The sequence below is a fragment of the Lathamus discolor genome, chromosome 5 (assembly GCF_037157495.1).
Source record: "Lathamus discolor isolate bLatDis1 chromosome 5, bLatDis1.hap1, whole genome shotgun sequence".
NCBI lineage: Eukaryota > Metazoa > Chordata > Aves > Psittaciformes > Psittacidae > Lathamus > Lathamus discolor.
Genome location: NC_088888.1, coordinates 66,181,282 through 66,325,460, shown reverse-complemented (window position 1 = coordinate 66,325,460; position 144,179 = coordinate 66,181,282). Strand labels below are relative to the sequence as shown.

Here is a 144,179-nt window from a genome sequence, read left to right as displayed (position 1 = left end):
AAAACCAAATAGGTGTTTCCAACTGTGAGCTGTCCTACGGCGAGGACCAGTCTACAAAATGCCCACCTTAGCACAGCATTACCAAGTTTGTAAGCACCCAAAAGGAGGACCATTCGTTCATTGAGATGCTTCAGTGTCCTTAGCTACCAGAACAGAGAACGTGCCAACTGATGTGGTCTTGTTTGACATCCTGCTTCAGTTGTCCTGGCTGTGGTGAACAGTTACTGCTACAGGTTCATCTGATGGTGGTGATGAGGCAAGCTTCAGCAGAAAACCAGATTTAAAGCAGTTATCTTTGATTATAAGCCTGAAAAGCTGTATCTTCCCCATGTAAATGCTGAGTATGTTTTACTCTGCTCCCTGCCTATGGAGAAGCAGGAGCAGCATGCAGAAGCACAGCCTCTGCTCTGTGGCATATTAAGAATAACAGATGGACATTTGTAGGCTACCAGAGATCTCCCAGCTCAGGAAGGAGACATGCCCTGCCAACACAGGCTGAATTACTGAGATGCTTCTGAGTGTTTTGCCCACCACATACCCTACCCTCTCCAGCAGAAGGAGATCAAGTGCTGGAAAAAGTCAGCCCAGACTAGAGATGTAAGCAATATTACTCCATTTACGACTTTGAAGCTCCAGCAAACTTGTTGATTTTAACCCCTTCTGACGACAGCTTGGTCCTTTCAGCAATGCTGCTGTTTGTTTTAAGGAAATGGATTTCTTTAAGGCAAGCTGGGACTTCAAAGCACTAAATGGATTATTTAACTTACACTCTCCAAAATAAATACCTGCCAGCAACTTAAAACTTCATATAAGGAGTATACTAAAACAGTCAAAACAATGAATTTATATTGTAATTTTAAATGCATAGCACAACCTCCTGCTCCCAAATGGGCATTTTCCCCATACACTGTAGTATTCGCACAAATAATTACCACTTACCTACATTTTTAATTTGCTTGAGATCTGGGTACTTGAGCCCAATTTTGTCATGGATTACTCAAATTCAACTCTGAGAATCTTTGAGTGTTAGGTTACTGTGTCTGGATCACACTAAATTTTTGCAAAAAATAAACCCTAAAAGCCCTTAGGCCACCAGCAGTTCCTTCTTTGGTATGTTTAATTAAGTCAAAAGTTAAGCTATTCAGAGTTCAAATACTCCATTCCTTAGTCTTATCCCAGGTATTCAGCTGAAAGCGCTCAGCACCTTCACACTGTACATGTTGAGAGGCCAAAGAGCTGTAAATATAGCTGATCCTGTAACCAGCCCAGATGAAGATTTTGCTACGGGTTTGGAAGCAAAAAAGGATTTTCCTTTACAGCATACGTGTACATTTCATATACAAAATGAGATTATGCTGGACTTCGCAGGATTTGTCTCACTGGTTTTAGCCACTGTAGATGTGTAGATGTCTGTACATGACCTTGTGGCCACAGGCTGGCTTAGGAGTCAGTAAAGCTGCTTCAGCAACTCTGCTTAGAACCAGCTGGTCCCTCCAGCCAAGGGGGGCCCTCCCCAGCATCGACACTCCCCGCTTCCAGAGGGACAAGCTCTGAACACCCTACCTAGGCTGGCAAGTTACATCTGGTCTGGCCATCATCTTGATGCATAAAAAGAAGCTGCTCCTTAATTTTAGCAAGTACTTCCTCTAACATGCAATGTAAATGCATACATTGATTAACATACCCCCTTCGGTTGCCCTACCTCCCTGAAATCCTCTCTCTGGCCCCCTGCTGACAACTATTTCTCTCAGTTATGTAGCACACTTTCCTGAAGCTACTTTCCTTCTGCAGTTGTTCACCTGGGGCTAGATACACAAAGGGACAGAGGTAACCAAACACTTTATTGCAATGCAGTGTCCAACTCAATGCACAGAAGAGATATGTGCCTACAGAGAGTAATGGCTATGTGCCTATAGGCAAGTATGGACAGACAAACAATATATTTTCAGTGATAAACTGTCCTTGGGCCCACCCCAGGCTTAAAACCTGCATGCAGCAATTAGGACAGTAACTGACAACACAAGCTAGCTCACCTTAAACTTCTTGAGACTATATTCTAGAGAAAGCAGTAATTATAATACTGGAAAATACACTGTTTTTCTGTGAAAATGCAGCCTGCGCAATATGGAGAAGGCTACAGTAGCTTCATCACGGTCTATAATATCTATTAAAGAAGATTTAAGGAGGATGAGGAAGAGGACTATCCAATCCAAAAGACAAAGGTATCAAGATAATCAGTTACTATAAAACTAGATGCATTTAGATTACAAGGAGACACAAACCTATATAGCAAAGGTAATTTATTAATGGGATAGCTTTAAAGATTCCCTTTGCTGGGAATTACGGAAGCCTGGTACCTAAACCAAATCTAGGTATGCTATTATTAAAAGATTGATTGATTGATTTACTGCAGTTCTGTTTTTGTTCTACAGGAAGTCAGATTAGATGATCACAATGATATCTTCTGGATTTTTGTCTTAAATTCCTTAATCTGAAAAGTGTGTATACAGCTAGAAAGTGGTAGATAGAAAGCTGGTCTTCCCAGCCATGTCTAGAAGCCTACCTCAGATACAGCTAATCAGCTACTTCGGGCAACAGAAAACACTGAAGACAGATATATCTCTGAAATTATTCCTCATACAGCACTTCCAGAAGGAGCCTTCATCTGTGTGGAGCCAGCATCCATTTCTGTCAAGACTTTTCAAAGAAAGAGATGTTTTATCAATGATTGCTTTAACATGAAACGTGTATGTGACCCCAGCAGCCAAGCCTCAGAATCCCACTCCCTGGATGACTGTCCCCATCACAGAGTGCAGAGCAACTGTGGCGCAGCTCTCCCTCTCCGTCTCGTTTCTGCACATTGCAGCTTCAACAAAAAGGGCAGCAAGTGACCCACCCACAGAAGTAAAAATGAGTCACTCTGGACACCCTCATGGGAGAAGGGAAGATGGATTTGCACTCTCTTGGGCAGAGGAAGGCACGATGTGTCTCACTGATGTCTCATTGCTATGTCACCGCCTGGATGACTGCTCTGAGTACACTGTCAGTTGAAAGGTAAAGCATCTCAGGCCTTAGGAAAAGCAGTCAAAATGCAGCCTTCCCAGTCCTTCCAGTACCCCCTGGGCTGCACAGACTGCAACTGCCAAATCAGATCCCCTGTCCCTGTAGCATCCCTGTGAGGCGATGCCTTCTCCCAGAGCGATCCTTCTGGGAATGCTCAGTGCTATAAAATAAGCAGCAGGAGCATATTCACCCATTAGTGGTGCTTCACCACCTTCAGGGCATCTCTGAGAAACAACCACCAGCCAAGCAGGACTTTTCAGGGACAAAACCCTGCTCTGCCCAGGCAAAATTTAGGCTCCCACACTGAAGTTGTTCAACCAAGAACCCCCTCCAGTCAGCTGCTGCCTAACCCTGGAGACATCCCAACACTGTCTCTACATTGAGGTCAATGGCCCATGCAAATGATCCACCAACAGCAGAGGCTAGAGACTGGCTGTCCTCACCAGGCTGGGCCAGAACTGCTTTCTGCAGAGTAGAAAGCTTTAATGGGTGCCTTTTCATGGGAGTTTCAAGTCATGGAGCTTGTTTGGCTGCAGCTGGGGAGGACCTGATTCTACTTGCAATTTGCTCAAATTCCTACTAATCTTTTTCGGTTGAAAAAAAGTTGGGGAGGAGGGAGGAGGATGGCATCAAAAGGGAAAGAAAACCTACAGCAATACAGAGTAGTTTAAGGTTCATTAGAAGCACTGCATACGGTGAAGCTGCTATTATTTAGTCTTTAAATATTTAAAGACCAGCTTACTCTACACAGCTTACAGTACTTGAACGATTCCTCATTTATCACTGAAAAATATACAGTGCAATCCTCTGTGGTTGCAAAGCCAGTATTGAAGATGCTATCAATTTAACCATCTAGACAGGATCTAATGTGGAAAAAAAATACAGATTTTCTTCCTATTTGAATTAGAACTGACGAACCATAAGTACATGTGGTATTCCTGCCAAAGCAAGAATAAGCCCCTCCCTACTTTTTTTTTTTTCTGTTAAGGTCTTTTGCTCCTAGGAAAAATGAATATGGAATAACAGACATTTTTAAAATTAACTATGGATTGCCAGCACTTGGGTAAATTTGAGCAAGGCTCATATATTGGACAGCATTGGCCAAATAATAAGTCAGGGGGTCTGTTTCATTGTATTTTATAATAGGAACTGCAAAGTGAAGCACAAGTTCAAGCTTTTCTACAGTTCAGCTTTTAAATTACTAATAGAGAAAGCAGCTACAACACATTTCACAAGTGCTTTAAAACTGTGTTAATGAACTACAGCTGAACTCTGTAGAATTCAGCTTAAATTATTTTGTACAGTGCAGCAGTACCTTTGGATGGGAAACAAAACCAACCATCTGATGTGAACTTCATTTCCCAAGAAAGAAATAAACACAAAGGCTTGGTTCATTTTACTGCCTTTGCTCATACAACTGGATTACGGAGAAGCAGTGTCATGAGCCATGTGTTCAAACAGATAAACAGCATGGTGAGCCAAGCACCGCCACACTTACATACCCCATGAGCTCTAAACCAGAATGAAACACACTGAAAGGTAGTGAAGATGCCCTAATTGAGGTTCTGAAATTATTTATCTTTAGTGAAGGCTTGGGGTTAGAAGTGCATTTATACTCTCTGCTTTAGTGGAATGAGTGTCATACGGCTTTACATATAAAGCAGAACCAGGCAGAAGCATGCATGTGGTGCTGGTTTAGCATCACTTTCATTAGTTTCTATGAGAGCCAGAACACTCTTGGTTTTGTCACCTAGTATAATCACAAACCAAGGCTTGCTCACTGAAAAGTCATATCTGACTTCTATTTGGGTAACAGGGGCATGGCCAGTTACACGTACTGTATCATCCCCTGGAGACACTGACCAGAGCTCTTTTTCTCAAGGTAGTGATACACCAATATGATAAAATAAAATCTCGTCTTTGAAGAGCCTGCCAACTTAATAAAAAGATTAAACGTATCTTCAGCTAACAACCCTTTTCTGACTTTTTGTTCCCAACTTCCATCATAAAAGCTTCTCCTGCCACAAACTTTGCCTTCATAATTACCTGTATCACATTTCTTTCTGTTTCAATATCTATTCTCACTACAGGACTTTCAGCACACTCGTTCTTCTGCAGGCAAGGCACTTCTTTAAAACTTGACATTTTAAGCTACTTTATTATTTGGCACCAGACAGAACTTTGTGGAAAGCCTGAAGAGCAACAGTTCACAGATGTAGAAACCATTTCTTGGTTTGCTGTGGTCAGTAAAGACATTTTCACTTGCATGTATACAATCATATTCTCATTAATCAACAGAGTGGCATGAAGCCCTAGTTCTGGAAGCCAGATTTCATCAATAACATCTTTATAATACTACTGGGTGGTCCATGATTCAGTATTACAAGAGATCAGCTATATAAAGTGTTTGCCCATAAAGTGACTGACAGTCTAAATGCATACAAAGCTTTACAACACAGTTGAAAAAAACGTAGTAAAATAGAATAGTTTGGAAAAAAATGTTTTGAAAAAAAAAAAACCCAACATTTGGGGAAGAGATGTGTTTTGTATCATTTGTTCTGTCTTTAGAAAGAAACAACTGCAAATGCAAAACCAGATCTTAATTTCAGGGTTCATCTACTCTTACCAGTTGCCGATGAGGCGAGAGAAGAATCAAGTAACGGCAGCTCATGAAGCAAACCCCTAGTGAGTGGGAGTAATCCCCGGATCCCGAGTTGGTTTGGTGCAAGCAGCGGTACTCCCTGAGCCCGCAGCGGCTGCCCCAGAAGAGGCAACAGAAACCGCGCTTCCCTAAGAAACGAACCCTAAACCCGGGACACGGAACGCAGTCCCGCTTCAGACAGATCCCTCGGGAGGGGAAGAGGAGGGCAGCGAGCCCCACTTCTTCATAACGGGGACACGGTGACGCTCTCCAATTTCCAGCCAAGGCTGGACTCGGGCGCTCCGGTCACCACCGGCGGGGCGCACCGGAGAGCGGCGCGCTCCTCCGCGGTGGGCTGTGCTCCGGCTCGCCCGGCGCTGCCCCCAGCCACGCAACCCTCAGAGCCACATCCCCCCAGAGGGTCTGTCCCCACCGCCGCCCAGGCCCGAAGCGGGTGTCCCCGAGGCGCAGCGGAGTGGGAGGCGGCCCCGGCTCCCCCTTACCCTCGGGCAGAGAGGAGCAGGAGGGCGCTCCGAGCGCTGCCTGACTGGACAGCGCCCGCGGGGGGGAGGAGGCTGGGGCAGCGCCGGGGCTTCAGCCCGCCCCGGCCCGGCTCGGCACGGCCCCAATCTCGCCCGCGCCCCTTACCTGCCCCGCGCCCTCGGAAAAGTTTCGCGGCCGCCCGGACGGGACGGGCTGAAACCGCTGCTCCGCTCCGCTCCTCGCCGCTCCCGGCTCCGCGTCCCGCCGCGGCCCCCGACCCGCCGCCGTGACTAAAATAGGCAGAAGCCGCCGGGAGGCTGCGGGCGGCGCCAGCTCCGGGGCCGGCACCGAGCGGCCGCAGCGCGCAGGCGCCTCCCGCCGGCCCCGGGGGGCTGCGGGGCAACCCCCGCTGAGGTAACCCGAGCCGTGCCCACCCTGGGGCAGGCGAAGCGGCGGGAGCTGCCGCCAGGCCCGCCGCGCCCCTCCTCCTGCGGCGGCCGCGCTCCCCGCCACCCCGCGCTGCCGGTGAGCGCCGGAGGCGTCGGGGACGGGGGGAGTTGGAGGCGGTGCCGGTGGCTGCCGCGACCCCTCCGGGAGGGCAGGGTCCGCGCCGGTGCCGCCGCTGAATTAGAGCACCGCAGAACCGTCTGTGGGCGCAGCCCAGGTGTCCGGCTGGCACTCGCCCGCAAGCCCCGCCGCTCCTGGGACACGCCGGGAGGGGCGTCTCGTTTGGTACCGCTGGCTCGGGTTACGTTGTGTGGAGCCACCGGCTTGGAATAAGTAAACGTACACTTTTCCGGTCTTTCACCCGCACACCTCAGCAGCACGTTCTTCCGGAGGGAGATACATGCCTGCGGGGTTGCCCTCATTACGTGACTGATGCATCTATTGATACACGGAATTCAGTTATTTCGTTTCAGTACAAGCATATGCCTCACCAAGAATATCGTTAGAAGTGCTGGTACTGTGTCAACACAGGCGGCTTTCAGCGTACGAGCCACGCATTTGTTTGATGATTGCTTTGTGACTCCGAGAGAAGTTATTGACTGAGGGGGACAGACTTACAAGTTGCTAATATACAAAAAAACACGGCATATTAAATGTGCAGCTCCTGTTACTACAGAAGCTGTTTCGCAATAACTGGAGCATGAGCAGTAATCTCTTTAAAATAGCAAGTGGGGAGGACCTAGTGTGCTTGCTGGTGGTCATCTCTGAGGTCCCATGGTAGGCTGAAGGACAGGGTCGTTGCACAGCAGGGCAATGCAAGGCAGCACGCTGATGTGCATTTCTCCGGAAGCAGCAGGACAGAGCAACCTGTGGTGCTCTGGACAGAAGGATCAGGGCTTTCCTTAATCCTTAATACTTTTGTGAAGTTGCTTCCTCAAGAGGTTTTTTAATTCTCAAAGATCCTAAACTCCGCATTTACCAGGGAAGAAGATGCATACATTTTTGAAGCAACCAATTCTCCTAAAACTTGAGAAAACAAAGAGCCAGAGAAGTTTAACCCGGGGCTACCCGGGGTTACATCTATCCAAAATATCACTATCTGATTGCAGTACTTTATTATTATCATTATTATTGAGAGAAAAAAGTCTTTTTATAAATCTAATCAAGTATGTGTTAAGGTTCTTATAATTAATTAAACATTTAAAGGGTTTTTCTGTGTAGAACCAAATATTTACCTTTCAGACATGCTTTGCACATGATATTTTATGACTTCAATTTTAGCAGTATGGTTTGAGGGATTTCTGGCAAACCTGAGGCAGTGCTGATTTACTTTTTTTTTCCTCATTTTTGTTCTTTGTACTTGGGTGGAGTTGAAAGCACTTATTCAGATTTATGCCCAGTTGCATTAGGCATAAATTTACCCACTATATTTACTCTTCATTGGGATGATAGTGATGGGATGGGAAAATACATAATAAACAAGGATCCTAACATATTTTACCTACTTATCTACTGAGATTACAGTATTCTAATAAACCATTATTATATAAATTAAAACATGTTCCTCTTAATCATTGTAAAAGAAGCAATGAACTTTTGATGGCATATCTGTAAGACACTTCTTGAGTTGTACTTAGTTGGAAGCAATGGTCATCATAATTCTCCACAGACACATAGATCACCAGGGAACAGTTTTACCATAATGATTTTTATTACAATTCAATCAATTCTACATCAAATATCCTCTAGCATGCTAAGACTAAGCCTACAAATGACCTTCTCAATCTAGCCTTGAAAAATGGGCTTGGATAAGAGATCCAAGGGAGGCAATAAAGAAATGACAAAGCCACCACATGCTGTGAAGGGGGTAGCACTGCCCAGCATGCTTTGACCCACCCACTTGAGCAGTCGGGCTACTCCCTGATATATTTAAAACTGCTTGTGGTAAAATGTCTATTTTTAAAATGTCTATTTTTAAAAGGTCAAATAAATAATAAATGTAAACCAAAATTAAAACCAATATTATTCTTTGCAGCAGCATGGCGAGATAGAAAGGTCATGCTTAAAGGTAGGCTTACCAGAGAGCCTGTGGCGAGACGCATAAATCCAGTATCAGACTGAAAAGCTGTAGGAGGCTTTGTGGCCCTGGGTCGAGGGAGAGGCTCAGCTGTGGCAAGTGCTCTGCATGGAGCCAGCTTGGGAGGGTCCGCAGAAAGTGCAAGATTAGTTCCAGTTGGGCTGGGCAGGAACCTGAACACCTGAGCCAGTGTCTTCGGGCCAGTGTCACTGCTGAGACATGAAACTTCACAGTGTGAGTTTCTGGCTGGTTGTAAACAGCTCTCTTTTCATACCTGCCATTACATTTATTGGAGTACCTTAGATGCACCTATCTCTGGGCAAGATCCGTCCTACGAGAAATCTGATAGCTCCATAAAACTCTCAGATTGCCCTGCTGTCAGCTTCTTGACAGCCCTGCCTCCAGACACTGCTCGTAGTGTTGCTGCAGTCAAAGCAGGGTTACCCAAGCAGGCACCTGAAAGTAACCCCGGGGTGCTGGCACCAGACCTTCACTTGGGTGTGCAGGTGATTTTCCCCAGACAGAGGAAGAAAAAACCTCAGTGTATGATTTCACTGTCTAGAAAACAGCTCCATCAATTTCCTCAGTAACTGCATAAGGAGGGACTTACAGCAGATGGTTGCCTTCTCCATTGTCCCTGAAGTGAAGCAATGGTGTTTCTTACATCATGATGTACTTTAGGAGGAGAAGTTATAAATGACTATGTTTAAGGGGGAGACTTTTCATATTTTCTTAGACTTTTAAAATGTTCAATAAATTCCCACTGCGTTTTTCCTTTCCCTCCATTGTCCTTGGTCAATAAAAATAAGTTATGAAGCAGGGGGATATGGTAGCAGGTGACATGATGAATTACCTCTTTAAGAAGTGATGTGCTTTTCCTCTGTGGATGTAATATTGTACTTCCCAGGTAGGTGTAAGAGTCTCTTGTGTAAGAGTTCTTAGTCATTTTGGAATGAGAAGTAAACTCTGTATGTACTTTGAAAAGGTTTTAGCAGACTTTGGCATAGCTGAGTTCTGCTACAGAAACACCTCCTCCCTTTATTTGTGGGTATAATTGAAGTAAGAAGAATCGCTATTGCATTTGTGTAGTAAGCTAGTTTTTAAAATCAAGGTATCAACCAAGTCATGTCATAACGCAATATAATCCTGTAGTTCAGATCGTACCCAGCTTGCAGAACTGAGCAAAATTCAAATTGGAAACCTTTTTTAAAATGTCATTCAAGTAACAGCATTCCCTGTCAGGTACAGATAAAATAGTTTTAATTTAGGCAAAAGGCTTTTGCTTTTTTTTTTTTTCCATCAGTATAATAAAATGCTAAATAGTACATTTAAGTTTTTATCTTTTCACTTTTAAAGGTTTTCAGGAGATAGACTTGGAATTAAGTATCCTCAGCTGCAGTTAAGGTGGAGAGCCTTAGCTGCTTCTCCACCCAACTTTCCATAAGCAAGGGTGTGGGGGATATAATTCTCTGACCAAGTGATTTCACACCCTAAAGCAGCTGATCACAGAGGAGAGTTTGTCTGGAAACTGGCTCTTCCCAACCTGAGCTCACTTCAGACACCACAATCTAGAAGAGATGGAAGAAATGGCCAACATAAGATTTAGCTGTAAGAAAAATATGCAAGCCCCAGTCTGTGGCTGCTGCTTCTAGAGATGTTTAAATTCACACCGTAAGTGCTTTAGGTTTGTAGAGGGCCCCCCACTCTCTAGTTTCTGCATGAGCCAGGGTTGCACTTGCCACAACTCAGTCACTGTGCTAGACCATGACAGAGCCAAGGGCATGCTAAGAGCCTGCTTCTCTCATCCTCAAAGGTTTGAGTCCTGCACAAAGTTCAGCTGCTGTCAGATGTAGGAGCCAGAGAAGGCTCCAAAATTCCTACGGGCCAAGAATAGGGGTGCAAGAACCATGTGGGTTGAAAGCCTAGTGCGTAGGGCAGTCAGTGTGGGAAAGACCTGCACTTTCTCAAGACTGTTTTCACTTTGCAGCTAAATACAGTTTAATTCCAAATACCGAAACAAACCTGGAAACTAGCACTAAAGCTGGACTTTGTGCCAAAACCAGTGCCCCATAGCATCTCTGCCTCACTCAGATACACCCCAGGAATGCTGAGTATGTCCAGGTGTTCAGAAGCTGGCAAAATCAGCGTGGTAAATGTTGTATTGCCATACAAGAATACAAAATGTCAAAAAAGAGATGTGGACTTGAATTGTTCTAGACCTTTAGCTGCTTTCATGGGAGCTTTAACCACAAGACTGTTAGGTAAAAGGTTGGCTGCCCACACAGCCCATGTGGCTCTAATGAGACAAGGTGCTTCACTAGGCTGACCTTTGCATCACTACAGAGCCGTACTTCAGTCCATCCCTCAAGTAAAGTGTCTGCTCAGGAGTGAGAATATAGTTAAAAATACAAACTGTACATCTAAAATCTCTTCAAAGCATTATGTAGCTGTGGAAGATATCAACTGTGAAAAGGAAAAGGTTATGTTACCGTTAGGTGAACAAAGCTGATGCTTTCCAGCACTATTGTTTAAAGACTCTTCAGCCGTGGTTTCTGTTATCAGTATCTGATATTCTCTCTTGCTGAAATTCTGAGCTGTCATCAACCTCCTACTAGATATTGTTGGGAAAAGGAAGGAAACCTGTAATTCCCGGACTGATCTTTCATGTCCAGTATCTCAGTAAGTTGCATAATGTTTCCAGTAGCTCTTAGATTTTTACTTCTCATTTTTAACCCTGTACTCTCACTGCTCATTTTGCTTTTTTACCTTCTTCTGTCTCCCCCTTTATCTCTTCCCAGAAGCCTTTTGTCTCAGTCCTTGCATATCAAGCTATTTTCACAAGCACTGTCATTAAGAATAGATAAAGATCTTCTAAATAAATTATTATATTTGCTTAGAAAGATCCAGATGACCGGATGTGCAGGCCAAAGCAAGAGGTTTGTTTCTCTGGGGGAGCCCATCTTCTTGTTAAAAGCAAGTTTGGACTGGCTCAGAGTTGAACCAATGTCAGTTGACACACATGCAAAGATATCTAGCTCTTGTTTCATCCACTATAGCTCTTTTTCTCTCTGTTAGGAAGATGCATCTGCAAGAAGAGTGTTATATTAATTGCAGGTGGAAACTTTGGGTAATGTATGTCATTGAGTCCTAGCAGTGAGCAGAACCAAGGTAAGCCCTCGGCACACTTGCCGTGAAGGCTTATGGAGTTTAAGAAAATCTACTCATATATATGTCAAAAAAGCCTCTTCTTCACACCAACCTTTTCCTTGAAGTATTCAAAGAGAGAAAAATCCTGTAGCATACCAAGCTGCTGCAGTATAGCCCTAGCACCATGTAGGTACAGGAGAGTGGCATGGCGACGTGGAATTGTTCATTACTTTTTCCCACCTTCTGCCCATATTCTACACACGCTGAAGTGCACCTGGAGTATGGAAAACTTCATTGTAAATATCTGTTCTTGTATGTGGTTGCACTCATTTAGTTCTAGACTTACCTGCTTAGGTTGTTATCAGTGATACTGAATTGGGGGGCTGAATTTCACCATGCATATCATATTTCTGGTTTGAATTGTGGCCATCAATACGAAAAGGACTTAATCCCTGTAAATACGGGTCCCTGGTATTACTAAACTATATCCATCATAATTGCAGTTCTTGCATTTTGCTTCAGACACAAAGCTTTGCAAAGAGCCATAGATAGCAAGGACGCAGTTATATTTAATTCAAAGGTATAAAAATAGGAAATGGATTCGTTTGAGTGTTCACTTTATTATGTTGGTAATGAATTATAAAATGTATATTATCAAAATAAATATTCCAGAAATTGCTTCCTAATGAATCACTTAGACAATGTGCATACTCAGTTGTGTCAATGATTAATTATATTCTTGCCTCCTTACTGGAATACAAATGCTTTATTAAAGAAATCTAAAGACAGTAAGACAACAGACTCATTCTTAGGGTCATTCATTCAATTGTCGATTGATGGCATCTTTAGAGTGTATCTGAACAGCTGCAAGTGGCTGTGACATAAATGAAAGTTCATGTCACCTTAAGCAGAATGAGATGGAAGAGAATCTATTCATCCAGTTTCGGCTTATCACTGCACAGTCATTAATATCAGGAGTGCTGTGATAAGTGCCAGCTACAGGCATCATCAGATGGGAGCCTTTTTACAACATTCTGAGCACGGAGGTGAATTATTCCAGAATATGAAACATTTCATTTGTTCTCAGCCTCAAGAAGCAGCTTTAAAAGTGGCCAACTTCACAGAAAAAATCATCATCACTGAATGCAATACTTATAAATCGGTATTTATTAAGTTCAGCCACTGCCACTATTAAAGAGCATCAGAATCTTTGTATAGCTGTTATCATTTCCACAAGTCTGAAAAGCAGTTCCTTATTTGCATAATGGCATTCACATCATTGTTGAAAGATTAGGATTGATTTAATGAAAGTGGTCACAGGCAGAGAAAAATACTTTTGCACTGAATTTAAATGAGTAAATCCTCAGCTTAGGTATTCCTTTTTGGCTTCCTAGCACAAGACACACAGAAAACCTAGACTGCCAACTGCCCTTGGCACTGATGGACTTCATGTCAGTGAAGATCATTAATGATGTTGGTTCATATACACAACTACTTAGGTGTCAGTAAGCAGATTACTTTAATCTAGCAAGTCAGCTTGTGCATTTACATGGAAAGAAAAGCACTGGAGAATTAGTTTAGTGTGGTTTATCATACATAATGTGAAATGACCAATTTACAGTGTCGAGAAACTAGAAGGGGTAGAAGTAAGTAGGAATATGCCACACCAGTTGTCAGATGCAGTGCCTTCAAGGGTGTATAATTTAGCTAAAATTGGTGAAAGTAAATAAGAGACCAAAATACAATTAATCCTTTCCGAAGAACATCCAGATACGAAGGATTCATCCTTTATGTACTCTCTGTATTAAAAATATTTGATTAAAGTGAAAGTTTGATAAAATACTCAGAGTGATCTTGTAAGTAGGCTATGGCAAAACAAAATCAGTAATTTACAGAAGAATAAAGCAAAGGCCTTTTAAATGTGAATATTTTGTAAATGTTTTGTATGACAAAGAAAAGGCAGAGTGCCTGAACTTGAGCTGACTGCATTTGATAGTGTTCTTTTTCTTCAAAGTGCAACATTTGCATGTGGGAAAAATGACATTTGAAAAGAAAAAGAAAAAGCAAAGAGAACACACCTTCCTTCACCTATCAATATACCTCTTTCTTGGTTTAAACCTGCCTTTTATTTTTTGGACATGCAGCTCTCTAAATTTAGTCATTGGCCTTCTCAGTGTGCCCACTCCAAATCCATTATGGAGAAGGAGGCTCTTTTTCAGTTTAGGGGACTCTGGGTATAACTCTGGATAAGGAAATATTTGGGGTAGGTCCTACTGTTGAAAATCCTCCCATGGGGTAAACCCCATACCCTGGCTGTTGCACTGATTTTGTCACATCCGGCTGTGGGTTCCCATAGCCTGGGTGGTTGGAACAATGCAGGCAGGCACTTGCCATGTGTGGTAGGCAGATGCAGGCCAGGACGATGAGTGCCTCCAAGTCCTGCAGTGTGGAGGGGGAGCAGGTCCCACGGACTGTGTGGCAAGGAGGGAAGGAAAACCCAAGTAAAGGCTGCTGGAGAGACTGTGACCCTCACTCTTGTCGCAAGCTGCTGAACTCAGCCTGTTTGTGCATAGTTGGGTATGGCTGCTCTCCCTGAGCCGATGCAAGGGAGGGCAGAGGTGCTGGCTGCAGGGACGTGGCCATCTTCTCCCTGCCTGGCCTTGACTTGGCACCAGCAACCTGGTCTGCTTGGGCAGAGCAGTCCTTGCAAGAGCTACTCGGCTGCTTCTGGCGAAATTGATTTCCCCCTGCTACTGACAAGAAGGCTCTGGTTAGCCAGGCTCATTACCCTGACCTAGCAGTCGTGACCAGCTTCCTGACACATGATTTTCTTGCTCATTCAGGTACGGATGAAAAAAGATAGAAGCAATGAAGAGCTAGTGGCATCAGGACAGCTGTCTTTGCCTCCAGAATCCTCACCTGGGGCTTCCATGGGACCATGGGCTTCTGAACCAGCCCCGCAGGTCACTCCCTCCTCCTCACCACCAGATGCTTGCACAGGCTGTGCCTGTATGCAGGACCAGACTGATTGAGGGAAACAGCCAGCAAAGAGGCATTACTGGCTTAATGAGCTCTGTTGTGACTATGAAAGTGTGTTTCTATGCCATGAAATCAGCCAGAAAGTGGAAATGCAATAGAATATGAAAGATTAGTAAGTACAGGTATGACAGGGCTTGGGGACTTCCTTTCCCCAAAGAGGAACATGATGCTGTTCTCACTGAACTGCATGTACGTGAAGCACTTTTGCTGTATATTAGCAGTACAAATATATTACCAAGCGAGCCCTGTGGGAGGGAAAATCAATACATTAGGGAGGATGGAGTTCAGAATACCTGTACTCATACTGGGCACACACATACAAGCTTAGATAAGAAAATTGGTAACAATTGAAATTCAATTTAGGGACTTCAGACATAGGTTATTCTTTATGGAAAGTGTCATGCACTTCAGCATACTCCTTTTTCTTGTTTTCTCTTAATAAGGATATTATCTTTCAATTGAGTTAACTCTCATAGTTACTTAATGACTTTAAAAGAGTATCTCAATTACTCTTTTCAGAATCTCTTGTCAGGCATGTTTGCTTGCACTTATTTATAGCAACTGAGAATATTTGTTTCTTTAGTCTTTACCAGCATTATCTTAACAATTTGCAGTGTATGTTTCGGCTAAACACATTCAGCTAAAAGACTAACGCAGAGCTAATTGCAGACACATAGGGTAAAATGTAGCCTCAACGGGATTGCTCTGAAAAATGAAGCTGTTCAGAAGTATTTATGAAAATGACGGTTGAATTGTGTTCTGAAAGGCTGGAAATTTGGGAAGGTCACTCTGCTTATCAGTGTAGATTGCCTGCCATAATGCCAATAGACTGTGTGTCACTGCACACAAATAAAGAATAAACGCTACTAAAAATTGCACTGCTTTTGCATTTGTTACATGCACAGAAAATTATAGAGTATCTGAACATGGATGACATGCTCAGATACTCCAGTGATCGGCTGCATATGCAAATCAAAAGCAAGTAAACAAAAAATACTTTGTGCTAGTTTTTTTCCTGCTTCTGTGCCAAGGAGTAGATACCTTTCTGAAGTAAACATGTGTGGACAGACATATATCAGAGAGCTATCCAAGCTAAATTTCAGATTGCAGCTCTCTGAGCAAGCTAATTTACTGTGCTAGGGTATTGCTATGCAGCAGCTGTAAAGTGGATGTATCTAGTTTGTGCGAAGCTAACTCAGACCTGGCTGTGCTAATTCAGTTGTGGAGGTATGTAGATGCACAAGAAATCATGACCAAAGGTTTTTGAGAAGCAAAGTGAGACCCAGGGGTTAATGTTTTATTTTTGGTTATTATTTGCACTGGAGACAAAGCAGTAAATGGAGAAAAATATTGCAAACATTGTATACCATGATACCTTTTACCTTATGGTCTGTGGAGTAAAGGAACAACAAAGAAAAAAAAATACAAACTGTAAAAAAGAAAACAGGAGAAAAAAAAAAGAATAAAAAAAAAGAAGAGCATTATGTCTGCAGAGCTCCAAAATACTTCCCAATGTGCTGATCAGCTCTTATGTTTATCATTAAGAAATGCTGTAGCGCTGGCTGTAATACACTGAATATCACAAGATACAGCTTGAACAGTGTGAGAATCTCATCCTGCTGCAAATTGCTGGGAAGGGAAGCAAAGAGAAAGGAATGGAAAAACAAACCAATATAAGAAACATACTAAGCTCAAGCATTAGACTGGGTTTAGAGTTTACAAGTTATCTTATGAGGATGATAAATGGGATATTTTGTAATTTAAATTAAGATTTTGAGATTTTGGGCAGTTTATATTATAACCCAAGTGTCAGCATTAAAATGAAGATCAATAAGTTGTTGAAAAGTTTCACAGATAATTTAGTCTTAGTGTTTATGCTCATGTGCAGGCCAAGCAAGTGGTACTGCAGCCTGGTGATCAGCAGGAAGGCAGTTCCATTGACTGGCCCCATAGCCTGCGTCTCCATGGCTGATGAGCAGCTGATTCTCCTGTTAATGTGCCCTTTCAATTTTATGCCTCTTTTTGTCAGATCTGGTTCAAATGAAGGAGTATTGAGAAATTAAGGGGATCATCTACTAAGCTTCATTAGATTTCATTACGATCATTTATATCGAGACAATCATTTAATCCCTAATCCCTGATTCACAAGTTTCAGTATCCCTTTTTACACCAGTGGAAAACAAGCCAGGAGAACTCTGACTGTGGTTTCCCAACCTTGTTTTAAATCCTGATGGCTTCTTGACCTGAGTGATTTCTTCTGGAAATGGGTGCTGGGTAATATGTCATACGGAAAAATACCCATTTTACCAGTGCTGGATTCCACAAAGGAAATATTCCTGGTTGGAGTAACAGAAATCCCTTTAGCTGGGGTATAATCGTTAAAGCTTTTATAAATGAACATCACCTTCTGAGACCTTTAGTCCTTTGAAATGTCAACAGCAACTGAATAGGAAAAAAACAGCTATGCTGTCTACTTAAATTTCTGAAAGGTTTCAGCAAGGCCCTTCACCAAAAGCTTTTAAGGAAGCACAGCAGCTGTGTAGCAAGAGGAAAGGTTCATGTGTGGATAATAAATTTATTAAAAGAAAGGAACAGGAGGCTGGGAGCAAATGGTCATTCTTCATGGTGAAGTGAGATCATAAGGGGAACCCTGCAAGAAAATCTGTAGCAGGGTTTATGTTATTCAACACCATCTTATGTGACGTGGAAGTGGGGTGAGGAGTGAGGTTTGCTGATTATAAGTTAATAATTTATTCAGGATATCAAAAATAACTGCAGAGTTGCAGAAGGAGCTTGCTCAATTGAGTGAGCAATAAAGCGACAGATGAAATTTGATGTAGACAAATATGAAAGTGGGGGAAAAAACAATCGTAATTTCATATATAAAAAGTTGGACTGATTGATTCCCTCAGCGCAAAAGCTCTGGGTTATGATAGGTAGCTCCATGAAAACTATTTGTGCTTGCTATCAGTATGCAGTCTGAGGCAAAACAAGTATTAACAATTGCCAGGAAAGAGAGAGGAAACAGACTGTCATCATCATGCTATTGTATAAGCCCATGATTTCCTCATCCCTTCAATTCTGCATGCAGTTCTGGTCTGTCTTTCTCGGAAAGGTGTAGAAAGGATGAAATAGTTTCAGAAAAAGGCAACAAGGATGATAGAAAGTATGAAACTGCTTCTGTATGAGGAGCAGTGAGGGAATGAGAGGGGGAAAGAAAGAGTCTGAAAAAGAGACAACTAAATGGGGGAGGGGGAGTGTAACAGAAGTTTATGAAATCCTGTAAGGCATTAGAGGAGGGATTCAACAGCACATACCTTCTGGTAGAGGAATGAGCACCAGCAGATGAAAGTAGTAGGCTGCAGGTTCAGCTGAGGGCACAGGAGGTTGTTCCACTATCAGGGTGTCCTTGGCCTGTGAACTTCTGCTCGCAGACATCGAGGGCACTCAAAATTTACATGGACTCAAAGGGTGAAGGGCAAGCTCGTGGAAAAGAGGTTTGCTGAGGGTTACATGATGCTGTGAATTTACTTGGTAGCTGTGAATTTACTATGGTACTTGGTAGGACCATACGTGTTTGCCATGTTCTTGTACTTTCCCCGTGGAATACACCTGATTGTAGTCAGTGCTGGAGACAAGTCACCACCTTAAAGAACCTTTCTGCTCTTATGTTTTCAAAAGCAGTTTCAAATGTTAAATTAAAAAAAAAAAAAAAAAAGCAGAACATTTTTTTGGCCAAAGATAATTGGTTCCTGATCTGCAATTTGGAAGCAGACACCTACAGTGAAAAGATGGACATGATGCTTGACCCTTTATACTTGAGCCCACCTTCCTTCCTTGTAACTCCCAGCTGAGAGCACTCACGGGGAACCCCTTGTCTGAGTTTAAAAGCCCTGTTTGTGACCATGATGGTCCCTGAATGTGTTTCCAGCACTTGACTGTAGTACGATGTAATGTTATTGACAGCATTAGGTTTTCCAGTAAACCTGGGACTCCTTTGGCCAAAATCACATTAAACATGAAACTGAGCAGGCTTGGGGGCTATCAAAAATGTTGCAATCACTTTTATCACTCCTACCCAGCTCACCTGACAGCACTATTGATCCTCTAGAAATGATCAAAGAAAATATAATAATTTTAAAAGTACCAAACATAATTCAAAGTGCATGGGAAAACAGAAAACAGATTTGGAGTAAAGCCGTGCTTTTACTTAGTACTAAAAGCAACTTAAGGCTAACCATGAGTAGGTTGCACTAAGTGCCAAGCTGTGTTTAACACCACGTTTTAGCTGCCATTTGTTAGCCTGATACATTTCCTCTGTAAAGAAGACAAGTGTTGGTCTGATCAATTCCATTGCTGCTAATGATGGGTGCAGGATTTTAGAAAGCATCCTTGGGGTACAAACAGCACTGCTGGGCTGTTTGTCTTCCTCCCGGAGTTTTCTTGTGGAAGGGTACAACATAATTCTTTGTCTTCAGCAGTTAATTTGCATCTGTTGCTGTCTCTCATCTGTTGTTCTTATTCCCCGTGTCTGAGACTGTCATACTTTGTCCTTGGCATAATGGGTTTCAGTGAGAGTGTGTGATGTCCTGAGGATGATTATTAGCTTCTAAAATATGACAAGCGAGAGCAGATGAAGTCTTACAGCAAAATATCTTATTTCCCTGAAACAATACTAAAATGAAATTAAATCAGAGAAGGAATTAAAAATATGGAATAGGAGATATAGACAGAATTGTTTATAATTAGCTTGTTGTTTTTTTCTGTATAGACCAGATGCTCTTTGCACTGTTTGTTAAATAGACCAATCATTCCTCTGTAAAATAATCTCTTAGAACAGACAAAAAGCCGCCTTTTAGATTGCTGTCGCATATACCAGCAGAAGAATAACTATATAGGGCAGCAATCCCATATAGCAAACCACTGAGGACCATGACTTTTCAGCAGTTTCTGGGACTGGAACTGACTCTGGGTCCCCATTGTCTGTACAGACACCAGTTAAAGCCACTGTTGAAGCCAGCATGCTGCCTGGGAAGCTGCCTGTGCTGTCTGAGAAATGCAAACAGAAATGCCACATTGTTCCCGGTGACCTAAGTGGATTTAGGTCTCCAAAAAGGCAACTGGCTGTGGCTGATTTACCTTGCCATGAGGCTGTGATAAGCACCAGGGTTTGTTTCTTCTTACAACGGGGGCATTGGACTCACAGCCAAGTGAGGAAATGGCATCAGTGCTCTTCTTACTCACTGGCCCTTCCCTGTTCACCTGCCCTTGTGATATATGGCTGGATGCGAATTAGATCCTTGCTTCACTCACAGACTTTATATTAGTCTATATGAAGCAGAGGTGTGGCCTGCCCTTTCTCCAGCTGAAAACAAAAATGTTATTTGTTGGAGTAGTGAGCAAGTCACCACAACTTTTTAGTCTATTGCTTACTGTGCTATCAGTCAGCAGGGCCAGGACAGCACCCCAGTCCTTCTCAGGTTGTACCTGCAAGGAAGGCACTGCTGCCTTCATCCATGTTACACCTAGAATGGGGTGGGTATGTGTTGGGGTGGGGCAGGTAGCGTGTCCCAGATGAGTTTTACATGTAAGGTTTTGATTGTCTAGCTTGTAGGACACAACAAAGTTTAAGTATGGGCTGGATACCTTATTGTTAAGCTCAGTTAGAGCATGTGTTTTCATGGCCAAAATATGGCATTTAAGAAATTTAGGCACTTAAGTCTAGATGCTTGTATGATAGAATTGGAAATTATCCAAGTAAAAAATTCCAGACTCTATATCTAAGCACTGAACTTAGGGGTCTGCAGAGACAAGGCAGTGGTAGCTTGGTGCCCAAGCTTTTTGTGGCCTTCTCTGTCTAGGGCACATCAGAGTAGGCATGGAGTGAGTGCAGGAGACTTTTAACCAGGTGCAGGATGAGATCTCCACCTCTGAAACAGTGGAAAATATTTTCTTTATTGAACAGATGAAAACATGAGTTAAAAAATACCAAGCCAGTATCCTTGGAAGCCAATACACATCAGCTTCAGCTTTCAGGTCTTTCAGAATATTAATAAATAAATTGTACTGGAAAATGGGCATATGAAATAAACCCCGACAGCAAAGAGCCAGCATCTGAATGAATGAACTAAGCTGCCAGTCTTTGAAGGAACTCCAAAACCAACCTGAAGTACATACACTGGTAACCACAAAACTTTGCACTACAAAGCTTTATGCACTGAAATGTCACCCTTGAAAAGCAGTTAAATTGGTATCCAAGTTTAGTTCATTGTTATCTCAGAAGGAAAAAAAAGGTAAAACCAAAATGGCGTCTAGTAAAGACTATAGTTGTAGTTGCTGGTCAGTTTCTAATTTTGTAGCCAAGAGGGAGTAGAGAATAAATTCTGCATTCGGAGTAGCAGAGTAGTATTAAAATATACTTAAATGCTTGGATTGTGAAGTTATGAGTAATCTCCTCAAAACATGGATATTGGGTGGCAGAGGTGTGACTGGGCATCCACTTTCAAGCCCTCCCCTGGCAAAGGAGGTACAAATAATTAAACTTTTCTGGGTTAGCTAATGCTCGGGTGGCTCAAGGCTTTCCCCACAGAAGTCTTTCAGCTTTACTGTCTGTGTTGTTGGCATACATGTAGTGCACTTAGATGAGCTGAGGTCAGGCTGCTGTTAGTGTAAATCTAGGGCTCTGCTTTCCTGGGGATGGCTGAACACCTACCTGCAAATGGGAAGTAGTAAATTAATTCCTTGTTTTGCTTTGCTCGCTCATGTGGCTTTTGCTTTACTTATTAAACTATCTTTATTGTAGCTCTTGAGTTTTCTCACTTTTACTCTTCTGATTCTCTTCCCCATGCCACCAGGGTAGAGCGAGTGAGTGGCTGTGTGGGCCTGAGTTGCCAGCTGGGGTTAAACCATGACACATGTAGGTATCTACGTTTAGGTGTCTTAATCTAGAGCCAGGGGCAGGTTTCAGGTGCCCAGACATAAGCAGGTTCTTTGGTTTGAGATGCCTGAGGGTGTCTGCTGTGCCTGTGTAGCACTGGCACATAACACACAAGACCCAGGAAACCTGCACCATATGGGAGAGCATCTGGAGGCTGGGGGGATGCCCAAGAGCATCTCACATGTCATTAGACATCCATGTGCCAGCAGCTGAACTGCTCCCCTAACGGCACACCATTGAAGTGGTATTTCTCAGCAATCACAAAATGAATTTATCTGACAAAGGAGCTGTGCAGGGCATACTAGGTTACTTTTCTAAATATATTTAAAAAATGTATCCTTTTTTTTCTGTACAACACAGAGCACACACGCTTCCTAGCTGAATTGCATTTGAATAGGGGTCCCTAGCAAACCTCATGCAGTCTCCATTCTCTGGGTTTTTTTAAATCCGTGATCCTACCTTTTCTTATTCCTATTTTCATCCTTCTGTTTACCAAAGAAACTGTTCTGAAAACACTTTGGAGAAGTGTAAATCATTATTGCTTGAATTTGAGGAAGTTAGGAGAATTTATATGAGGGAAAGATTTTGGGGTTTTTTTTCATTTTCAGCTATCTTGGATTCATCCAACTTTCTTTGCTGTAATACCCCAGAGGCGCAAAAATATATGCTAAAGCAGTATCTTGTAGTTTATTCAGGTGGTTAATCATTACCTATTTAGTATAAACCACAGAGTTTTGTTGAGAATAAATTATTTTCAAAGATTTTGTGTAAAAATATGTATTTTCTTTGTGATATTTCAGTAAATTCTGATGTGATATGAAAGTCATGTGTCTTCCACAGAACATAGTCCCATCTTATAAGAAATAAAAATTCGGAGGGGGCTAATCGATGTGTTGTCTAAGAGTAACTGCACTGATGTGGAAAAATATTCTTTATGTAACAGAGGCATTGCAGCCTTCAAGACATCATTTTTTGGGTACATAAAATAGAAGATCACTTTTCCCTTTCAATATAATGGAATCTTGTCAGGAATTATGAAGAACAATTTTTCTTTTTCAAGTTTCAGCACATTGCTAAAGAAATGGAATTTTTTGCTTATGACAGAGACAATAGGTAATAGTCCACTCTGCGTGAAAATAACACTGAGATTGGACAAATCTGCAAAAGACATTTTTAACAGAGCTGACAACAGCAGTTAATCTTAACTTCTTTTTTTGTTTGTTTGTGTTTGTTGGTTGTTTTTTTTTTTGCTGCTGGCAAACTAGAAGATATTTTCTGTTTCTGAAGATGTGTCTATGAGATTCACCGTAGCATTGTGTTAAGCGGGCCTTTCCCTGTAAGTCTGCTGCACATACAACATTGTGACACTTTCTGGTAGGAAAAGTGGTCCTTCCTTGGTGATGTTGAGTGGCCACTAGTGGAAAGTGTCACCAGTGGGAGGTGATGCACCCAGGCCCTGGACACGATGCCCGAGAACATCAGGGCTTGGCCTGCCTCTGTGGGACCAGAGCCCTGGGAGGCTGGTGGCTCCTGGCCACGGCTGCTGCTGTGTAGCTGTGAGTTAGGTTTTGTTTTCTGGAAAACAAAAATGATGAAGGAGGCTGAGACCCACAATTTCTCACTATTGTTTCAGACTTGAAGATTAGAGATTTACCTGCCCCCTCTGTCTGAGACTGGAAGGCAAAGGGAAAACAAAGCATGCAGAATGGGGAAAATTAAAAAGAGTGCTGCTCCTGTTATGCAGACCCATTGCACAAAGTAATTGAAGAGGTGTCAAAGCCAGTTTTCACACTGGGCAGAAGCATTTGAAGGTAAGACTTAAAACTGTGAAGAAACTTGCAGCCAAATAGAAATTTAGGAAGACTAAAATGAAACTGCAGAAAATCCCACAAAGGATGTATGTGGAAGTCACTTCATCGAGCAAAACTGTCACTGCAGTAAAAGTAATAAGCAAGAAATCACTGATAATAGATGGAGGCTGAGAAATATTCCCCCAAGTGCTACTTTGAGATACTGGAAAGAATTTGGCGGGTGGCACTGATTAATGGTATCGTGCACTAGCTCCTGTTGAGAGCTTACATGTTTTCAGCAGCAATCTGGTAGGAAAAAATATGAGGACCAGAAGCAGCCCCGTTCTTTGAGAAAGCTTTATAAAAGGTGGAACAATTCCAAAAATCTCTCACACAATTACAGATGCTTTAGAAAAAGCTTAGGGGTCTTATGATAATGTAGGCTTGTTTAGTGCATGAAGGACTGTGAAGGGCAACAGTATGAGCAAACAGGAAGGCGTATTTTAGGACAACAGAGTAATGTGCTGATAAAAAATTCAGTGAATTGTTAGGAAAGAGACAGACAAAATATTGGCAAATTCAAGTAATTTCATTTTCAAACTGCTTCTCTTTTTCCCTCTTGGGATAGATGTGTTTCCTTTTTTGTTTGTTTTTTTTTTTTTTTTTTTGCCTGGACAAATGCCACATTGTCTTCAATTAAAAATGAATTTTAGGACATGTGTTTCAGTGAGGGAAAAGTAAAAGAAAAAAGACACTGAACCCATTATTTTTGAGTTTGGCCAGAAAACTGAAACCCAGGTTTTGTAGAAGTAGCAGGGAAACTGAAGTGAAAAGGCAGCAGGTCTGCACTGGCATTAATGTTAGCATCTATAGCACAGTCAGTTAAGTTTGAAGAGAGAAGGAAAAAGAATGAAAGGAAATCAGGTTAATTGTCAGTCATCAAATGAGTTCATAATTAAGTGCAAGTAGAGCAAAAGATGTGTAGGTGTTTAAAGGCATTTCTAGTAATAAGATCTGGCATCAAAAGCTTAGTTCTGTTTTGTCCAGAAAGCAAAGAGCTCAGGAAACTTCCTGACACACCCTCTCATGAATCCGAATGGTAACATAGCAGTAATGTACAGGTATGTACATAACCTTTGCATAAAACAGCCTCTGAGCATGTCTCTTTCAAAACACTGCCACAGGCTGGTAAAGCTACTTCAGATCATCACAGGGGATGAAGAAACAGAGGGACTGAGCACAGATGTGCACTCTTTTTGTTTGTAAAATCTCACCAGTGGTGGGGCATCACATTCAAAGAAAACTTGAAATTACTCCTTATAATCTTATTATTTTTTTTAATGTTAGATGGCTTCAGTCATTTCCTGCTGTGGCTCGTTTATCCAGCAGAGATCCCTAGGGCTGAAAAGGGTGTTAAGAATGAAGGAAAGTGTTTCCTTTACACAACCTCTTCCTCACTTTTTTCCCCACCATCTCTCTATCCTAAATAATCTTCAGGATGCATCACGGAGACTTGAGAATGCTCATGCTTTTTTTTTTTTTAATATTTCAACAGCAAATTGTGTGTAAAACTGATTGGCTCCAATTCAGGGGGGACTGTCCATATTCTTCTGTGGTAAGTCATCTCCCATGAGCTGTTACCTGCCTTTTGTGCTTTCTTTTAAATATGGTGCAGATTTTCCCCCTAAGTTTCAGCTATCACAGATGATTGCATGTTTTTATTAGCATCTAATACGCAGTTTAATTTTTTTTTCAAGTTCTGCTAAGCACTTAATAATATCTTGTGGTGGGCAGTGCTGCAGATTAATCATGTGTTGTGTGAAACTGTTCCCCTTCAGTGTTTGTAAAATCTCTCTTTATTTCCTTTTAACGTCTTTGTTTCTAGAGAAAATGCAGATTTCATTATCCAGTTTACCATCTCTGCAGTGCTCATTGTCAATATATCTTTCACGCTTTCCCACTTCACTTTTCTCTGAATGAACAATTCCTGATTTTTCAGTACCTCCCAGCAGCCATCTGACCGACTGGCTTTTGTATGAACTCTCCTACTTTTGCTTCCTCTTTCCAATACAGTTCAATGCCCAGTTTTGGAGGAGAATTAATATCTTCAGTGTCTCTCCTCTTCCTTACCAGTGCTGGGATTTGGGGAGTTTTGGGATTTGTTTGTTTGTCTAATTCTAAATGTATTTGTGGATAATTTTTTAGTGGATAGTGCATAAGTTAGGTTGGGACTTCCTAGGGCTTGCAGTGAGTTGTTACAGCAGGGTGTCAGGCTGCCACTTTCTAATGCTGAGTCTCCCCATGCGCAGGGCTGAGAGGAAGCTGCTGTTTTAGGAAAGCCTACAAGACTCCCCAGGCAGAGCTGCTGGCATGGGACCAGCTGGTGAGCATCCTGGGGACAAGTCACAGCTCCCTGGCCTCCTACCCATGCACAGACCCTCTTTTGGCTGTCCCCTAACATGTGCTGTCACCTGCCCCATCACTGAGGTTGGCCATGATAATCAGTGACCTGCAGATCCCAGGATTGTCCAAGGAATCGATTAAAAATCAGTACAAAATTGGCAGAACTGCCCTAGTTAAGTTATACTAAAATACCTCAAAAGGTATTCGAGGATCCTTTTGCACCATCTTTGCTGCACCTTCAAAATTACATTAGTATGAAAATTTACCCACTATTTTGGAGTCTGATCTGAAAGTTCATTGGTGTACTTTAGATGAGGTCTGCCTCCTGCTGCCAGTGGGTTTTCAGCTAGTAGTGAAAACCTTGGGGTGAGAAAATGGTAGTTCTGTTTAAGGGATCCCCAAACTCCTCTATTCTGCTGGGTTCTGTTAAATTTAGACTTTGTTGGCTGTGTTTACCTGAGGGGCTTCTTACAAGGGTATGTAGGGATAGGACAAGGGGGGAATGGCTTTAAGCTGAAAGAGGGTAGATTTAGATTAGATATTACAAAGAAGTTCTTCCCTGTGAGGGTGGTAAAGCACTGGTACAGGTTGCCCAGAGAAGCTGTGGCTGCCCCATCCCTGGCAGTGTTCAAGGCCAGGTTGGACAGAGCTTTGAGTAACCTGGTCTAGTGGAAGGTGTCCCTGCCCATGGCAGGGGGTTGGAACTGGATGATCTTTAAGGACCCTTCCAACCCAAACCATTTATGGTTCTGTGATTCTATGAAATGGGAATAGGGAAATGTAGTGCCAGACATATTATTTGTGTCTCTGCAAAAGATGCAGTAATGCAAACAGCATAGAGTTTGGAGGAGGAGTAGACCACATCATCTCAGGGGGCCTGTGCTTCTGGGACAAATGGCTGCTGTAAAGGCAAAGCCACCATTAGGGTTGAAAGCTCTGCAAGCTGCCCATCTTCTAGTGTGGAAAGAAAATGTGTACAGAGTGCTTTTGTGGACAACTTCAAGGAACAAGATGAAGGAGATGCACAAGAGGTGGCAGCCGTCCATAGGGACAGCTTGCCCTGGTGAAAAAATGAAGGAAAGGAAAAAACAACAGAAGCTAAACCACAGCTAGTTCCAGATAGAGGAGCTAATTCAACAGACAAGGAGGAAGTACAGAGCAGCAGTATGTCTCGGGCATCAGATATAGTGCTGACTGTTAACCATGGACATTCAATTCTCACAGACGCACTTGGAGAAAAGGTTTGTCAGAGCCACAACTAAGTTCAAAATTAATTTCTTTAAAAGCTGACAGCTGGACTTAGCTGCAGATGGTGAAAGCAGGATGAAAGTAAGGATTAAAACCAGAGGGCAGAACAGGAATTGTAACTCTGGTACCAAACATTCCCGACGGGTGAGATTCAGTCGTCCATGGAAAATAAACACACTGTCTCAAGTACCCACTGCATCTCTGAAATCAGATTTCAGCGAACCATGGTCTTTGGAGGGCCACGTATGTGGGAACCATATGTCACTAGGAGAACAGCTAGTCTTTGGAAACTGGATCAAGGGATTTCTGAATTGCTAATAAGTGATCTGTAACACAGCAGAGAGAAAATTAAGCAAAGCCCTAAGGAAAGGTCTTCCTCTGCAAATGTGTGTGTGTGTGAGAGAGAGAGTCTTCAGCTTGTTTATTTTTGTCTTTATAGTGATTCCTGCATGCTGAATCTTCAGGTAATTCAAGTAGTAGACAAGGTTAAAACATCAAGAAGGTCAAAGAATGAAAAATGAGCATGCTTAGTGTGATTAGGAAAGATGAGAGCATGTTGTGGAGGTCAAAGCAGATAAAGAAAATAAGATATTCCTGCAACATGTAATATAGTGTAGAGAGAATGGGATAGGAGAATGAGAAAGATGAAGCTGCTGCTGTAAGATATGGGCTCAGAGTAAATAGGAGGACCTGTCAGACAGGCTCTAGGTGTTTAAGTCTGAAACTGCGATTCAGAAACCCCTGTCAATCCATTGCTTCCCTTCAAAAATGTCTTGTGTGCCAGAAAGCCCTCTTGGTAGCTAGAGACTCCGTTGCACCCAAGCTCTGACCTGAGCTGGACTTCTCCTTTGCAATGAATGGCAGGCCTTGGTTATTAAATGGCACAGTTAGGCCTCTGTATGCCTTTTGTCCTGTCATCCTTGTGCTTTACAGCACAGCAGGACAGCTCAAAGGAGCTGGTGGTAGGATTTTGGTAAGTCCTGGAGAGGTTGGGGCTCCCCAGCTCCCCTGCCTTGGCTGGTGTTGCTGGTTTGAGGGGTTTGATGCATCTCCCTTCAGTTATCTATAGGTCTGTGTGGGTCCTGGGCTGGCAGGTCAAGAAGATCAGCTCCATGTTTTGGTTGTAAAGAAGAAGACACTTGGGAAGCTGGCTTCTAAGTTAAACTGACATTTTCAACGAAATTTGTGCTGGAGATGAGGATGACATGCTCTCCCAAAAGGCTTGCACAGCCTTCTAGGGCTTGAACAGTTAGCTTCCCTAGACATCTGTTGTCATCCAGAATAGTGAAGAAAACCCACAAATGAACTGAGTATGCTAATAAACTTGAAAAAAATATAGCTTTTAGTGCAGTAAATGTCTATACTTAGAGGAAGAGAAAGGTCTACTTAGAGGAAGAGAAAGGTGTCCCCTGTAACTTGGCAGCTTTCAGGCCTTCTGCTGAGGGCAGGTGGTCCTAGGGACCTCATGCTCTAAATATATTTCCTGAGTTCCCATGGACGCCCATTTTGCCCTGCAGCCAAGACCCACGTCGAGCACCGGCACTGCTCTGGCATGCACAAAGACAGCACATCCTTCCTGCGGGCTGGTGCATTAGTGTGGGTGATGACAGAGGTATTAAATACACCGGCAGCAGTGGCTGTCCTTCCAGCCTTGGCAGACGGGGCTGTGGCGCTGGCAGCCCCTCTCTGAGGAGTCCTCCTCAGGCTCTGCGTTGCAAAGGCAGGCACAAGCATCCCAGTACTCCCACCTTGCACAGTACTTTCATCAGTTCAGAGTCTGCCGGCACAGTGTCAGTGGGCTTGGCTGCTGCAGGGGCGCATGTGTTATGCTCATGTGGGGTGGTGCATGATTGTTACCCCAGCAGCCAGGCAGAAACGATGAATGCCAGACTTCTGCCTTGAGGCGGGTGTCAGCTGGAAGGACATCACGTTTGGGGAAAAAGGGGAAGAAGAAAAGAAATATTTTCTTTTCACAGAATGATTTATCACCAGCTGTTTGAGCCTGACCAGATGTCTGCAACACTGGAAGCTGTCTTCAGGAAAAGGGATTTATTTATTTAAAGAGGTACAAAACTTTTCACAGTGGGCTACATTTGTAAAAGATGGGCCCAAGCCAGGAGCTGTAAGGTGCATCTTTTAGCTGCCTGGCTGAGCACTCACTTGCATGTGTGTGTGTAGCTTGAGCAGGTCCTGCTTTCTCCCCCATTTCTCAAAGAAGCAGTTGCCTCTGGTCTGAGACAAGTGAAGGATTTCAGGAACTAGAGGGATGGGGGGAAAAAAAAGAAGAGTGCCCCCAACTCTGCAGTTTGGTATTTACAAGGAAAACTGCCTTAGCCCCTGTTGGTATTTGATATTTGTATCATTGGATAAAACATTGAAACTGCTTTGGATGCTGGTGCCAGAGCCCAGGACACCCCTGCAGAGGTTAAGCTGCTGCTGTATGCTGCCTGTAGTGTGACTCCTGCAGTTACCATTGCAGCCTGGTGTTGCCCAGCCAGGGAGGGCTACAGGATCACCCAACCAGAAACTCCTCTCCCTAGGGAGGGTCCCAGCCTGCGGCTGCTGCTATAACTGAAAAGGGAGAGAGGGGAAAGCTGTGATTCACAGGGAGCTCTGTCCTGGCAGGTTGTTAAACATGCTCTGAGAATGCCTGCTGAATCACATCCCCTAAAATACTACACCAGAGCAAACAGCTAGTACCTGGCTCCAAGTGAGGTACTGACTTCTCTGAACGGAGTAAACTGAACCCAGGCAGAGGCTTTGCCAAAAGCCCCAAGAGGATTATACAGTTAAGTGACAATGCCTCAGGCTAACTCTGGGGTGGGATTTAAATGACAGTGTAAATTGGGTGTATCAATACCTAATTTTAGAAGCTAGGCTTTCTGAAAGAGATGTCAAGATTCAGCAATATGTCTGCCAGACCTCTATGAGAGAAGGGGAAAAGTAAACCTAAGTCTCAGATGGGATTCAGAGTAGCTGTCAGGAGCACTAAGTCACCAGGAGGTACCAACCTTGCATTCGAGGCACCTTGAGGTCTGAAGTCCTGCAGCATCCAGAGCACCCACACCTCCATCTACGGGGATGTCATAGAACCAAGGAATGGTTTAGGTTGGAAGGGACTGTAAAGATCATCTACTTCCAACCCCCTGCCATGGGCAGGGACACCTTCCACTAGAGCAGGTTGCTCAAAGCCCCGTCCAACCTGGCCTTGAGCACTGCCAGGGATGGGGCAGCCACAACTTCTCTGGACAACCTGTGCCAGTGCCTCACCACCCTTACAGAGAAGAACTTCCTACTATCTAATCTAAATCTCCCCTCTTTCAGCTTAAAGCCATTCCCCCTTGTCCTATCCCTACATGTTCTTGTAAAAAGTCTCTCTCCAGATTTCTTGCAGGCCCCCGTTAGGTACTGGAGGGGATGTCTGAATACCCCCATCTCTCCCTGGGAGAGGCTCCAATGTCTGCTCCTGGAAAGGAGGGGCTTCTATTTATCCAGTGACTAGGAAATAAATCTCAGTTTTATTCCTAAAACTAACCCTGCAAGTGCCTATCTCAAGTGCTGGGTAGCCCCTGTTACTATGCCCTGTGGGTAGCCTGTCTTCAATACATACCCCTTGGATGCGCCCTGCCTGTGGCCCCATCTTTTGCTCCTGTGCGGTGCCCATGGCTGGACTTGATACACTGCTTGCCATGTCAGGGGCTGTTGATGAGCCCCATTACCAGCCCCTAGATCTGCCCATCATTGTCTGTCCCTGTGGGACTGCACCAGTTGGTGGGAGCATGTTCTGTGCTGGCACCCCCCTTGCTCCCAGCTCCCTCAGCTAACAGCTGAGGCCACTGCTAGCTGCCACACAGGGGAACTGGCCATCCAGAGGGACCTGGCCTTGGTGACCACATCACCTGGCACAGGCTGCAGCTGATAGGCAGGATGAGGTAGCTGCTCAGCAGAGAACCTGCACCCCTCAGGGGAGCCCAAGATGGAGTGGCACCGGGGCACTGTCCCAGTCTTGGAGGATTCCCCCGTGGCAGGAGTTTAGATCCCTGTCAGCCTTTGGGTGGTCGCCAAAAGGGATGCTTTGGCTAGAGGCTGCCATGCCTTTCCAGCTGGCTAGACAGGGCCATCTCTCCTGACCGAAATCTGCCCCCCATTTCAGAGGCTGCTGCCCTCAGCCGTGGGTGCATGTGGAGGATTGGCTTGTCGAAAAAGGTCAAAAGGTCACGCTCCCATCAACGAGCTGAAACAAGACATCTGTGTAGAACATGGTGCAAACCTCTCACACCAGATAATGAGGAAATGAAGGACACCGGCAAACAGCAACATACTATGACCAATCACAGCCAAGGACACTAAGTGATAAGTGCATGAGAAGGAGGATGGTGGGGGGGTGCACGGTGTAGCTGCAAAAATGTAGAAGCTACAAACCAATGATCTTGTAACATGTAAAAGCTGTAAGCCAATGAGCTCTCTGTAACCAAACTATAAACATGCAAGCAAGGTATATAAGTATCGATCTGCTTAGCAATAAACGAGACTTGTCGGTCATCATCTAATGAGCTCGTCTCCCGGCGATTCCCACAGGTGCAGGCCACCCTGTGGCACTCTGGCCTGCAGACAGCCCAACAAAGCCAACCTACACACAGGCCTGCAGAGCAGGGTGAAGTGGCTGAATGCTTTAACGATTCAGTCTATCGCATCCCTCCCCAGCTCACTGGTACATCATCCTCAGCTCCCAGAATAACAGCCAAGTAGAGAACTTTCATGGCTCAGTGACTACAGCTAAGTAACAACCTGATGGCTGGTATAGGACCTTGGGATGAGCTACAGCTAACACATCTCAAAACCAGCTTCTGACAGCTGGGGTGAATGGCTCTTCCTTCAGCTCCGTAAGCAGGAGCTCCGTAGGCCTCTGCATTTGAAAACAGTTCTGATCCTGTCATCCACTGAGAGACACGCCATGTCTATATTTGACTGGTGATTACTCTGCCCATGCTTCTGACCAGTCCTGCTACAATGGGTGCCTTGCCCCCCACAGCCACTCTGAGGGAGCAAAGGGGCCACAACACCCATCTACATTTAATGCTCAGATGGACGTTCCCTTGAGCCTAATTAGACCAGTAAAGCAGAAGTGAGTGCAGGTCAGTGTTAAACCTTGATGAACAGAAGGCGTAGTTTCCACAATGCCTCTCCAGGTGACAATCACCATCAGGATGAGTGTTTCTCTGACCCAGCGTTGCTGTCCCCACTTGGCAGCACAGGCTGCCTAATGTTCACCAAAGGGAATACGCGTTGAAAATAACAAAAGCTGCCCGAACCCTCTCATGAAATGGTCTCAACAAGCTTTCTAATTCATTAGCTGGAAGCGATTTTGTAACTTCGATAGTCCACCCCCTAATCGACTTCCTCTGGCAAGCACAAAGGCCCTGGAAGGCACCACCAGGCAGGAAGCATGGGCAGCAAGCCCACGGCAGCAAACTGTTTAATGACTGGGTGGTTGTGTGAGTGACTGTCATCTGTGAGAGGAAGATGTTTTCCAGTTTGTCCTTGGCAGCCACAGCTTTGCTGGAGGATAATCACATTGTGAATATGGGGAATTTCAAGAACTTCTGCCTTAAAGCGTTTGCTTCTAGGCATTTCGAGTTACGGGTGCTCTTTGCAAAGACCAGATTTAGATCTGTGCTTCCTTGAAGTTTGAGGAGGTCTGAGCATTTCCAATCAGGAAAACTAATCCCTTTAATTTCAAAATACAGCTTTTAATTTCAAAATACAGTTGACAACAGAGGTTTGCCAAGATCTGCAATTTATGGGCAGTGATCATGAATATTTGGTTTTTTACTGTAATGCAGTTATCCTAGTACCTGTGTTTACCTAGTGAAATATAAAATGGAGGGTAAACCATACAAGAGCTGAAGCTTGGGTCCCTATGAATTGTTGTAGGTCTACAGCTTTATGCCATTCATGATGAAAACATATTTTTCATACTGAGAAGCATTAAACTAAACCAAAAGAGCTACTTCAGCAGCAGCATGTTAATTATTAACACTAAATATATGAAGTAGGAAGTATTTAGCAGCTTGGCCCACCTACTGAAACAGATACCTGCATAGACTTACATTTAAAAGCTTGTTCTACTATGGCAGAGCTTCCTCTGAAATGTAACACTTCCAGAAAACACCATATTCTGCTGAAAATGACACTGGTTCGTTTCAAACAATCAGAAGACACTAAGTGTGGTTTATCTGCTCCCCTTACAGCTCCAAGGATTCTAACTAGTGAAATGCCCAAGCCCTTTTATTCAGTTTCTTTCTCTAGAAAGAAACAACCGTGCATGATACAGCACTCTGTCACTTGCTGTTGAAATGACATGCTGCTGTTGCACACCAGAAACAGCCTGAAAACATAAAGCAGCACAGAAAGCAGTTTTTTACCAGCTAAGCATTCTCATCCAAACTTCTGAAAAATTGCATTAACTGGTGCATAACTAACTGGACAGGCTGGAGAGTTGGGCGGGGAGAAACTTGATGAAATTTAACAAGGGCAAGTGTAGAGTCTTGCATCTGGGGAAGAACAACCCCATGTACCAGTACAGGTTGGGGGTTGACCTGCTGGAAAGTAGTGAAGGGGAAAGGGACCTGGGGGTCCTGGTGGATAGGAGGATGACCATGAGCCAGCAATGTGCTCTTGTGGCCAAGAAGGCAAATGGCATCTTAGGGTGCATTAGAAAGGGAGTGGTTAGTAGGTCAAGAGAGGTTCTCCTCCCCCTCTACTCAGCCTTGGTGAGGCCGCATCTGGAATATTGTGTCCAGTTCTGGGCCCCTCAATTCAAGAAGGACAGGGAATTGCTTGAAGGAGTCCAGCGCAGAGCCACAAAGATGATTAAGGGAGTGGAACATCTCCCTTATGAGGAGAGGCTGAGGGAGCTGGGTCTCTTTAGCTTGGAGAAGAGGAGACTGAGGGGTGACCTCATCAATGTTTACAAATATGTAAAGGGTAGGTGTCAGGATGATGGAGCTAGGCTTTTTTCAGTGATATCCAGTGATAGGACAAGGGGCAATGGGTGTAAACTGGAGCATAGGAAGTTCCACGTTAACATCAGGAAGAACTTCTTTACTGTAAGAGTGACAGAGCACTGGAACAGGTTGCCCAGGGGGGTTGTGGAGTCTCCTACACTGGAGATATTCAAGGCCCGCCTGGACAAGTTCCTGTGTGATGTACTGTAGGTTACCCTGCTCTTGCAGGGGGGTTGGACTAGATGATCTTTTTAGGTCCCTTCCAACCCTTGGGATTCTGTGATTCTGTGATTCTGTGTAATGAATAAAGTCCTCTGTTATTTAGTATGCCCATGGCTGTTCAATGACTAGGTGGCAAAGCAAACAGTATTTTTTTTTGCTGTTGCTCTTCTGACACTTTTGAAGTGTCAGAAGAGGAGAAGAGTATGTATTGATGGCATCACTGAAATGCAATATATCTTAATGTTCATCTGTTCTTCTGCTGAGGAAATGTCAGAGGTTAAGTGTAAGTATCTGCAGGGAAAGAAAAGCAGCATGAAACTGATGATGCAAAGAACTAAATGGAATTACCATCTACAAGCCCAGATGCCCCTGCTGAATTGAAGTATTTCATGCAGCTCCAGTTACAACTGGTCCGTAGCTTCACTGTGTGCAATCTTACATTCATAATACAGCTTAGTTTCCTAAATCCAGGAAATTCTACCCCCCTCCATGTCTCGGGAATACTTATTTTGGAACCCACACATTGAATATTCATCCACTCTCCTGAAGTACCGAAAGGGTCAAATTAATATGAATACCACAAAATCAAGCCCTTACTATTGCTTTTCTTCTCATTATTTCCCCAGTATTTTGTCAGTGGAAATTATAGCTGAAAATAAAGATGAAAATCATGACAATATTTTGTGCCTAATATTGCCCTCTTTAGATTACAGCCAAAGATCTAAATGCTTCAGTTAGAACTATCAGATAGAATCACAGAAAAACTAGGCTGGAAAAGACCTTTAAGATCATCAAGCCCAACCGTTACCCCAGGACTGCCAACACCACCACTAAACCATGTCACTTGAGGGCCTCATCTACACAATTTTTGAACACTTCCAGGGATGGTGATTCCACCACATTTCTGGGAAGCCTGTTCCAATACCTGATCATTCTAATATCCAATCTAAGTCGACCCTGGCGCAGCTTGAGCCGTTACCTCTTGTCCTGTTTCTTGCTACTTAGGAGAAAAGACCAACTCCCACCTCGCTACAATCTCCTTTCAGGTAGTTGTAGGGAACATTAAGGTCCCCCCCGAGCCTTGCCTTCTCCAGACTAAACAACCCCAGTTTCTTCAGCTATTCCTCATGAGACTTATTCTCCAGACCCTTCACCAGCTTTGTTGCCCTTCTCTGGACCCACCTAATAGGCATATTAAAACTAGCATATGCCCCCCGGTTTGAGGGGTTCAAGAACAATGTCTCCTTCATTTTTGCATACAGAAGGTCTAAGAGGAATTGCAAGTAGTGCACATGCACAAATTGTTGTCTTCTGAGCAGCACACAGTGGGCTAGAAACTGTTTTCCATCGACTCCAGTTCTTGTGCTGCAGCTGCTGTGGAAGCTAGAAATGTTTAGTGAAAATTGCAAGCTGACCCTTGCATTTCAGACTTTCCGCATTAAACTTACTTGCTATTATGGGTAAGGACATGAGCAACACGTTTGCTCATTGCCTTTGTTAGTTTTGCTAGCCAGGCAGAGAGGTGGCTGTAGAACAGAAACTCTTATATGTTATTGCTCAGCTTCAGTTTTAAATGTTGTATTTTCAGTTAATCTTCTTATGGAAAATTAGGAGAAATGGCCAAATCACAGACCTCCTAGTCCAGAATTTCAGTTCATTTCTGCAGATGCCAGTAGCTAGTCCAGCCCCCATCAAGGGACTCCATCACTGGGATTTCTTTGCCATGAATAAACTGAAGATATGAGGTTATTCAGAAATGGCTACTCAAGAGTAACATTATCTTGAGGACACACCTTGGTTACCTTCAGAGACGTGAGAATTGGAAGGCTACCCCATCTTCCCCTCCTGCAAGGAAAAAAAACCTAAAAAGCCAGAGTGCTGCTTTTTCTGTTCCTGGCATGCAGTACGGTAAGGCAGAAGTAATTAAAAGAACATATGGAGAAATGAACAAAGTTGCCAACCCTGGCTGCTCAAACAGCATCGACTCTCCAAATCCCAAGAGGTCTGCACAAAGAGGCAATTGCACAAAAGCTGTCTATTAAGGATTTTCAAAGTAGAAGAGCTTGGCAGAAAATTGGGGTGGTTGTTTATTAGCTTGGCTTCCAAGTCTCGTCCTCCTCAATCCTACTCGGCTTGGAAAACCCCTTTCAAAGGAAAGGCTGTCAGGAAGAGTCTACGAGCAGATCTTCAGGCAATCCTGAGGGGCTACCTCAGGCTGAAAATAAATAAATGACCTGACAACATACATGTTTGAAAGCGGTTGCTTGCCATATCGACTCCTAATGTACTGCTGCTCATGTTTCTGCTTTCCTACAAACAGATGGCAAAGCAGAGTCAAGTCAAGAAAATCCTGGTGAAATAGGAGAGGTTCTAGGTGCCAGGAACAGGTGTCTCCTACCTCTGTCTTGAGAGTCCCTTATTCTTACACATCCTCAGGCCAGCTGCTTTTTTCCACCCATAGATCTTGGTGGTTATGCTGCTGGGGACGGTGCAGCACCAATCTCAAGTCAGTACTTTTCATTTTTTTAGCTACCAAAATATAATTTAACTCTGATGCAAAGGAATTCAAATAAATCTCTCTGTGAAGAATATGAAGGCTCTCAGCTTTTAAAAATACTTCAGACCTTTTTCACAGAAATAAAATCTGATGCAAAAGTATTCTCATGGGAGCAAAGAGAACGAAGATAGCTTTACATGAGTTATGAAGAGTATCACAAGGAGCAGTATGCAAAAAAGTCAATTTATTTCCACTTAAAACCAGATTTTAGTTCATGCAGCATAAGCCTCTTACAGGACTTTCAAGATTTTTCTGGTTTTGATTTTGCCACAAAACATTGGTATCTATTTTTCCAAGACACATGATTTTGAAAAAGCAGGCAGTTGTGAGGAGGTTACCTTGCCCAGCTAGTGAATTTTGCTTTATGTACTGGAAACAAAAGGCACAAAATACAGAGCCTCTTCATAAAACAGCATTTCTACTGTAGAAAAACCAAGGTAACCTTGAAACCAGACTAACAAAGATTTCATTAGGTTTCATACAGCAGGAATGGTTTGGCTCCAGGTGTATTTAATTCAAACTCTGAAGGTTTAAATCCCACTATATTACAAGAGCATTACTTGCTCAGAGTTAATTACAGATTCCAGTTGCAGCATGACCTTTTCTGCACCCAAACGAGCAACTTGGCTAATGAGATAGCTCTGCAGAATTACTTTTTTGGCACTTGTATCGTGGACTTGGGATACCTGATTAAGATGAATAAAAATGTCAACAATAACACCCTGTTACAGAAACACAGCACCTTCCCAATAGATAACAGCATTCTACAAGTGATACTTCTGAGCACTTTGTGAGTGGTGTCTCTAGTAATCCACCTTCAATACTACTGATTGCCACTCAAAGAGAAATTTCTGTTTCCCAGCTCCCCATATGAGAGCAGAAAGCAGAAAGCAGAAAGCTTCAGGAAGAAAATGAATGATTTTTAATCTGTGGCAGAAGTTTTGTGGAGAACACGGAAAAACATTTTAGAAACAAAGACCTGAAGACATGATTGAGGTGGCTGTGCCCAAGCCTTTGCAATTCGATACACTGACATAGTGCATTTTATTTCATGAATGCGTGAGGACCATGCTTCCCACACACACTATCCCGCAAAGCTCTTGTCTCAGAGGTGCAGCTTTGTCCTCTTGGTAACTGTGACATTCAATAAAGGGCCAGATACTGCAACTGTGAGGTATTACAAGTGGGGATGCTACTGCTTTATGTGCTTGTTTCTGCCATTAAGGGAAGCTGCTGAAATTTCCCAGAAGATCATAGAAAACAGTTCATATACACCTGGGAATAAGGGGTGCTGAACCTGAGCCCTGGTTTTGCAGCCTGGAGGGGAAAAAACCCCATACCTCCCGCAACTCCATATTCTGATTGTTTAAATCAATGTAGTGGTCAGAATGCATCAGTCCTGTAAAGTACATGGTAAAACCATAATGCTCATGGATCACATATAAACCCCAGATCACATACAGGTTTTAGGTGTAGTATTTCATAAAAAAATCAGAAATATATATTTTTTTTTACCTCCTAAAATCAAATTATAAGGGCCTAGACGGTATGATCCTTCCTGGATTGCAGAGGGAATCAGCAGAAGCCCCAGAGCATGACAGAAACAGACAGTGAATCTGGTGCAAATTTATTTTTAATGTTGCTGCTGTTTACAGCAGGCTACTCCTCTTAAATACCACTCCCTCCTCTTTCTGTGCTGAGACACTGTTTGCTTAGAGTTAAAATACAGGCCTTAGGGTCTAAGTGTGAATATAACAAGCAGCATGATTCTAGAAGACGGTATCAGTTTATCCAAAACTGAGAAGCAGCAGTGTTCTCTGGAGGGACAAGACTAATAATAATTGGTAGGGTATTTTTTTTCTCTGTAAAATCAAACCCTGGTTGCTGCAGTGCATCAGTTTAGACTAGACTGATGGAGTAGGCAAATACATTGACTTTGCAGCTCTACAGCCTGTCCATAGATAGGAAAGATATGAAATGGCAGTTCTAATACTGTGCCTGTGTCAAATCATTAGGGAGTCTGACTACGAGCTCTTGTTGTTCTGCAGCCAGAATTAGGTTATATACATATGCTCAGATTTTGCCTTGTTAGAGAACATTTTGTCAAAGACGTCAGGAAAAATGGAAGTTGAACAATCTGGGAAAAAAACCCCCATGGTTTTGGTGTTTTGGTGGTGGTTTTGTTTTGTTTTGTTTTGTTTTGTTTTGGGGGGGGGGGGAGGAGTATGTGTGTATGTTTTATAAACTTTTATTCATTTTTTTTTAACTAGTGTCTAGTTTACTCTTCAAGAATAGATAAAGATCTAACAGCATATGGGGTGTTGAACAGTATCTGTATAGCTTGCTTGAGATTACAGTGAGAATCTAAGAATTCCTCAAATTTTCCAGCCTTCAATTTTCTCTTCTCTGTGGAAATAAATGACAGAAGAGAAAACCAGTGACATTTTAAAGTCTCTTTGGAACGAAAGAACAATTTAGAAACAGCATTATTATAGACTGTAACATGCTTATGAACAACATGTAATACAAGCTTTTTAATAATATTTGACTTAATTATCCAGATTACTATCTCTTCAGTATTTCATGGTTATCACTGAACACCTTCAATTTACATTCTGAAATAAGTTACTGTGTAAATAAAGTACGCTCACAGTTCCTGTATTTGGACAGTACTTACATTTAATTACAGATGATCTGGATATGTTTATAGGTGGAAAATACATTAAAATTGTTTACAGGAAATAAGCTCAACTAGCACTAACTCTGTAATCTAAATGTTCACAACAGCACCAACAGCAGCTCAGCGATTTATTTGAACATGCTTTTCAAAATGTACTTTGGAATGCAGTAGAAAAGAAATTCAAAGAAATGCCAAAAAGAGGGAAGCACAAAAGATCAAAACTCCATAGCCGATCGGATCAATAAAATATTAAAACACAGTTCTTAAATGTAAGTACTACACCAAGTAGTAGTCTGGTTGGTCTTAAATGGTGTTAAAGCCCTTGTTTTCTATATGAGACAGTAATAAGCATTTTGCCTATTCAATCCAATCAAGATTTAGGCATCGTGCTATAAAAGCAAACATATCTGACACTTCTTCTATAACTTTAGCAGTTGGCTTTCCTGCTCCATGCCCAGCCTTGGTGTCAACATGGATGAGAAGTGGATTGGTTTGTTTACGGCTTCGGCCCACAACATACTGCAAAGTAGCAATGAACTTCAGTGAATGAAGAGGGACCACACGGTCATCGTGGTCTGCTGTGAGAAGCAGCGTAGAGGGATACTGGATGCCATCTTCTTCTGGTAGTTTGATATTGTGAAGCGGAGAGTACCTGAGAAGAGCACACAAATCTTTACATATTTTTTCCTCAAGACCCAACAAGAAGGTCGTCTCATACTGAAATCATCACAGTGGCATTTGACAGCACCCAGAATACTACAGTTTTCAGTTGCATATATCAGAACTGCATTACTGGCAACTACTGACGGTGGCCACAAAACTCTGGCTCTCAAGTGTGAAGCAAGCACATTCTTTTAATTTCAGAGAGGCATATGCATACACCTCCTAGAAATGCCAAAAATACCAGGAATGGGCAATGAGGAAACTGAGGGAACACCATGCAGGAAACAGAAACAAGAGCTCTAAGTTTTCGTGCTTTTGACAGATTACTTCAATTCTTATCTGCTGAACAATGAACAATCTAACTTTGAAAATTCCATTTCTTTGCAGGAGAATTTACATCTTTTAGCTGCTGTAACATAACATAAAAGGTGTATCTACATACCTCAACAAAAAGTAACCTCTAGTATTAGAAATTAAAGGTAAGCCACAAAGAATCCCATCTAAACATTTCATAGTTCATTTTGACAAAGCTACACCCAGGGAGAATGTTACATTCCTTAAATCAAGAGTAAGATACTGTTTTCCCCCCTAATTCATGACAGGAAATACAGAAGGAAATTTTGCTTTATTTTTTAATGAATTTCTCACTTGCAGGAGTACCCAGGAAGTAACTCCAAACTATGTTTAAGAACATGTGACAACATTTGAATGTCTAACCTAGCAGATCCCTGGCTTCCTCATTTTCATCTAAGGAACAATGTAAGCGAATTTTCAGACTGTTATTTGTTTTGAAAAGAAGTTAAATGACAGTCACTACATGCCACTATTTGCCTTATGTATTTTTTGAGTGTCTGTAAAGGTACTGTCTAAGCAACATTACATATAAATCTTCTTAAATTTGATAAGCAATTGCCAGCTATTGAAAAGGAGGGAAAGAAGGAGGTGCTCCTGCCCCTCTACTCTGCTCTCATAAGACCTCATTTGGAGTATTCTGTACAGGTCTGGTGTCCTCAACTTAAAGAGGACATGGAACTGTTGGAACAAGTCCAGAGGAGGGCCACGAGGATGATCAGGGGACTGGAGCACCTCCCGTATGAAGACAGGCTGAGGAAGTTGGGGCTGTTCAGCCTGGAGAAGAGAAGGCTGCGTGGAGACCTCATAGCAGCCTTCCAGTATCTCAAGGAGGCCTATAAGGATGCTGGGGAGGGACTCATAATTAGGGACTGTAGTGACAGGACAAGAGGTAATGGGTTAAAACTTAAACAGGGGAAGTTTAGATTGAATATAAGGAAGAAGCTCTTTACTGTAAGGGTGGTGAGGCACTGGAACGGGTTGCCCAAGGAAGCTGTGAATGCTCCATCCATGGTGGTGTTCAAGGCCGGGTTGGAGAGAGCCTTGGGTGACATGGCTTAGTATGAGGTGTCCCTGCCCATAGCAGGGGTTTGGAACTACATGATCTTAAGGTCCTTTCCAACCCTAACTAGTCTACGATTCTATGATTCTAAATATTTCGGATTCTGCCATATAAGATGTTTCTAAAATTATACATTGAGATTTTGTGAGTAAGCATGTGTTTAAGTAGGTATGGAACAACTCCTTGCTGCAGATGTATTTCTCTTTATCACAGAATGAATTTAAAACTTTGCTTCTACTTTGCATCTTCATAAAATCTGAATTTACAGATGTGCAAGGAAATTTCAGTGTCCAAAATCATTAAGATTGTTTGGAAAAGAGTTAATCTTTTATCTAAAATCTAATTTATCTATTGATAAAAATTGAATTATGAAATTTGTTAGTTGTTTCATGCACTATATTTACAAAAACATGTTTTCCACTGCAGACTTAAATCAGACAACTGAAGGTTTTGAAACAATCTAATTACAATGGTCCCACCTGATCATCTAGTATTTGGACTTGACACTGAATTTTTATCTTTTTTTTTTTTTTAATAATCTTTCCAGACCTCTCAGCAAGGAGTTGGGAAATGAATGAATACCCTGTGACGGCCATTTAATTCTTACAAATAGATCCTGTTCACATTGTATAATTCACAATGGTGATTGTTTCTCCCCATTATAAAGAACACCATTTACATAGCAGTTCACTTGAGAATATTCTGTTGTGACAGCCTAAAGGAGTCATTATTCAGAAAGAAAACCTTACGAGTTGTTAAAGCTGTTTGTAGAACAAGGTCTTTGAAAATATGACCAGTTGACTCAACAGGGCTTTGAAGATAATCTTTCACGCGAAACTGACTTGTAAGGAAATGCTGTACTCCCCAAATCTAGTGTGGGAAAGGACGAAGTAATTCTTAGACTAGATATTGAACATGACAACCTGAAAATGTTGAGCAGACTATGCATTTAAAGGCACTTACTTGCACAGCCATTCAAACTGCTCTTTACAGTCAGAGCAACCGTAGTCAGTGGTCCAAGCATGGCCGATGGTGTACTTGTGGAACTTGAGCATGTCCATCACTCCCACTTGGGCAATAGCACAACCAAATAGGTCAGGGCGCTGATTAGCACAGGCAGCTTTGACAGGAAAACAACTCTATTAGCATTAATATCTTAAAGACTTAAGCTCAGCAGTGAAAGGTCCACTGCCAAGTTCATGAAAGGCCAACTTTCAAAAAGTTATCTTTTATAAACTCATTTTCTTAAAAACACAAAAAAACCCCTGTAAAGTTAAAACAATGTGAGAAGAAATATGGATTACCATATAACACCTGGAGCAAAAAAACTTCAGTACAAAATATCTGATATAAACTCAATTGCACTAGGAGAAGACTGCCAGTGAATACAAAATCAAACAGACTTTTAAGCAAAACCAAAAGCAAATATGCTAACAAATAAAAATTGTAACTCCCAAGATGATATGTTCAAAATTCCTTAAGAGCAATTTGCCTGTTCTTCAGGCACCAAACATGCTTTTCTTTGAAAACTGTCTTCCAAACTAGCAAACTGGTTTTAAAGGAGAAATGCACTTTTAAAATGTGATCTTTGGCCTACTGAATTGAAGGTTCCTAAACCATTCACTGTCTAAACCTTTATTATTAACACCAACAAAGAAAAGGAGATTAAGGAACATTTACTGATGAGAGTTTTCTTCTGTAATTACTATGTAAACCCATATGAAAATCGTTTTGATAAAAGCATACTACAAAAAATCAGAGGAATAGCCTCATCTTAATAAAACAAATTACTGTTATATGTTCTTTCTTTTTTTTTTAACAGCCTATCTTCCTACTACTGGAAAGGACAATTTCTTCAAGAACAATGCTTGCCTCATATATTTAAAAAATAACCACGGCCCATCTAGCTAAGTGTTCAGTTTATAACAGTGGCAACTAGCAGGTGCTCTGGGAAAAGGTGTAGAGCAAATACTGGGAGATACTTCCTGTACATTTTCAGCTTCTGAACTAGTTGTTTAGGTTTTCCCAGAGTTAGTTACCTGCAGCCATCCTTTTAAAACAGCCATCAAAACACATATCTTCTGTAAATACATCTAATTCCTTTCTTAAAGTTTATTCATCTAGCATTAAGTCACAAAGATTCTATCTATTTCATACTTCTTTTACAAAAAGCTACACCTAGGAAGAATGTTACATTCCTTAAAGCAAGAGATCTAGTGTTCATCATATCCTGTGGCAATAGGTTGTAGAACCTCAGCCTTCTCCAAATCCAGGGTAGCCAGTTCTCCTAATAGCTTCTGGAGGGGGCCTACATTGTCCCTATTCTCTTTTATCGCTATGTACCTATAGAATCCCTTCCTGTTATCCTTAACATCCCTAGCCAAGTTTAATTCTAACTGGGCCTCAGCCTTCCTAACCTGGTCCCTAGCTTCCCGGGCAATATCCCTGTATTCTTCCCGGGCCACCTGTCCTTGCTTCCACCTTTTATAAGCCTCTTTTTTGCTTTGAATTTTCCTCAGCAGCTCCTTATCCATCCAAGGAGGTCTCCTGGCCCTCCTGCTGCACTTCCTTCTAGTTGGGATGCAGCACTCCTGAGCTTGTAGCAGGTGATCCTTGAATACCAACCAACAGTCTTGGGCCCCCGTGCCCGCTAGGGCTGTATCCCATGGAACCTTACTAAGCAGGTTCCTGAAGAGGCCAAAGTCTGCTCTCTTGAAGTCCAGGGCAGTGAGCTTGCTGCACGTTCTTCTCACTGTCCGGAGGATCTTGAATTTGACCATCTCGTGATCACTGCATCCAAGGCTGCCCTGGAGCATCACATTTCCAACCAGCCCTTTCCTGTTGGTGAGCACAAGGTCAAGCATGGCACCTCTCCTTGTTAGCTCCTCTATTACTTGCAGGAAGAAGTTGTCTTCCACACAACCGAGGAACCTCCTGGATTGCTTGTGCTGGGCTGTACCGTTGCTCCAACAGATGTCAGGGTGGTTGAAGTCCCCCATGAGAACAAGGGCCTGCGAGCGTGAAGCTGTTCCTATCTGTCTGTAGAGTGCTTCATCCGCAGATTCCTCTTGATCAGGTGGTCTGTAACAGATCCCCACAGTAATGTCTCCCATCACTGTTCTTCAGTTCCAGTCTCCGTTGCTTGATTTTAATCTGTTGTCTGGTGATTTTACACATTCTTCTGCTTTTTTTTTTAATATTAAGAAGTAAGAGCACTGGAATCTTCACATACCTACTACAATGGATCCCAGAATCCTTGTCTTTATTCAGAGCTAATCACTACACATCCACATGTAGGCACAGTCTTTCCCGAATTATTCTATCTCCTCATTTTCATCCATTGTGAAAATGGATCATTTATTCCCATTCTTTTCCTCCTGCTAACCAGGATATTGCTACGACATGACCTTGTTTTTTGCTCAGCAAGAACTTTCTTGCACAACCTTATGCAAGGGATCTTGTCAGAAGCTTTTGAAAATCCAAGAATAATTCCTCACCAAGATCACTGTTAAAGCACCATACACTGTCTGATAGCTCCTTCCAATAGCTCTAATAGATTTGCAAGATGTAACTCCAGCCTGCTAAATTCTTCCTCACTTGCCAGCTATTACTTACTGGTTTCAGCTGGTTAGCCTATTAGAGAAGGCAGCTTTACTCATGTGCAGCTTGTGGATCATGATGAACCATTTGAAAATTGGCATTAAACTTGCCCCCTTCTGTTCCTCAGATATTCAGGCTTAGTAGCCTGCAATTTCGTATCAGAGTTCACTTGGATCTTGAGTGTCCACCATCTGGTCCTGGCAACACACTACTTTTCATGTGACTGATTTACTCCAAAATCTCTTCTGCTGTTGCTTCAGCTTGAGTAAGCTCCTCAGAGTGTTCCCCATGAGGAAAGACTCTGGGGTGCAGGGAACTCCCCAAGCTCCTCAGGAGCGAACATCAATACAAATACACCATTTAGTTTTTCTGCTCTGTCACTATCTTTCCTCTAGTGCTCCTTTTACACCTCACTTAATGTATATGCTCCACGGATACTCTGGCCAGCTTCCTGCTTCTGATGTACATAGAAAGCTTTCATTGCTAATCTTTATAATGGAAGCAACTTGCTCATCAGTCTCCTGTAGTCCATCAGTCTCTCTCAGCGTTTATGCTCTACCCCATTTTCTACTTTTGAACATGATTTCTGTTTTCTGAAGGATGCGACTTTACTTCTGGTCATCTCTGTTAAGAAGCTATGCTAACTCTTTCTGGGTCCTTTCTGAGCAATTTTGTAAGATATATATGGTGCCTTAAATGGCTGCCATATAAAAGCTCTTTATCCTTTTAACTGAAACTTTTGATCGGATCCCTCTTCTTCATGTTATTTCCTTTTATGAACATAAATTATATTCTGGTAGAAAAAAAAGCCAAAACAACTATGATATAACATTTCATTTTAGCACTCTTTATCGCAGAGTGTCTCTTGAAGCACTGTGTGTTGCTCAGGATTTTGTAAAAAATTGCTGCTCCTAGTTCCCTAACTAGTTATTTCGGTAAGAAATAATTTACAGAGACACTCATCCATTCCCACTGCACCCTTTAATTAGCCATCATGCTTAATTATATGAATTAATAAACTGAAACCTGGAACAGAAATTTGTGAATTTTACTTCCCTACATTTACTTGGAGCTTTAAAATTCAGTACAAATGTAAGATTTCAAAACCTCAGATCTGTTTGTCTAAGCAAACATCAGAGGTCAAACTGCATTTGCATGAAGGAGGTTTTTAGCTCACAGCTGTGGCTCTACTCAGCTCCCGGATCACACTGCAGGACAAAGAAGTCTTGTTTTGCAGTTGAATGAGGTGAGAGCTCAAGGCTCTGCACTCCTTAGAGACACCTCCTGTTAGTTTGACTAAAAGGAAACAGTATTTTGGGAGAGTGACAATACTCTTTCTTGTCACTTTTTCCTTCAGTAAATGAGAACTGAGAAAATATGGGAGTGGGTCCTTCCATCTAAAGCAGGAGTTATGCTCCCTAGCGCTGCATGAACATCTCTTGCAAAATTTAGTTCTGCTTTGATGACAAAGCACTTACAAGAATTTATTAAATTCACCTAATTCTACCCACTCCAGGAAAATCCCTTTCTGGCTCATCAAATGCACAGAAATACATGGATTGTAATCCATCTGCAAGTGCAAGGGAAGGTTTCTAAAAACAGATTTTTCAGAGGGAGGTCTAGATTCCTAACACCTGTCTCCTACTAGAATGAAGTACACTCTGCAGATGTCACTTGCTTCCCCTCACCTAAACTAAGAAGCCCAGCTGACTTGTTCACCCAGAAACACAGGAGTTTTGGTGACTACAGATGCCTAGGATGAATCTCGTCCTGAGTGAAACAAAGTCCATATAACCAGAAGATAGTGTTTTCGGAAGCTATGTAAAATGTTGAAAGTTTAACTGCATTTCCAATTATATATTTACACTCACATAAAATTGACTCGTGCAATGGTGTGCAAGCCCTTTAATCTGTTACCATATCATTCATTTCTACTGGTGCTGCTATTTACAGTGCACAAATAACTCCTGCCATGTCTAACCAAGAAGTATATAAGCAGAAAGCAAAAATTCCACTTTACATATACTCGCTATTTTAAAAATAAGAATGCAGGAATAGCCAAGATGAATTAGATCAAAGATCTGTATAACTCCAAATCCTGCTTCTTATGCTGGATGCTATTTCGCTGAAAAAAAAAAATCAATAGAGCCAGTATTCAGTGGCAGATAAATAGGAAGAAGTATAAAAAGAAGAGCAAGCAGAGAGTGGGCCTAGTAAGTCTTCTCATTTTCTATAAATCAGTCATTTATGAACTTGAAATGCCTTCTCTTTTTCTTCTCACGAGTAGCTCAATTCTGTCACATGCCTTTCCTGCTATTAAAAAAACCCACCTAACTACAGTATTACTCATTTGTGTTCCCTTCTCCTTTCAAAATGGAATAAAATCTCCCTTTTTCTTCCACTACTTTCAGACCGAGGGATTTAATAGAAACACATTTTGCAGTTCTTTAAATATTGCTTCGACTGTGAGACATTTTTGTCACGGGCTTTTCTGTTTGAGAGGAGACTATTAATTTCCTTGGATTAAAGAACATGGTAGTGAATTACATGTGAAAAAGATGCATTTATAACAAAGTACTACAATTGACATAGTTCCTCATAAGCTCATGAGTTCTTCAAGTAGCTGTACTTGTATTTTACATGTCTCACCAGAGACACTAATGATTTTATTTGTGAGCATGTTTTAACTGCACAATGAAAGCAGAGCCAAATTGTTACATGTCCCTGTTTAAGGCTTTAATCACAGAACTGCCATGTTTTCATTTGCCCTCTAAGAAGAAGAATGCATGACCACAGAAAGAGTGAGTAAGAAACTCTGCTGAAGGATCACAGGACATGGGTTTCTGGCTTACGCTACAGACAACACAAAGTTCCTGATTCTACATTACAGATTTCTGGTTATTCAGTAATTATTTCATAATAGTTAGCCTTAAGAAAGAAAACACTAAAAAAAAAACCATATGTTTTTTAAGCATTCTTACTTATTGTGTGATTCTACCACAGGGTTAGCTCTACCGCACAAGACAGTAATTTTAAGTATGGCTTTTAACACTCAACCTTTGCTATAGACTGCAGAATCCCAGTGTCCTATGCAAACAGCAACTGAAGTTCAACTGTACGTATTTACACCTGGTACAGACCAATACACTGATATTCTGGCAACTTCTGAAAAGAGAATCTAGTAAATTTTTGTGTGGTTACTTTGATAAACGCAGTACCAAACCCAGGAAATATACAAGCCGTTCTTACCAACTAATAGGCCCCCATTTGAGCCTCCATTAATAGTCAACTTCTTTGGGGATGTGTAGCCTTCCTTGATGAGGTATTTGGCAGCACACTGAAAGTCATCAAAGCAATTTTGTTTGTTGGCCAAGATACCACCTAGCACACAAATAAAACAAATGAGTTGATACCATAAAATCCATTTGATACCACCTCTTCAGAGAAACATGCATGCAAAAATACCTGGGAACAATTCCAGTTTCATGAACATTTTAATAATTGATGCAGCTCATAAAGACAGCAAAAAATGAAAGATTCTTTCAACAAAGACAGGGTATAAGATGGTTCTGTCAATAACACTAATGCTTTCAGAAACTCTGAATAATACATACCTATACTGTGGAGTGACTGCCAGGTAATGCTTCTAACCAGCAAAATTAAAGCTAAAAGCTTTGCATTGCAAAACTTATACAAAATGACCACATACAATCCACTTGAGGTTTGGTTTAATGGGACTTTAAAGCGTTAAATTCAATGACAGTTTCTTATGGCAATAAAGCCTCAACTTATAAAATAAGCTATATAAAATAAGCACTTCTAATTTCCTGGGCATAGAATATGTGGCTGACAATTTAATTATTTTCCGATTAGTTGCTTTCGAATCAGATGATATATAGCTATGATCAAACAAGGACTTCGGAATTGCATCTTGGTTTGAAATTTTATTAACTACCAATATGGAAATGCTTAAGATGCTGCCATCCTGTTAAACAAAATTCCAAACATGACAAGATGCATGAGCAATAAATCATGACTGAAAATGTAGGTCCAAATGATATCATTGGTAAGACTTCCAGTTCTCAAACAAAAAAATTTTGCACTGAGGGATATGAAAGGAAAAGCATGGTTTCCCCTACAATATTTCAGCTATTTGAGCAGAAGACTATCAACCCAGACAACACGCAGTTGATCAGATTTCACGATCTTCCCATTTTAGATGCCTGTTTGGCAAGAGATAAAACTGGCTTCTCCCTGAATGTTATCCTACGCTAAGACTTGTTGTCTTCTTTCTGAGGCAATTATAAGCTAGTAAGAAACAGAATCACAGAATCACAGAATCCCAAGGGTTGGAAGGGACCTCAAAAGATCATCTAGTCCAACCCCCCTGCAAGAGCAGGGTAACCTACAGTACATCACACAGGAACTTGTCCAGGCGGGCCTTGAATATCTCCAGTGTAGGAGACACCACAACCCCCCTGGGCAACCTGTTCCAGTGCTTTGTCACTCTGTCACAGGAACTAGGAAGAATTTCCTCATATGCCTATAGCAAAGGCTGTGGTCCAGGTAGGTAAGAAGAGCTCAGTGGATGCAGAAAGGGAACTCCAGTTCCTTCTACTTTAAAAGCTGGATGTTTATTCGAAGCTAATTGCCTGAGGTACCCAGTGTGGTCCAGGAACCTGTGGGACAATCAATTCTACTCTAAAATAAGTGAGCTGAGCTATAATCTGGAGGTGTGTCTATCTCCATTGTTCATCCAGTGACCCTAGACACCCTATTCACACTGGATGCTTCATTTCTATGTTGCAAAGCTTTGGTAAGGTAACTCTGATACTTGGTCATACAGATCACAAAGTAATCTCCAAATGTGTGGCAATAAAGAGGAAATAAATTCTACTCTTTACTCAAAGTTCTGAGCTGGTGTTAGGTAAAAATCCTACCTATGCAATTAAACCTAAGTAAACAGACTTCTGGAGTTAACAAAACCCAGATACATCTCTTATTATGCAACTGCAACAAAAGACTTGGGTCAAAATTAAGCAGGAAATAGGTGGACCAAAGAAGCATTACCATATTACAATAAATTTGATTAAAACCTATTACAAACCAATTGGAAAATTAAAATTAATGAAGGATACTTCATCTTTAGCAATAATATCCTGTATCTGCAATCATATATAGCTTCTATTTATGAAACTATTACATATTTAACTCAATTGTGAGGAAATGACCCAGACAAAAAGTTACCACACATGAAATAGTAAAACCAAGATGTAATGATCTGGGAATACTGTTTTGTTTGATAAAAAGTTATTATGGATTAGTCCTATAGCAAATTGCTGCATCATAAACACCACTGTGCATTTTGGTGCATTTGCCTTGCTGACAACATCTCCGGCAACTTATCTCCCAGATTCTTGGGATATGAATGAGGCATCACCACTAAATAACTCTGGGTATGTTACAGAGATGAGTAAGACTTTTCCCATCATTTTCCTCTGGAAAAGTGATGCACTGAACTGTCAACAATAAGGAAGGTGGACAATCAAAGGATTAAGACAATGATTAGATTGGAAAAACACGGAAAGAAACACATCAAAGGTATTAAGAAAAGGGGAAAAGAGATTGAAAGGGTTTTATAGTGAGTGATTTGGTTTCCCTGTGGCACTAAAATCAACTTTAAAAACCTGCCTGCCTACAAGAAGTTTGACTCCCTAAGAGAGTGTGGAGGGTATGGCATGTTACTGCACTTGTAGAGCTGATTGTTTTCATATGAACCTCTATCACAGAATCATAGAATTGTTTAGGTTGGAAAACACCTTTGAGTCCAACCTTTAACTTAACACTGCCAAGTCCAGCACTTAACCATGTTCCCAAGTGCCACATCTATATGTTTTTTAAATCACTCAAGGCATAGTGATTCCACCACTGCCCTGGGCAGCCTGTTCCAGTGCTTGACAACCCTTTCAGTGAAGAAATTTTTCCAATAACGTTCACTAAAAATAACAAAAGGGTCTGTTCATAAATTGTGCAAAAACAGCATAGAAGAATTACATTTTTAACTCATAAGTTCACATATTCTGTAAGGTTCTGGAAACAGAGATTTTTTTTGTGTGGTATCAAAAGAGTCTAAACAGTTACTGTTGTCTTGGGGGTCTAGAATTGTGGGGCCATGTGCAACTGCAAATAATGAGAGAGGTATGTGAAAGCAATCCAGGCCTTCTGCAGTATAGACAAACAGGGTTTTTTGAAAATCAGTTCAAGGTAAATAGCTGCATATTCAAATCCTTAAGTGTAGGGAACATGACTTTGCTTTAAAAACCGCAATAATTTTCTTGGAAAGTATTGTGTTCGTGCAAACCCATTTTTCAGTAGGTTACAAAAATTAAAACAATCTAAAGAAAAACATCAACTAACACTAGACAATGTAGAGATGTAACACAGAAGGAAGAAAAAAAAAGAAGAGAAAATGTTGTCATTTTCATTGCTCAGGCTGCAGTTTTTTTCCTCTGTTTGGACTGATTTACCTTTGTGCCAGGTCTCTCCATATTCACCACCGCCCCTGATGTTCGCCACTGCTAGAACACCCCCAAGGTGTCGAACAAAAATAAGTCTTGACACACTGAAAAAGCAAACCAATAGAGGATTATTTTTCATTTCTAACTTTTATATCCCTGTCACTTTTATAAAAAACACTCTGAGGCAAAGATCCCTCCCAAAATCAATCATGAAATCATGAATCTCCCCTTGATGGCAAACCTGAGTAGCCAGGATTTTTTCAGTAGTTACCCATGGAAATGAAACCCTCTGCAGCTTTGAGAGAGGAAAGAACCAGTGCTGGTCCATTCTTCCTCCTTTAGTTCTGCACTTTGGAGGAGATTAGCCAGTGGTTCTGCCTAACAGACCCCCCGCTTTATCTTCAAAGCCTTCAGTGCAGGGCCTAGAGCTATGCAGTACCACTGGACGCCTACAGTTTCCTGAACTGTTTCTCTTCTGTGGGTCCTCCACTTTTTCAGAGAGGAATGGAAGGCTTAGCCCAGATGAAGAAAGAAAAGAATTAAGACTTAAGATCAGCACTTGATCTTTGTTTATGAGCAGGTATTTTCAGCATTTCTGCTTAACGTACCTTCATTTTTTTGACTTTTGTAAAACTGTATTTGCAAAGAAAAACTCTGCTTCTATGTTGTGGTTTAAACCCAACCACAAACCTCGTTCACTCACTCCCCCCCCCCCCCCCCCACTTCTTGCCCTCCCCCTGCTCCTGGAGGGACAGAGACGAGAACTGAAAAGAATGCAACTCCCACGGGTTGAGATAAGAACAGTTTAGTAACTAAGGTATAACACAAATCACTACTGCTACCACCAATAATAATAATGATAAAGGAAATAGCAAGAGGAAAGAATACAACACCTCAACACCAGCTGACCAATAACTCGCCCCACTCCCCCCAGCTGAGCACCGACCGATACCTCCTCCAACCCTGCACTCCCCCCTGCCCTTCCGGGTAACTCCCCGTTACATCCTGGGCATGACGTGCTGTGGTATGGAATACCTCTTTGGTCAGTTTGGGTCAGGTGTCCTGTCTCTGCTTCCTCCCAGCCTCCCCTCCTCCTGGCAGAGCATGAGGCTCAGAAAGTCCTTGGCCAGACCAAACATTTGAGCAGCAACTGAAAACATCGGCGTTATCAGCACTGTTCCCAGGCCAAAAAATCAAAACGTAGCACTGCACTAGCTACTAAGAAGGAGAAAAATGACTGCTGCTGCTGAACCCAGGACATTCTACCATTGTTTTGTGCCAGGCTCTGCATTCAAGGCCAACCAGCTTTTCATTTATTTTCCACTTGCACTATTAAATACACAAGAAATAGTAAAAAATAAAATTACAAATTCTGCCTTTCCTAGTAGCTCTAGAACCTGCTTGAAAGCTAACATAACATATTATGTGGTCTGTTGTGGTTTTTTTTAATGTCAGCCTGCAAGAGTATCAAAGCTATTGCTATCTTTATGAAAGGGACTGAAATAATTTAAATTATATTTAACAATTAAGAAGAGAAATGGATCTTTTGTTTGCTGAAGCAGAAGCTTAACAGATCAGAAGTTTCAGATGGCAAACCACATATATGGCAAAGAGACCAGCAAGATATTAAAATTGAATCCCAACAAGTTGGGTTTATTCCATCTAGTAGGTTTAAATTTCTTACTTGAAATCTTTGCTCACACAAGAAACCACTGCCTGCAGAAATTAACCCTATTAAACCACAAGAGCAAGGATTGGGCCCTTCTACCTTTAAATTCCTCTACTGCTTATAAGAAATGTCTTAGAAGGTGGCAGTTCTACAGTGTCTCATGTGGATGTAACGTCAAAACAGGTAAATTTTTCATACTTTCCAAAGCAATTACCTGTGCACTGGCACTTGTTCTTCAGAGTATATACCAAGGATAAGAAAACAAAAAGAAAAGCAGAAGGATAACTGATAACAGATTTCTGTATTTTGATAATCCATCAAAGGAAAACCTTTCCACCTAGGCTGGTTATCTGCGGCCATCAGATGGCTCAGGAGGCATAAATTATCTCTGCTTCTGTAAAATCAGTTCTGAAGTCCATCACTATGAATTGTGTTTTCTTTAGATTGCTGTGACATGCTGATCAGATCCAAGATTGATATTCTCTAAGCACACTGTGCAAAGGTCAAAGAGCATTATTCTGTCAAACTCTGGGATGCCTAATTTTGACAGGCTGCTACACAGCTAATGTGGAGTAGCCTGACAGTAAGCTGCTTCATGAGACTGTGACTTCTTTTTTTTTGGTATGTTAGAGCCACAAAACCTCCCCGAATATTCTACACAGAGTCCATCCTCTTCCACCTGCTGAAAGAAACATGCTGAGGGATCAGCATATTTAATCAGCAAAGAATCTGCGAGCAATGCAAATCCAGAGAGTATTGAGTGCATCCCATCCTGTTCGTGGACGCTAACAGGTGGCACCTTGATGATAATTTTTGGAGGGGTCTAACTGACTTAGCTTCTCACAGGATATGCAGTACTCATTATAGGAAGCTAGTCCCCATTTCCAAAAGCACGTAATTTTTCTGTTGCACAGACTATCAATGGGACAAAGTCCAGAGTTTGGTAACAATCATGTTGCTCAAATTATAAGTAAAGTTTAGTAAATCTGTGCCCACTGCTACCCCATATACTCCAACATATACATCTAGTAATGTCCCTGCTAATGACTATTAATTAATAACCATTTTGGTATGGTCAGCAGTAAAGTGAGTCAGGACTCTAAGTTAGAATCATAGAATAGTTAGTGTTGGAAAGGACCTTAAGATCATCAAGTTCCAAACCCCATGCCAGGGGCAGGGAAACCTCACACTAAACCATGTCACCCAAGGCTCTGTCCAACCCAGCCTCGAACACCACCAGGGATGGAGCATTCACAACTTCCTTGGGCAACCCATTCCAGTGCCTCACCACCCTTACAGTAAAGAGCTTCTTCCTTATATTCAATCTAAACTTCCCCTGTTTAAGTTTTAACCCATTACCTCTTGTCCTGTCACTACAGTCCCTAATTATGAGTCCCTCCCCAGCATCCTTATAGGCCTCCTTGAGATACTGGAAGGCTGCTATGAGGTCTCCACGCAGCCTTCTCTTCTCCAGGCTGAACAGCCCCAACTTCCTCAGCCTGTCTTCATACAGGAGGTGCTCCAGTCCCCTGACCATCCTCGTGGCCCTCCTCTGGACTTGTTCCAACAGTTCCATGTCCTTTTTATGTTGAGGACACCAGAACTGCACACAATACTCCAGGTGAGGTCTCACGAGAGCAGAGTAGAGGGGCAGGATCACCTCCTTTAACCTGCTGGTCACGCTCCTTTTGATGCAGCCCAGGATACGGTTGGCCTTCTGGGCTGCGAGCACACACTGCCAGCTCGTGTTAAGCTTCTCATCGACCAACACCCCCAAGTCCTTCTCCGCAGGAGAAGGATTCTCTCTGATTCTCTCTGAATCTCTTCTCCACCCAACCTGTAGCTGTGCCTGGGATTGCCCAACACTTTGAGGTAGATATGCCTAGAGCTTATAACAGGCTTTCTCAAAGTGACTTTTAGGTTCAAGAGACTAGGTTTTGTAAGTATATAATCAGGAATTAACTTTTTTTAAAGTGAAAATTCCAAGTGATCAGACAGCACAAAATTCAAGTTTCATACACAACCCTGCTATTGCCTCCTGTGTTCTTCCATGTGGGTTCTTGCTTCCAGGTTTGAGTTCAAGTCACAGCAAACTGCTCTGTCACCCTAGATGCCTATGAAACACCTCATTCTGCAAAGGGAAGTCTTGGTCCCTGTTCTTCCAGCAGTCCCTATAGCCTTTTGCTCATTATCCCTGAGTCTCTGGACTTGGTTGCTTTTTTGGCTTTTGTGGAGCAGGAGGGAGTGGTACCAAACTAACTGAAAAGACTAATCTTGCACTCTGCACCATGGCTGCTGTGTTGCCTGACCTTTCTCTGGCTTTGCGGTCTTTCCCTGCACTACCTCTTTGCTTAAAGGCTTGGTACAACCTGGCCCTGTAGCAGCAAAATGCAATTTCACAGTCTGCTTCACAATCAGCTCTATTCCAAGATGCATTAAAAATTGCTTTTCCTGTACCCACACAGGCACATACAGGACAGTGAAGGGAAACACGTTGGTTCCTGCAGGGTAATTAGCCGAATCAGAGGCATTAGTTGTACGTCTGTCATGGCATTTCCCCAGCAGCTCTGACAAGCCACTGGTGTCAGTTCCATCAGCCTTCACTTGCACTCACTACGCAGGCTGTATAATTAACGACGGTGCTCTAGTGGGCACCATACTCGACCTACTACTAAACACAGCTCTTCAGTCCTGAGGAGCACATAAAAAATTCATGCTTGCACTCAAAAATAAACCACTACCGTAAACTGACTTAATGACTTTGGCCTATCATTCTCATAGTTATGTCTGGATCCTCTAACCTGTTGGTTTGTTTCTATTGCTTTCAAAAAGATTTTAATTTTTCTGTGTTGGGGAAAAAATGAGAAGCAACACCAGATTCTGAATCACACAAAAATATATCCCCAAGCCAGAAAGCTGGCTGACATTAATTGGTGCAAAATACCAGTGAGAAAACATTGTACTGGCTTGAAGAAACACATGACAGAAACAAACCACTGTAAAGGAGAAGATGGAGCGCTTTCTGAAAAGGTGTAAGAACCCTTAAGTTCAAATAAAAAAAAATCAGTAATCTTTACCCAGTAACTTGTTTGTTTGTTTGCTTTAAAGGTAAGCAGGCTACTAGTCAGTTGCATTTCTATAGTTATGTCTCAGCTCAGGTCAGGTGGACAATGTGGCAAGCTTCCACCTTGACCATCCTGTGGCTGATTTCTAGCACTCAGGTTTGTGGTCATCTACAAAAAACCTGACCAAGTCATGGTGTTGGGCTGTGGCTGGAACAGCCCTTGAACTTGGTAACTCCTTGTGGAATACTGCAATAAACAGTAACAGGGATATAGTCAAACATCACTTGAATCTATCAGGTAAAGGGGAACTGAATGTCCTGTCCTTCCGGCATAAATTCTCTATCAGAATTTCCTTTCCCTGATCTTACCTGCCTATTTTTGCAGCACACTTTCTCACTAAGTTACAAAATTATCAGTTTATTAACCATAAAGATGCATTTGAAGGATTTAGCTGTTCTTATTTATCTTTTAGGAAGAGAAAGGCTGAGAAAGGGATATGTTGATATCACAGGGACTGAATGAGAGATGTGTGCCCAGTTGTGTTTTATTTACATTGTCAGTGGGATAATGTATTTTGATCTGGTGGTGACTGACAGTTCTCTTTGCGTTTACTTTTAAGTGACCATAACAGATTCATATTCTTATTTTACGAACTGTGTAATAAAGGTTTCATAGGGTTCAGGATGACATAGATCACTGCTCCCACCTCCCATCTTCCTGTCTTCTGATTGTCACCTGCACCCTCTTGCTGCTGTTCGGCAGACTCTTACTAGAGCCAATTTTCAACTAGCCAAAATGGCAGAAACCCACCCATTCTGTTTTGTTGGGATAGTTTTTTTTGCCATTCTTCCAAGGTAAATCAGCTTAGCAAAGATTCCAGCAAGCACCAGGGCCAATGGATGGGAGGTGGAAGGAGGCACTGTGAGATACCTTCTCCTTTTGCCAGCGGCCAGCTGGTGTCAGTTCTGTAGTACTTCAAATTTTCCCTTAAATCAACAGATACAAAATATTTACTTTAAGAAAGAAAACATGATTAAGTTTTATCACAGTTTTCAGCATCTACAATGAACTGTAATTAGTCAGTGCTTCAGCCTAATCTAAAAAAGGAATTTAAAAACCATTCTGGTAATATAATTGTATCTCTCAAAAAACACAGGAAATTAAACATGTAGCTTTACTAGGCAGATAAAAAGCCTTCAAATAATCATGGACACAAGATGGGAAGCCCATTGTTAGACAACATACTTACTAGAAAGGACAGGAAACTGTAAATGCTATTTAGAAATACAATCGCAGTGACCTGGAAAAGCAAGAACTACAAAGGATTTCTTGAAATGTGCTGAGTCTAAAGCAAGACTGATAGCACCTAAACTTAATAGGATTGTTTCATGATAGCTTATTTTTGTGTTGGTGAGCTGCTCTTCTGCTATATGAAAAATTGCTTTCCATTCAGTCCTCTGCATTTGTTTTCCCCTGCCTAGGAGCATTTCTTATGTATTACAGACAACCACTGTCTCTTAGTAAGTCTATAAAAATTCCCTTGCTGAAGAAATAAGCTTTTTCTTTAAAGAGATCACCTATTCAATAAAGCTTATGGCTTTTGAGGGCTACAAATCCTGTTCTGCACACACCAGTTTTGGCTTACAATGCACTGCTTTGCATACGCAGAGCCCATATCAACTGCATCTCAAGACAATCATCTTTCCTCTTTCATGATCATATGGGAACACAGTAGGATTTTGCTTCTAATGTAATCTCCTCAAAAGTATAATACAAAAACACAGCCAAATTTTAATCATTTACATTCATTTAAACAAATGTTTCTTGAGTATTTAGACATAGGCAATTGTATAACTTGGAAAAAATACTTGCTTAATGTATGTCCATATGCTCTTCTGTTGAGCTCAGTGACAGAATGGGAAGAGGTTAAGGTGCAATCTAAAGGGCAGGGTGTCTGCTGTAAACCTCAGAAAACCACTTCTCTGCTCTGAGACAAATTTATTCTGTGGCCCTGGGAAAATTCCCTGAATTCAGAACTAACAAAGCAGACAAATAATGCCTGGACACCAATGTGCAGTCCTTATGGCCCCCATCTTGCTTCTCAAGGACCTGAAATGCACTACTCTGTTAGATCCATAGTCCACCCTTACTCAGTCTGTGACAGCTGTTGATACCTGATACTTCAGAAAGTATAAATTACCCTGCTTACCTGTAGCTTGGTGTAATTGATATGTTGAAGCCTCCATAACCATACAGGAAGGCAGGATGAGAACCATCCAATTTAATTCCTTTCTTGTGAATAATAAACATTGGGATCTTAGTGCCATCTTTGCTAGGGTAGAAAACCTAAGACAAGAGAAAAAGAAACCTGAAATGCTGCTACTGTCATAACTCTCCACAAGTGGTGTTAACAAGAACCAGAAGCAATTGCTTTCATGGTGTCCAGTGGGTAAAACTTTCCAAGCAATCTGCACCAGTTGTCCAGGGTAGGTTCAGTAATGGCCATCACCCATCTTGTTGCTTAATAGCTGTGGAAAATGTATCAAAATAAGACAATACAAGGGGAACAACAACATCATTTTTATGTCTTATTCATCAATTCTACATACAACAGGGCTTAAGAAAATGCTGCAAAACCAATACAACTCTCTGCAAGGGAAGACTGGTGGTGTGAAAACACATGAACTGCATGGTCCATCATGTATGAAAGCAGCGAGGACTGAGCTGGCAAGGAGAATGAAAAGAACTAAAACCAGATTTCCAATCTAAAATTACAAGTGCTAAAACCCTCTCCTTTTTAAAAATTCAAAGTTTCAGACGCTAGAGAAGAGTGGACAGAGAAGAAAAACTCATGATAGGGTGGTGACTGAGTGAGACCCCACTAAGCATTACATTGTTTTGGATAACAGAGAGCTATGCTACTACCAGTAAATATGTAAAACTCTGAAGAGCTTGTCTTATACTGCTGAAATCAGAGAATTCCTTTATATCAGTTGATGCAGCAGTCTTTGCTTCTAAAAACATAAATTTAATCACAAGCAGAAGGCCAAAGAGATTATAAAAGTCACAGTATTTTGGGTTTAGTATTAATACATTAGCATTAACATTTCTTAACAGTCACTTCATACACAAGATTCAAGTCAAAAGAGCAAATTTTGAATAGCTGATGACACTGTTTCTAACTAAGCTTTGTGAAAACAGAAAAAAGCTGACTACTCAACACTGATACATGCAGCATGATTTCACCAGAGCAAGTCTGTATCCAGTAAAGTGGACTAAGCATTAGCCAGTCTTTCCAGCTTGTCTCATCAACCACTTCACCTCATGAAGGTGATAATGTAAGCCATGATAGAAACATTAGTAGCACTTGGTGCAATTTCAGATATTATCTGGCAGCTAGAACCAGAAGCCCTAACACTGCAGAACCCCAATTCCATCCAGCAAGAAAACAGAACTACCTGTTGGCTTTCAATAAATCAGCTTCCAAAACACCAAGTATGCACATAGCACATGCTTTCCTACGTCTTTCCATGACTGCCACAGCACTGTGTGGACTTAAAAGCTAAATTCCATGCACACAAACATAGATTGCAATTGCATTATCACGGTTGCCTTATCTTGTTTTGATGCATGTATCTGCCTGTATACTCTATTATAGCATCCAGCATGTCTTATTTTGCCAGACAAGCAAAACATGTGGGTGTGAATGCAGATAACTGCTTGTCCTAAAGTTCTGGTTGCCTCTTTCATTGCTTTGGCTTTAGCATCATTATTTGCAGCTTCTAGTCTAATTAGAACACAGAAATGGTAAGTAAAGAATGACGTTCTCTATCATTTTGTTGCATGTTTACAGCCCCTGTGCTTTTAAAGGAAAGAGACCTGCCACGCTTTATTTTAAAGCATGTGATCATCAGTATCTATTTATATAAGACATGAACCTCATGAGTAATATGAACCTGTGCAACACATTTATTCTGAGCATTGACCGTAATGTGAAACAAGTAAATCCACATGGCATGTTGAAAACAGAATAATTGCATTTAATTTTAATCATTGCTAAGGAAATGTGAGAAATTTCTAATGAAACCACATCTAGCTCCAAAGGCTTCACCAAAACCTGCAGACATATTTCAGATAAAATTTGGTATTTCACAGTTCTCAGCAGATGGAAAAATTCAGAACAAAAGCCTGAAGGCATTTTTACACAGATTCTATCACTGTTTCTAACTATTGCTATGACTTTACTGACAAAGTGCTCATCAGAAGTGGATAGAAGTAGGATAGAAAGGATTTTCAATTTCAATATTTAGCCAAACACTACAAAAAAATAAAATATCATATGGACAGAAGAACAGCCGAGGCTGGTGATGAGGAGCTCCACAGAGATTCCTCTTTAAGATGCTATCCATCAACTCCAGTTGCAGCAGGCAATTCATGCAAAGTGAGCACCTGGCCCTCCTACATTTACAGCAATTCTGGCTGTTGGCCAGTCCTTTCCTGATGATTAAAAGATGCCACTGATTTTACTGATTCTTTCTGAACAAGGGTTTTTTTTTTGAAACAACTCCCTGCAAACTGATTTCAGTAGGGCTTTTATCATCATCAGTTAAAATTAAATAACATACCATTAAATGAAAACTCAACAAAAAGAAGATACATGTCAAGGTGACATTTGCAATTTAAGAGTTTTCACTCCTATCTTTGCTAAAATAATGATTACCTCTCCCTCCAAGATGAACAAACAGGAAGGGGGTGGAAATCAATTCAGTGAGACACCGAGATACATGAATATATTTAAGCTTCTCCAAATAGACTATTTTCAACAACTGATTCAATCTCACCTTTAAATTGGGTGTTATCTCTGAAGCAAGTCCAATGGTTTGTTCATGTAACCAATAAAGGAACGTGCTTCTATCTCAAAGATTAAGGTAAACTGGAAAGGGCAAGCCCTAAAAAGAATTCCCCAAGATGGTACTTCATGCCTAATTTTAGAAGCAGTCAGCTTTTACAGCAGTAAACGCTAATAAAAGGATACTACTGTTTTCTACTTTATCACAGATAAGAGTGATCCACTTGTACTGGTCACACTATATTACCCATTGCTCGTATATTTTCAAATAAAGACTCATATCACTACAGACATTACACGTAAGAGGAGGACATATTAGCAAAGTGATTTTGGAGGGAAAAGGGTGGAGAACAATGCTCGAGACATATTATCATGAATGCTGAAACTCACTATTCAAGGAGAAACACACTAAAAATACGTAATCTCAGCCTCTAGAAATGCACCACAACACTGTGTGGTTGACAGGGCACTCCTGCTGCTTGCAAGCCTTCATGCTATTCTAGGAGCATACCGCTGGAGCAGAACAGCAGCCCTGAAATAGCTGTAGCTCACTTCATCTCACACTAATGTCCCTATCTGTCACACAGAAGAGGGGTCACCGTGCCAGAAAGAATCACTTTCAGTTCATATTGCCAGAACCTGAGGCATGAATTTATAGCCCTTATTCTTCTTCTTATGACCCAGGGAGAAAGCGTCACTGTTTGCGCAATTACTCATTACTACAAATTACATGAAGATTAATCTATACAAGCTACATGAAAACAAATCTAAGTCATTCTTCTTTAGTGCATACTTATATATTTATAGAGTGGTGCTTTGTTGGTTTTTGTTAACTTAGCATTCGAAAGCAATTTACACTCCATTTTCACCTAAAAATTACAATGGAAATTTGCTTCCAAGACAGTTTACCTAGTAAGTTTTACAGGTAAATACAGTTAATGGCTGTGTGACAGGGTTTGTACTCCTGAAATAATATTAGTTCTACAAAACCAAAAATTCTTCTAAGCAAAATTCAACCTTGAACTTGTACAGATTGAAAATTAACCTTATAAAGGCAAGATTCAACAGTTTGAAATACTGCTGTAAAACACAAACAAAAAATAATCTTATCCAAACAGGTTTAATGGATATATTTTCAAGCTGTGAGCAATACTTGAATGTCCACAGGCCTTTTATAATTTCTATGATTCATTAATAGCAAAGAGAATTAAAATCCAGTTCAGAAGTGATTAGTTTGGCTTTTCAGTAAGAATTATTTCCTGCAGATTATACATGAATTTTACATATGAAAAGGACTTTGACTTCTGGGACTTGAAAACACCCCCTAAGTCACAGTAGACTAATTATTCTTAGAAAGCCACTAGTGATTCTAAAAATGGCTCCCTCAACCTCTCTTTCAAGATTAGGTACTAAATACCAGAGATATCCATTCTTTCCATGTCTTTGTGTGCTTGATCAAAACCAGTTAAGAGTTACACTTGTCATTAGATTGACATCCATTGTGCGAAATGCCAAAGAATTTTACAAAGAGCAACTAAAAAGGCATATAAATCATGCTGGAATACTCCTTATTAAAAATGAATGTTCCACAATTTAGGTTTAATAACACCATGACAACTAAAAAGAGTTTTGTTCCAATGTCCTCTATAGAATTTTACTGAGATAATTCTTTTCATTTGAAACACATACGGGATGCAGCGGTCTTGTGAAGTTTAACAGCTGTTTTCTGCTTCTAGGTAAGAGTGGTTGCCCTCACACACAGCTGCTGTGATTCCACCAGTGGCCACCGCAAAGTTACAGACAGTAGTAGAGAAATGTAATGCCCTGTTCAGTCACACCACCCATGGGCACAAGTGGAGCAGCTGATGGGCTGTGTTGAGCAGCTGATCAAAGGGAATGACTACTTCAGTTTTTATTTCCTGGAATTACATTTCAAGGGTCCAGTTTCACATAAAGTACTTCCTTCATTAAGCCTGAGATGAAGATTTCTCAACACACACACATTTGTGCTTTGAGATTTGGGGAAGGAAAGCATAGTGTAAGTAAACCATGTAATGTCACTCATGCTTTCCCAAATGCTGCAAATGCTTTGTTAAAGGCTCACCATTTTAAAAGTCCCCCACAACTATTTGAAAGATGCCTGGAAGAGTGAACATAATGGAGTAGTCCCTGGAGAAAGTATTCCTACACAGATGTGGCATAAGGGTGTTCAAACCTGTATTTGGGTACAGAGAAACAGTGCCTGAGGCTGAACAATGCTACATAGCAACACCTCCCACTGACAAGTTCTAATAGCTGCTACTCTTTGCTTCAGGAAGGCAAGCCACAAAGACCCTGCCTTCATACCAGCAAGTCTGAACACTTCAGCACTGGCAAGCAGGGAGAAAACCTCTCCTCTAGATGCCAGGGCAGAAATCTCACCCATTCACACAGAATCACATGCTACCTTTCCCACCCCCACCCCCTCCTCCCCGCCCCAGCTCATTCAATCCCTCATTGCCTTAGACCATATAAAAAATCTGATACCAGTGTGGGGCTAAAGATTATAGCCCATCACAAGCAAAACATCTTATTTATTGTGGCATTGGCACAGACCCAAGTATAAGACCACCAGCAGCCCCACGGATAACTCTGGCAGCTAGCCAACAGCCACTGTAAGAGCAGCTCTTGCCGCCAGTTTTTGTATTCCTATATACAGCATGAACCAGAAGCCAGGAGAATAGAGAACAATTACAACTACATGGCAAATCCACAGGATCTGAGGTTTCTTTTCTTTCGAGGGGAATCCTCATCAATCTTCTTTAAGCCTCTTAAATTAGCTTCAAAGCAATTCTGCATGGGTTGCGAAGCTTGCTTAATACAGAACTGGACAGAGGCCAAAGTTACTCAGCACAGAAAAAATTCATGCAGGTAAAACCCAGAAAGGAGAACAGTCATTTGCAAAAGTACTGTGAAAATAATCAAGGAATCTTTTAGAAGAAATTGTTTTACAACCCACCCACTGGCACAAAAAGCAGCCTCATGCTGATAGAGGCAATGTGCCAGGAGATGGTCTTTTAGAAGAAATACCTCCTAAGTTCAGCTGCTTAGCTCCAAATGATTGCAGGGAGGTGTATCACAGGCTAGCGGGAGGAGGGGGGGGAAGGCAAGACAAAAATATAGCTGAAAGTTCAGAAATCCTGCAAGACTGATATGTGCTTTTAAATCACACTTTTCTACATTAGTTAAAAGGCAGCATTCCCTTTGCATAAAGCATTAGAAGTAAATGGGATGCAATGAGATCCCCCCTCTACTCCACTTTTGCAACCTGGACGACTTCTTGCTTCTTCTCTAAATGTTTATCCTCTGCCCCTTTCAGAGCTCCTTGCAGCAGAATTAGCATCTGACACATCGTTTTAATTTCTTTTATCAATTTTCCTTAAAGAAAACTTAGTGTACAGTGCAGAGACAGCCAGGTATCAGATAGGTAACATTTACCTTTTGAGCTAATATACATTGTAGTCATGTGAAACAGAAAAGTGTCCCAGGAGCCTCTGAAAGTGACAGTCTAGTTACCTCCATGCTTACACATTCGAGAAATTATTATTATGTAATATAGCATGAGATAACCAAAGTACTGTCTCAATAGGAGGAGCACACTGTTATAAATAAAAACATAAATAACAGGTGCTGGCTAGTGCAATTTCTTTCATTAAATCAAGCTTTACTTCATTGAGAAAACTGCTCTGGCAGGAGTCAACTCACTGTAATAGTGTGTAAGCATTAGAAAGTAAACACTACTCATCTTTACCACGCTGGGTATCAGCTCAAGCTGTAGTGAGAAACACTACAAGAAGAAAAACGTAGAAGTAACTTACCATGGGGTAAGCAAGGGGAGAACTTAGCTTATACAAGCTACTCCACAACAACTATTCTTATTTATGATTTTGCGCTGTTATAGGTACATACATCTAATTCAACATAGTGAGAAAAAGATATTCACCTCAAACAGTAACTGTCTCATTCAGCTTTTCTGTTTCTGGCTTTGTCTTGCTCAAAACTGGCTTGGTTACCTCAACCCAGCCCTGCTTTAGAGCTCTTACAAGCTTCAAAAAGATTATACAACCACTGTTGGTTTTTCTCCCTTACACAGAGACATCTACATGGTTCAGGGTGCTCAAATTTCACCTGTAAACCTGTATCCAAAAATTCTTGCACAGAACAAATTCAATCTCGACACTGGTAATATGTCAAGTGCCCAGCTTGTGTCAATGCCCCAAGAGGACCCACATATTCAACTTAACATTGCCAAGATGCTTTATCTATGACTTTCATTCCCTGGACAATTTCAGAGCACTCTGCTCTCTCTTCCTTAGAGTATCATAGAATGTTTATAGCTATCAAGTTGGTTACCCAAAACCAGAGGTGCTTTAAATCACTAAATGCCTACAAAAAAATCTGCATGTGACTAGTACAATATTGAAAAAATAGCTGATATGTTTCTTTCACAGGGCTGGAACACCTCTCCTATGAAGACAGCCTGAGAGAGCTGGGCTTGTTCAGCCTGGAGAAGACAAGGCTCCAGGGAGACATTAGAGCAGCCTTTCAGTATGTAAAGGGTGCCTGAAAGTAAACTGGAGAGGGACTTTTTATAAGGGCATGTAGTGACAGGACAAGGGGAAATGGTTTTAAACTGAAAGAGGGTCAATTGAGATTAGATATCAGAAAGAAGTTCTTCCCTGTCAGGGTGGTGAGACACCGGCACAATTTGCCCAGAGAAGCTGTGGCTGCCCCATCCCTGGCAGTGTTCAAGGCCCGGTTGGACAGGGCCTTGAGCAACCTGGTCTAGTGGAAGGTGTCCCTGCCTCTGGCAGGGGGTTGAAACTGCATGATCTTTAAGGTCCCTTCCAACCCAAACCATTCTATGGCTCCTTCTTTTTGGTTTGAAAAGAAAGAGAGATCACCTACACTGGATAATGCATCTTTCAAAATCAGTCCTGGATCACTTACCCTGTGCATATTTATTCTGAAGAACTTACTGAAATAAACAGGTCACATAAAAGTGTTATGAAGCACTTCCTGTGTGGCTTCTTACTCTCATTGTAGCTACAAGTAATTTATTTTCTGAGATTTCAGCTTGAATTTAAAGTTACCGATTTGTGTCCCTACATCATTAAAACACTAAAATGTCAGCAGCAGGAAAAAAAAATCCATTGAGAATGGTCAAGGTTAAACTAAAGTACTAAAATCCTAGAAAATATTTGGGTTGCTAGCTTAGAAGACAAACTAAGGATTCAGATGCCATTGATTTCAACATTTGTGTCTGGTGACCACCTCCTTGCTGGGAGACAGTATTTCCGCCTCATCTATTGTTTTCAGATTTGCAGCACTCATTGCACAACAAAGAAAAATCACCCAGCAAGTAGCAAGAAGAATAAAAGAATTATGAGAATGAATTTCTATGACACTGTTGTAACAATACTCAGGGAAAAATTTAAACCAAAACTAGTATAAAACAACCCAGTAAAAATTCCAAGTGATGCATAATTTCCAGACAAACATGATAAGCAAGACTTTTAAGCTACCTCATAACAGGAACACCAAGATGTGTGCTGATGCATCCCTATAATGCTATTGGAAGAGGGAGGAGAAAAATGAGCAAAAGAGGAATGCCTTTTCTTTTTAAAGCCATAAGACTAAGGACAGCTTGCAACAATCTTAGGCAAAATGTGAACAATTCAACAAACTTGTATCAGACATAAGGAATTCAAATACTAATAAATCAATAGATCAAATGTCTAATGATCTCAAGTCAAACTAGAGTGAGTGCTAACATTTCAAAAACCACCAGTATAAGAAGGAAAAAGTTAAGGATGCTCCTGTTGGTAAAAGACTGCCTGATTTTAGGCATTCTACCATTATGCTTTGAAGCTTTTCTGCATTTTGTCTACTTTTATCTGTTAGCAGTGATCTCTGTGCACTACTACTTTCAAAAATAATTGACAAATTGGCTGAAAAGCGAGCACTTCGGGGAACTGTCAGGGAGAATTTATGTCTCAGTTTTTCCCTGTCTGTGGGAATAGCAAGCCAGAACTAAGGAAATCATCCATTTCTTTGTATCATTCATCTACACAGTTGAAAAACTAGTCACTATGAATAATAGCGATATTTCTAAGATGCTCCCCTTGTCCCCTAAATTTCCTGAGAGATGTCTCAAGGACAGAACATAAATAATTAATCTTAGGATAGATTATATTCTATCAGTACCTCTGGGTAGTGTTGATAAAATCAAATCAACTGCTAAATGAAGATGGCAAACTACAAATTACCTTTAATAATAAATACTGCACACTGACGAATTTGTACTAGATCATAAGCAGACAAAAGCCCACAATAAAAAAAGCTCTCATAATTAGCGGATGAACTGTTTCTGGGTATAAAGTGAACTGCTGCCTGTCTTTCTGCTCCTTTGGAAAAAAAATCTTTCAGAATGCCCCAAGATTTTATAATTTTTAATTTTTTATTACTTCTGATCTTATACTGAGAGCATACAATACTGAAGTCTCCTGAACAATCCCACTCATATGTGGTTCACTTACACAAGTTCACAACTGCATCTCTGGATACTTACCAAAGCGCTTGGTGTTCAAATTGTCCTCTCTCTTCACCAGTGAATGACAATTTAAGAAAAACTAATCCACCAAATCTGTCTAGATAAAAACCTATTGACTATGCATTATTCCTCCTTCCACCTGGGGAGGAATAACCCCATGTACCAGCACAGGCTGGGGGCTGGCCTGCTGGAAAGTACCTCCGTGGAGAGGGACCTGGTAGCTCCTGGTGGACAACAAGTTGTCCATGAGCCAGCAGCAATGTCTCCTGTGGCCAAGGCAGTCTGGGCTGCATTAGGAAGAGCACGGCCAGCAAGTCAAGGGAGGTAATCTCTACTTGCCCGGGTGATATCTCACCAGGAGTACTATGTCCATTTCTGGGCTCCCCAGTACAAGAGACATGGAGCTCCTAAAGCAATTCCTGCAAGGAGGCTCTAGAATGACTAAGGGCCTGGAGCATCTCTCATATGAGGAAAGGCTGAGGGAGCTGAGCCTTTTCAGCCTAGAGAGGCTAATATGCATACTTTTCCAAGGTAATCATGTCCACAGTGAAAGCAAGAGTCGTAGCTTCAGTTTACAAGACATGCTATTTTTTTTTTTTTATTTTTTTATTTTATTTATTTTTTTTATTTTTTTTTTTATTTGCTTTGTTTTTTTCCTTTAAATTGCAGTCTGCTCCAAGCAGTGGCCACACAGCCTCATTTACTTTGCAGAGGCTCCTGGTCCTGTCCTATGAACAACTTAGTTACACTAAGCCTGAAACAAGTCTATGTAAAATCTCACCAACATTTGAAATTGCTGTTTTCCATTCTCAACTCCATCAATCTGTTTTCCACCATGATGATGAATGTTAATTAACATCAGCATAAAAAATCCTAATCCACCGAGCAGTTTTGGCCCTGGGTGAAGACAGGAAGTATACTTTCATTGCGCAGCGTGATATATATGCGTCCAAAGTTTACCTGCATTTTTCATTAGTTTTAAATACTACCAATTCTAATTTGTCTCCTCTATGTAGTAAATGAGTAGTTATCATTAATCTTCCAAAATCGACTTATTTCACTGTTCTGCTCTCAAGCTGTGGTTGGTAAGGGCCCTGTGGTGGCCTGCATTTCTGTGCTATGCAGCACACTGGTGAATGTGGTCCATGACTAAGACTCAAGTGCTACAACAATGCAAGTGCATATAGAAGCACCAACCTTCTATTTTGTTATCCGTGCGCTCCTGCATAGGAAGTTCCACGTTAACATCAGGAAGAACTTCTTTACTGTAAGAGTGACAGAGCACTGGAACAGGTTGCCCAGGGGGGTTGTGGAGTCTCCTACACTGGAGATATTCAAGGCCCGCCTGGACAAGTTCCTGTGTGATGTACTGTAGGTTACCCTGCTCTTGTGGGGGGGTTGGACTAGATGATCTTTTGAGGTCCCTTCCAACCCTTGGGATTCTGTGATTCTGTAAACCTCTTTGGATCAGTTGCATGTCAGGCCTAATAGATGTCTGCACAAACTAGTTACCAACTTGTGTGCACTGGAGGCCTGCAATTGTGAAACACAAACCTCCCAGATCTGCCAGAGCCATTTCTATTCTGAAAACACCCCAGTCCCCTGATAGTCTACAAAGACACCATTCAGAATGAGAGATGCATCCCACGTAAAGTATTTAAATGGAATATGGACCTGCTGGGAAGCTTAATTGCTAACAGGAAACACTGAGATGCTGCAGAAAAGAGGGAACAACGGAGTGCTTTTTGGAATGCATAACAAAGGGAAGGCAAAACTACCTGAAAAAGTAAAATGCAACCCAGTAAGGCCAGAAATGTAACATACTATACTCTGACAGGTGCAATCACATACAGTCAGAGAATAACTGACGAAAAAATAATTCAGAGAAATATTTTGGGAGATACAGTACATGCCAAACTGAACTTACATGAACAATGAATTGTTAAGGAAAAGGCAAACCCTAGAGTGGGACATCTAAGCCAAAGTCTCAACCACAAGACATATGAAATGACTCTTTCTGCTGTATGCAGCATTTGCAAAGCCTCAGCTAGAGTGCTGTGTTCAGTTTAAACCATGGCACACCATACACTGAGCATCTAAAGAGACTCCAGTGAGAGAAAGAAGAGTGATAGAAGGCCCAGACAATACAGTCCGCTAAAAAAACAGAGTGCAGGGGGTTTCTTACATATTTTTACTCTAAAGGAAAAATATTGCAAGGACGTAACAGTGTCAATCTCTAAATATGCACAAGTTTGCTGTAACTAGAAGTGAATAACCCGTCTTCCATGTCTGTGAGGGACACTAAGCAATTCAACTGCGGCAAGGCAATTTAGGTGAGACCTTGTGCTTGTGAAACCCTGCTCCCTGCAAAAGCTTTCTAACAGTAAATACAGTGAGACACTGGAACAGATTGCCTAGGGAGACTGAAGGCCTTTAAGCACAAGGCAGACAAAAGCCAATCAGGCTTTTTTTTTTTTTCTGTACAGGCAGAAGTGACCGGTCATTGTGCTTAGGACAGATCAGTATGCTTTAACCATGGTAGCCACGATGGTCAGCTTTGGAACAGGGGCACATGCCCATGTTGCCACCACCTCCGATCACATTCAGGAACTGTAGTTTCTTCTCTTTCTCTGTTTTTCTGTCTTTTGGTTATTACAGCACTTCTTCTACAGGTTTTTTAATTCACAGCTGCCACCACCTGCTGGGTAATAACAGCTGGTTTCTGTCTCTCAGGAAAAGCCAATATCCTACCTCTTGGACTATAACACATTCCCTGCTTTGGAAACCTAATGACTCTTCAACAGACTTACACAACTCTACCAGCACAGTGCTGAGAAAGGCAACCAGGAAAGTCTGGTTGTCTTGGTGGCCTGGTAAAGGAATTCAATGCTTTTTGCTGCTAGATCAATGGTTTGAACGCTGGCCCACACCAGTGATGACTGACAACTGCAGTCACCTAATAATCTTTTGCCAGTGGTGTGAATAAAACCAATGATTGTAGTCCCAGAGCATCTGTCCTCAATGGAGCATTATCATCACAGTTCAACACCCTCCCTGCTAGGCTCTATGAGGCAAAGTAATGGGTGAGCAGATGGACAGAAAAATTCCCACACTCTCAGAGAAGCACTCTCATTCTGAACAATGCTGGCACGCTGAAGCTTGACATTTAGCCTCAGAAAAGGGACAGAGAAAATAAAAGTGGCAGCTACCACTTCTTTCTTTACTGTGCTGATGGAATTAGTCATTCAATCTGCACTATACAGGACACACAAATACCATACTGATCAAAAGACAGGGTTTTCTCAGCATGTAATACTATTAGAGAGATCGAGACTTGGGGCTTTTCAACGATACTGAAGTTTTATGAACTGTTACTTGTCTAAGACGTTAATAACTGGTGTGATTAAGTTTTTAAACCACATCTGAAGATTGGACTCAGAGGATCAGCAAAAAGAGGAGTAGCAAACCACTGCCACTAGAACAGCAAACCATCAAAATATATCCCCAGTGTAACCTCATCAAACCACAGACAAATTTCATTCTGAATCTTTCTGCTCCTGTAGAATGGAGCTAATAATACTCACTGCCTTTGAAAAATAACAGCAATATCTTACACAAAAGGGAGAAGAAAAGTTGAAAGAAGATTCCCAATGAGAATCATTAAATAGAATTCTTACTTATCTTGTAAGAGAGTTAATTAAAATAGTAATGTGTTCATGGTTAATTACTGGAGGTGAGATCAATCACAGGTGTGAATATGAAAGCTGGAGAAAAAAAGAGAAGGAAAGAAGTCTTCAGGGATTTGTTTAGAAAGAGGACAAGAAACAAGCATTTTCACTGCAACAACAGTCTCCTCGTTTTAATCTCTGTATCAGTAAAGAATCTACCTACAGAGATTCCTGAAAGCTTAAAGAACACATTCATTTAAGGTGCCTTGAGTGAATGGTCTTTAAGATCTTTCTCCTGATAGGAAATACGTTTCACTATTTATTGTAAGAATGAAAAGTATTTTTTTAATTCACAATTAAAAATTGAATAATTTAAGACATGGGAAGATGTAAAACAATCCTTTAAGCTCCATCAGAACTGCTTAAACTCTTGTTTAAAACTCCTGTGTGTAAAAACAGAGTTCACACTACACTATGTTCAATGGTCATAGCTCTGTTTTATTCCACGTTATTTCTCCTTGTGTTTTTAAGGACTTCTGAGATAGCAATGGAGCACAGATGCAGCTTGGGATCAAGCATGCCAACTAATATCTCCATCCACTAGAAAAGTGGAAAACAAACCGCTGTAAGTTCAAAAAAAAAAGTTCTACTGAGTAAGGCACAAGAATAATATTTCATAATGAGTTTTAGTTAAACTACTAAGCAATTACTTCTCTCATAGGCTTAAAACACGACTTGAGCATGAAGGCCCTACAGACTAACATTTTAAGCAGCTTTTCAATTCCCTGCACACTTCACAGAAAAATAAGCAATCTAGTACTAAAAGCTTGGAACTAGTGAATCACAAAGCCTGTATGACAACTCAAATGAACTCAAGAGACTGGTATTTTAGTATTATCCCCCATACAGTGTGGTCTGGTATCGAGCCGATTCTTCCAAAGAGCAGTTCTGTACTCTCTCATCCCAAACCACATTTCTATTGTTCTGCATTCTGCTGAACAAAGGCTCCCAACATCCTAAACTATGCAACAATCCCCTGCGGTATGGAAGAAGGGGAGAAAGCCATACCAGACATTTAAACCTTAAAACAGCATTTAAACTGGATTGGCAAAGAAAACAATGCAAAGTCCTATCACTTCATCCTCTTACTTTGAATAGAGAGATCTGGTTCCTACTCCAGACACTTAAGGAATACCATGGTATGTGAGATTTACTGGTAAGAATTATCTGAAGTGTACTTCACTGGAGCTCCTTAAATATAATCAATGTAGAACCAACTGCTACTCATCTGCTCAGGTATAAGGATTTAAAAGTTCAAGAGCACATAAGGTCATTATGGGAAATTTTTCACTTGATACTCTTCTCGACATGTATGAAGTCTAGTATGGAAGACTAGCCCTTGAAATCAGGGCTGTAAGGGCTTGAAGATGGGGGTAAAAGACTAAGCAATCATGCCAATTTTCCCCCTTAAAATTACATGCACTCTGGTTGCAAATATGTAACATATTTAATATACAATCTTTCGGCTTTCAAGAAATCCAGGGCTTTAAAATTAGAGGACTACATTTTCAGTCAGTGCTTTTTCAGTGACTTGCAATTAGAAGAGGTAACAGCAGATTAAAGTGGTGTTTGTAACAAACACATGCCATGGGTGCAAGATGCTAAATTCACATAGGCAAACAGCCAATACTGCCACAGCTGTCACTGTGATTTTGTTGATGTCCCCCAGAGCAAGACTGTTGCCTTGGTGCCAAAACCACAGCCACTGCCAAAACACTGGTAGAGATCAGAGCTGAAGACTTCAGTCTTCTTCCCGGGAGCTCCGATGGAAGCAGCTCAAAGCTCACTGTTCCCCTTCAAGAGAGGAGGTGTCTGCCACACTGTGGCAACAACTAAAATTGGTGCATTCTATGATTTGTTCACATTCCTTCCTCCCCCCAATATTCCTTCATTTTCTTCCTTACTGCAATGTGGAACAAGCAAATAAAAGGAATAAAACAGAAACAAACAACACTTATTTTCCCCAAGTATTAATTCTACCCTTCCATCCTATTAGATCAAGACAGGATTGAAACTCCAAATACTGTTAGAAGCAAATAAGTACCACTCCTTTTGGCTGTGCTGGATTCTCAGAAGAGGGAAGAAAACGATGCCAGAAAAACTTACTCCCCTGAAGGGAAGACAATTCTTTGTCTCTGTTCAGAATTAATGTAAAAAAATCCATGCCCTTCCTCTCTGGTATGAGAATCCTTTTTCTCAACAGAGACAGTCAAAGCTACTGAATTTCTTTCCAGCCTCTAGTGATTTATTCATATACACATAGATATGGAATATAAACAACATTAAGACTATCACTACAGCCATACTGAAAAATCAGTGATAATACCAGCTCTTGCATTGCTAAGCAGGTTGAACTTACTACATCTTTCACAGGACACTGCCCGCCTCTGCTGCTCTCTGTTACTTTTTATCTTAATGAGGGAATTTAATGCTCATGGAATGACACCAGCAGCAATGGAGAGATCCAGGAATAGCGTGGGCAGATGCTGTGCACAAGTTTCTCCCACAGCTCTGCCAATCAGCCTCAAGCCTGATTCATCTGCTTTCAGCATTGTGTTTTCCTGAAACAGTGTTTTCTTTTCCTGTGCCAAACTGTATGGTGTAGAGTTCCACTAGGCATTAAAATGACTGTAGACAAATTTTCGCTATCATGACTCATAACTTGAAATCAGGGCTGAAAGGGCTTCAAGATGGGGGTAAAAGACTGAGCAATAAACCAGTAAACTTCTCATGAAAATTAATTTACCTATAAAAATACTTTCTGCAGAAGAAAGAGTAGAAAATTAATCCCAGGTTTCCCCCCTGCAGAATAAATACCCTTCTTGTCCTTCTTTCATCTCTGCAACAGTATCTAAACAGCAGCTGCTTCTGAATCAAACTAAGTTGTAAAACTAAGCTGTGTTATGAATTTCACCATTCTTCTACAAGGGCTACTCTGAAGTGCATCTGTCAATAGCAACATCTGTTTTTGGTTCATCTCAAACTATTCTAAGGGCAGTACTGGAAGGTATTCAAAGAATGGCAAAAGGAGCCAAACAACATTTTTATTGTTGCAATTTCAACACTTACAAGCCTGCATATCAGCCTAAAAGTAGGTGAGTTGTGAGCCAGGCCAGAAGACTGTTTATCCACAATTAAGTGTCACTGTGAAGTGTTAATATGGAGAGGTATGCAAGAACTTAGTTGGCAACTTTGTGAAGATAAAAAATAAAGGCTCTTTATTTAAAGGAGCATTTGTATTATTGATGCAGCAAACAGCTTATGGCAAGTGCCATTTCCAAGTTCCTGTAAAAGTCTTTTTCCCTCCTGTAAAACCCAGCCCAGGTCATATCCTAAAAAAGTTTGTCATTATGATGGATGGAAGTGTGCATGGAAGCAAAGACAAATTTCAAGGAGCCTTTGGCAGAGGAAAAGTTAGTAACACAACTTAATATACCATTTAACAGAAGTAGTCAGGATAAATTTTCGATGTGGCAAGCATTTTAAACAGAGTGACATTTTCATGAAGGTCACAGAGTCTTCCAAGGTAAGGGCATATGCATAAGCTATTGCATACTAAGTTAGACTATGTACTTCCATGGTGTCACATTGAGCCAACAACCTAGAGGCATGCTCTTACCCTGATGGAAATGTCAGGTATGTTGAAACATCTCACTCTTCCATGCAAGCTAAGTTGGCTATTTTGCTCTTGAGCTGCCAAAGAGTAAGAACTTCACCTCAGGTATTACAAAGCAGCTGCTCTACCATAAATTTACTTAGTGTAGGAAACTTTATTACTGGTCCACACTTGCACTGCACAGCATCTATGAAACACTGCAAAGTGGATCCAAAGGAGCAAGAAACAGGCACTGTGGCAATTTCCAATTGCCATTAATTCAGGTTTCATATACACGACACCTTACACCTCAGTTCAAATCTTCCTAACTCAGTTATTTTCAAAGACTGCTTAAGAACAACTCCTCATTAAAGTTTCATATATGCTACACAGAGAAAGCTAGGAAGATAGCTAGCCTTAGCAGGTATTTATTCAGGTATATGTGAATAAAGGAAGAACCTTGGCAGGAGACCTGCCTTTCATAAACGACACAGATCAGGACAGAGCCAGCAACATTTTTCTTTACTGCTTAGTAATTCTGATGGACATTAAAATTAAGAAACAAATTCCACGGTGGTGCTCACTCTCCTGTAACCAGCAATCTTTGCTTATTCTCAGTATATTTCTTGCACTCTTAACTTTGAGCTTCTTTCATAATTCCCCACAATATTGCCTGAGTTTTGCAATGGGTATGCAAGGCTTTCATCTAGGTTGACAGCCATTTATAAGCTGCTTTGGTAAACTGCCATTTCCCTTTCTCTCTTCCAAGAAGCAGCATCATCAAGAGTCCAAGTGGGACCTCACAAATGGAAACGAGGACTGGCAGAAGTGGGCAGCACCGGCAGGCTGAGTTACTTATAAACGTAACCAGGCAGCCCCAGCTCTGCCTCTGACAGTCTCTTTCACAGCTCAGCTGAGATGTTTCCGTTTATTTGAATGATAAGGGAAAACTAATTTCCAAGATGTCACCACACTGGGATCATTTGTTGATAGAAGACAACACTGGATGAGTGGAGAGCCAAGACTGCTTTTCATAAGCACTGATCCCAGTGTAACTACATGGGTCGCATTTCCCTAGAGCTGGTACTGAACAGGAGTGAGTAAGGAGAAAACCAGAAACAATGATATTGACCTCTACTGCATTACAGCCTAGTGGTGAAGCTCTGCCAGTGATCTACAAAGGGCATAGCAACAGAATGCTGCCTCCTTGAAATTATTTATATTATTCTTCTACTTTACCTTATTTTAGCATGTAATTGATTTAAACATAAAATGAGATTTTGTTTTTCCAGACATTTCATAAAATTTGATTTACTATAAAAATACATTATTTCTAATTTATGGCAACCCCTTCTAAACTCTTTTTAATTACATGGGTATTTGTGTTCCATTATTATCCTTCTGAGTCTGATGGTAGTATTACAAATGTACCAAGTTCTTTCCTAAAGAGAACGCTGTTTTCTTTCTCTTTTTCAACTCACTATACCCTGAAGTTATCCTGAGGAAGTCCTTTAATGAATTTAGGAAAAGCAGCAGAAATACATTCTCTGTGAGAACATTTCCAGCAAACTGTCCTCTACAACACTTTTATTTCTGTCTGGAGACATAGAGACAAACAGATGGGACTGTTTACAACCACCTCATGCACACATACTACTGTCATTATGCTTTTAGAGAATCTGTCCTGTATATATGCCAGAAGCAAAATTAAAAATAAAGAGATTAAGAAAAATATCTAACCTCCTTTCAAAGACTCCAAGTTATGTTGTCACATTGTTGCTTAACTATCTCCCTAGGTCATTTCACCTTTTTCCTGCCTAAGCTTATTTAAGTTCCACTTTATACACTGGATCTTGTTATATCTTAGTGTATAGAAAGAAAAATCCTCTGTTCCACTCTTAATTTACAGATGCAAAACCCTACATATAAAAAAATTAATCCATTATTTAATATTTCTTCTATAAATTGCAGGTGTTAAATATGCTAAGCACTGCAGTATGATAACTGTTTTTCTAGACCCCTAATTATTTTGGTTGAGTCACCATCACTGGAGATATTAAAAGACATGTGGATGCAGCACTTAGGGATATGGTTTAGTGGTGGACTAGGCACTGCTGTCTTAGTGTTTGGACTTGATGATCATAAAGGTCTTTTCCAACCTAAATGATTACATGATTTCAACAAATTTCTATGAACCTTAAGACACACTTCTTTAACTGCAGATGTAGCTTATGGCCTTCTGGGGATTACAAAGGGAGCTCTGGGATACCCACTGACACAACCTACCTGATTTCAGATTTTGAAGTGGGATAAATCCCTCCCTGATTCCCAGATGTCTCACCCACACTTGGTTATACTGAAATGCAGATTATGATAATGGGACCATTTAATAAGCAGTTCACATCATTATAAATCAGTAACCTACTGTCCTTGTTATCTGCCAGTCTTTGTTAACTCCAAGTACTTTATCAGCAAAGATTTTATTCTCTAGGTTTCTGAGGAGTTTCCTGAATGTCATTAGACCTTGCTAGGAAAGACATCACTCATTTTTCTCCATGTTCACATCTCTCAGAACCAGGCTGTAAATGATCCATGTCTGTAATTTTAACTCCATTTGTGCAAACTTTTAAATGCGGGGGCCTTTGTTTTATCAGGGCCAAAAGTCGCTAACTGCTTCATGGGGTTTTATATTAGAAATATTAATTATATATATGTACGTATGTATTTAAAATTGCTTTTAACTTTTGCTCTTTTTTCTAGTTGTTCTAGCACTGCAAGAAAATGGTCTAATCCTGCTCTTATGACAATCAAAATGAGTTTCTCCAAGTGTAACTGCACTGATGCATTAATGAACACAATATACTGTGGCACTGGAGGAAAGGTGGACTCAAAACTTTTTGAGTAAGAACTCAAAATTCTTACACAGCATGCATGAATATGACTTTTCTGTGCACGCCACTACATATTCTCCTGTATTTCTTCCATATAACCATGGCTAAGTCCTCAGACATAGAGTGTTTCATCTATTGCTGTCACTTTCACCAGTGGGCCTCAGAATACTTTGGAACTGCTGGGAAGATGACTGGCTAATCCAAGCTTCCTCTATTTCTCCACTGCCTCTTAAGTCTTGCCCTTTGACACACTTGCCTATGGCAGCCATGCCAAGTTGCCCTGGAAAAAACATGGAAAAGCAGCTGCCTGATGTTAAAACAAATATCAAAGAATACCATAATACAGGAAAACAAAGTAAAGAACATATTGTCTCATAATGTAAGGAAAGTGAGGATTGAATCTGCCCTGGTTACTTGCAGTGACATCTTCCAATCTCTCTAATTAAGAGTTGGTAGAATTCCTTCAAAGTGAAGAACAGACCTCAAGCCAGGAGCTAATTAAAGCACTCTCATCCTTAGCCAAGTGCAATTTTCTTAAACTGTTGCATAAGTGATTACAGCAAGACAGCAGGATTCATGTTTATTACCTGAATTGTCTGGTAAACTGAAGGATCAAATCCTTTCACAGTCACCTCCCGAAAAACTCGTGGCTCCAGTTCTTCTTTGGTCAGATCACAGTGATATATAATACCTAAAATAGAGTGCAAGGTTGTCAGCTTAGTGTACGTCTACCATTAAAAGGATGCTGATTTAAGTGCTGTGATGGAGTAATGAATGGCAAAGGTAACTTTGCAAGGTGAAGAACAGTAGCTCTCGACACATTCTTTCAGTTAATATATATTTTAACACATACATATATGCACTTCATCTAGGCAGGGTGCAAAGGTTTTCTGTACAGAAGGAATACATCTCTGTGCCCATATAAAGCCAGCAATCCAAAGTGGCTAAAGCAAAATGGAAAAAATACTTGTTTTCATAAAGTTACATAGCACTTATTGAAAATGATGATGTTGGAAGAAATAAATAGGAAGTTTGTTTTGAAACATCTCCTCTAGAGCCACCATACTAAGACTAAATATATCAAGAATTTCATTCAGGTCAACATTTTTCTCTTTATGATAGAATATTTTGAAAACGCAATTCAAACAGACAGCCGGATAATAGAAAAAGCTAAGCAACCACTTGAAATTGTAGCAGCCTGGCACAGGTTACCTGTGTAACTGAACAGAATTTGGTCTCATGCAATTTATTTCACAACCTGATCCTGCAGGTTTGAAGGCAACTTGACTTGCTTGAGTTGCACCAATGATTTCTAAAGGATTGTGCGCAGGAGAAAATTTATGTATATAAGCAGTATAAGATTTCTAGGTTGCAGCAGAGGCAGAATCTCAGAGACTGCAGCAATCTAGATATTAAACAGACATGTAATTAGCCAAGAGGAATTTTGTATTTAGACTATGAATTATATTTCCTGGCATTCAGCCTTAATAGCATTTGAGCATAAACACATAGGGTAACATTTTACAAAGTCCTAATATTCATGGATATACTGAAGATACAGATGATACATAAAACTAACCTCGGTGTTAATTATTCTTTGCCTTTCAGCTTTACAACAAGGTGGTCTCTATAAAATTTAAAATGTGTACTAGGGAAAAGAACACTGAAAGTTAAGGCAAAAAGTTCCTCAATGTAATAAAACTAAGGTGGACAGGACTTGATTGAAATATTACTGTATTGTCTGTATTTTAGATACTTAGAGGAAATCAGAAGTAATTATTACAGAGGTTATAGCTATAAAAAATATATCGAAACATGAAATAATGAGGAAACATATCTGATACAAGAGATTGGTCTCATTAAATCACTAACTGTGAAAAATCAGAAAGACAGATTGGCAAAGGAACAGAGATGAAAATTAACATTCCTGATAACTGATAAAGAGTTTCTATAATGGTGAATTAATAGGGAATCTAATCTGCTGGGAATTTTTTTTTTTCATTTATCACAAGTAAATAGCAAGCCTAATGCAGGGTGACAGGTACAAACAAGTATTAGAACAGCATTTCCCTAAAGATTAGGATCCAGAAAGTCATGCCAAAGCACAAAGAAAAGCACATGAAGTGGTAACAGGCAGAGCAGACATTTGACATATATTTACAGCCACCCAAGTTGGATAATGTATTGGCAAACATTACACACAGAGCAGGCCGAATAGCTGCGTATTAGGAAACCACATGATAAAGTATAAGCAGAGTCACAGACTGCATTTCAGGAGTCAATCAACCTAATATTACAGTAACATGCAATTGAATCCCTGATACTTGCATCTCTTGTTCGGTTATATTTTTAGTGGCATGGCAGTTAATAGCCAAAACCATAGTAACGTTGGTGCCCGCACTCTTTTGCTCGGTGGTAAATAAATGCAAAACAATAGAGTGCTCACATAAGTATTTTAATGGAGTGGACAGCGTGGATAACCATATTTTTCAGGGAACAGCAAAAATTATTTTTATGATGTCATAATCTATGGTTTAGAACTGCTTTATTCATTATTTCATACATATGTTCATTATTACTTCTGTTGTGGGTATTAACCATAAATAAACAAGAATTAACATTAAAGGTCAATTTATTTCTCATTAGAAAAAAAAAAGTACAACTTAATAAAAGTGCAAATTATATTGATGTCTAATTGCAAAGTATGAAGATCTATGTTCATCAAGGACCAGCTCCATACCTTTCCTTTTGTCTGATTATTCCACTGATGGGGGAAATGAAGGCTGCATGCAAAAAAAATATCCACACACCTACCTAAAAATTTTCTCTCTGGTCTGATTTCCTTACCCCTTCCTTATGCCCATACAGTCTACCTCCATTTCTTCCCTTCCTCTTTCTTCTAGATTCCAGGTTGCTCACGGCAAATTCTCTGTAGATGCTAAGCACATGGATAAAAAGGAAATAAAAGTCTGCCCAAGCAACCAGCAGGCAGTGAGAGCAGCCATTGCTGGCTGACAAGCCACAGATTAAAACAGATCTCTGGGCTCTTCCCCTCCACATGTTTAGCAGTTGCAGAGACTCTGCTGGCTCAGCGGAGGTGAACAGTGCAGGCTCGTAAGACTGGCACCTTCTTGCCCATGAGCTGGGATGTGAGCAAATGAGCTATCTGAACCATCATGCTGGGATGAAGTCAGAGGTAAATGCAAGAGTGTCCTCGAGCTCTTCTCCAGTTGCAATTATCTGAATGCTGTTTAAAAGTTTGTTTAAAAGAGGAACTGGAAACCTATCTTATTTCTGGTTATGAAAACAGTAAGATAATAACAGGAAATCCATCACCCTTCTTATCTGCTAAGCAGAAACGTAATTTTGATAATTTCACACAATCCTTTAGGAAAACCAGAAAACCTATCAGAACTATCATACAGCCATTTTGCAACATAGCTCCGCTCTAACTGAAACAGAGGAAAAATATATGTCAGATGCTGTAAGAACAGTTTGGATCATCTTATGATTCATGATCACTTACAACCCTGGACTAAGATAAAGATCATGAAGCCTATCTCTTCTCTCCATACTTCAGTCCTTTCCTGCATTAGCTATTGATTGTTTGGGCTATAAAGAAATTTAAAATAGCAACAGCAAAAAACTACAACAACAACAAAAACAACTGACCGACCAAAAACCCCCAAACCCAAACAAACACCCCCCACCCCAAAACAGCAAACACATTTTCTTGTCATTGTACTAACTTCACAATTGCATAGAAACTCCCTTATTATTCAATATCCTAGAATACTTACTGATGTTCCACACATGTATTACAGAATGTTTTGGACAGCTCTGGCTTTGCGAGAGGATTCCTACAGCAATCCAACAGATGTAAGCACAGATAGTAAGAATGCTCTTATGAGGCTATGCATAAATGCATCACAAAGCTATCAGAAAATAAAGTGCCTTTTAAAGATGTTCTTCAAAATTGTGATGAAAAATCCCAGGGAATACATCAAAAATTGTCTTCAACAGAATTTGTAAACTTGTATCTTGCTGTATGAAGCAAGAGCTGTGAGAATGCTACAGTTTCCTCTCTAGTACAAGCCAGTCTTAAGTAATTTCTCAATGCAGCTCTCAAATATTAGTATGCATATTATTTAGCCCTCATGGATCAATGCCTGGTACATTTTGAAGAGCACAACCACGGCGTAACTGCAGGGTGGGGAAGCAGTTTTCACTGCATCTTAGAGATACTTAATAACTACTAAACAGAAAGTGAGAAAGATACTGTTTCCAAGAAAAGGAACAATAACTAGGGGAAAACAATCTTACCTGGAGATAAAAAGGAAGTAAACTGATAGAATATTTCTGTGTCCTTCTTTTGGCCACTATATCCCACAATACTGCCAACTTCTAGGGGAAAAGTCTTGAGATGTGCACCAGTAGCTAGGTCATGAAGTTGCAGGATATTCTTCACATCATGCAGATAGCACAAAACCAGGAAGTTGGACCTCACACAAGCAACCCATTCTGCAGATTGCAGGAAAGAGAAACAAATACAGTGAAAAGAATTGTAAGAAGGAAAACAATCAGACATAATCTGACTGTAAAATTCTTTAGCATTCCTAAATACATGAACCAAAATTTCTGACATGCATTGAGGTTAAATCTTTAGAAGTCACCTGCCTTCTGAAACAAAAAGGTGAACCCAAAAGTAAAGGCTGACATTCATTGGAAACACACTAACCATGATGCTTGAAGCTAGTTCATGCAGACAGGAGTAATGAATTGCTTAACCAAGATACTTATACATTTGCGGTGCTTATAGACCATTACTGCTCTTAAATATCAGATATTTCATTGTAAAACTGAAGCAAAACACTGATCTTTGCCAGGAATACTTATGGAAATGTGTGAAAATAGAAACAATCACTATGATTCAGACTTAAGCTAAACTCATAAGAACAGACAGACATGTGCTATACTGCACACTGAAATACAGCACCTTAAGTATTCAGGAGGCAATTCTCTTAAATAAGCTCTATTGGGTGTAAGAAAAGGATTAGTCTGAGGTGACATCCTCAACACACCGCCACCAAAAAAAATGCTTATTCAAGAAGCTAATGTTAAACAGCATTCTTTAGACTGTACGCTAGTAGGAACACAGTCAACATAATCTGGCAAAAGGATCCAGGAACAAAATGCTCTACAGAGGGTCATTTCCTTTATACCTCTCCTGGCAGTCCTGGGCCCTGCAGAGCTGCCCACCTCAGCAGTGCAGGCACGAGAGCCTCTGCTTCAAAGAACCTTTCACATTCGGAGTTTGTTCCTCAGAACAATTACCAGAAATGTGTGAACTTTTTAATGGAATGCTGATTTTCTTAACTGGACTTTGGAAAAGCTAAACTAAAAAAAAAAATAAAAGAGGCAGCTCTGGGCTGGCAATTTCTACAAAAATCCCTGCAGTTCTACTGACCATCTCGTTCCAACCCCCACCTTTATATCCTGTGAAGTGTAGAAACTCTTCAGGGCTCCAGTTCACCTGGAATATATCATGTAACATTCTCTCCTGTCTCCTCTGCCACTGGCTTTAGATCTTTAGTGACAAATTATATTTCTTTACTTATGCAGGAAAAAGACTGAAACCTCTTCATCTCTCTTACTGCTTCTGTCATTTTAAAAACCAGTTACCCTACTTTGCAACAAAAGTATTTCAACGTCTTCTCATTAAGTCACAAATCACACACAAACAAGACAAACCAGGTTAAAACTCAAGAAAAAAGTATCTGGAAGGAAAGAAGGCCTTTTTGTTTGTTTGTTTGTTTGTAAGTCTAGGTGAAGTGGTGATTCTTGTCCTCTACCAACTTTCGGTGTGCAACTTCTCCCCTGACAACTCATACTGGTAATCTAAATCATGGCAAGGTACCACGGACAATGACTTCTGTAATATGCTGTAAGCAAAACCTGAAAAGATGGAATAAAATGAGCAAGAAAAATTAGGTAGAACCAACAGGGGCACGCAGTAATGTCAAAGTAGCACTGTGAGAAGGGGAGTTTAAAATACCAATATTGGAGGAAAAAACATCAAAAACAAAACAGAAGCAAGCCAAAACTGACGGATTTTTCACTTTTACGGTTTTATGTTATGCATTTTTTAGCAGGTCTTGTCAGTTTCCCCAGAGACCTATAAAACCAAATAATCTGAATTCAGAGTTTTACCGAAGACAGTTTTATAAGTGGATCTTCGCACATTCAGGTTCAGAACAAAAGTTCAAAGTTGTATCATGTGCTTCTTCCATTAAGGCTAACAAAGTCTTTCTGAATTGAAGGTCAAAATTCTTTATTCTGTAGCATTTAGCTTCTTTAACAGTCCCTGCTTTCATATACAGTTCAGGTCTGTCATGACCCCCTACAGCTACAAGACCTTCAAATCCTAACAGCTCAATACAGTCTACTTTCCTTTTAGCTTGCTCCTGAAAGACCTGAATTTAACACAAGTCTGACTTTCTAGCGATACGAACTTACGTTACATAAGCACCAAAATAAAGTTTCAGTACTCTTTTCTTCACAAAGACCACCACTAATACTTGTTTACCCTATGACATTGCAATTTCCTCATGAGCTTCTAGCCTAAATCTGTTAATTTTCTAACCAAAGCCCCGGAGTACAACACTAACTGAAATTTCATCCATGAAGCCATCACCTGAAATAATAAGATACAGCACAATGTAACACTGTTTATAAATTAGTAATTCGTGTGTAATTTTAGCTCTGCAGTGACTTAAACTGCTTAAGTGAGGCCAGAGAACAGAATCAACTTTGTAAGTTTAATCGTTATATCCAATTACATATTTTAAAATACAGCATCATTCTTGGCTGTATGAACAAGGAGAATACGCAGTAATTTAAAATATTTATTACACTGTCACTGCACGTATCTGCTAACATTCATATGTATAACTGGTTTAACACAAATATGAATTTTAAAAAAACAGCATCCCTGCATAACACACCATTTTTGCTTGCAGATGTAACGAAAATGTCCAGTTTTACTCTTGAAATTCCCTGACACTTGAAAGTTTCACAAAATGGATTACAGATAAACTGTAAATGTATAATATATAGATTTGCTTCAGCAAAAATACTACTTAAACAATCTTTAACTTACAATTAAATTGTGATGACCCTTAATTCCTTACTAATAATTTTATGAAGCATTGCAGTTTAATGAATGTTTTAATTAAAAGCTGAAGTACATTATTACTTCGACTTCAATTACAAAGAGATATTATTCTTTTGCCAAAAAAAAGCAGTTGCTGCTGGCTTACATGCTGCTATTGAAGAACTTGCCTAGGAAACAGCAACATTAACTCAAATCAGAATCAAAACAGAGCAAAGGACTGAAGCAGACATGAAAGAGCAGAAAAAAAAAAAGACACTAAGAACCTACGTTTATACATAGCAAGCTAAAACAATGCTGAATTATTAACAAGAGCTATTTTTTGACTGCAAGCTATAAACTGAGTCTCTGTTACTCCCATGCTTGGCACAGATAACTGCAGATACTGCAGAGTTTGTTGCATTAGCAGACTCCTTGGTTTTGCTCATGCTTTGCAGAACACATATTGCATATCTCTGTACTTCCTGGAACCTTCTTCACATACCTAAAGTTAAACCTGACAACATTCCTGAAGGCTCCCTTTATAGACAATAGGCAGAAAAAAACACCTTTAGAATGCAGTTCACCCAACTGTTTTGGATACCCCGTTCTGGGATACTGTGAACTTCTTCACTGACCAGTTTCTCTAACACAAGTGGGATTTTTTATAAAAAGCTAACCATCTAATATCTCTCCAATATATAGGCTTGGTTTATTTTCAGTTAATACCGATGAACACAGCAGTTATTTTCACAGTTACACCTGAATTTATCAATTATTCTCCTGCATACTTACAATCCACCTACTGACAATACCCATTCAGGCAAGGGACTTATTTAACAATAAACAAGTAGAGGTTGCCTCTTCCATCCTGAGCCTGTTGGCTCAGGCATCAGAGAGATGGACACAGCTGGAGGCACTGGTACGTACTGAAAATAGATGTGAAGAATTATTGGCACTGACCATTTCTCTCTGAAGATGACAGTGACCACCTGGATAACTACAAAATATTACACACAATTTTTCAACAGCTAAATTTGGGCTAGATGAGTTAGACCTCTTAACAAGGCCTAGAAAATTGAGCTCAAAGACCTTGAAGTTGCAGCTCAACCTTTTAAAAATTCATATACTGCTGCTTTCCAAAACCTTTAGTATTTCGACAGTCTTCATTAGTAGCAAAGGCATGCCACTAACTTGGCACCTGCAACATTGCTATGAACAACTTTTTGAAACTTTTTGAAAAGTTTCAGGGAAAAAAAAGGTTGAATCCTCACACCAAACATCTGTGCCACTAACCTTTATTACTTATGACAGCTCTGACCTTTCATTTCTGCAGCAGTAGCTACAGCATGCCAAATGCCCAAGTGTACAAACATGTTTTGACAGACGCAGTCTGAAATGTTGATGGAGAACATGCCAAGCCAGAAAAGCAAGGTAGCCATGAGCCTTCAGCAAAAAACTGCTGAGTTACTTGCTGCACAGTGTGCTTGTGCATCCTCTCAACAACTAGTGAATATATTTCCATGGACTGACAAAGCTGTAGCTGGATGATCATTTTGGTTTCTTTGGTCATCACAGACAGCAACCACATATCACAGCGTCTCCCTCATAACATAAAGCATGTGTCTTCTCCCTGACATGTCATCCTCAGTGACAGCCTGCCACATTTAAGTTAATGGAAAAGCTCCAACCAATTTCAAGAAGACAAGTATTTTATATCCCACATCCTCTCAGCATGACACACACAAACAAGAGAGTCCAAAGCTCTTCTGAAGCTGCAGACATTAGGAGAAATGCTTCCTTAAGTAACCTAAGGCTTTAGCCATCTGTGACTGATGCAGTTTTTCCATGGTAAAGAGAGTTAAACAAAGCCACAAAAGCCTTGTCAGGGGAGAAGAATAAAACTTTCAGTCAGGAACATGCATCTGGACCACATCTTCTCAGTGACTGAGGGACTGTATCTGGCTTGGCCAGAACTTAGGGGGTGCTTTTTATTGCTGGGAAACACTGGAGCTAAGCCACATCCCAGTTGGTTTGTTTGTTGGGGGGACGACGACTGTGTGTGTGCACATGTCCCATTTCATATTAGAAGCTTATCAATCTGGTCATTTGCATTGCAGCCATTTCCGTCCTTTCTGCCACACTTTCGCACTAGCTGTCTCTGTAGGATGTTTCCTCTGAGCTGTACACAGGTGGTCACACAACTGTTCCTCATAACAGAGACACAATCCTTCATGCATCTGCTTTGTAAGCAAAACTCCAAAGAGTGTAAGGCTACAGGTACTCTGAAAAACACTACAGGGTAACGGAGTACACAGGCTTCATGACAGCCAAGATGAATACAAGGGATTACTCACACCCATGCACACACATCCTTGTCATTCAGGATCAACAATTTCTTAGTGCATATTCCAGACTTTTCCTCCTGGTTTCACTACAGTGCCAAAAGATACATTTCAGTTTTGGGAGCGGAGTTACTGCAATTCTTAAGCATTTCTGAATTAGCTACCAGATTAAAAGTATGAAGAAAAATACTCCTGTTTCACTTGGAGTACACATTCCAGCTGAGGAAAGGGAAGCAGTTTTTATAGAATCATAGCATAGTTAGGGTTGGAAAGGACCTCAAGATCATCTAGTTCCAACCCCCCTGCCATGGGCAGGGACACCTCACACTAAACCATCCAACACAAGGCTTCATCCAACCTGGCCTTGAACACTGCCATGGATGGAGCATTCACAGCTTCCCTGTGCAACCCATTCCAGTGCCTCACCACCCTAACAGGAAAGAACTTCCTCCTTATATCCAATCTAAACTTCCCCTGTTTAAGTTTTAACCCGTTACCCCTTGTCCTGTCACTACAGTCCCTGACGAAGAGTCCATCCTCAGCATCCCTACAGGCCCCCTTCAAATACTGGAAGGCTGCTATGAGGTCTCCACGCAGCCTTCTCTTCTCCAGGCTGAACAGCCCCAACTTTCTCAGCCTGTCTTCATACGGGAGGTGCTCCAGTCCCCTGATCGTCCTCATGGCCCTCCTCTGGACTTGTTCCAACAGTTCCATGTCCTTTTTATGTTGAGGACACCAGAACTGCACATAATACTCCAGGTGAGGTCTCACAAGAGCAGAGTAGAGGGGCAGGATCACCTCCTTCGACCTTCTGGTCACGCTCCTTTTGATGCAGCCCAGGATACGGTTGGCTTTCTGGGCTGTGAGCGCACACTGCAGCCGGCTCATGTTAATTTTCTCATCGACCAACACCCCCAACATTCTCTGCAGGGCCGCTCTGAATCTCTTCTTTGCCCGAGTCTAGATGTGCAGATGTGTGCAAGGTACAGGAGCATCACTGGCTTTGACACTGCTTGGTAAATGGCTGAGATTCAAGGAAATGTTCAGGATCACTCATCTGTGACACATTCAGAAACATGTCTTATTTCTCAGCCCTCCCTACTCACAAGTACAGGGCTAGATACAACTGCTGCTCTCGAGGTGTCTTGTGCTACCAGCATTAAGCATTTTTTGGGGGGGTCAGAGTTCTTAGAATTATTTAGGCTTCTAAAGACAGCAAGTTTATCCTAGGCCTTAGAACCAGTGTTGCAGTGACTGTAATGATCAGTCTACATTTATGGTTTCATAGCTGCCTTTTAAGTAATTCAGCACACCTACTTGCAGCCATGTGGTCATTTAAAGCCCTAGTTCAATGTTAGATGTGAATCTCTCCTATGGTTACATTTTAGCCTCCCTGAAAATTAAAAGTAACACTTTATAAACAAACTCCAATGTGGAAGAAATGAATCTCATCACACTTCAGTATACTCTGAGGCCCCCCTCTATTTCATTTTAAAATAGCTGCAATTTAATTCTTCCCCTCAGCTCAGAGTAGAGATCTAAATTTACCTCAGCTCTGTGCAAAATCCCTGCTGAAAGCTGTAAAATGAGGTGTGTACGACCTCATTGCAGGAGTATGTTTGGGGTTTTTTCCTGTAATTCCCAAATTAGCTTATTTATAAACAGTTCTGAAAACAAAAAAGGTCAAAGCCAATAAAAAAGTCTGTCTTGAAGAACATGAAGGAACCAAATGACATTCACATAACCTTGTAGGCATGTGTTCATTTCTTAGTTAGATTACATTAGCTATTTAACATCTTCTCCAAGAATTCATTAGGATACTTTGTGGAATTTCTCTTTTTGCACTGATGGATGCTGGCAATTCTTAATCCTGAATTTATTATTCATAAATAAGTCTATTCCTATGCGTGCACACTGCAGCTTTTATGGAACTGAATCTATGCGGATGGCTATGGCTACCAGGCTCTTCACATCAGAGTAGGAGACTTTTGGAGCCAAGTACCTATATACCCCAGTAAAACACATTTGTGACCTACAGCATCACTAAATATAATGTTTATTAATAAATTCTAATACTTTTTAATAAGATGTAATTAGTTGTCACTCCAACACATATTTAAAATTGGACATGCAGCAATACTGCTTTAGCCTTTCAATCACTGCTGTTCTAGCTTTTGCAGAAGGGGTCTCATTGGATTGTTATCTCTGGATTACAGAAAATCAAATTCACTTGACTGCAAGGCTTTCAAGACAATGAATTATTAACTGCCTTCTGCTACAATTATGTTTACCTAAATAAAATCTTGGAATTATTAAAAAAAACCATAACAAAGAGATTGGCTTCCTTGACGACTTCATCAAGTGAAGGAGTATTTTTATTTATTGAGAGCTACAACCTCCTGAACACAACCAAAATCCCTTACCTTGATGCTGAGGATACAACACTAATTTGCTTTGTCTGCCACAAAGAAGCAAATGAACAATCCAAACTTACTTTACTGTAGCACTAAGATCAACTTAAAACTCACACTTTGATTTGTTAATTTAATCCAATTCTTTTACATGACTCCAAAAAGCCGGAGAAATGGACATAAGCCTACTCTGGCTTCATATTCAAATACAGTAGAAGTTTAATGACAAACAACAGACTCCTGAAAGTCACTCTGATGGTTTTATATGACAGATTATGTTTGCTTTCAAGTGTTTAAGAGCTGAATGCCTGTTGTGTTTACAGTATGAAGGCCAGTGCCCTCAGCAAACCCATTTATCTGAACTTTGTTTTCTAAGTGCAGTTCTTATGTTTGTATAGTCAAGGCTGTCATGTGTAAGCCATTAAAGCAGTGTTGCATGCATTAAATTATTTTTTCATGCGCACAAACATGAACTCAGCATGACTTTGCCTTTAGAATGAAAGCAAAATGGAGTTGAGCTAAATAATGCAGTGTAGTGAAGAGCAGATGTAGCCTTTATCTTACTGGGAAGGAATATATAGCCACTGGTCAAAGCTCCTTATGCTGCCCAAACCACATCTCGGGTAAATCCACACACAGTAACTAAACTTCATGTCAATCACATGCTTCTGTCCCATTCTACTTGAACACTCAGCATCCCTAAGTCAATTCTTCCGCTTGGTCCCACTTTATAAATTGCTGTTCCTCATAACTTAAGCATGGCTTCACAGACTATCAGCATATTTGCATGCAACCTAATTAGACTTGGAAGCAATTTTTCCCTTACACATCTAATTTCTTATCTGCTTAGAAATTGAAAGGTACTTCCTCTAAGATGCAGATGGTTCCTGATTCAAACAATTCACCATCTGAAGAGTTGTATCTCACCAAGCTACAATTTGCTAGTTTTGTGTTTACCAACATGGTTTGCAACATCACTGCAATTCTGGGTGTGCTCAGAGTCACCATTTACATCACAGTGAGGACACAATTCATCTAGGCTGTGGCAAAAAAACATGCAGAACACACCATGAAATGCAGACAGAGGTTATATTTTTAATGTGTCTTGAAAAGCAAGATCTTAAGACGAATTTAAAACAGTAGTCAAATAGGTTTGTCTCAGTGAGAAAAGACAGAAGTTACTGTATCAAATCACACACAGAGAATTCTACTAATTCTGTAAAGCAGCCCTTCACCAGAAAAGTAGCAAAGATCAATGAACTTGTATAAAGATGCTTTAATAATAAAAAAACCCCAGATAAACAAAGCACAAAACCCAAACAAAAACCACAAAACCCAACAAGCAGTCTTTGTCAATAGCTATAATTATGCTAATCAGATAAATCATAATTGTATCTTGTACTGTATGGAGAACAGACTACATAAATGTACACAAAGCATTTTTCAAAAAACAGCTTACAAAAGTTTTCTGCATTATCTGAAATGAATTCAAAGTTTTCATAGAAATTGCCACAAAATTATGAGACTAAAAAAATACATCTTCATATTAATTATATTAAAAAAAAAAATTAATGTTTTGAACTCGCTTTTATACTCAGAAAATTCCACACCCTTCAACTTTCTTCAGGCTTTTTTCCAAGTGCTGTCTATCTGTCTTATCCCAGGAACAAAAGAAAATCCTGTTTCAAACTCTGAACAAGTCTGCTCATACTGTGCTGCACTACTGCCAGGCTTGCTCTTTCTCTCCGCTTTCAAAGTCCCTCTTGCTGTAATCTCCAACTATCTAGTAAATGTTTACTACATAGACATGAAGCAGGAAATGAGAGGACAGTATTTTCCTACAAACACAGAGTTCAAACAAGGACAGATGAAGCAACTTCCCTTTGACCACACAGGACGTGAGAGATAGATCCTGTATCTCTCGAATCTCAGCAATCTTTTAAACCCAAATCCTGAACAAAGTTTAAACACAGGGAAAAAGTAAGAAGGTCTGTACAAGAATACTCCACAGACTAATTACTGCATCAGTTGAAAAAAGAAGAACAGAATGTCTTTCACTTTACATGAACTCTTACCTAGAACATCTCTTTCATGTTCAGGGACAAGAACTTTCCATTTGGATTCCCCTGGGTCACTGAAGTCAATGTTGATTAACCGGTAATTCGGAGAATGGCGGTTTGTCTTGAAAGTGAATACTGTTCCTTCGTTGGTGACATACTCATACTCAGCCTCAAAGTTATCTATCAGCTTCACCCACTGAAGAATTCCTGCAAGATCAAACATATAAGTTCTTCACCTTCTGGAACAAAACCTTTTAACACATGAGAGTAAGGCATTCCTGACAATTGCCGTAGGCTCTTTCTCGAAAACCAGGAGCAACTAGAAGTGCAGCTGTGGAAAGAACTTACAAAGAATTCTCCAGATTAATAGGCTATCATTGGAAAATGCCAGGTCATGAACATGTTAACATAATGGTTTTGAGGCATTTCTGTGCACAAAACTGACAGAATTATGGCTAACATTTCACTCCTGTTTTAAGGGGCTGCTGGAAAGCTCAGATGTTTGCTAAAAAGGTGCCATGGAGATGATGCCACTGAGCACATCAGATTCTTGCCAGTGGAGCTCACAAGCCCCTACTTCTACAGACTTCTTGGAATGGGGTGTCGCAGCTGAGTCAAGACTGAACTAAACTTCCAAGCTCGATTTTATTTTTAGTAGACGCGAAAAAAAAATTATTTAATGATAAAATAAATACTTGTGGTGGTGTGGGGGTTTTGGTCTTTCTGCAAAAAAAAAACGTTACTTTTTCTTGAAGTGGAAAGTTTTCTATCTATTTTCATCTATTAAAAGCCCAGAACCTCCCACAGAATAGAGATGATGCTATTTGAATGAGCACAACAAACTTTAACAGCAGGAGTTTCCCTGTCGATTCAGAAACAACATTCCTGAAGTGCTGTTCTGCAGAAGCTTGTCACCTCCAAAGAACAGGTACAGCCAGTCAGCTAAAATGTTTACTTCTGGGTTTGCAAAGAATGAAATTGCATTTTCCTTACCACCCTTCCAGAATATCACATTCTCTAATAGAAGGGCACTTCTCTCAAGCATCAATTGCCTCAGTTTACTCACTCTGTATCATAACATTAATATTGACTCAACCTGGAGTTGGGATTGAAAAAACTCCACTACTTTTTATTCACAATTTACTGTTTTGCAATAGGTTTAGAAAATAGTAGAAAGAAAAAGCAGCAAGGCTAGATCAGATATGCAATATGCTTGTTATATCTACAACACAACCTATCAACCAAACTTACTATTAAAAGCATCATACATTAGCTATGCTGAAAAATCAGAATCGTTATTGATATGTGAAATTGAAGCTTTTGTATTTTAAAATAACATTTGTCATATCCTCTGCCTCTTTCCTAAAACTAAAGATTTAGTCTTCACTTTTAAGTATGAACACATAAACTGTTAATGAAATCTGTCAATGAAATCCTATAATTCAATGTTCGTGTCACTAAAACAGCACATCAGCTTATTTTATAATATTAAAAGCTTAGCAGAATAATGGAAGTAGATGACAGCTGAGCTGTAGTTACTGTAAGTTAAAAAAAAAAAAAGAATAATTGAGGAAGCAGTGCGATGTCTAAGGTCATTAAATGTAATAAGAGAGTATAGCCAGACCTAGTATATTCATGAAGCTTGTATCTCTTAATCGCCATTTTGGTTTAAGGAAAACTTCCTTGTCTCTTCATGCAATATGATAGATTAGCCCATCAAATTCTACTTTTCATACTGCTGTAATACAAACTATGAGACAAATCAGTCAACTTGGTATTCTGCCTCTGAATCAACCAACTGCATGTTAAATCTTGATTTTCACTGAGGTCCGAAGTTTTGTCCTTCTGAAGAGATTTCATGTTGAAGAACTATCCTGCTAAGTCTCTCCAGTTGCTTTTTCTACAGAGTTCTGTAGAAAAAACCTGCCTTGATGCGCACTAAAATAAAGAAAATCCAGCCTACAGTGAACTGTGATATACACCAGTGAAACTGGTTTGAGATCCTAAGTCATGTGCAAAAGTGTTTTTGTAAATAAAAACTTAATTGCAATATAACACAGTAACAATATCGGAAAATTTGTATTTTGGTATCTGACAGAATGAAACAATCATACTACAGAACAAGACTCCCTAAAAACGAATCCCCAGACTCTTGAAAAAAACACTTCCTAACAGTAAATGTGCACAATAACCATATCTCCATGACTGAAACAGAAGTTGGATTCCATGAAAAACAACAACAACAATGTGACAATAGGGATTTACATTGTTCCTTGCAACTCGTTCATCCACTCCCAAATGAACAGCTACTAAAAAAGCAAGAGTGGATATTCAACAGGGACAAACTAAGTTGTTATTATAAAATCTAGAGCATTTATCTTGTTAAAGAGGATGCTATATAGTCCTTAGAAGACAACTATTGCAAAAGAATTACCTCTAAATCACTCTCACTGAAGTGGTTAAATATGCCAATATCTTGTCTAAGTTAAGAGTTTGTAATGAGGAAATTACAAGCAGCTGAAAGAGACCATTACATCAGGTACATTTGCTGCTACACAAAGTATGTGCTGTAGTTTTACAGTGAAAGGAAGAAACAGTTTGCAATGAGAGAGATACCAGAAATAAAACGATGCATTTCTATGGCTACTTGCAGTTGATCCCGTTGTGGTCTATGACTGAAAGAGATGTTCTATCGTTGCCTTAGGCCATCCACTTAGATCTCTCCTTTGGGCTAGGAATAACAACACGGTGAGAAACACCAAGGGGGAGTGACCAAACAGCTGAGTGGTGCTTAGCTGCCAGCTGGGGTTGAACCATGACAACAGTCATCATCCTTTTCTGGTGCCCCAAAACACTAACAGAAACAAACAAACAAGATGGTAGTGATGAATATGCTGACTGACAGAAGCTTAAAACCTGCAAAAGTAACTATTAAGTTGACAGGTAGACGAAGGTTCATCTTTTAATTTTCACTGCTGCTACTCATACCAGTCGTCAGCTTAACTGCACAAGGTTTCATGGTTGAGGGTGCAGTCACCATATAAAAAGTACCTGAGTCTTCATGCAGAAGCACATTTTTGTTGCTAAATAAAGCAAGTCAGATCCATCAGACTTACTTAAGAGACTCCTCAGACACTGAAAATCCATACACCCAAAGGCCTCCAAATTTCAAGTATTGTCTACATGAGGAGATTCTGAAAAAATGGGCATTTACTCCAGAGTTTGTCACAGTACTAATCAACAACAGTTTTAATGTTCAACAGAAGACACGGTACACAGCGTGCTTCAGATCGATAGAGACTGTTTCAGGGCCTCGGTGGTATGTCTATAACATATCCTGGGAAATGAACGGCAGAGCACAGCCTTTCACTCAGACATCAGAATCAAATTTCTTTTTGAATCGTGCAATATCCAGCTTGCTCGCAAGCTCTCTCTTCTGAGCCAGGCAGCTCTGCGAACAAATTCAGCGTTTTTGCCTCCTTCTTCTTCACAACCACAAATATTTAATTGTCTCATCTGGTCTCCAAAGGCAAAAGAGACTTTCAAACAGTTTGGACTCTCTTTGAAAATAAGATCTCTTAATCTTTTGGGACCTGACTTCGCTTATGAATGTCTGAGGGAGGGAATACTTGAGAGGACATATTAAGATATCCCTGAAAGGAATGCAAGTTGTCATGTTTGTACTGAAAGGACTCTCAGGTACCACTCATCCTGCAGATGATGGATGACAGCTATTTAATGATCATGGAAAGTTAATGTATTTGCGATTTAAAAAATAAATGAATGGAAGGAGGCAGTATTTATTCCTTTTAGTTAAAAAGTTGAGACATGTCAAGACATATTAAAGATTAGCCCAAAAGAAAGAAATCAAGCACTTTTATGAGCAGTTTTCTTAATCACTTTCAAGAATTCTATTTTACTTCCATTTGGATGATGACTCAAAAGACCGGGGAAGAGAACATACATGCTTTCTCTCACTCCACACTTTCTCTAATATATACAAAGAAAAGCATAAATACATTATCTAAAAAGTAACTTCATTGTCAGTACTATTTATAAACGCAGTGTCCAGTCAGACAGTAGCAGCGTGAAGATCTCCTTGCTCAAATCGACAGTAAGATATTTAATTTTATTACTAATGATTTGCCTCCAATTAAAAAAAACAAAAGACCAAAAAACCAACCAAAACACAAAACCACCAAAAAACCCCCCAAAACATTGACAGCTCTTTGGAATTGCCATTTAAGGGATAAGAAATTCTTTTCATTACATAAACACTCTATTGTTGAGGCCTCCACATATTCTCCCAAGACTCAACTGACTTTTTTTCTCCCTGTTGTTTGGAAACCAGCATATAAAGGCTTCAATTCAATACTCATTTTTGAAAGTGGTGTTTGGTTTTTTATTTAAAGTTGTTTTAATTACAAAAAAGTCTCTAAGTAAAAGAAAAGTACTCTCCCTCTCTCCACATTCTACTTTCTAGCTGATGTCTACTGTCTCCTCACTATCATTTTTGACTTGTTTATTTTCATTAAGAAGGTTTTGATTCACTTTTTCAAGCTTTGTAGAAGATGCTGACTCATCCCTTTGATGTGACTGTATATAGCACTATTCATTGTGCTCAAAATTACTTTTAAGAGAGTCTTAAAAATTGCAAGACTAAACTAAAATACAAAAAGCCAGATAATCCTATTTTTACCAGGAAGTGGACAAACATCACCTTTGTTCTTGCACCTCCCCTCAAGCCACACACATGCTTTCTTCAGTGTGTGGGGAAAAAAGAACAACCTTCTAAACAAAGACAGAAAATAAAAATTCTTATGGCTGATAATCCTGCTCTTCAATTCCTTCTTGCAACCTGTCTCTGCCAGTCTAGCTAAAAGAAGTTCCAGCTGACAATGACTAAACAACCAGCAAGCTTGAACTTCAGTTTTTCCTCAATTTTTAGTGCATCTTTCCAAGTCAGTGGTTCTCAAATAGCTCTTCTTCCTGTGTATGTGTCCTCCCACCACCTTCCACTGTTTCCAACAGACACAAACTGCCCATCTTCAAGCAGCCCAGTACCCAAGCATAAGAGTCCCTAATACCATTCTCTCTCCCTAAACTTGTACCTCTAACTTACATAAGCCTGTGTTCAGCTTCTAGCCAGTGCAATCTTTTCCAATCCAACAACCCAGGCTACGCTTTCTAACTAGCCATCCCTCTCAACTTTTTGTATTCCAGAAGCCACAGCAGCCTTTCAGAGTTTTTATGTGCCCAGAGGTTACAAGGAGAGCTACCACTTCTGTTCCCCATGCTGCTTTATATCCTTCCTTTTCTCCTCCTCCTCTGTTCTCATGTTCCTGGGAGAGCTCCCCCAGGAAAAGGAAAGCGGGGCTCTGTCAGAGCTCTGAGTCAATCTCATAAATCCGTTCTATGGCGCTCACAAGATCCTATTTCTTTATTAGGCTTCCTAGATCCTACCATAATACAAAGTAAAGAAAAAAGATCATTAAGAACAACTTTAACAAGACTAATAGGCCATGTCATGTTACTTTAAGTTCATTGCCAAGGCTGATTAAAGACCTTTCATTTATTATTTTTTGCACATCGATAGATTTGTGCTAAATTCCCTCTTCACTGCACCAAGCCCCCTGGAGTATTGTGTGCAGTTCTGGTGTCCTCAACATAAAAAGGACATGGAACTGTTGGAACAAGTCCAGAGGAGGGCCACGAGGATGATCAGGGGACTGGAGCACCTCTCGTATGAAGACAGGCTGAGGAAGTTGGGGCTGTTCAGCCTGGAGAAGAGAATGCTGTGTGGAGACCTCATAGCAGCTTTCCAGTATCTGAAGGAGGCCTATAGGGATGCTGGGAGGGTCTCTTCTTAAACTCCACCACATAAGGAACAAGAGGCAAGAATTAAGGGAAAAGCCCGCATATCCAAGGCTACTTGAAGCAGAGTATATATAGCAAGGAAGTTCCCCCAAAAGTTTAAAGAACAGCTCAGCTGTCTTCTCCCATTGGTGTCTACTCACACTATTGTCTTGCCAGCACAAGACATTTGCAAAACACTTTTTTGTATGAGATAATAACAGCTTTCTTTTTCTTAAGTGCATTTGGTTAAGTTATAAACTTATGTTTATAAACATAAAATTCCAGTTGGCAAACCTGCTCATTTCTAACACAAAGAGTTTTGTGGTAAAAACTAAGCCACAAACTGGTCTAATGTGGTGAGAATCACAAGATACACGTGGTAGTAGGGTAGAAGGGGAAACAATATCCCCTAAACCTCTTATCTTTTCAGGCTAATTTAAAATTCTCACACAAATAGGCACATATTTTTCATAAGTTACTTATCCCAGTAATTTTCTATTCTAAAAAGGAGCATTCTTGGCACAAAGAGTTCACAATGGCCTACTTAAAAACCTAGCAAACAACCTGAATATTTGAAGAGGAAAATGACTCAGACTCTACACAGGAGAAAGACGGTGAAGGGGGGAATGGAAGAATAAAGAACGTTTTAGCTAATCTGGGAAGCAGAAAAGATGCTCAGATGTTTCCTGTAATGTTAGTGGAAAGAAACAGAAACACCACTGTTCAGTTTATCTTCCAGGGAAAACAAACTGACAAGGATTATTACAGAAGACTGCAGTGCAAACTCAACCTACACCTGTTGACTAAATATCATGAGTAATCACGTACGGCAAACAAACGGGGAAGGGCTGACACAAAAGTTTCAAATGTACAAACAAGCAAGTCAAATCCTTTAAGTTTCTTAAACATTTAGAAATAGTCTGCTCTCATTTATTAGATGTGATCTCCAGTCATAGTCAAGATCATTTCCTGCCCAACACAGAACATGGAATACCTACGTCCCATGTAGTTTCAGCTTTGTCCCTAATTTCAGTAGCTAAGTAGGCAGGTTATCATGCATCCTTATCTATGGGCCATGTTTCTGAATTTTATACAACAGAAATGTAGCTCAGGACTGCAGGTTCCAAAGGGTAGCAAAGAATCTGAAAGATAAGTACTGAAATATTTCAGAGTTGTAATGTCCAGGTGATGTTACAGATCTATACAATATGGGATAAACCCCATGAAAATAAACATTATGTTCCTTATTTTTAAGGCCCAGTAATCTTTCTTCACTAACAAAGTGACTGAAGATGACTTTCATTCTTCCAAATGGAAGCAACACATGCTGTGAAAAATTGAAGTAATTTAAACCAACAAAGACAAGCAAAGGTAAGCAAATTAAAACCTAAGTCAGGCACCTTGAAACAACAAGGCATTTTGATTTAGCATCACTGTCAGCCAGACTCTTGTTCAGAAAACAAGACCAGTGGTTTAATGAAAAGCTTAAAGGAGCTGGAAACCACCACCCCCCCAACATAATCTGGGATTGTTAGCAAAAAGGAGTGAACTTTCTCTTTCATTCCATTCCAGATGTTGCTGATACTTGTGAGACAATCTGGATCTTCCCTTTCAGTCTCGGAGATGGAAAAGGTGCAGATTTACTTATCTATTTGTATTGTCTAGATATGTAGTAAAAACAGGACAGGCACATCATTGAGCATAAATACGGAAAAAGTTCACAATTTAAGGAGGCAAAAAGGATTTTACAGCTTTTTTATTTGATATGCTTATCCTGTTGAATTAATCTTTCAGAACAGCCAGAAACTGTTGAATTTAATTTGAAGTTAAAAAGGAAATGCTATAAAAACAAGCTATATGTAAATAAGAATAAAAAGGGAAGCCTATACATTCCTTTCATCTGCTGGGGAAAGAAATAGCTAAACCCCTGTAAGCCTGGTATGAGCTGTATTATATTTCTTAATGAGTAGCTGACTCATCCCTGAATTCAGGCATCTTCTGAGTTTTGTCAGGCAAACATTTGATAAGTGGTTCTCATTTCCACACATGAAACATACTCTTCTATTTGCATTCCTTTTTCTTATTTCTTTTCCCAAGATAGATGTCCCCCCCTCCCTACTCCCACCTCACTTTTCCATTCTATACTCCAAATTTAAGCAAAATAATTCAACCAGATACTGTGTTCTTTGAGGGAAATTTTTTTTTTTCGCCTTTCAAACTTTACTCTGAGCAAGCAGCTCTCCTAACTCATAGGTACAAAAAATTAAAATAAATAAATAAAAAATCGTACCATGTTCTAATATACACAAAGATAGAAACAAATCCCACAAATGACCCAGCTAACTTTAATTCTAACAACCCTGAGTACAACGTATTTATTCTACTGCCATGAGAAACTGCAATGTAATTTTCTAAACTATGACTTTACAATATAAATTCAGAACTATGGGAAACTAGTTGATACCAGATTCGAAATATTCCACAAGCCTATCTGTGTGTTCAACAGACTAGTTCAACTAAATCGATCAAGCCTCCGAAGATAAGCATAATAATGAAAAACCGTATAATAATCTTGACACATGACAGAGAAGACTTTTCGCTGTATATGCTCACACATGAATTCTGCCGCCTCCGAACCTCTTAAGAATATCCAGTGTTATATTACCAGATTGCATGGAATTTAATTCTTTTTTTCTTAAGGCCTGCTTTAAACAAGAAAAATTATAAAAGCAATTACTATTTCTAAATAAACTGTACAGCACTCCATAAAAGGGATCCAAACTATGAATCATTTCATGGAAACACAAATGTCTTCACTTATTACAAGAGCCTCAGCCTAGAAACCAGAACATTACTACTCAGTAGGAGAACTACTAGCAACATGGAACATAGAACCACAGAATCATAAAATAGTTAGGGTTGGAAAGAAACTTAAGATCATCTAGTTCCAACGCCCCTGCCATGGGCAGGGACACCTCCCACTAAACCATGTTGCATCTGGTATAGGAATAGTTTATTACCCTGACCCTTGTGCAGTTAAGGGAAGCCCTACCTTTCATTTTGCCTGATACAGACATGAGAAATCAGATCAGCCTATTTACCTTTGCTGCTACAGCCAAGGTGCCAAGATGCTGCTGTAGAGCAACATACTCAGTACACTGAGCAAGTGAGTTTCTACAGTGGTAGTGTAGCATTAGTCCTAAAGTATACAGATATGCACTTATTTTGACTCATGGCTCTGAAAGTATTGTCGCAGTTTAAACAAAAGTCATCCATAAATCACACAGTCGTGCTCTCACTCCCCCCCTTCTTGCCCTCCCCCTACACCCAGAGGGATGGAGAGGAGAATCAAAAAGAATGCAACTCCCACGGGTTGAGATAAGAACAGTTTAGTAACTAAGGTATAACACAAACCACTACTGCTACCACCAATGATAATAATGATAAAGGAAATAACAAGAGGAAAGAATACAACACCTCAACACCAGCCGAATGATAACTCGCCCCACTCCCCCCAGCCAAGCACCAACCGATACCTCGTCCAACCCTGCATTCCTTTCTAGCCTTTCCGGGTAACTGCCCGTTACATCCTGGGCATGACGTGCTGTGGTATGGAATACCTCTTTGGTCAGTTTGGGTCAGGTGTCCTGTCTCTGCTTTCTCCTGGCCTCCCCTCCACCCTAGCAGAGCATGAGGCTCAGAAAGTTCTTGGCCAGACCAAACATTTGAGCAGCTAGTGAAAACATCGGTGCTATCAGCACTGTTCCCAGGCAAAAAAAATCAAAACACAGCACTGCACTAGCTACTAAGAAGGAGAAAAATGACTGCTGCTGCTGAACCCAGGACAAGTATTTAAATTCTGATGCATTTCAAAGAAATTTAACAGAATAAAGGATACCCCTATAACCAGACTATGTGAGACTTTGAAGGATAGGTCCAAACACAGAAGTGTTATAAGGAACAGGGGTGTCAGCAGTTACTACAAGACCATTTATAATATCAGAAAACAGTTGCGACCTTTCAATTTTGAGGTGCATTCCACATATTAAGTCCTTTGCCTTAATTATCAGCTCTGTTATTTTTTTCAGCTCATTACACAACTATAGCTGCGTCTGGCAAATTTAACAGAAGCTTTCTTTAGCCAATCAATAACCCAGTAACTAGTTTAGTCAGTCTCACCTTAACATGATACTAAAACCTACATAAAGAAAAAGACAATAGTCACCTTTTCAACTTTCAGTTGCAAATTCAGACTATTTGCACGTCATTCCCTCAGCAAGTATCTCCAGGATGTAAAAGCATTTTGACCAAAACAATCAGACCTCTCTTCTTTCTAATCTAGTATTATTTCATCTTTTCTTTAAGGTCACTAAATTGGAGTTTCACTGGCAAAGCACTCTCCCTAAAACATACAAGAAGCATCTGTATCAGAAGCATTACCTGCTAGATCCTAGGCTACCTATAATATCTCAACATTTTCTTTCATTTTTCCATTTCCTGCATTCCCTCTTTGCCAGTCAATACAAGTTCTGAAATAACTAATATTGACTTAAATAGTCCTGCAACTAGTTCTCTTTTTTTGAGATCTACTTTCACAAACACCTGTGTCTTAAATAACTTTCTGCCTCACCTAAGCTTTGTACTTTTTTCAAATGCCACAGAAGGAATGTTCTTTTCTAATTGTGGAAAGTGGCTTTCAGTTTTGCAGTCTTTCCCTTTTATTTCTCTCCCTTTAATTTTAGAAGCATGTGAGCCAACAGCCATGGGCACCCTTTGCAACCAGCACAGAGGTCCAGACATCTCCAGAGAACTACCTGTATTCCACATGACTGGATCATCCTGACGACTCGTATTTCACACAGAGTTTTTCCGCATAATAGCACAAGAACACAGGAGCCCCAGCTAATGGTCTAAACAGGTAAATTCAACCCATCATCTCCTCTAACATATCTTGGGTCTGGAATTGATTCTTTACCTCCAACACATAATTCGGCAGTGACCGAATTCCTGCAGGACAGCATCATATAAGAACATCCATGAACCATCTCGTCCACAGTTTGGATCTCACAGCAGTCACTGATGCAACTAGCTGCCAGATGAGCTTAACGAACACGTGACTTACAGCAACTTAGTCTTGTTATTACCCAACTGACTTCTCAGTTAATAGCCCATTCAAGAAAACGAGCATCCAAATTTAAACCCAAACATAACTACCCTATTTATCCACCCTATACATCCTTTAAATCATACACCACACCAGCTAATATTCCTTTACTATGATATTTCATTGAATTTTCCCAGTTATAGCAGTTAGACTTTATTTCAACTCTGAGAACACACTTGTCTAACACACTATAAATTGATCTATGATGTACAGTTGTTACCTCTGGGAAAAGTCAGCATAGAAATCAGGTTGTTTAAGGAGCTCTCTAGAAACCTAGCTGTGCTTACTACTGCTCCCTCTAATCCATGGACCAGTTCTGAAATTGTGTCATCTTAGATCACAGTCCCCCACAATGACAAAGTCCTGCTGAACACTATCACGATTTGAGTAAACAAATGCACAAGGGTCCCTCTTAAAAGATTACAAAGCATAAACAGAATGTTGTATGTAATGAAGAGACACTTAAGTCTCTGAACACTGGAACTAATGGAACCTGATGTACAGAGTTATATAAACTTGGCTGACATTTTAACTCGATTCATAATAACGTTCCGCATAAGCAGTGTGTCATCACAGAACACACACAGAAGAGAGCTGTTAAGAATGTAACAGTTGAAGCACAAACTTCCATTATCTTTCATGTCTCTGATAATCCACATAGAACCATGACTGAAAGTGTTTTAAGTTTAAGATGGCACAACTTTCTTTTGAAGCCCTCTCTACACCTTAGGCAACCATAACGTTGCTCATCTGAGTGAATCTTCAAGGTATGACAAGATCCCGTTTATGTCACAGCCCTTACTTAACAGCGTCTTATGTCTCCCTGGCCATTTGACCTCCAGTGCATTCTTGAGACCTCATATCAGCCTTCCAGTATCTGAAGGGGGCCCATAAGGATGTTGGAGAGGGACTCTTCATTAGGGACTGTAGTGGTAGGAAAAGGGGTAACGGGTTCAAACTTAAACAGGGGAAGTTTAGATTAGATATAAGGAGAAAGTTCTTTACTGTGAGGGTGGTGAGGCACTGGAATGGGTTGCCCAAGGAAGCTGAGAATGCTCCATACCTGGCGGTGTTGAAGGCTAGGCTGGACAGAGCTTTGGGTGACATGGTCTAGTACATGGTGTCCTTGCCCATGGCAGGGGGGTTGGAACTTGATCCTCTTTAGTCTGGAGAAGAGACAACTGAGAGGGGATCTTACCAATACATACAAATATCTTAAGGGTGTGTGTCAAGAGGACGAGGCCAAATTCTTTTCAGTGGTGCCCAGTGAAAGGATAGAGGGCAATGGGCACAAAGTGAAACACAGGAAGTTTCAATTGAATATGAAGAAGTTTTTTTCTGTGAGGGTAACAGAGCAATGGAACAGGCTGCCCAGAGAAGCTGTGGAGTCTTCTTCTCCGGAGATATTCAAAACTCACCTGGACGTGATCCTGTGTAACCTGCTCTAGGTGAACCTGCTTTAGCAGAAGGGCTGGACTAGGCGATCTGCAGAGGTCCCTTCCAACCCCAACCATTTTGTGCTATCTCAAGGTCCTTTCCAACCTTAACTATTCTATGATTCTATAAAGGAAGATAAAGATGTTTAGGGAACAAGCATGCACACACATTCACTCTTTCAATGTACTCTGCTATTTTCAACCCTTTTCTCTACAAATTTACAGCTGATCTACAGGTAAGAGGACACTTTCTCTTCCTCTTCTAGTTCTTGGCTATTATAGTTCCTAAAATGAAAGAGAGGTACTTTTGCACCTCCCATCTCCAAGAAATTCCTTCTGCTTTTCTAGAAGTAGAAAGTGTTAGTAACAGCATTTATTTTCATTGGACACTGAAGTTCACGACTTCTTTGCAGAATTTTGTTAGCAAGGGGGCCAAATAAGCAACCTTTATAACTGCAACCACCATCTTTAACAAACAGTACAGAATGACAGCTAACTACAAGGCCCCAGTAAATCAGAAGGGAAAGAAATTCACTCTTCAGCGGTCGTACATATTGACTATGAGAACGTGTTCTTTTTTTAAGAACATTTAAAAAATTGTTTAAACAACTAAGAAATTGGACTGCCTTCTGTCAAAGGAAAGGAATGCACGACTAACAATCAAAAATCAAGAAAAGAGTCCTGAAGTTCGTTAACATGACATTTTGAAATAGAGTTTTCAGGTAGTAAGTCACAGATAAGAAGCAGTTCTTTGTGCAGTTCTAAGTAACAGAAAATTCTTTAACTCATCGTTTGACATGTAGCATTTTGAACTATGCAGTAGTATGTTAACCTTGGAATTGAAATATTTTTAAGAAAAGAGCAGTTTATGATTACATGATTGAAATACTATTTTATAAACAATATACACTACAGAGTAGCTTTAAAAACAATCTGTTGAAGCATCTCATCCAGTAACTTTTGCTTTGCAGTTGCTCTTACTTCCTCACAAAGAAATATGTGGTGTAAGTAGCAGATGCCATGTAAAATATTACTGCCTGTTACTTTTGAAAAGGCCTCATTGCCTTTAGTGTTTGATGCCTTTGAACAAGTCTAAAGAAGTTCAAGACTTGAAAGATCTAAAGCATAAAAAGAAAATACCCTAGAGAACTAGTGTATTCTTGGACAACCTGGATTAAAAAAAAACAAATAGGAAAGGAAAAAAAAGTGTCTGAAATTCTGATTATTTATCTATATCAAATACCATCTAGGACACTTTAAAAAGCCCCACTAGCTATCCTACTTTTCTTTCCTTCATATGCTTTTCAAAACCAAGATGAGATATTCTGAACTCCAGAACAGAGTTTTGAACAAACAGAATATTGTAAACAGGTCAAGTAAAAATGCTCAGATTAAACACTCAACAGTTCTGAAGGAAGAAAACGACAAAAAGTATCTTAGATGTCACCAAAGGTGAGGTCTACCTGTAAATAAAGTTTGTTCTAAAAGACAGAAGGATAATGTAATACATCTTAAAAGTACAGGTATTTCTCAAAGACACTTGATTCTCTTTAACACTTCATAACAAGTGGTATGGTTTGATACTTACATAGACCCTTGTCCAGAACACTGCATTCTATTGATGGCATAACAAGAGCCAGGAGTCAGTATTTTTGTATCTCACGGTTTTGTTAAGAATGTGCTTCTGTTATACTTAATTCTCGAAGTAGCACTTAAACTTAACCCATCTGAACATACTTTGAAATATATTACTGAACAGTCTGTATAAATTGGAAGTTAAATGCAAGTCCTGAGAGACCTGCTATTAAACTCTTCTTATTCTAGAGTTGCTCATTTACTTCTCTAAAACAGCTAAAATAATGAAATTTGGCATTAATTTATCCTAACTTCACAAGCAACCCCTTCTACACCTTCTGTCCCAAAAAAACTAAAAGTTGAACTGAAATCGTACCTCTTGTGGTCTAGACTGATAGAGCCAAGAATTAAGCTTACATATATTACTGCTTGCTCAGCTTACTGCCTCTGGCCATCAAAGGCTGAAGGACCAGAGGGTTGGGGTATTTACATTTCCATGGAAGATAACTCTAGGAAGCATCCCAGACGCTTACTGTTAGGCCTGTGCTTACTAACATGGTGGTAGAAAGACAAGGGTAAATATAAGAGTCTTTGCACTGAAAACACATTAGGCAACTTAATGACACAGATATGGAGAGTTCCAAGGTTTATAAAATGGAGAATTCATGCAAGCAAATGGTTACAGTTAGATCTTATATATATAAAAGCTTATAGTATTTCAAGTCTTGTATTGTCTTAAAATTAAGCAAAACTTACAAAGAAAGACAACACATACCTGATATACCCTGAGACTCTTTCTGTAGATCACAGTACCACAATCTGTTCACTGGATCACAGCCTTCTCGGATAGACAGCAAGACATATCGACCATCATCTGACACCTGTAAGAAGTTACAGAAAAATCAAAGACAATTCACCCTCTGGGGGGAAAAAAAACCCAAACAACTTGAAAAGTTAGTCTTTAAACCCCTACCAAAAACTGAATCGATGCTGAAATTACTTAAGTGAACAAACAAGTATGGAATACAAGAACTCACCAAGAACCCACATTCATCACCTACATCAACAAATAAGGTAAGTATACTCTGCTGACATTTCAGAAGATGAAACCCAAACAGCATTATCTGTTTATTTCCACTGTGAAAAAAGTATGATCGTTAAAAGTATTACAGCTAAAAAGGTGTTTGAGTCAGAGTGGATATCTGCTCCATTCTGGGCCTCCACGAGCTGCAGGGTGACAGCCTGCCTCACCACGGTCTACATCACAAGCTGCAGGGGAATCTCTGCTCCAGTGCCTGCTCCTTCTGCACTGACCTTGGTGTCTGCAGAATTGTTTCTCTCACATATCCTCACTTCTCTCTCCATTGTGCAGTTGGGTTTTTTCATCTTATTACATATGTTAACGCAGAGGTGATACCAGCATCGCTGATGGGCTCAGCTTTGGGCAGCAGTGGGTCTCTTGGAGCCATCTGGCATCGGCTTTGTCGGACATTAGGTCAGCCCTGGTGTCTTCTCACAGAAGTCACCCCTGCAGCTGCTCCAGTACCAAAATATACCACATATACCCACAGCTAACATACAGCACTAACCTGACATTTTAGTAACTAAGAATGGACTCAGTATGAACAGTCCAAAAAGCCAACCTGCTGGCAAGAAGGAAAAAAAACCAAACCAAACCAACAACAAAAAACATTAAACAAAAGAAAAACCCCAAACCCCCAAAACAAAACAAATCCCCAAAACTCACAAAACCAAAACAAATGGAGCAACCAGTGGCTTCTGTCCAAAAAATACCCAAGAGGTTTCTTGAAGATGATGTCAAAACTTATGAACTTCCAAACCCCTTTATCAAGGTATCAATACCACATAAAAACGAATTTGCCTCTCTCTCCCCTCCCCCATAATCTTATGGAAACAGTCCAGCAGCAACACGAGAAGGCCCAGTTGCAAGTATTTCTTTGAAAATCAGCAATTTGGGATACACATATTAATTCAAATATTTTAAAAGATGCAGAGATGTACCAGGACTGCACTTGCTCATCAACCAAAGCAAAAATTGTGCTGCTGAAACTGCTAATACTTCAGTGAAAGAGGCATTTATCTCAGTCAGGTTTTTATTTTGATCCCTGTGTAAGTACTTTTATTACTTTTACTTTACCTGTTTTACTGTGTAACCTGTCGGCTAAATAGAACCTGCTTCTTAAAACAGGCCCTCAGTGAATTTTACAGGCCTATATAAACTGCTGCCTCCTCTACATGAGGAGCTCTCACCATGTTTCCTCCCTCTACCATATCCAATACAGTCAGTATTTGAACCTGTAAATATCCTAGATATGCCAAAATCCAGGATTATCAAACAACTCTAGATTGACACTTGTAGTGAATTGAGCCCTGTAAGATAATACAATACCTGCTGCTTGAATGGGAAAACCAAAATTCAATTGCTCACAATGGCAGGACAGTGAACACCATCAAGTCAGTTCTTGGCATATTGCAAAGATACTTGCTCTACATAGCTGCTTTGCCAATCCAACTTTTAAAAGCAAAAGATGAATACTCATCTACCTAATGCTGTTATTCACAGCGTGACATACAACAGGAAAAACTACCCAAGTGGTAGAGGTTAGCTTTGGATTTCTGGCTGCCTTAAGGTACCAGCCAGAAGTTCATCTCAGATGCAGAAAAAGGCTGGCAGCTTAGTCCATGTGAATTGACAATCACTTAATTCATAGCAAATTTTCCTCAGGTTCTCAAGTGACAGAATTAATAAGATGTGTTTTCTGTCACAAAGTAGTATGAAATTTCTTAGAAACCATCCAAGCTTAAGGACACTTCTGCTTATTATGGCAAGCTAAGTGACATTTAGAAAGTTTGAACAGTTGACATTTTCACTAGGTTTAGAACAGAATCATAGAATCATAGAATAGTCAGGGTTGGAAAAGACCTCAAGATCATCTAGTTCCAACTCCCCTGCCATGGGCAGGGACACCTCACACTAAATCATCTCACCCAAGGCTTCGTCCAGCCTGGCCTTGAACACTGCCAGGGATGGAGCATTCACAACCTCCCTGGGAAACCCATTCCAGTGCCTCACCACCCTAACAGGAAAGAATTTCCTCCTTATATCCAATCCAAACTTCCCCTGTTTAAGTTTTAACCCGGTACCCCTTGTCCTGTCACTATAGTCCCTGACGAAGAGTCCATCCCCAGCATCCCTATAGGCCCCCTTCAGGTACTGGAAGGCTGCTATGAGGTCTCCACGCAGCCTTCTCTTCTCCAGGCTGAACAGCCCCAACTTCCTCAGCCTGTCTTCATACGGGAGGTGCTCCAGTCCCCTGATCATCCTCATGGCCCTCCTCTGGACTTGTTCCAACAGTTCCATGTCCTTTTTATGTTGAGGACACCAGAACTGCACACAATACTCCAGGTGAGGTAACACGAGAGCAGAGTAGAGGGGCAGGATCACCTCCTTCGACCTGCTGGTCACGCTCCTTTTGATGCAGCCCAGGATACGGTTGGCTTTCTGGGCTGTGAGCGCACACTGCAGCCGGCTCATGTTAATTTTCTCATCGACCAGCACCCCCAAGTCCTTCTCTGCAGGGCCGCTCTGAATCTCTTCTCTGCCCAACCTGTGGCTGTGCCTGGGATTGCTCTGAGCCAGGTGTAGGACCTTGCACTTGGCATGGTTGAACTTCATAAGGTTGGCATCAGCCCACCTCACAAGCGTGTTGAGGTCCCTCTGGATGGCATCCCTTCCCTCCAGCATATCAACCGAACCACACAGCTTGGTGTCATCGGCAAACTTGCTGAGGGCGCACTCAATCCCACTGTCCATGTCAGCGATGAAGATGTTAAATAAGACCGGTCCCAACACCGATCCCTGAGGGACACCACTCATTACTGGTCTCCAGCCGGACATTGAGCCATTGACCACAACTCTTTGTGTGCGGCCATCCAGCCAGTTCTTTATCCACCGAGTGGTCCATCCATCAAATTGATGTCTCTCCAGTTTAGAGACAAGGATGTTGTGTGGGACAGTGTCGAATGCTTTGCACAAGTCCAGGTAGATGACATCAACTGCTTTACCCTTGTCCATCAGTTCTGTAGCCCCATCATAGAAGGCCACCAAATTGGTCAGGCAGGATTTCCCCTTAGTGAAGCCATGCTGGCTGTCACCAACCACCTCATTGTTTTTCATGTGCCTTAGCATGCCTTCCAGGAGAATGTGCTCCAAGATTTTGCCAGGCACAGAGGTGAGACTGACTGCTCTGTAATTCCCCAGGGCATCCGCTTTCCCCTTCTTGAAAATGGGGGTTATATTTCCCTTTTTCCAGTTGTCGGGAACTTCACCTTATATATGTTTACATACACTAAAATCTAACGCTGCTGTTAAATGAACATTACAAGCTACAACCACACTACAGATTTTCTGATAAAGCTTCCTGGTTTGCTTTTGCACACACACACACACAACGCAGTTTCCAAAATGGGTCTTTCTACTCAGGCTTTGCAAACAGACTGTGTCCTGGCAAAGCTTTTCCGAAAGTGCAAGTCCATCAAGCAAAGGCAGGAAGTAACAAGAAGTCATCAACTTTAAAGTTTTCCTCTCTTGACTAAGCTGTTTTGAGCGTATTCCAAAATTACTAGAATTAGGTGTTTTATCAACAGCTGACAGAGAAAGCTGTTTCCTGCCCATGTTCTTACACGACAATAACTCATGGAAGATTAAACCCCTAGTCACAAACCAGTTCTGGAATATTGCAATTACTTATATATTGCAATTACTTCTTCAATTCACTTTAATATTTGTAACATTAGGTGTGCAAAGTATCTCTAGAATTAGTTACGCAAAATAAATTTCAGAAGAATTAGGTCCCAATTATAATGCTGTTCAAACACATACACAGCTTTAAAGACACAAGAAAGGAACTTAGTAGAATACAGAGGCAAAGCTCCATGTATGAAAGGTAACAAAAAAACCCCAACAACCAAAGACCCCTCAAACAAAAATAATCTCGAAGATGTGCCTGTAAATTGCATTTTTTACAGGTATTTTGTCAACAACTAATTATATCCCTAAAACAAGTCCATACAGCTGAAAGCTCAGAAGGCAAACAGAAAAGAACACCCAAGACTCCTACTGGACCAAAAAATCCCTACTGTATGAAACAGCTAAGCCAGCTTTAACAGGACAGTCTGCAAAATTGAGATATTTTGCCTCCTTCTTCCAAGATGGGAGTATATTCAGAAAAAGAAACCAAGATCAGGTGATCTTTTTTGAAAGAAGTATCTTCAGTGCTTTTAGACAAACATCAACTGCAGGTATCAGTTCTAATTAAACTGAGTGCAATATGCTTCTTAAACAACTGTTCATACTGCAAAAGCATCAAGTTTCCTTCTCTTCCTCACCAACTCACAAAACATGTCAAATAGTTGCAAGTAGTATATACAAACACAAATTTCAGTTAAACTCAAGAGTATAACACACAAAATTCTTTCAGTCATAGTCAGAACCCATATAAATTTCTTCTTTGATGATGTGAGTTAACAGAAGACCGCTTGTTTTGCCCAAGAAAGAAAACTTATTCCCAAATTTCTGATGTTGCTGCCAGGGCAATTCAGAACCTCTGATGACAGCAAATCTGAGTACATCTAATGAATTTTTTCCTTCTACATTCCCAGCTGGACTAGTGAAAAGTTCATAGCAGTTTATGTTTAATTTGAAGTAGGAATTCCCAAAGCATATTGCTGGTGGGATGCCAATTAGGTCTGTTTCTATCACTAAAGCTATTCTTACATCAGTGAGTTCTATAACCCAAAGGAGTTTGACAGAAACAGGACAAGACATTGTTGACTGCAGCATGCTAAAATGTTTAGTATTATACTGCAGATTTAGACATCCACATTGAAAAGTTACAATCGGATGAGCAAATACTGGCAGCAGTACCAGCTTATGTGGTCTCCACCTCTAGCTCTTCTTACTGCTATGGCTGCCTGTATCCCTATAAGTTCATTCTCCTAGTCATGTCAGTACAAGCATTCACCATTTGTGTGAGCTAAACTAGACTGAGAAACTGATCCAGCTGAAAAAAGCAGCATGTTAAATAAAAACAAAACACCAACAAAAAACCCCCCACACACCAAGTAATAAAAGAAAATTTAAAGAAACCCCAAACCCACCCAAAACATAAGAACAAAAAACCCAACAAAAAAGAAGCAGAATAAAAGCAGTCCCTCTGCCAGATTAGTATCTCAGTCAGTTCACTGTGCAGTTGCACAAATGGCTGAGCCAACATACTGCACCAAGCAGCTGGAAACATGAATAACAGGGGAAGAGATTGCTTACGGCAGCTCAGATGGCAGTACTGATGAATGTGTTATCACAGCCTTAATGCCACTGACCCTTCTACACCATAAACAGACAAGAGTCTGGGTTTCAGAACGGCAAAAGGAAATAGGATTTCCCCACTATCATTTGGGTTATTCATACGGTGCTACATCATCTTCATGAGCTGAATGGCAATCCTTGCTCTTGGCCCACAAACTTATGAACTGAAATTTCATACCAGCATTCCATTCAAATCTTAAAATGCATTCATGGTTCAGCATAAGGGAGACAGCTGTAAAGTCAGAACTGACAGTCTGGATCAGAAGTAAACTCTCCCAGTTTTCCACATCCAAGCTCAAAAGGAAACACATCTCAAGAATTTCATAGAGATCTGCAATACTAGCCAGCACACATTTCTCCCATTAAAATAATTTCTACCATTTCAAAACAACACTCACCAGTAAAAGGTAAGGAGGCTATAAAGCAATTGAATGTTTTTAAAATATATTTAGGTCCTGTCAAAATAGGACAGCAGAAATCCTGCAGCGCTTCAACTGGAGTTTTTAAAAACCTTCAGCATAATAATGATTTTGTTGGCATAAGACAGCACTAATCCCTAAATCAGCACTAGTAAAGGAAGGATTATTTCAAAGAGCTGATGTTACTAACATAGTTTGTAGTTTCATTGCTGCCATTCAGTCACTTGGCAATTTTGAATTTATCAGATCTATTATTTCTGAAATATTTGCTGCAACCATCTTTACACCATACCAACATACAGAAGTATTACAATAGCTGTGCTCCTAAGTACTGTTAGTCTTTGAAGAATCAGACTCTTTGAAGTAAAATCTTTACTGTGAAGTTTTGGTTTACAAATTTTATAGATTTTGTTTCAATGTTACCTGTTCTATTTTGACGAAAAGTAACCACGGCTTTGAAAGGCATCAAGGGATGAAGTGGTTTAACTGTAACTTCAATAAACCAGTGGATATTAAAAAAAGATAAATTATTTCAAGCCTAATTAGTAAACAATTTTCCAATTACTTTTTTCTTTCATTACAAAATATAGTTCATTTCATATAAGGAATCCCAAAGGGATACTTATACTGTGTTCTATTACAACAGTAGTAACCATCTACAACAATCCACAGTGAAACTGAAGTCAAATACTTTGTCTACTAGCAGCAAATTTCAAACCAAAAATTCATACATAATTAAACTAAACCAGAAAAAATAACGAGCAGGAGAAGGCTGTCAGGTTTTCAGACTTCCTGACTTTATTTATTACTCCTCAACTAAAATGTCAATAGGAGAGACATTCAAGTGCTTTGCTTCCAAGTAAAGCACATGACAGCGAACCCAGTGAATATTAATGCTGGTTTCTTTGAATACTACCTGGGTCACCACTTCAAGATTCAGGATAAGGAAGAGCTCTCCATTTTTAGTTCACAAATAGGGGCCCTTTGAGTGCATAGTATTATATTAAGGCAACTATATGTATATATACACATAATTCCTTTTTAAGCTAACCAATTAAAAGTTTTACCACCTCTGCCCTTTTTAGTACCAATGTAGAAAAACACTAATCATGGTATAATTTTGCTTCTGCAGAACACGATACTAAAAAATTAGTCAGATTCAGTTATTAGAGAATACAGTTACATTGAGGAAAAGATAAACTGACTTCTCCTATAACTGCAGACATAAACACTACAATCCACAACCTAAAATTCATCTGCAGTTATTTTACAAACTACTGCTCTTCATACACTAGTGACCTTTGCATATGGAACAAGGCAGCTGTCACTGCTATCTAATACACTTCCAATGAAATGGAGCAAATGAATCACATGAAAAAAAAATTTAAAAAAATCAAAGCTCACTAAAAACCAGAGACAGAATCGAAGCTTCACATTTTAATGTTCTAGCAGTCTTCTGGCCTTTTAACATGATGACAACTGGGGCAAAAACTTCCTGTCACTAAGCGACTTCTTGCGACTGTCTGCACAACCCAAGCACCCCCTTTCTGCCCCTCCCCCCCCCCGAAACTGGTACTTTAAGGCTGCAAATGCTTCATTTTTTTTTTCCTAATTGCATCATACTGATTTAGTAAACCAGATTTCAGCAGCCCTAATGATGGGTGATTACAGGAATACACAACTTCAGCATCAGGTCCAACAGAATTATATTCTGAGGTGACAAACATCACCTGTGACTTTTCCTGTGGCTTTCAGCTTGCTTTCAAGTGCAATGAAACTACCACAACATCAGGAACATGGCTATTTAAGAGATTACATAGCTTCCACAGCCTAATGCTCAGCCAGAAAGATTGCCTGCCTGTTTCTTAATAGCAAAACTCTAAAATTCTCCAGACCTATTCCATGGCTGTAGGAAGATATTCATAATGGGCTTCTATTCCAGATTCAGCCTTGACAAAGGCAGTGTAAGGCTTTAGAAAAATACCCACAGACCCATTTTATCCAGCAGCAAGTCTCACCCAAGCAAACTGACAATGTTCTGAGCCCTTCCCCTTCATGCTGCTTGCTCTTCCCCTGTGGATGCTGCACTTCCACACTCCTTCAGTAAAAGCACACTATAGCCTGCACACATCTGGCACAGCTTACTCCTCTGGGCTCTGAATTTCATTTGCAAGACCACCTCCATAGTTGAAATCCATTGATGTTAACTGACAGCTCTAAACATTTAAAAAAGTCAATTCAGAGACTGTGCACTGTGTTTCTTAGACAATATGAGAAATTGTACTTGGTTTACTGCTGGCAGAACTGAGATGGGAGGGTGGGAGGGCCTTCCTCACCCCCTCCTTTCTTTACAATTTACTTTCCTGCTGGTACCATAGAGACTTTCAACACTACCAACTGTGAAAGGCTCTTACATAACCTTTTGTTTAACTTTGAGAGTAACACTCTGGCTGTGAAAGAGAGATGCTCTGCGAGTCTGGAGAAGAAAAAGAACATGCCACTTAAACAGAGAAGCACGGGAAGCTCTTTGCTGCGAGGAGCTGTAACATTGCCAAGGTTTCAAAAATCTTCATACCAGACTGCCCTCTACTGGGATGTTATTCAAATAAACTCTGCCTCTGCTCTTCACAGCTCCCCCACTAGCCCAGAATCTGTACCAGAAACACATATGCTTTTTCTAGAGTAATGAAAAGATTTGATACCCTCTTTTTTAAAACTTATACATCCGACTAACAATAAACAGATTTTGTCTTTCCCTCAGAAGCAATCCACCCAAGTGAGGAGTTGGAATGCATCTGTATTTCTATGCCAACACCATTCTCAGCACCACAGATTTTGAATCAAGCATACTAAGGGCTGGTGTTTAATGTGTAATGAGGCAAAAAAACTGCATGTTGTCTTGTAAACATACTAAGTTGATAAGATTTTACACAACCCTTTTTTGTCCTAATCAGGGACCTAGTTTCTTCTCTCAATTGAAAATATATACCACAACAACTCCCTACAACGCACTTGAGATTACTCAGTTTTAATTATCAGGGCAGTATTATTTTTGTTGAAGTCTGCAAAAGAAGTACCTTATCAGGTGTTTTTCACTTGTAAGCAATATATTTGTCCTTCAACCCGACAGTTGCAAGACCTGCAAATTCTGCTTTAAATCCAAATACAGAAGATCAAGCTGTCCCCACTACAGAGAAAGACTTGGTAGTTTCAGCTAGACCGTTCTTCACCATAATCTGTCTTCACTGGAGCTTGTGTAAAACATAACCAAATGTATCTAAATATCTGGCCTATCAAAGCTCTGTAGAATAAAAACATTTATTAATCTGACAGGAATGCATGAAAGCAGACTTTCATAAAATGTTGAGCTGCACAAAGCTGTATTTTAAAATCTGTGGCAGCATATTAGCACCAAGTAATAATATTCAGCACAATAATTTAATTTTTACTAGTGACATCTTAATTTCCCCCATTACTTTGTGGTGTTCCACTTTCTCAGATAGATAAAACTGACCATAAAACTAAGCTAAAATAAGCTTAGAATAAGCTAAAAGAAGATTTTTTTACTTACTGCACAAGAATGAAACCACATTTTGCAATTGCATTGTTGTGTTCTGGGGTTTTTAATTGCAGAATATGTTTCTTCCTGACCATTAAAATCCATTTTTCATTAGTATAAGGATGACAGAGCCACATTTTACAGCTGAAGCTTACAGCACAACCCCAGATTATTAGCTGTTTTAAAGTACTTTCACTTAGATAAGCTCTGTTTATTTACCAAGGTGAATCTCTGCTTTACCACGCCTCCTTAAATTAGCATTTCTTCTTAAATATCAGCATCTCTGGAAGTTTATGCCTCTTAGATGTCAAGAAAAGAGTCACAAGCAGCCATATAAATTTATTAAACAAGCACCCAGAGTAGTGGGGTGTTTCTCTATTCAACATCCTCCCCACTTTCCCAATACTTACAGGGCTGTTTCAATTCCAGTGGCTTCAGAACTGGTAGCTGTGCTAGATTCTATTATTTTTTTATCCTACTGCAAAAGTTACTACTATCAGTCCCTTCTTACCACCTCAAAGATCTTTTGAGCATTTAATGTAAGAGCTATATATTCTTATTAATGACAAAATTTCAACGAGAGATTTAATATCAGATAAAAAGATACTTCTTTTACATTTAAGGCTGGCCTCAAGCTTTTCTTTCACAATAGAAGAGCCAGGAGATGCAGGCTGCTTCTGGGCACCTCGGACAGGCAAACTCTTTGCTACTCTCTGCAGGCACTGTACTACGAATTCTCTTCCATGGTCCTTCCCATAGTCATTTCTGTTATTTCTGATCTTGAGATGCTCCTTCAACTTAGATAAGAAAAGGCTCTGTTAGTATGCTATTATCTCAGAGGTGGTTTTGCTATTTGTAAGAGAAAGGTACCTCTACACCCAATACAGAAGATAACATTTTCATGGGATTTAATGGCATCTGAGACTGCAAATTTTCACTATCCTAAAAAGATGTATAGTCTAATGAATCAGACTACAACAGCCTTCCCCCACAGAACTGAATTTGCCTTCATAACAACATGTGTAGTTTAGCTCATGACACTGCAAAGCAGTAATAATAAGCATCACTCATATGAATCAGTGGATACATCACTACAAGACATCTGTTACAAACAGGAAACCCATTTATTTATGGAACTAGGGAAAAATAAGGATAACTACTTCCAAATTCTATTTTATTGCCAGTTAAATTCAACAGAACTGATTAGTTTTAAACAGTAAAAAAAAAATAATAATAATCCCAAAGCCCTATTTGCAAGTTTACACTGCTATTCAGGACAGTTGTTAAAGGTAAGTTTCACGATTCAATGAGATTATGTAAAAAAGGCTCTCTTTATTCACAGAACCTACAGGTAAGTCTGATTTGTATAAAGAAAGCTCAGTGTGGTCACCTTGCTGAGGAGCCTTTCACATTCTCACTCACTCTCTCATTTTGAATCCCACTGTTCAAATTCTTTGAAAGAACTTTTCTGGCAGCCCACAGAAAAGAAACCCCCACCATATTCATAGGTTAACGTGTTGAAAAGTGTCACATTTGATGACATAGGGAAAAGTAGTTCTATAAAATGAACACACCAAATCAGGGCAAAATCATTTCATTTTCATCAAAAGCATCAAACCAAAAGAGACCCTATAGGGAAACAAAATGTACTGATTAAACACAGTAGCTAGGAGAGTAGGAAGAATTACAACAGGTTTTTATCCACTGCAAAAAACACATCAGCTCCCTGATAAACACAATGATCACCACTACATTCCAACAACACTTAAAACAGTGCCTCCAATCAAGCACTGTTAAATCTAATACAAATAATAAAACACACATTAATTACAAAACTTAGGGTCTTCTGAATCATTCATGGAAAGCACAAAGCAAGATTACCTATCATTGTTCCCTGGGACTTTGCATAAGATGGTACTAGCTCAACAAAATAAGCTTAAGAAATCAATTCTAGCAGTCACCTGTTTCAGTTCCAGTAACACAGTCCACACTGTATTTGTGTTGATAAAACTTGCTGTAGGGAAAACTGTAAAGTCTCTGTAAAGTCTCTACTGTAAAGCACACAGTATTAACAGTTTTTAACTTGCATGCCTCCATTCTTCAAGTAAGCAGAATAGATGCATTTCATTTTCAGGAAAGACATCACAAAAATAAATCTGAATAAAATAAATACATGGCAAGGAATATCTAGACATGCTGATTATTGGAATAAGCTTTTTGCGCAGAGACTGAAGGCTGCGGCTCAACACTGACTAAGGAGAAACAAGAACAGTGACACATTGTCCATCAAATGATCCTTCTGTGTCCTGGAATGTGTATCAGTGAAGTGTCCTCAGTGAAGAAAAAGGGTATGCGATTGTGTCATTATAAGCTTGAACACCAATGTAAAGCAAACTAGACAATCTTATTTTCAGTAATTCTTAGTCAATGATTCTTAGCTCAGTGATCAACTCTGCAACACTAATGAAAAGTGTTTGACAAAATGTTTTCTGATTTGTAGCTACTATCAGTGTTAGAAACTGAAAAAATTAATATAACGATGACAAGCTTCAGGGTGTTCACCATACCTCAGCTCCACCCATCCATTTTGGCTCATCAGGAAATTCAGCACATAGGATATCTTCTGACTGGTTAGTTCCTAACACGTGATAATGCAGCTTTTGGTGCAGATTAGTGGAGGTCTCAGTACCTAGTGAAATGAAGATATTTAAACCAATTAGTTCTTAAGGAAATCCAACAACCAAATAAAACCCTTAGAAAATTCTGTATTCCTTTGCATATAAAAGAATAATTTAGCAGAGAGAACTAGCATTGCTTCAGTCTACAAACATTCACGTCAAAACAAACACCTCCTTACAAGACAAAACATAACATCAAACCATGCTGCAAAACTGTTACCCTTTCCTTTTATTGCTGACAATACATTCTTTGAATTTATAGATTTACCACATCAAGATCTTCTTTCTATAAATACTCACCAAGCAAAGAAAAACAACAGTCCCTGCCACCCTCTAATGCTGTTTTTGGTCCCATTTCACCCTGGGCAACTGAGGGAGATTTATTGCTAAGTAAGATTCCTAGAAACCTTCATATTTCCATTTGCTGAAAACAAAACAAAAGAAGTCTTTTAAAGCACTGCATGAGGTGCTACGTGATTATTTTGTTGCTGTTGTTGCCGCTTTTGTCCCAAGACTTCACCTTCTGAACTACAAACATAATTAAAAGTAAAAAACTTGCAAGTCTGGTAAAATGACAGGCGACAAAAGCAAAAGCTCTCTCCAAGGTTTAATAAAGAGCACAGCTCCAAAAGAAACTTATCAGTAGCCCTGCCTTATAGTAAGAGCTGCTAAATTCCTTCCCTACTAACACTCCTCAGCAATTTATTCCACCTTTTGCGCTGCTCCTTGAATTTTGCTAGCATAAACATTTTCTGTTGCTGTGCTGTGAACCACAGATGAATTATTCTGGCTGCTAACAAAAACCTTATGCCCCAGATTGCTGGGGTATATCTGGTCTATCTCCCAAGCCACTTAACCTACCCCACAAAAATGAATAAGGAGATCTAAGCAAGCTGTCACCAGACGTCAAATTCCAGCTTTTCATACACTTTGTATGAAAGCCAAATAAATCATTGCAGAGAAACAGAAAAGAAGCAGCAAACTTTTAAGAGAAAGACAGGGACAGACAGACAAGAGGATACTCACACTAACTCAGCATAGGTTTTGGTCATACAAGACGTAATATGATAATTAATTGTATAAAATACTACAGCTAGTTATTTCAATATAATCTCATAGAGCTAATTGTTTGTTACACCAATTTACTGAAAAGGTAACTTTGCTTCCCCAAAGCATGCAATCAGTACAGCCATACTTACCATCGCTTTTCCCATCTTGTTTTGGATAGCAGTTATAGAACATGCCTTTTCCATCATGAGTCCATGCCATGCAACTGAATTTAACTCTCTCCAATGTGTCAGGAAGATCCTCAGGACCTTCTACTTTCATAAACTTGATAGTAACCCAATCAGAGCCACTAGAACTCAGGCCATATGCAAAGTATTCACCATCTTCACTGAATGCATAACCTAGGAAATTGGAGTCAAGCAAAATAAAGTAATAAGCAGCAAAAGGGATCAATATTTTCAAGAAAGTGTTTGTTATTTTGCCACACAACTTATTATTATTTACTACACACTAGCCAAATCCCAACAAAAGAGAGGTGAAATTAGGAAATAGTTAAAAGAACTGTGTTCAGTGAACACTGAGAGAAGAGGGTATGTTCTCTAAAAGATAGTGCAAGCAATTGTACCTGCTATCACTTGGGATTCACAGCACTTTTCTAGTCTCTGTGGATTTCGAGTTGTTCACAGATATGAGTCCAGGCATGCATACTTGGAAAGCATGCACATATCACTTATCCCCAACAAATGAATTATGATTTGAGTAATAATAACTTCTCCTTCCCTGAGTCTGGAGGAGAAGCGGAGACTGAAAATGCACACAGAGAACTTGAAGTGAAATTTCAGGAGAGAAACAGTAGCAAAGAAGTCAACAAATTGAGATGCAAGCAATGCATCCTGAAATATAGCAAATAACACTTCAATATTGGAGTCACTGAAAACTAGACCCTGCAGAAACCATCAAAACTGAAGTAACTGGAAAAATTTGCCACTGGATGCAAATGGATTAATCCCCAGTATGCTTTGCTAAAAACTTTGATATATCTGTTGCTCTATCCAAACTGAGGAAAACATGATTCTGAAAAAAACTCAGGAGCTTCCAGCATAGCTGATAAGTAGCAAACTCACTCTTGCAAATCAAGTGAGGAGATTAAATTATCATAGGCCTGTACAGACCTCAAACTACTGAAAAACCACACAAACAAGATGCATTTCATAGAAGTCGTAGGTTTGAGAGGCACCATTGTGCCTTCCTAACATACACTCTCCCATAAGAACACAAAAGTGGCCATTCTGATTCAGAACCAAGATTCCACCTAGCAGTCCCCAGGAGTAACCACAAGGAGATGCTTACAAGAGTAAGAACAATGCAAGCACATATACTATTTTCCTCATTCTTGCAACCTCTGACTGAGTTTAGCTTGGGAGACTTCATTTCCATGAAGTAGCTGGTTAATAATCCTTAGTGCTTCCCTCTTCCTTGACCTTGCCTTTAAACCCAGTTTTTTGCACCACCAATGTCCATTGGTAAAGGGTTCTACAAATCTACTTGTGGCATGAACCATCACCTTCTTTTATTTGCTCTGGACTCCACTCCACTGCCTTAATTTGATATCCCCTAATTTTTGTAATAGAAAAAGGATGATTAACCAACCCCTTTTAGCTCTCTCTCCATGCTACTGCATGACACAAATTATTCCATAGACCTCTTATTATATAGCTCGTAAATTGTCCCTTTTCCAAGCTGATTGATCCAGGCACACTCAGTTGTCTCTGACCTTTGCTCCATACCCTCGATTGTTCCTACTGCCCTCCTCTGAACTGTATTTCAGAGCCCCTTTTGAGCTGAGGGGACTGGAACTATATTTAGTATTCAGTGCTACTCTATAAATCTCTGGGTTGCTAATGTAATTGTGTTTTCTGTTTCATTCTCTATTTCCTTCTTAATAATTTCTGATACTTGATGTGCTTGTTTGGCTGCTACCGATAACCAGGCTGACATTTTCATGGAACTATTACAGAATAAGAATTGCTCCCAAGTGGTCATGGTCAGTTCAAAGTCCATTCCATCCATTCCTCTGCAAATGAGATTTGGATTGCTTGTCCCTGTGCTTCACTTAATTTATCTGCACAGAGACTTTTACTTCTTAATTTATTGCCCATTTGCTATTGCGAACATCTTGCAGCGTTTCATTCTTCAGCTTTCACCTGGAATAACTCTGTATCTTCCCCAACACTGCTGCCTCACTGCTCACTCCTTTTTCTAAGAAATATGAACATAGTGAACAGTGCGAGTACTAGCATAGCCCCTGACAGAACTCTACTTATGATTTCTACTTTGACAGCTGATCAGCTGTTCCTGTCTCTGCCTTTAAATCAACTATGTATCAACATCAGGAGTTTCCTCCTCCTGTTCCATAGCTGTTGGTTCTCTAAGTGCATTCAGAAAGAAACTTTGTCATAAGCTTTTTAGAAATACAGAAGATCACACTTAGAGACGCATCCACTATTTCTGATTCTGCCCTTTATTTTTATTAGCTGGTCTTGAACAGTTTTAAAGGCTTCTAGGTCCAAGACTCTTCCTTCTACAATAACCCAACAGGGAGTGGGAAAATGGGCAGCTAACTCAAGTTAAAAGCAACAAAGTAAACACAACTAATTTTGTGATTCTCATAAAAGTTAATGTTACATTCCTCCACAGTCTCTAACTTACTGGCTTGTGTTAAAGATGCAAAATACAATTTTACAAAAATTAGTCAATATAAATACATATGCTTTTTTTCCTTGCTATGGACGGCCATATTGTTCATATTTCAGTGGAAACTTGCTACAAAATTGTAAAAAAAGATGTTGAGAAACTAAACAAAGTTAACTGTGAATACAATGTAGACTTATATTCTTCTGAAACACTATACAAATCCTCATGCCAACTTCTGCTAAAGACCTAGACTTAGCAGGAACTTCCATCTCACTGACCTCGTAATGCTACAGTGCCATCATCAGAAAGCTTATTTGGATCAAGAAAAACTTTGGCATCAGCATCCAAGGAATCTTGTACATATAAAACTCGCTGGTTCTGCAGTCCTGTATTGTAGAAGTGGAAATACCTAATAGAACACAAGAGGTAAAAATAAGTAGGAGAACTCAGATTTTCAGCTAGACGAGCATGAAAAACTTGTATGAGATTGTCACAAAGTGGAAAACAAACAAACAAAAAGACAGACAAATACATAAGGCAAACACAAGCTTCAAGGCAGGGTAGGAATCCCAGTTTCCTCTGGGGCCAACAGGGATTTAACCATCCTCTTTTTTTTTGCCCCCTTAGTTTAGAGGAAGCCCAGACACCAATTTCTAGGCCTCTAAAAATGAGAGGAATCTCATCCCAGTGATACAGATTGTACAGTAGAGACTGTAGGATACATTCAAAACATCTTTTAAAAACAAAAGCTGCATTTGACACAGTTCATTTCAAACAAAGCCAAGTATACTATAAACTCTGCATAAATCACTGTTGAACAGCTCTGTCAGCCTTATCATTTATCTGTTACAAGTATTGCTACAGGTTCCCATTCCCTGTTCTAAGCTCTGTTATTCATACAGCTACCTTCAATCTGCATCCAGTGCCAGACAGATGCTTAAATGAAACAACTGAAATTTTCATCTGTATTTCCCACTGTCCCTAAAACTGTATGTTTTGAAAAAGCTGCAGAAGCAGAGAATTACAGAATTCTCTTTAGTGAGGGATACTCTTCACATCGTAAGACAGTACAGAGCTCAAAGAAATAAATATCTCTATGTAATTCATATGTATTACACTTTCCTTCTTTCATAAGACTTCTGAGTTTTACTACACAAACCCATGACTTAACAAATCAAACAGCAGCTTCACCTGGAGGAACAAGGAAATTTATGGAGTAATGTTCAAACCTACATATAAGTTTACATATTCCCTAAGACTGTGCAATATTTGGATACAATTCTGGGAACCTGGTAAACCCAGAAGGGGAAACTACACTCACAAATGCCTGACTAACAATCTGAACTAGTAATATGTTCAAATACTAACAATAATGTTCAATGAGTGACAAAATTGAAAGATTCAGAGGAGTAGAAGATACATAGTTTTCCACCTGACCATACATTTTCTAGCCAATTCCACCTCTGAAATACTGGACAATAAGCTTGGAAGCAAAGGTCAAAAAATGTGACAGACACACCACCTCCCGGAGCACTCTTCGCTTCTGGAGGTTCTACAAAACAGCGTTTCAGACACTGTCTTTAGCATCTATTCTTCAGCAGAACATTGAAGAAACTAAATTTAAGAATTTCTAAGTGTCACAGGAAGTTTAGACAGTTCTTCAAATAGAAAAGTTCCTCTCCCTGCCCCTTACTAAGTCTTACTTAACTTGGTAGATCCTTCTTGATCACCTCAAACACCATAGCACACAATTTTTAAACCCCTGTGATTTAAGTTTAGCATGTGTCAACAAACAAGAGTAATACTAAAAAAAACCCTAAGATGACATCTATTAAAATCAAAGTAAACTGTCATAAGCTAAAGCACATTAAACTCCTGGTATAAATGTTCTTCCCGGAGGACAGTGTGTTGCATCAAATTAAGCCTTATCTCTAGTGGAGACTATATTCATCACTGCCATGAACACTTCTGCAACATCAAATTTTAACAGCATTGAAGATAACCACACGCAGGCATGTTTGTACTGTACATGGAGAATGGGTCCAAGAATCCAGAGCAGTCACTGACCAGGCCTGATTCAGCATAGCTACATTTGCATGAGCATCACATACAAAATATTATTGGCCTAATTCGCTCAGAAAAGCCTTCTCCGGATGCAGCACTGCCCTAAATACCTCCATAGCTTCTGGGCTTAAACCTCACACTGACATGCTACACCAGTGACAAACCAGTATCAGCTTGGGTTCACTCCTCACAGTGTACTTTCACAAAAACCCACTCAGTACAGACTTTTCCTCCCTTAATAACAAGTACCCACATCTTCCTCACAGCATAGGACAGATAACTAAAGAGTAGCAGATTTTCCCCAGTATATGTGCAGAAATCTTAAGGCAATGAGACATCTTCTGCTCTTTCCTACGGATGACAGTGAAAACATACCAGATATGCTTGGGTGTCCACTCAACAAAGATGAAAGAAATTGAAAATACCACAAAAGACAATTTGTGTTTCACATGATTTAAGAATGGCTAGTTATAACACTATCTCTTTTTCAACTGCCAAAACAGTCTTTAGATGTTACTAAGTTAACCAGCAGTTTAATCCTTTTACTCCCTTCCTCTAGGATATTGTTAGTGTTTCTGAAAGAGGTCACAAAACTGAGTAGCAGCTTCAGTCTCCAGACCTTGGGTAACCCACAGAAGCTTTGTCTAACCACAACATTAAAACAAATAGGCTAGATATTGGAATATAGGAAGGTTTGTTTATTTCTTAGAAGACAGATCTTTTTGCATCACTTGCCTTAAGTTCTCCAAATGATTCTTCCCCTATCCTCTTCAGGTACAGGATAAGTTTTTCATGAGAGAATCCCACTGGGTATGACTAAACAAAAATCCTACCAGCTGCTCAAAGTACAACCAAAGTAAGAGCAGTGTTTTAGCGAATATTCAGAACAATATGCACATGACAGACTTGTGCTGTTTTCAGCATGAGGTGCCTTTAACTATACTGAGAGTGACAACCCCTGAAAGGAACTCCTAAAAGTTTTACTTTTAAAAAAGTCACTCTACAAAGTTGTCTGAGTTTTGATAAACTCACAAAAATTCCTATGAAAAGACAACAAAAAACCCCAAGAAGATAATATGATTGGGAACTGGAGACAGTCAAACACCTTGTGCTCTGCATCATGCAACCATATATATTAACAATGGCTTACTTTTCCTACTTCCCAACTATAAAGGAATTAATACAATTTATAATTTGCTTTGTTACTAGTAGTTGCTTTTGACTTGCTTCACATTCATCATCACCTACAAAGACATTCCTCACATACCTTTTTCCTTTCTTGAAGTGGCAACTGTACTTAGGATAATCGTAGAGTTCAGTCATTCGTTCTTTGAACAGCCCTCTGACAGGACACTGCTCGAGAAAGGGTACTGTAAGCTTGTTCTGAGCCTCCACAAATGCCTGAAAGGAAACAATCCCCCCAAAAGAGACATGAACTCAAGCAGAAACATGTTTCCCAAAGGAAACCCCATTTTCTGAAGCAATGCGTCACAGACATCTTCCCCCCATACAGGTTGTATAGAATGTTACACCTGAAGATTCTTATACATTTACATTACGGGATGCTGGGGAGGAAGTCCCCGTTAGGGACTGTAGTGACAGGACAAGGGGTAACAGGTTAACGCTTAAACAGGGGAAGTTTAGATTGGATATAAGGAAGAAGTTCTTTACTGTAAGGGTGATGAGGCACTGGAATGGGCTGCCCATGGAAGTCGTGAATGCTCCATCCCTGGCGGTGTCCAAGGCCAGGTTGGACAGAGCCATGGGTGACATGGTTTAGTGTGAGGTGTCCCTGCCCATGGCAGGGGGGTTGGAACTAGATGATCTTGAGGCCCCTTCCAATCCTAATTATTCTATGATTATGTCACAATACTGTAATAAGACTGATCTTATATCCTGAATAACTTCTCTCCATGGCATGCACTGAGGAAGCCAATGTTCTGGCCCAAAACAGCCCAGATTCCTGCCATTACTCTTAAAAAAGAGTAAAAAAAAAAAACCCACAAAAAAACACCCAAGCCTCATGCTTTTAAAAACTGTCTTTATATTTACCTAAATGGCATAAAAAAGCTACAGTATATACCCTTGAGATACCATCTTCCCCATCTTCCCTTACTTCATCACAAATATACATCACTCCAACACTCTACAATAGCTTAAGAAATATAAAGAAGAGAGTCCCTTTTGCCCACAGACAGCATTACTATTTCAAGAGTCGGAAAGGGCTGAAAGATGATACAAAACATTATGTGCACCATCTGTTCATCCTATTAACATAATACAGAGGATTAGTCCCAGACAGTATTTCCTGGAAAGGTCAAAGCACTGTCCATAGATCAGTTCTTAGTTACAAAAGGCAAGAGTACCTAATCTTGGAGAAGATAACTTTGAGGAGTCTGATTTCTTTCTCTGAGTCACAAACACATAAGGACAGTGGCCAAAAACATTACTACTCCAGCTTTTTGTATAGGCTGCCACTCCCATGGCATGCACAGAAAAAAATGGCATTCAGTTGGTGTTAGACCATTTCTATTTATAGCACAGTACATTAACATAAAATTAATACCTAAGTGTCTTAAGGGCAACCACAGCTACTAAGAAGCAGACATGCAGGCTCTTCAGTCTCTAACACAGAGCAGGAAGGATAGGACACAGTGTAAGTGGTTGATTCACTGCCAGATATCACAATGATGGCTGCAGTATCACTCTTGCACCCCAGCCTCTTTCCTCCAGCCTTAAACGCTGTCCACTCATCTCTTGCTTACACAGGTCTCTTTCCCAGTTGCTCTGAAAGATGCTATTGTTTCTACCTGTCATAAATCCGTCACACAACAAGCATATGAACACAGGACAACTACAAACGACAACAGTGAACTGCACTGCAGGGCATGACTCAGAGAAACAGCAGGGCTACAATCCATATTCCATATTTGTGTTTGACAGCTCTTCAGAAAAGCCAGCTGCTGTACAGAGTGCCTGGCGTACATTCACCAATTGCTATGAATGTTAACTCGTTTACTAATTCTTCAGGTGAAAAGAGGAAAGAATACAACATAAATCCCTTCAGCAGCATTTTACAGACATGTCACATGCTAAGAAGTGAGCACATGGGGCAAGTAGAGAGACACTCTCCCTCCCATTTGCCTTGCTGATTCAGCAGTGCATAGCCAAGAGCTGCACTACATGCCAAGCTGTGTTTTCAGAGCCTTGTTAGGCCAAAAGGTAAGGGTGAAAGTGCATTAATTATAGTCAGTCTCCACCTGAGATGTGTTTGTTCATGCCTAGCAAAGCATACAGAAACTGATAAACTTTAAACACGTGAGTGCAGAATTAGTAATGCTCTAAGAGCACTGGGCTAAGTGCTGAAACATACTAGTTTAACAACACATGGTTTGGCTACACACAAGGCAACACTCAAGGATGACATAAGAAAGCAAGCACTATAGCACTGAAAATTAACAGATTCAGAAAGCTAACAATGATGTCTTTTGGACCTTTATTCAAAATTAGACTTTACACATCAGCAAGAATCAAGTCAGGAAATGACACCTTAAGAAAAAGGGAAAAGGTGAATGCATTGCCAAAGAAAAGCAAATTTTTGCTTCTGTTCTCCATTTGAGGATCATAGCGGCATAGACAGCTTTAACACCCAGCATGGCAGCACAGCACAACCCAGTGGTAAGTAAAAACTGACATGCAGCCTTCACACACACCCCCCACCCCACCATCAGATGATGAAAGAACTTAACAAACTCTACCCAAGAATTATGTGTATCTGAGTTTGTTTTCTCCAAATGGAAATGCAAATTTTAAAGACCACATACACAAAAATCTGAGCAGCACATGCTACGCAAATAAACTACTCAAATTGTTGTGACATTTTCAGAGCAAAGATGTCTTTAAAAAACATGTATAAAACCATCCATTGCACTGAATGGGCAAAAGCACTTTCCAGTTGCATTTACTGGACAGAAACTGGCACACATCTCTTTCATGTATCAACAGCGCAATTGAAACAGTAACATTGCTGCGAAGGCATACTGCAGCTGTGTGCTACTCACTTTTAACTGCAGGGCCACATCTTAGCACATCTGCTTTTATTACTTTCATTTCATTCAAAGAGGTGACACAAACTTTTCTTTACAAACATGGTAAGAATGCACAACAGCATGCTTACATACTAACTACCGCACTCACAGCTGAATCAGTAGTAATTCTGCTTCTACAGAAACTTAATCTAGTTTTCCCCTTTCCCCTTAGCACGCACCAAAGATTCGAAGACTATTTGTAAAAGAGAATGATGCTGCTATCTGAAAAAGGAGGTAGGAATTACAGTTTTTTGAGAGAGTTCCACCGAGAAGAATCCAGCCCAGTTTGGAAACTCCGTTGTTCTTACACTTTTAAGTACAAGGTTGTACTTATGTTCAAAACGCAATACATAATTGAAATATTGCTCTACAGGAACAGGTGTCAGCAGAAATTTTCAGAGTAATGAACTCCATCCACCATGCTGAGCTAAACAGATGCCACCCAGGCTATAGGGCTAACAGTAACTGTGTAACTTCATAAGCCTATACAGATTCTTATTTTACCTGTAGAAATCTACATCTCTTGATTGATTGTAAGCATTGAACCAGGACAGAATTTGCTAGCAGAAGAAAGGACAGAATAAGGGTCTAGGTGAAAGACTGCTATGGTCTAAAAAATTGCTTATTTCCCACAAAGTGTAAAAATGAACCAAGAAGTTGAAAAGTCCCTCTAAGTCAACCCAACCTGTTGCTGGAAACTTACACAGGATATTTTGACTTTTCTCCAAAATAAACGGAGGTTTAGGATATTAAGGACTGCATAAAGAGAGAAAGCAACTTGGAGGAAGAATGGGAAGGACACAAGTCTCAAGGTCAGTGACATGAAGGCTTGAAAAGCCTACAGAGGATGCTCCAAATTCTCTGTGAAGGCTGCACAGTCATTCAACTGCCTCTACACTAGCGTCTGGTTATTTTTGATCTGGTAGGTGCAGAATGGCTATTCTGCAGGAGTTCTGCAAACTATTTCAAGAACTTGGGAGATAAAACTATTAAGAAAAGTTAGCAAGAGTGGCCATCAGCAACCTCTGCTGCAGAGCACAAAGGAGTGGATAATAAAGCAGATGAAAGGAATTTAGGACTTCAAGATTTTTACTTTTTTTTTGGCCTCTTCTATGAAAAAGCAAAATGCTTTATTTCCCTTTGTTCATTAACTCCTGGAATTTTGGAAAAATATGACATACACAAGAACTCCCTCTACTCTTTGCATCATACTACTACTGCACTGCAAAATTCTGCCAAGGCATGTGTTTTTAGAGTGTAGGCAAGTAAGATTCAACAATATTTTCATTCCACCAACATGACATCTTGTGTCTTGATTGCTGCATTTTTAGGAAGATGTTATAATCCTCCATTCCTTATTTTGCTTCCTGTATAAGCTACAACCTCTGGAGAATGAGATTCACCTCTCTCCAACTGTTCTCACCCAACCTGTTCAGTGTCATAAGAAAATTAAACACTGTCAGGCCTTGGCATTTTCTCAATCCTAACTCTTCCATAGGATCCTGTAAACCACTTCAATAGATATTTCTAAGGCCTCTGAAAGAAAGACATAACCATATCTCCCCACACATACTTTCCTCTGAATCTGGCACAGACTATTGTATGTATGTTGTTTCTTAAGGATGCCAAAATCAAAAAATCAAAATACTCCCAACTTTCCGAGTATCTAATTTTCAATGTTGTCCTAGGTTCAGCAGTAGCAGTCATTTTTTCTGGTATAGAGGACGATGGCTGAAGCACAAATACAGGGAGGCCTGGCAGACTGACTGTATCGTACTCTCTCTCCTGCTCTGAAAGACTGTTACAAGAGATGGAGCCCGACATCATGGACCAGATGAACTCAGCAGCTTTACAGGGATCGGTCCCTGCACTAAGGAATGATATCTCTCACAGTGTGTGTGTATATATATATATGTATGAAATGAGTGATGGTATATTGAAAAATGTGGCATCTGAGCATGACGTGAAGGGTATGGAATAAGGAGTGGATACTGTCCTGGGTTCAGCAGTAGCAGTCATTTTTCTCTTTCTTAGTTGCTGGTGCAGCGCTGTGTTTTTGACTTTCGGCCTGGGAACAGTGCCGATAACACTGATGTTTTTAGTTGCTGCTCAGTAATGTTTACTCTGACAAAGGACTTTCTGAGTCTCATGCTCTGCCAGGGAGGAGGGGAAGTAGGGAGGAAGCAGAGACAGGACACCTGAACCAGACTAGCCAAAGGGGTATTCCATACCACAGCACGTCATGCCCAGTATATAAACTGGGGGCAGTTACCCGGAAGGGCTACACCACTGCTCGGGTTGGGCTGGGTATCAGTCAGCGGGTGGTGAGTGGTTATATTCTCTCCCCTTATTTCCCTTATCATTATTATTATTGGTGGTAGCAGTAGTGATTTGTGTTATACCTTAGTTACTGGACTGTTCTTATCTCAACCCATGGTAGTTACATTCTTTCAATTCTCCTCCCCACCCCTTCGGGAGCGGGGGAGGGGGGGGAGAAAGAAGTGGGGGAGTGAGCTAGCTGCTGCATGGTTCCAAGTTATCAGCTGGGCTTAAACCATGAAAATTGTTAATGTCAGTGCTAGAGTTTTTCAATAAGCCCTGTTCTCAAATGGACCTTCTTAATCCACATGAGTCTTTACATATGCTGATAGATTTGTAAGAAGGCAATTGGATCCTAACTGTACAGACAGTAAGTTCTATTTGACCACCCTTTAGTTCATCAAGTTGTATTATGTAAGCACATAGATGAGAGAATCTAGAAGAAATCTCACTAATGGAAAGCCACCCTGCAGAATATTTTTAAACAGAGATCCTGCCCTCCATCATCTTTCTGACACTGTAACACATACTAGATACACACCAGTGGTTTAGATCTGGAACTAGTTATCACAAAGTTATTAGCCATTACAGAGGAAACCCCTTCCACACTGTCACCTACCACTTTCTGGCCATCACCCCTGTAATGCCCTGTGCCTTGACTATCAGAGGAACTGGATCACAGTCACACTTGTTCTTTTTCAGGATTATCTCTCAGTAAAAGACCAGTTCCAGCAGCACAGGCTAGCTATACCAGACTGCAGGCTGAAAAACACTGCAACATCTGCAATAAGAAACACTAACAAAGCCTAACTTCAGGAGAAAAATGGATTTGTCTGTTTTTTAAAAAGGGATAAGGAAATAAAAGATTCATACACTGTCACTGTAAGAAGAAAGCAAGCCAAAGGAGTTTCCTTTCTACCCTTTTTATTATGGCAATTATGGCATTTATTATTTATTATGACAAATTTAGATGCACTTAGGACAGTGGATAAAGCACTCTAAAATCAGTGGTTCCCTTCAGTGTGATGACATCATCTTGAGCATTCATATTGTCCAAGAAAAATGGATCCAAGGCCAAAACAAGGCCTTAAGTTTTCCAGATTCTTTTATCTAGGTGATACCAAATGTTTTAGTCTTTCCCCCACTAACACAAAGGTACAAAATAGTGGCATTATTGTTGGCTCCAAAAAGCCCTGGCAGGTCCTTGAAAAATACAGTACGCATGCACCTAGTCTATAAAAGAGAACCATGTAGAGACAGCTACTCCCATACAAAGAAAGGTTACCTTTGTCTGTTCACTGTCAGGATCTTCAAGCCAGCAGTATGGGTCACTTATTTTACAGCCATGATAATCCAACACCTGAATTTATAAAAGACAGTACTTTTAAAAAAGATATGCACAGATGCTATTCATCAAGGAATGACAGCCATTAAGATGAAGGGTATTTTGGAATTTCATAAAAGCAGATAGCGCTAAGAAGCAAAGAAAGAGAAAAGCAACACCTTGCTTGCACATGAGCTGTTAATATTACCATCCTTTGATGGCACCATGGCAGCAGACTTGTCCTCAGAAAACACACAGAGCATCAGGGAAATACAGAACATGAATATAAATTCCTTGTACAATATAAGACTAATAAAGTAATAATAAGAATAAAAACACCCCCTCCCAAAACAACCCCAACCTCCTCCAAATCCAGTGTCCAAGTCAAATCACAAAACCTGATTACTGGATGCACTCAAAATATGCCCTGCCTACTACTGCTACTCACAAACATATGAGTAAAGTACATACATAAACTAAAAACAAACAAACAAACAAAAAATAACAAAACACAAAAGACTAATCCACATGATTGAATTTATCTACTTCCTTCCTCCAATGCACAAAATAAGACCAGACACCTGCCGTTAGAAGTTGCATTGTTCAGCCTTTCAGTCAGCTACAAAAGCAAATACTTCAGGTTTTTCTAGTATTGGCTCCTGTTGGCAAACATTTTGGTTTAAAAGTAATGTTAGTTCTGTAAATAATTCCTGTACTCAACCCTTTGCAGAAGGCAAAGACAACTGAACCCCTTTCAGCCAAACTTCCACTATAATCCTTGCGTCTCAAGTTACTACGGATCACAAGGAGATGGAACTATTGTACAGCTGTGCCACCGTTTAAAAACGGACTACCTGCCCCTCTGCACGCAACTACAGCCCTCGTTGAGGCCTGGACTTCCTTGTCCGCAGCCGTACTGAAGCGGCGGGATCTGCACGCCGGCCCCGCGGCCGCGAATCCCGCTCCCACTGCTACCCCGTGGCCCCGGCCCGGCTCCCGGCCCGTCAGCCTGCCCCGGGCGGCGCTGAGCCCGCACACGCGAGGCGTGCCCGCAGGCACCGGCACGACGGGCAAGAATCCTGCTTCCACCCAGAGCCCGGCAGCCGCCGCGGCCCACGGCCGCTAAAAACCCCACACCCTTGACGAGAGCGCGCTGCGGTTTTAGCGGCCGAGGCCGAACAAAGCCCCGAAAGCCGAGAAAGCACTAACACCCCTCCGCCGAGGCGGCCCACCGCGGCACGGACGGGGCTGGCGAGAGAGGCTGTCCCGCGGCCGGGCCCCGCAGCCGCCACACGCCGAAGGGCTGCCCCGGCAAGCGTCCCACTCACGGCGGTCTCGTCGCGGTACACCTCGGGGTACTGGAAGGCCTGCATGGCGGGCGGCAGCGGAGGGAGACGGGAAGAAGAGGAAGATGAGGCGGACGAATTGATGCGCGGAAACGACCTCGGCGCTCGGGCTCGGGCTGTAGCGGCAGCCGGCAGCAGACGCGCAGCGCGGCCCAGGCGGAGCGGAGCCGCCATCCAGCCCGCCCCCTGCCGGCGGGCCGAGCCGCACAGCGCCGCCTGCAGGGGGCCGCCACACCGGCGCCGGCGAGCTCCTCAGAGCCGCGCGGGCGGCGCCGGGCCGGGTGAGGGGGCCGGCCGCGGACGTCTGCGCCGGCCTCGGTGTGTGCTCGCCCCGCGCGGCGCGCCCTGCTCCGGCAGCGGGGTTGTTCCGCTGTCGCCACGTGGCGAGCGTGTTCCGTCTTCCCTATGCTAAATGCGTAAAGAAAGGAATAACGGGGTTTTATTCTTTCAGCTTATTCCTCCTCTCACTCCCCTGCCTTAACAGGGTGTGCGGGGAGCTCAGGCTGTGCACTGCCGGGAAAACAGCAGCTGTTTCACGGGTGGGGGCTCAGGCTGCTGGAGGCTCACCCAAACCTCGAGTACATTTCCATTTCAAACACGCTTCTCCGCACGCTACCCAATCTCCCCTTCGCCATAAAAGCAAAGGACAAGCTCCAGCACACCAGCCTGGCTGGTGTTTGTCTTGCTCACTGCCTGTGCCAGCGGCTCTGGTCCGCGGCCTGTCTGGTGTTTCAGGGTGGGTGACCTCGGGCTCACCCACCACGTGTTTGTTTTACAATAGTGTTAGAAAACTTGCAGGCATTTTTCCTCCATCAAGATTTTCCTTCCAGGTAGTGACCCAGGGTAGCCCCATACATTGGAAACACTCAGAGGACGGGTTGTTGTTAGCCCAGCAGCGTGGCCGAGCTGCCGTTCTTCCAAATAGTCCTTCCTTCAGAGCTGCAGCAGCAGCCTTGTCAAGGTGTTCTGTCAGCTTGGCAGAGACTTCCCTGCAGCTCATCCAGGGTAAACTCATGTGTACCTGGTGTGTATGGCTCCAGCTGGAGACAAGGTTTGCACGCCATGGTATTCAGGAGGTCCATGAGCCCAAAGAGCATTCACAGTTGTGAATAAAGTAACCGCCCCGAATGACAATGATGTAAAATGTTTCAGAAATGGCAACAAGTGTTTATAGTTACCTGCTCACTTACTCTTAATGAAAAGTTGACATCTCTAATTGGGCATCCTGTGGCGAGGCTGCAGTTGGTGTGCATAGGAGGAAATAAGCCAGCCAGCCAACCATTATGAATGATGACTATTACAAAGTGACATAACTGTGTTCATCAGCTTCACTTACATCCTAAACAACACCTACACAGCTTCTTGTCTCTTGTTCCATCTGCTTTGGTCATTTTTCCTTTATTGCCTTGTTTTTTTGTTAAGCTCCTCCCTTTGCTAGGCAGGAGCACAGCTGCCCACTACACTGTACATTGTGGCACTCACAAACAGGCAACCAGCCCAGTGGTTAATGGCAATGCCCTGACACGCCCATTGCTGATAAAAGCTTGGTAACTGTCTGAGCAACTTGCTCAGGTAAATAATGGCAGGCAAAGGCTGCTGCATTTCTGTCTAGAGCTTCCTGCACAGATCATGTGTGGACAGAAATTTGCATCCATGGGAGAATTATTAGTTCAATACCTCTCTGAAGCATTCAGCTTGCCTGTGTGCCACACAAACAGTGTATATATACATGTATCTGAGAGTTTTGAGCATCCTCAACTGCAGATTCACTTCATACACAGCAAAGGCCTTGCATCTGATTCAGAGCTGCAGCTTACCTGAAGAAAACCACTTCCAGCCTCAGGATGTTGTCCAGGATGAACGCATTTCACATTTGTCAAGAATTTCTTGATGTTTAGCAACTCAGTCAGGGTTGTGAGTAGCTGTGACTGAGCAGCCTTACATCCACATATCCTGGGCATTTCCATAATGGCCCCGTGGACCAGCTTCAGGATGCTGAAGCAGTCCTCCTCGGGTGTGCTGGGCACAGGGAGAGATTCCGGCCTGCCGGGAGAGGGCAGCCTGACTGCAGCCGGCACACATGAGCGCCAGGAGGTTTTCAGGCTTCAGCAGCCCTTTCAATCCAGGGCACGGTAATTCCTGAATGGGTTGGCAAGCACCCAGTAATCCAGTAATTATCCATTACTATACCTTCCAATTCATCCCGGATACGGAGGAGGCGGGAATATGCAAAGAAACCCAAGTACGCGGTTGTCCAAGATAAGATCTTTGGGCCTTTATTTTACAAGCAGTAATTTTCTTTCAAAGGTGAGCACCAGGGACAGAAAGTGAATTTTCTCTTTACTGTAAATTTCTCCTTTGAAGGTGGAGGCAGGGAAGGAAGACACACTAACAGCAGCAAAAGGAGCAAATCTACGCTGTTTGATATTTTCTTATCAGAAAAGCAGTTATGCAGGTTACATAGTGTTTAAACCACTGCCCAAAACAGTTTTTTTCTTACCAGGGACCATGCACCCCCTGTACAAATGAGATGGAGTGTTCAATGTGCTGTCTGTTAGCAGAAATACTTATTATGAAAGGTGTAGCAATCTTCTCCTTTTTTCAGTATGTTTGCTTAACACAAAGTTAAAAGTGGTTAGTAAATATTTGAAGCTTATCTTAATTGTTTGGTGCTATAGCAACAAGTAAAATTCTATTAAATTGTTACTTTTTCTTGGGCCTAATCAACCCCATAGAGTTCAGATATGAGATTTGCTGAATTTTGAGGATAACCTAGTGAGTAAGCAAAACAAATTTCTTCCTGTATTTGGGAGGGGAAAAAAGTTTGAAAATCTCTCTGTAATCTTTGTCATCTTACTGCATTCTCATGTTAGCATGAATTCGATCATTTCAAAAACAGATACTGGTCTCTGCTGATATTAATTGTGCTGATCACCCAGTCATTGGCAAATCTCTTTCAGCTTACTCAGCATGTCCAGAATGACTCACTGCAAGTAGTGTCTTGACTCAGTAGGAAGTGACTTCATAGTCCTTGTCAGGGAAGATCGGACAGAAAATCTAGCAGCAGATTTTGGTTTTACCTTTCCTTTTCGTCCTTTCCCCAGCCTTACTCCACCATTATGACTTAGCAATGACTGGAAACTTTTCTGAGATAGAAAGAAGCCTGATCTCTACCTTTACTCTTGTTTTCGTATATCTGTTTTTTATTCCATGTACCTAATTGTAAGACTGTTCAGACTGTTCTGCTGTTCAGATATTTATCAGCAGGTGTCAGCAGAACCTCAGTTTTTTACAGTCATGAGCTGTGCTGAGGTGTACAAATAACTCGAGTTTCAGAGGAATGTGACTCTGAAAGTGTCTGTCCTGCTGAAATTCTGTTTCGAAAGCACTGACTCAAGAGCCTAAATCCTGTTGATTTCGTGTGAATCTTTGATTCCTAAATTATGTTCATCTACTATACATAATAATTATGAAAATCGTGTATTGTTTATGGATAATTGAAGGGTTGCTTGTTTTTTTAGGCTGAATTATTAAGTGGCTTACATAACAAAATAGGTTTTTGTTATCTCAGTTACAAAAACTTCTACCTGATGTAGGTCTGGTCAGTATTTGAAAGTACCATCAGGCAAAGTAATATTTCATTGTGGTAAATTGCTCTGCGCACCATGGGACATGATGGGTGCATTTAAGTCAGTGTAATGATACAGAATCCTGCTCTGACTTGCCCTGGGGTTGTGCATTGGTGTGCTTACACTGCTGGTGCTGTGAAGTCAGTTAAGCGATGTAGTGATGTCCACATGGGGAGTTAGTATGGAATAGCAATTACAAAGTAGTATTTCAAAGTATTGGAATAGCAATTACAAAGTAGTATTTCAAAGTATTTCATCAGGGAGGCAAGCTGAACCATAACTATGATATGATAAATATATATAAGCTGATGTATGAGTATCAATACAGAGATCATAATATAACTACACCAAATTAACAGTAAATTTGTTTTGAAGGATTTTTTTTGGGGGGGGGGGTGGGGGGGGCAGGTGAAAGTTAAGGTGTTTAGGCTCACCTTTTCCTCCTCTAGTGACCTTATCTGTGAAAAGAAGAATGTAAAAAATTCTAATCCTAGAAGAAGCTGATGACCACAGTTTTTAATTGATGCTCTGGTTTTATTCTTCAGTTTTTAACTGAAAACAATTGGCCATTAGAAGAAGGATTTCTCAAATACCAGAGGTCACATAGGGAAAACTGGGCCCTTATGTCCCTGCATAGATAGTCAATACTCAGCTTTCACTGAATTTGGTGTGATTGGTTCTTTTAATAAGTTATCAGGGAGGCCCACAGTGTTTGCAAGGTTAGGTGCTGTCTACTTGTGCACCAGATCATTGTGTATGCCTGACACCTAGGTTACACTTACTCCAGCATTTCTGGAAATGTATCTTAATGTTATGCAACTCAGCTGGGACCCCTATGAACCATTTATTTTGCTGTTCTTCTTAACAAGGGTATTGCAGAAAAGTTAGAAGGGTTTGAACTTCCCTTGCTACATGGCATTTAACAGGGGAAAGGGTGTGACATAAAGTCCCATGACAATCAATAGAAGTTTTTCTATCTAGCTTTTTCCACTACTGATTTCACTGATCTCTGAATCAACCTGTCTTCCATCTCCTCCCATCAAACATCGTTCTTCAAACAGAACTACTTTTATAAGCATAATTTTCTGTCTAATAAAAAGTTACTAATTTTTTTTGTGGAGAAAGATAGCAAAACCATATTAATAAAATTGTAAGAGAAGCGATTTTTTTTGTGTGTTTGCTTTTAGCCTTTCTGAACTATTTTTTTGTTGTATGCTGCAAAATACATTTTTTAAGATGATTCCTGTCTTCAGGCATCAAAACCAACTAAGATAACCTTTATATTGAAAAAGATGACGAGATAAATAATTCTTACATGGCAATATCTGAAAACAGAGATAAGTGTGAATTGGAAGGAGACTTTTTATTCTTTTCAGTTCTGAAAATGTAAGGGTAACAATTTTCTTGCTTTGGATGAAATCTTCTTCTTATTGAAGTCAGAGGAAGTTTTGCCATGATTTCAAGAGGGTAGGAATGTCACCCCTAATCTTGGCAGCAAGCAAAACAGAAAGCAGCTTCCTGTTAACAGCTTATGACTTGTTGACAGAATTTGGAATACACTAAATGTAGTGAAACTGATATATTTTTCTTGGAAAAGAAAACAATTTTAGCTCATTTTAAAAAACTCCACATCTAGAAATATCTTCTTCGGCAGTCATCATGTACCCGTATTTAATACATTTCGAATACATGTGTTCAAATGGCTTAGAAATCGAGCTTTCTATTGTACTTCAGCAAACATTTGGTTTGTGTTATAACACTATAGAAATGATAGATCCCTGCAGAAAAAAATAAACTTTAGAGTGAGAGCACCAGAAATGTGATTTCAAGCAAGACTTACACATACCATTGAGAATAACTTCTCAATTCATTGGGGGGGGGGGGGGGGGGGGGGGGCGGCGGGGGAAAGAAAAATATATGCAATTCACAGAGCACTGAATCTGAAATTCAAACTACATTGGGCAATGAGCAAGGTTATCACACACGGTGGAGTTCTAGCCACCCTGTTGTAACAATTCATTTAAAATATTGCCGCTGCAATTCCATAATGGAGACAAAAATAAGAAAAAATTTTCAGTTCCTAAATGTTAGAGATGCTCAATGCATTTGTGATTTAATGTTTACAATCAAAGTGAAAAAAACCCACAAAACAACACTCAGGGGCCTGGAGAAAAATAATATGATGTTACAGGTCATTGTGCATGTAACACTTGCAGCAACATGTTTTTTTTGCAGACAGTGTGCAAAAGGAAAGCTCCTGGGGAAATTCTGAAGGTGCACAATGGCAGGGTGATGTATATTTCTACAGAGAGTTCCTCCCAGGTTGGCAGGGCAGTGTAGGAAAAGGACGTTATTGGTGTGAAAGGTTTACAAATGTGCCGTGACAGCTGGTGACGGTTGTCAGAGATGGCAGCAGGGCTGCAGTCTGCACGGATGAGAATTACGTTATGCTTGATGATAGGGGAGCTGGTGGGAAGATGGGATGAGAGAGGAAGCCTACTTGAAGTTGTGGACATGAAGAAAAGAGCAGGAAATGGGCTCTGTCAAAGCAGGGAGAAACATCTTGTTGTGAAAGGATGAAAACTGGACTGGTAATTTTGGCTCTATGGAAGTCTGAAGAAGGTCATAGCTTTGAAGTTTTATGTATCAAGATTTACACAGAGCCTTGATATGAAAAGCCGAAAGGGAGAAAGTCCCAGTCTGAAGGTGGTGAAAAGTTCAAGGCCCAGGCAGCAGATGGGCCACCACTGCAGATGGGCAGCAGTGGTGTTAGCCACAGTGACTGGAAGAAGCAGCAGCAAAGAGAGCTTAGAAGACGGATTAAGGCTCTGGTGAGACATACTGAGCTTGAGCCGATGTCGAGACATTCAGAGGGAAGAAGGCTGAGCTTTGGGCTTGGACAGAAGGGAGCATAAGGGTGGATTTGAGTCATCAGCATGAGAAGTTTGTCTTGTGTTTACAGACCAGCTTCCCCGGGGAGGAGATGCCCTCTCCAGAGGGAGGAGGGAAGATGATCAAGGACAGAGCCCTTTGGAGCCCACAGAAAGCTGTAGAAAAACAAAAGCGCGTTATTCTCCTGTTCCAGCATGTGATTTGTTGACAAGAAAAGCTTTTTATAACTAATTTTAAATCCTACTATCAAAACTTCTGAATACACAGATTCTAATGCAGTATGGAGCTGGTACAGAAGCCCTACATGGTTTACTGAGTAAACAGTCATTTCTGGAGATTAATTTGAAGTTTCTTAAGTTACAACAATATTACTGAAAATGAATGCCTGTTATGTATTTTGTTATTCCCTGCTCCAGGAGGAGTGTGCTGGAATTTCAGAGGAACAGAAACTTCAAAGGGCTGATGCATATTAGAACAACCTTAGTATTTTTCTCGAAAAAAATTAATTTTAATGAAATTTTTGCAAGCTTTTCTTTTTTTTTTTTTCATTTACTTTTTAATCTATAGGGTTTCAAATTTTGTTAGAAAATGAGGGGAAGGAGAAATTGAGACAAATTTCATAAAAATAAATTCCTTTTCTGAACATTTTTATTGGATGTTCTCCAGTCTAGGCAGAGGAGGCATCCTTTTCACTGACTGGAACAGGTTCCTGAGCATGGCCAGGAAACATGGAACAAATCAGAGAAATTGCAGGAATAAGTAGGGCATATTGGGTGGCAGAAAATTCCTTAAAAAAATCCTCACAAACTTTCCTCTAATTCATTGAATCTAATTAATCTTACTAATTTTTATCTCTTGGTGCGAGTCCTATTCTAAACACAACACATGCCTGAGAGTCACCAAAAGGCACAGAACAAGGTAGAACAAGGCCTCTGCCACATAACTTTACAGATGAACTATTAAATTATCTGGTCAGAAGGATCCTTCATGCATCTTGGGGAAAAATTTTCAATTAGCATTTGTGCTAAGTAACAGTAATATGTCTTGTTTCCCCTTGCCCCTTTCTTCTCATATGCAGTGGTATTCTGAAATTAATATCCAGCAGCCATTTCTGACGTCTAGTTTCTGTAGATCCCACAAGCTACTGCTGCAGGTTATTTGATCCATTACAAAAATTATTTAACTATCTATGGTTAAATATTCTAGAGGAAATAGAAGTACTTGGGAAAGAAAGGAGAAAAAAAGCAAGAATTAAAGACTGTGAGACCACATCTTCTTCTGCAAGAAGGGTCTTGCCTGCCTGGTAGACTTCCTTTGATGTCTAATTACGTTAGACGTTAGTGTTGTAGTAGTCAGGTTTTGATCCCTAATTATGTCAGATGTTATGTTGTTGATGTTAGTGCTGTAAATAACCCCTCTCTGAATTTACTAATTAAATCTCTTAATATTATTCATTCCCTTCTACCAAAACTTACTTCAGTAATTAAAAATATGATGGTAATTTATTCTGGCCTTATGACCATTTTGTTCAGATATTTATTTAAATAATTGTATTTCATTACAACCTCACAAAAAATTTTCCTCTTCATTTAATTAGAGATGTCTGTGAAAAGCCAAGAGGTATTTGGAGTTAGGCTGTGTTTGTTCACTTTATGTATGCCCTTACTCTTGCAAACTTCAGGGTATTTACAAAGGGGTAAAGGGTGTTACTTGTTACCACACAAAGTAAAACTTGCAAAGTATCTGAATTTGCTTCATGATAAGCACGTTATCTAAATCTTGTAAGCACTAAAGAGATCAGAGAAAGAAATGTACCTTTCTCTTGTGTAATGCTACCTGGATTTTCTTTTTGTCTTGTAGGAGACTGGCATGTTGCTGTAAACCAGCCTTAATCACCTGTGCACTCACTGCCTTCACCAGTATCACTGCTGCTCTCAGTATTATACAAGACAAAACTGCAGGGACATAGAAATAGACATATTTCTGCACAGGTCTTAGGATTTCTTTTTCATCAGAGCTAACTAAAGGTTTCTGCCTTCATAAAGTCTTTGTTCGTGCTGGCAGGTCACGATTCAAGCTGGCAGGTTTCAGCCGGAGACACATCGGGGCATCAGATAATTAGAGGGAATAACAGACTTGGCCCAAGGCTCAGCTCTTTGATAAAAATGCAGTAAATTTTGTAACTCTGCCCCTACACCTACCAAAGAAACTGGACCGGCCTTCTAGCTTCAGGATAATAGACCTAACAGCCTCATTTCCTGTAGGGTGATGGAAATAAATCAAGCCAGACCCCCTTGTTCCAGGGAGTGGAAAAGTTGGCAGTCTTCTCCAAAGGAACCAAACAGAACTAGTCACTTGGTCCCAAACACAGGAGAGCTCTTCCTTTTCTTCTTGCAGAAGAGCAGAGAGCTGAAACCATGGCTGACTGAGTTAAATTAACTCTTTTTTCTTCCCTGGATGCTGCCTAATGTGCAAGAAAGACACTGTGCCAACCCCTGGGCTGGAACAGGCAGTTTGCCTGCTGAGGCATCCGCTTTCTCCAGCCCACCACACCTGGGAGAGTTTGAGCTCCCCTTATTTACTCCTGCTAACTTCTCCTTTCTGGGAGTATTTGCTCACCAGCAGGGAGAGGGACTCAGTGATCACAGGCAGTGCTACACCTGAACCTGAGACTTCACATCTCACCTAAAAAGAGATTTGTTCGTATCTTCCCCACTGCCATCCAACCACTCCAATCCCCTTCATAATCTCTCTCTGAATGGTCAAGATCAGGCTTGGAAGGACAATGTGGCGATGATGAAGAGGGTCTTCTTCCCCCAGCTCACTGGGAGTCTGCCTTAGAAACCACCCAACCAGCACATGGCTCTCATGGCTGCACTAGTCCAATGGGTGTGCTCATGCCTACAGGCAGGTGTCCTGTGGTACTTCATGGTTCTTTCACTCCATCAGGCTCTTGCCTTTCCTTACATACATCTGAAGGACATGCTCATCACCTGTGAGCAGACATCTCATGATACTTTATGCTGTGATAGAGTAAACTACTGAAGATCCTTCTCCGGTGACTCAGCAAGAACCCCACCTGGTCTAGGAAAACAGAGAATTCTGGAACGGCACCACTGGAGGACCATCAGCAGGTCTGTGATCCAGCCTGAACCTACAAAGCAGGTGACGAATTACTAGCAGGAGTGAACACAGAACCAGTTTCCAGCCCATATAACTAAACCTTTCTGCCAACATCCAAGTTAACTCTGCAGTGGAGGCAACTTGCATTGTTTCATTACTAATCTTGCAGAATTTCATGCTCCCCAACATGCATGCTCTGAAAGTCCATTTACCAGTACATGGCAAAAAATGACTAGTCCCATGAAATCAGGTCTGCTTCTCCCTTTCCTCTGCCTTTGCATACCTGCACAGTCAGCATTTACCTCACATAAAGCTTGAAGATCTTT

The 144,179-nt window shown here is 40.6% G+C and overlaps 2 protein-coding genes across 4 annotated transcripts in view; both read right to left on the bottom strand.

The window, feature by feature from the left end:
* POPDC3 (popeye domain containing 3) overlaps window positions 1-6,673 on the bottom strand; it is a 15,645-nt gene extending 8,972 nt beyond the window's left edge. Inside the window, exons 1-2 of one of the 2 annotated variants that reach the window (XM_065681149.1) lie at window positions 6,353-6,673; window positions 2,564-2,697 (exon numbers count right to left, since the gene is read on the bottom strand). The gene's annotated coding sequence lies outside the window, so the exon portion shown is untranslated. The remainder of the gene's footprint in view (window positions 1-2,563; window positions 2,698-6,352) is intronic. The other variant, XM_065681148.1, reaches the window with a different exon arrangement.
* Window positions 6,674-39,720: 33,047 nt separating this feature from the next.
* On the bottom strand, window positions 39,721-134,417 carry PREP (prolyl endopeptidase). 2 transcript variants are annotated; one of them, XR_010613161.1, is made up of 16 exons: window positions 134,192-134,417; window positions 132,825-132,899; window positions 126,400-126,533; window positions 123,347-123,477; window positions 120,566-120,775; window positions 119,256-119,377; window positions 107,098-107,203; window positions 92,307-92,498; window positions 82,649-82,846; window positions 78,913-79,016; window positions 58,880-59,016; window positions 51,946-52,040; window positions 48,668-48,799; window positions 42,782-42,938; window positions 42,568-42,688; window positions 40,305-40,393 (listed from the first exon to the last, which is right to left on the bottom strand). XR_010613161.1 is itself a non-coding variant. In XM_065681144.1 (15 exons), the coding sequence occupies exons 1-15, from the start codon at window positions 134,381-134,383 to the stop codon at window positions 40,099-40,101; spliced, it is 2,280 nt and encodes a 759-aa protein (XP_065537216.1). In that variant the 5' UTR covers window positions 134,384-134,415; the 3' UTR covers window positions 39,721-40,098. The 2 variants fall into 2 exon arrangements, 1 of the variants encoding a protein (XP_065537216.1); XM_065681144.1 differs by lacking the exon at window positions 42,568-42,688 and having other exon boundaries at window positions 39,721-40,393; window positions 134,192-134,415.
* Window positions 134,418-144,179: the final 9,762 nt, after the last annotated feature.

Excerpts from the sequence above, each read along its gene's own strand:
- PREP (XM_065681144.1), bottom strand. The coding sequence starts at position 134,383 with ATGGCGGCTCCGCTCCGCCTGGGCCGCGCTGCGCGTCTGCTGCCGGCT. Across the intron at positions 107,204-119,255 it reads AATGGATGGGTGGAGCTGAG|GTGTCAGATGATGGTCGATA; the intron begins GTATGGTGAACA and ends AACTTCTTACAG. Across the intron at positions 82,847-92,306 it reads ACATGAAAGAGATGTTCTAG|AATGGGTTGCTTGTGTGAGG; the intron begins GTAAGAGTTCAT and ends TGCAATCTGCAG.